Source organism: Halichoerus grypus, chromosome X, assembly GCF_964656455.1.
Source record: "Halichoerus grypus chromosome X, mHalGry1.hap1.1, whole genome shotgun sequence".
Taxonomy (NCBI): domain Eukaryota; kingdom Metazoa; phylum Chordata; class Mammalia; order Carnivora; family Phocidae; genus Halichoerus; species Halichoerus grypus.
The window spans coordinates 122,788,077-122,931,285 of record NC_135727.1 but is presented as its reverse complement, the minus strand read 5'-3'; the positions used below and the strand labels follow the sequence as shown (position 1 = coordinate 122,931,285).

The 143,209-nt window shown below is 45.9% G+C and overlaps 3 protein-coding genes and 1 pseudogene across 18 annotated transcripts in view; 3 read left to right on the top strand and 1 right to left on the bottom strand.

Annotated features, from left to right (window-relative positions):
* FRMPD4 (FERM and PDZ domain containing 4) overlaps positions 1 to 11,394 on the top strand; it is an 829,477-nt gene extending 818,083 nt beyond the window's left edge. For 13 of the 14 annotated variants that reach the window (XM_078064492.1, XM_078064493.1, XM_078064491.1 and 10 more), the window contains 3 exons: positions 2,731 to 3,795; positions 4,184 to 5,455; positions 7,350 to 11,394. In XM_078064492.1, coding sequence (XP_077920618.1) covers positions 2,731 to 3,795; positions 4,184 to 5,455; positions 7,350 to 8,674 — 3,662 coding nt within the window. In that variant the 3' untranslated portion in view covers positions 8,675 to 11,394. Of the gene's footprint in view, positions 1 to 2,730; positions 3,796 to 4,183; positions 5,456 to 7,344 lie in introns of all 14 variants that reach the window. The other variant, XM_078064505.1, reaches the window with a different exon arrangement.
* A 37,699-nt stretch (positions 11,395 to 49,093) lies between these two features.
* Positions 49,094 to 97,620, top strand: PRPS2 (phosphoribosyl pyrophosphate synthetase 2). 3 transcript variants are annotated; one of them, XM_078064517.1, is made up of 7 exons: positions 49,094 to 49,113; positions 68,212 to 68,395; positions 85,589 to 85,687; positions 86,325 to 86,449; positions 92,114 to 92,287; positions 93,225 to 93,384; positions 95,050 to 97,620. In XM_078064517.1, exons 2-7 carry the CDS (start codon positions 68,291 to 68,293, stop codon positions 95,140 to 95,142), a joined length of 756 nt encoding a protein of 251 aa, XP_077920643.1. In that variant the 5' UTR covers positions 49,094 to 49,113; positions 68,212 to 68,290; the 3' UTR covers positions 95,143 to 97,620. The 3 variants fall into 3 exon arrangements, with proteins under 3 accessions (XP_077920643.1, XP_077920642.1, XP_077920644.1); XM_078064516.1 differs by lacking the exon at positions 49,094 to 49,113 and adding an exon at positions 60,474 to 60,684; XM_078064518.1 differs by lacking the exons at positions 49,094 to 49,113; positions 68,212 to 68,395; positions 85,589 to 85,687; positions 86,325 to 86,449 and adding an exon at positions 88,282 to 88,482.
* Positions 97,621 to 99,400: 1,780 nt separating this feature from the next.
* On the bottom strand, positions 99,401 to 100,620 carry LOC118522244 (protein arginine N-methyltransferase 1 pseudogene; annotated as a pseudogene).
* Positions 100,621 to 115,359: 14,739 nt separating this feature from the next.
* Positions 115,360 to 138,611, top strand: TLR7 (toll like receptor 7). The gene is made up of 3 exons (XM_078065481.1): positions 115,360 to 115,476; positions 115,874 to 115,974; positions 133,345 to 138,611. The coding sequence occupies exons 2-3, from the start codon at positions 115,972 to 115,974 to the stop codon at positions 136,492 to 136,494; spliced, it is 3,153 nt and encodes a 1,050-aa protein (XP_077921607.1). The 5' UTR covers positions 115,360 to 115,476; positions 115,874 to 115,971; the 3' UTR covers positions 136,495 to 138,611.
* The last annotated feature ends 4,598 nt before the right edge of the window (positions 138,612 to 143,209 follow it).

Sequence of the window (143,209 nt, the reverse complement as noted above, 5' to 3'; positions counted from 1 at the left end):
CCCAAGAAGTGTAGAGAGTGAAGTCTGTTTGGACCCGTTCATCCCTGGTCCACACTGTCCTCCCACAAGATTGGGCCATGGTATAGACCCCAGTTCCTAACCCACATCCTTCTGTGTCTCTAAAATCATTCCAAAAGCCAAGTCAGTACACCCTTCTGGAAGGAAGCCAAGATTGAGTGTCTGTTTTCTTCCTATCTCAAATTGATCAGAGACCTTAGTCAGGATCTCTAATAAGGAACAGCAAGCCCCCATTTCTTCCCTATCTTGAAAATGAACCTTCAGTTACTTTCAGAATCCCTGAACCCACATATTTATGCATCTCTGAGCATTAGGAGGCTCTGAGGAAGTATCAGTCAGCCTGTTTTAGCCTGCTGATCTGTTCAGCTTTCATGTTGTCCTAAACCAGAAGTTGGCAAACTATGGCTCAGGGATCAAATCTTGTTCTTGTAAACGAAGTCTTATTGGTACTCAGCCGTGCACATTGTATTTGTTTCCTAGGGCTGCCATGACAGGTTATCGCAAACCCTGGGGTTTAACGTAACAGCAACTTACTCTCTCACAGTTCTGGTGGCTACAGGTCCAAAATCTAGGCGGCAGCAGGGCCATACTTCCTCCAAAGGCTCAAGGGGAGAATCTTTTCTTGCCTCTTCCAACTTCCAGGGGCCACCAGCATTCCTTGTGGCTGCATACCTCCAATCTCTGCTTCCGTCTTTACACAGCCTTCCCTGCTTTCCTGGGGGGCTTAAATTTCCCTCTGCTTTCCTCCTATGAGGACACGTGTTGTTGGATTTAAGGCCCACACAGATAATCCGGATGAACTCATCTCAAGATCCATAACTGAATTATACTTGCAAAGGCTCTTTTTTCAAATAAGGTCACATTCACAGAGTGGACATATCTTTTGAAGAGGCCACCATTCAACCCACTCTGTGCATATTTTTATGTGTCAGCGCTGGCTACTTCCGTGTTAGAACAGCAGAGTTGAGTGGTTGCTCGACTGAGCAGTTGGCCCACGAAACCTAAAAATGTCTACCATCTAGCCCTCCCTTTACAGGAACAATTTGCCAGCCACTAGTTTAAACCCAGAGCTCTGTCATAGCTTTGCTAAACTACTCTCTGTCTTCCAGCAATTCAATCTCCTGACATATGCGAGCGTGTGTTACACACACAGCCCCGCACACAGCCAGTCGTAATCGAAATTGTTCATAAAACAATGCTGAACCCCCACAGGTCTGTTTATCATAAGGTAACGTGTACATATGGTTCTTATGTAGCTCAGTGTCTTCAAAATTGTATCTTTACTTGCCATTCATGTGAAAATATATGCATTTAGCTAAAGGACTTGGAACAACGTTCAGCATTGAGTTTAATGTGTATAACTTGCGGGAAGCAAAAACATCTTGGGTAGAACTGATTTTTTTCCCGTATGTCTTGTACATCTGATGTCAGTATTATCCATGCCTAGGCCAGGGGGCAATTTGAGGGCACTAATGGGAGAATATGTGGCCCCAACATTTCCTCTGGAATCTACAAAGCAGTATTGACAGAATGACACACTGCCTTGTCTTGTTAAATGTCAGAGCAAAATTTCCACATCAAAATTCCCTACTGGAAGACCCTGGAGGAACAACCAAACCAATGATTTTTAAATTAGGGTTTTGCAATTTTAATTCATGAGGAACATCAAACAAATCTTCAGGAGTTCTCCTGATACCAATAAAAACTGAAGTTAGCCAAACTGTTAACTATGCTTAGAAATAGCAGAGAGGGAAAAAAGAAAAGAGAAGAAATAGGGACACCTGGGTGGCTCAGTTGTTAAGCATCTGCCTTCGGCTCAGGTCATGATCCCAGGATCCTGGGATCGAGCCCCACATTGGGCTCCCTGCTCTGCGGGAAGCCTGCTTCTCCCTCTCCCACTCGCCCTGCTTGTGTTCCCTCTCTCGCTGTGTCTCTCTCTGTCAAACAAATAAATAAAATCTTAAAAAAAAAATCTTTAAAAAAAGAGAAGAAATAGTAGAGAGAAGCACATTACCTGTGATGTGCTCCACGTTATGCAATCATACACGTGTGCGTATGCATAACCTTTATGCGTGAATATCTTAACACCCACCAGGATATACAAAGGCTGAAATAGAGGTTTTTGTGCTATCGTTACAATATTATCGTATTTTTATGTATGCATATATTAGATTATTTTTATTGTGACATTATTACGTTATCATTACAATATTTCCTAAAATATGTGGTGGAAGTATGAGGTTCCTTAACTTTCTCTTAACTCAATGAGGAAAAAGTCCAACATCTTCGTCCACAAAGTGGGGGATGTCAGATCTCGCTTTACCGAGAAAAGGGGAATCTATTTTCTGGAATGACAACTGATTGGACTGTGGCCTTTAAGGAATTTGAAAGGCATTTTGTATATTCCCATTGGTAGACAGAAATGAGGTCTTCTAATAATAGAACCAAGGGTCAGATGGAGTTAAGCTGTAGTTCCCTTTTCTCGGATGGTATTCTTTTTTTATCAAATAGCAATTATATTTCGTGCAGGATTGATTTTGTTAAGGTCAGTTCTCCTAACCAGGAAATCCTGACACCGGAAGCCTCAATCAACTGGTACCATATCCGGAATGCTGCATGACCATATTTACAAAAGTGATGATGCTACAAGCCATGAAATTAAGAAACCAGGCCTCACAGTAATGTTGTCTTTGCATGATTCTTTCTCCTTAGGAACTGAAAATAAAGGAAAGCATAACCTCCTTGGCCCCGATTGGAACTGTATACCCCAGATGACGACCTTTATCGGCGAAGGGGAGCAAGAAGCCCAAATAACATATATAGATTCAAAACAGAAGACGGTCGATATTTCGGATGGCACCTTGTGTCCCAAAGACCACCGGCACCTGTATATAGACAACACCTATAATCCAGACGAACTCAACCAGCCGCTGACCCAGCCGGGAGATGCTCCATGTGAGGCCGACTACAGGACTCTAGCTCAGCGGTCCCTGTTGACCCTCTCAGGACCAGAAACACTAAAGAAAGCCCAGGAGTCTCCGAGAGGAGCTAAAGTGTCCTTTATTTTCGGAGATCTCGCCTTGGATGATGGCATGAATCCCCCGACTCTCGGCTACGATAGACTATTGGAGGAGAGCCCAGAACTGCTGGAGAAGCAGAGGAATCTCTACATCGGCAGTGCCAATGACATGAAGGGCCTGGATCTCGCTCCTGATGCTGAGAGCATCCAGTTTGTGGCAAATTCCGTTTATGCAAACATAGGTGATGTCAAAAACTTCGAGGCTGCCGAGGGGATAGAGGAGCCCCTCCTGCACGACATCTGTTATGCAGAAAACACCGACGATGCAGAGGACGAGGATGAGGTGAGCTGTGAGGAGGACCTCGTGGTGGGAGAGATGAACCAGCCAGCCATCCTCAACCTGTCTGGGTCAAGCGATGACATCATTGACCTCACGTCCCTGCCCCCTCCAGAAGGGGATGACAATGAGGATGACTTCCTGTTGCGTTCCTTGAACATGGCCATCGCCGCACCCCCACCTGGCTTTCGAGATAGTTCAGATGAGGAGGACTCCCAGAGCCAGGCAGCCTCCTTCCTCGAGGACAAGGAGCCAGGCAGAAGTCTGCAAAGTGACGAGATCCCCGTGTCCCTCATTGACGCTGTGCCCACCAGCGCTGAGGGCAAGTGTGAGAAGGGCCTGGATAACACCGTGGTTTCCACCCTGGAAGCTCTAGAAGCTCTGTCCGTGTCAGAAGAACAGCAGACCAGTGACAATTCAGGTTCTTTCACGATTGTTACATTTATTCACTGATAACCATGCATTGCATCCTCTCAAGCCATTTACCCCTGAAGTCCTGTTATGTGCTGTTCTCCATTTCACGCATGTCCCGTTTCATAAGTGTGTTGAAACTACCATCGTGGGTTTTTTGTGTACGTGGTTTCCTTCGTTTTTTTGTTTTTTGTTTTTTTAAATATGTGGCACGTATTTTTCCCCATTTCTGGAACAATTGTGCAATAAACTCAGAGTCCTTACTGCAAAGGGAAAACCTTGGTTTTTTGTTTGTCTTTTGTTGTTGTTGTTTTATAATAACGAGTCCCATTTTCTTACGTGTCTCCTAATGCCTCTGATGCATCCATTAATCGGCTCTTGTCTTTTACGGCATGCAGGTGTAGCCATCTTGCGGGCTTATAGTCCCGAGTCTTCGTCAGACTCGGGCAATGAGACTAACTCTTCTGAAATGACTGAGAGCTCTGAACTGGCCACAGCACAGAAGCAGTCAGAAAGCCTCTCCCGCATGTTCTTGGCCACTCACGAAGGCTACCACCCCCTTGCAGAGGAGCAGACCGAGTTCCCCACCTCCAAAACCCCTGCCGGGGGCTTGCCTCCCAAGTCCTCCCACGCCCTGGCCACCCGCCCAGTGACTGACCTCCCGCCCAAAGTTGTGCCTTCCAAGCAGATCCTTCACCCAGACCCCATGGAGATGGAGCCTGAAACCATGGAGACCAAGTCGGTCACCGACTATTTTAGCAAACTGCACATGGGGTCGGTGGTGTATTCCTGCACCAGCAAAAGGAAAAGCAAGCTGGCCGATGGGGAGGGGAAGGCAGCCCCTAGTGCAAACATGCCAGGGAAAAAGCAGCAGGGGACCAAAACGGCCGAGGCAGAGGAGGAAGCCAAAGGTAAATTTGGTACTGTGTCTTCAAGGGACGGTCAACACCTAAGCACTTTTAACCTGGAAAGAACTGCCTTTCGCAAGGACAGCCAAAGATGGTACATGGCCGCTGAGGGGGCGGTGGCCGAGCAAAGTGGATTGGAAGCGGCAACGGGGATAACGTTTCCGAGAGCTTCTGGTCTGGGGACAAGGGAGGCGGAAGAGAAGGATGAAGGGGCTCCCGATGGAGAAGCCAGTGAGGTTTCAGCACTTGGCCAACGGGACCACTTCTTAACTGACGTGACCTGTGTATCTTCAGCCAAAGACTTAGATAACCCCGAGGATACTGACCCGTCCACCTGTGACCATCCTTCCAAGCTTCCCGAGGCGGAAGAGAGCGTGGCCCGCCTTTGTGACTACCACTTGGCCAAGCGGATGTCATCGTTACAAGGCGAGTGCCATTTTTCTCTACAGAGCTCTCAAGGCTCGTCAGCGGAGGCGGGCTGTAGTACCTGTGCCGCACCTGTGGAGGCCCCACTCTGCCCCACTATGGGGAAGCACCTGATGCCCGAGACTTCAGGGAAAGGCATGAGTTACGTTCCTTCTGAGGAGAGAGCCGCTGGGCTGCCCGCCCACGGAGCCACCTTTAAGGAATTACACCCCCAGACGGAAGGGATGTGTCCGCGGATGACAGTGCCCGCCCTGCACACAGCTATTAATGCGGAACCCCTGTTTGGCACTTTGAGAGATGGATGTCATCGACTCCCCAAGATTAAGGAAACCACAGGTACAGCAATGATGGATTTAGCGCTTTGCATTACACCCCAGAAGCATGTAAGCCAGATTTACAACAAACCTAAAAATATAAAGTCTGGAAGAAAACTAAAAGTTAGAATTTTGTTTAAAGGCTGCAGAACTGTGGCCAGGTTAACTATCAATCATTGATTCCACCCCCGCCCCCCCCACCTTCCCTGTGTTTAGTGAACACTGAAGTTCCTAGATCAGGAACAATGTGGAAATGGCGTCCACTCTTGAGAATCTTGCTGTGTACTAGCTTCCAAAATGTGGTGGAGCAATACATTTTTTTCCTAAAGTCTAAATGTAGATTTTTAGCAGCGTTCAGCAGGACTTTTGGTTACAAGACAGTATGACGTAGAGTCCCAAGAGCTTGATGTCCCTCTCAAGATCTCGAATTTCTATTTTTGCCATTTCGTTATTGAGGGGCAAGGAAGAATAGAGCAGGGTAGCGGGGAGATCAAAGGGGTTGGGGAAGACCACTTGCCCTTCAGCAATACTTAACATCCCTCCCTACTCTGTAAGACTCTCTTAGAGGCGTGTTCTGCAGTATCTGGTGTCAGGAAGGCTCTGGGGGTACGCACGACGAGCTGCTTTATTTTCCCCAAAAGAATAAAATATAAGCACAGGTAGAAACAAGAACACAGCCACCTTCTGTGCCCATCTTCACCATTCTGCCACCCAGTGGGCACACATTCCTCTCACCGATCCACTCGGCCAGCCGTCACGTGGCAAAAACCAGATGTTCTTTCATACTCTCAAATATCAAAGTATATCAACAGTGTTGCTTCCGTACTAGGTCAGTAGATGGTAGGGAGAGCTTACCTTGGTTCGTTTGCAGCCCTTTTAAGATGATCTCCTTTCACAAAACCCACCACTGGCATCCCCTGCCTTGGGAAACTGGTCTATGAATGTTCCTTAACTTGTCACTCCGCTAGCATCTTGACATCTAATTAAAGCATCCTGTTTACTCTTTCATGGTTTACAAAGAGCTTTCCCCTAACTTCCCTCTTCTCACAAAAATTCTGTGAGGCAGAAATATTTTCTTCACATAACAGCTTTTTTTAAATTTTTTTTAATTTAAATTCACATGACAACTTTTTTTTTTAAGATTTTTATTTATTTATTTATTTATTTGACAGAGAGAGAGAGACACAGCGAGAGAGGGAACACAAGCAGGGAGAGTGTGAGAGGGAGAAGCAGGCTTCCTGCCTAGCAGTGAGCCTGATGTGGGGCTCAGTCCCAGGACCTGGGGATCATGACCTGACCCGAAGGCAGATGCTTAATGACTGAGCCACCCAGGGGCCCCTCACATGACAACTTTTTTGAGAAAAGCTGGGCAACTCGCCCAGGGTCTCTGCTTCAAACCCAGTACCAGGCAGACCTCGTGGGGTCCTCTTAAAAAGTTGACCTTGTTTACTTTGCATTCATTAAATTAGACCATTAAAAAAAAAAAAGATAACTGATGCCAGAATTAACCTAACTCCCTTGAAATGAAACTTCAATGTCATAAATATGTTTGCATAGTCGAGATCTAGGAGGTATGTTTTCTAATTACGTGTCTAAACGCTGATAGATAAATACTGGGGGCAAGGCAAGTCATGAAACGCCATGGTCTCTGAAAACGACTGTGATTGCTAGCCAATTCCAAAGAAATCCATAGTTTCAGAAATAACAGATTCCCTGAATTTCTTGAAATGTGTTGAAATGGAAATCTGATGAGATCTCAGGAGGCAGTCTTTGAAAAGGCGGGTGACCCTGACAAATGGCCGCCCTTCTAGAGTGCATCCTCGGGCAATGACAAACAGCACGTAGAGATTCAGTGAAAATGACCACCCATGAGATGCTTAATGATTCTCTCTGTTTCTCTGCTACCCCTAGTGTAGCTTTGACAGAGCCTGGGAAGGAGAGACGAGGAGGCATGCCTTCAGCTTGGTCTCAACATCCTGAAGCTGATCCCATCCTGCTACCATCAAACATTCACTCGGAATCAAAGGTGCCAATTCCAAATCAAGACCCTAATGATTTCTCCCAAGCAAATCTGGCATACGGAGAGGCTGTGAACTGGCGGCCACTGGATCTGAGAGGGGGGAGCCTCGGAACACCCCCCAGCCAGAGGGCTCTGAGGCGTAGCAGCAGTATCCTCTTGGGATCTGTAGGTTCGGAGACCTTCCAAGAGAGAACCAAGGGTGCGGTCAGCTTAAAGTGTCCAGGTGTCACGGAAGCACAGGAGGCCAGCTCGGAAAGGCGAGCAGAACTCCCCCTGGGGAAGAAGCTCACCAAAAGTTTTTCCCAAAGCTCGATGTTCTTTAGCTCCGAGGGGAAAGTTCACAAAAGGTCCCCGGTGGCTCACAAAGACTCAAAGCTGTATAGGACATTACCCTTGCGCAAGCTGGAAGGCAGCAATTGGAGATGCCGGGGACCTTTCAGCTACTGCTTCCTGAACCGAGGGCAGGATGAAGACGGCGATGAGGATGAAGAGGAGGGAGAGGCCACACGCCAGGTCTCTTGCCTCTTTCGACCACAGATGACTCAAGCCATGCCAGAACCAATCAGCCCACCTCTGGCTGTTGGGATTCAGAAGCAAGGAGGGGAGCTGACCAGAGGGTCAGTGCTGAAGGTCTGGGCAGACGACCTGACTGGCCCAGAGGATGCGGACTTTAGCAACCTGGCCTTCGATGCCCGGATTGCAAGAATCAATGCCCTAAAAGAGAGCACGTATGCAATGCCTGATGGGTTCCTTGCAGCCCAAAACGATGCCAATGAGTTGCTCTGCCTTGTCAGGGCAACAAAGGGGAAGAGAGAGGAGTCACGCCCTGAAGCATATGACCTTACGCTTTCTCAGTACAAGCAGCTGTTGTCCATCGAGTCCAGACAGTTGGGAAGTGCCTGTAGGAAACTGGCGATGGCCGAGAAAAGCCCAGAGGAGATGCTCCTAGCTATGACTTCCAGCTTTCAAGTGCTCTGTTGCCTAACGGAAGCTTGCATGCGATTAGTGAAGGTCGTGAACTCAGAAACACAGCGGCAGGAAATCGTAGCAAAGATCAATGAAGTGGTCATAAACTATATTTGTCTCCTGAAAGCTGCAGAGGCAGCCACTGGAAAGACCAGTGGGGATCCTAATGTTGGACTCTCGGCGCGACATTCAACCACCATGGCCGCCCTCGTAAGCACACTAATGCGTTCTCTCAAGATGCTTTTAAATAAATAAAGTATGAAAGTCACATCATAACCTACCTTTGCAAAGCCATACATGAACGTTTATTTACTTTATGTGTACGATGAACAGATGTCTCCTTTCTTCTCTCTGTATATTTTGTTATTTTATATAAAATAGGAGATAAAAGTCACACTGATGAAATGTTGAAATGTACTAATCAGACGTATTCTGTTTATATTATACATATATATACATGAAAAAGAAATATCCAAGAAAGTGATGACATTTGGCTATTTTTCATATAATTGAAACTCCAGGTATATGATGTGAAGTTTTCAATTCTACCGTGTTAGAGCAAAACAATGAATCCTATCCCCTTTCCCTCCCAAGCGGATACTTGGAGACCATATCATTCATGCTTAGAAGTTAAAAGAGAAAGAGAGAGAGAGAGAAAGAAATCACAATGTATATAAAACAGTACTTATGTTTTAAAATTACAATTTTTAAGCATTGGAAATAGCAAAGAAGACATTTAAGATCCAAGAAGCTATTATGAATTAATAGAGAATATATATAATAAATCAATTTTTTGCTCATAGTGTTTGGTTATCTGATGCTTTCTTCCAGGAATCCTACATAAAATTTAATTTTGGCTTATGCCATTTGAACTAGAAATTGGGGTGCGGCGGATTCTATTGTGTCACTAGAAATGCTCTTCATGATGTTTCTATAATTAAAATACTTCCCAAATAGAGGAAGAGAGGTAACGATGGGCAGGTTCCTAGGCAATACCTAGAGTTAGAGATTATCTAATTACATAAAATGAAAGGAATGAATAACATCAAAATTAAAATGTTTGATGGAAAGAGAGCTCTCCTTTGATTTAATGTCAAAATATATAAACCAAAGACGTCATCTTCCTCCCCACCCCAACTCAACCGTGAAACTTAGAATTCCATTAAGAGTGACAGAACATTTAGTGAAGTATTTGCAAAATTACAAAAAGCCACAATCAAGGATCATCGGAGTCAGTGCAGATCCAGTCCTATAAAGCGGACGGGACACCAGCCTGTGAGGCACGGCTCTCCACATAGAGCTTTGTGCATCACCTCTACAGGGCCAATGCTTCCAACCAAATTCGGAATCCCAGCCTAACATTGGGACAGTTTCAAATCCGGAATGTTCCAGAAAATCAGGGAGAGATGGCTCCTCTAATATAGAAGCCATGATAAAGTATTCAGTAGAAGTTCTCATTTGGCTTGGTAGATAGAAATAGGAAAGCTGGGCGGAAAACAAACAAGTGGTAAATTTGACCACTTCCGGTGAAACTGATGGAACATAAAGAAGTTTTCAGAACTGTCCTCTGTCTACAAATGTATCTTTGGGTCAAAGCAAAAGGATGCAAGCCGCAATTGTCAAATAAAATAGATATGTACATATGTACTTCATGGGTCATTTAGTGCTTAAGCTCCGCCTACTCCTGTTTATGTAGATGGCTCCTTAAAAGATGACAGGAGTATGCCAGGTGCAAATACTTCATTCTTGTAGCCTACTGGGCAGGAGGTGTAACAGTCTGTAGTTGCTATCTCTTCTCATCAGTCGTTCCATAGAGATTCCATCACAAAAGTCACACATATTTCTAGATGGTAGCAAACAAAAGGAGTTTAGCTGTGTGTTATTATAAATAATGTTTAAATAATACAACATTATTTTCTTATAATTATAAATATTGGTGTTTGATATTGATAAATATTAATGGTGTTTACTGTGGAAATTTTTGGTAAATATTCTGTGCACTAAAATGCTAACATTAATAGGATGTGTGTTCTATGTCAGACAATGTGCTAAGCATATCACATATATTTAACCATCAGAACAATCTTATGGTTTGGACACTGTTGTTAATTCCCTACGGAGGCGATATGGTTGAATCGTTAAGGACATGGGGCCTGGGGTCAGAAACTTCTTGATTTACATCTGGACTCTGCCATTTTCTACCCCTTTCATCTTGGGAAAGTTAATGTTTTCTAAACCTCGATTTCCTTATAGTAAAACGAAAATCTCTTTCCATAGGATTGTCACGACTTTTAAGTACAATCACGTGTGTGAAGGTTTTACTGCATTACCCAGCAGAGTAAACACTTTAATGTTAAGATAATTTAATCATAGTCATTACGTCAAATATATTGCCCAAGATAACGTGTGGGAGATGTTTGCTTTATATGCATATTGTCTCCTGCCTGTATGTGCAGGATGCATTATGTGCGTTGCATGTGTCTAAAAGGAGCGTACAAGGAAGTGGTGATCCTTGTTCAAATCCTATCCAGTTAGAACAGCTTTTAGTCCATTCCAGTTCTTTGAGAGGCCTCAGTGAAGCAGCTCTGGGTCTTTCCAGATCATCTCCCATTACCTATGGGTGCTCCAGTACATTTCTCTTACAAACAAACTCTTTAGTACTTCGAAAACCTCAAGCCCCCCCCCCACCAATTCACTACACATGGGGCTCCTGAGTGGGGTCCAGGTCCACTAGAGTGTAGGAAGAACATGTTAGAATGATCCTTGTGTTTATTTTTATCTAGCCTTTTTTATGTTTGTGTATGTTTTATAATGGCATAATAGTATGGTGGTATATGTACATCATTTTAAATAAATAAATCAATTAATAAGCATATGCCTGGTGCATGTATGCAAAAATCTTGTCGCAGGTAGGGTTGCATTCACACAAGTTGGGAGACCACTGAACTAGAGAATAAAACTTCCTTGTAACCCGAGGTCCTTTTTTTTTAAAGATTTGTTTATTTTAGAGAGAGGGGGAGAGCACGCGTGGGCGGGGGGAGGGGCAGAGAGAGAGAAAAGCAGACTCCCCACTGAGCACAGAGCCCGTCGGTGGGGCTCCATCCCAGAACCCCGAGATCACAACCTGAGCCAAAACCAAGAGTCGGCCGCGGGACTGACTACGCCACCCAGGCGCCCCTGTACTCGCGGTCCTTTCTATTTAGTCCCCAGCCTGGTTTTCCGCGTGTATCACTATTAATCTTTTATTCTAAAACTTTGAAACATATACAAAAGTAGACACAATCATATAATGAATCGGTATGTACTTCTCACACACCAATTCATTTAGTAAGAACTTCTTACAGATAACTTTTAAACATAACCACAATGCCATTTTCACACTTTCAAAAATCAATAATTTCCTAATGTTATCAAGTAAATATTAGAGAAGTAAGTAACGAGGAAAGTGAAAATTCCTATAGACCCAACCCCCAAAGAGAGTCCTTGTCAATAACATAGGGCATCTTCTTTCAACTTCATACTTATATATATTGATGTTAGTATTATTGTCTGGGTTTGAGTTTAACATTTGACTCTGAGTTGGTCTGACTGCAATTGCCCCTCTAGCTGAGTCCTCATTCCAGCATATTTTATGTACGTGGACTGGCCAGAAGGGGTATGATGGACGTGGAAAGACAGTACTCAGGTGAACAACCACCACAGCATTAGGCTTCTAGTAAAATCCAACAAGTAGTGCAGTTGCTTCAGACATTGAAATTAACACAGACCCCCTAGGCCCAACTGGAATCAGTCTAATCGCAAAATAAATTACTTTCCAGAAAAGAAAGACTAACAAATACTGGAATGACCAGTACAGCAACACTGCAATGGATCAATTCCCTTTGCTATGAATTTCATCTTCCATGATGATTGGTCTTAGAAAGACAGTCTTTATTTATGTTCCTTTTTCATGTATTTCCAAATGCCAGTTATTCTCTGAATGATACTTCTGAGCTACTCAGGATGTCACTCGGATTTATTTCTCCTGGATTACTCTTGGTTTGGCAATGGGAGAAGTCCACTCTCTTTGACTGGTTTACCAGTCATAATTGTGTTAACTGATTTTGAAATTGGGAAATGAGCAAATCGGCTCTGTTCGGGTGATTCCTTATCTTTTCCAAACATTTAGAAATCTTCATAAGGATCAAAATACATATATTACATTGTTTCTCTCTAACCTGATTTTGTCTCCGCATTTAGGGGGGTGGAGGGGTGCTCAGAGGTGGGAGGTGTCTGAGGAGCTCTGTGTTGGGGGGAGGATAAGACTAGTTTTCAGTTTGATTTTATGGATTCCAGTGCTAGTTTCCCCTGTGGCAGTCCAAAAACTATGATAAAACGTTCTCTATATAACATCCCAAATCTTCCTTCAGAGTTAACATTGCAGAGATAGCTTCTCTGCTTTGAAAGATCAGTCAGAATCTAACCTTTTGAACTGAATTTTTATTCATAAGAACTTGAACATCACTAAGCTGGGTACTTTTTAATTATCTCCCTGTTCTCTGGCCTATCCCACTCACTTTTTAATTTCAAAGCTTATACATAGGAAATCCATGTCTTTATCAAATGTTTCTGCTGCACAAAATAATGGAATGAATTAAATCCTGGGTCACTGAAATAAGTAGATAGCCAGTTATCCCACATAGCTTATTTCACCATTCAACTTGAAATTAACCTCCTGCCTTCAGCTGAACTTTCTCCAATCTTGCCTCTGTATTTATAATCGCATCTCAATTTTCTGTTACACATTAACCTCAAAGCATTGAGTTGTTTGTGAGTTTGTTTGGGTTTTTTGTTGTTGTTGTTGTTGTTCTACCTGTTAATTCTCATTTTCTACTCTCCAGTCTGGACCAAAATTCTGGTTGCGGCATTGTCATTCACAACTTTAGGCAGAATTAGCTTTGGCAATGGAGGTATGTGGGATTTGGGAAGCTGAGCCTTCTTAATAACTTCCAACTAAGTAATATTTCTGTTTTCACTTTGATTAGTACCTTTTGCACGTTCTGCCCTTTCACTAAATGATCCCTGACTCCTTTCTGTCACCCACTTAAAAGAGGCAAGATGAGTCCGTTCATTCATTCCTAATCTGGGCAAACACTGCTAGGGGCTGGAGGTGAGATACAATGGTGAATGACTGACATGGTCCTTGCCAAAAATGGAGCACCCATTCTAGAACGGGTCATTCCTCAAGAAAGGAGGGGCTCAGAGCGAGTCAGCATTGCAGGCAGTCTCCACTTTGCATGGCATCACAGGACCGCAAAGATGACCAAGCAAGCCAGAAACGTGCAAAATGATCTTAATTGTCAATGAGAAAAAATTACAATTGTTCCATGACCTATAGAGATGTTTGTGAAAACATTACTATCTTACTGTCAATTTTAAATATATGGGGACATAAAAAAGTATAGTAAAATGGATATTTATTTGGTACACAGTAATTTAAAACATTAGAAACTGGGAGAATTAAAGTGGACTTTTTTGGTAAAGCCTTACAGAGGGTAATGTGAACAGAGCTTGTCGTCTTTTATTCATCATTTAACTTATGATCCAGAGTGAGCATCTTTTCTGTGCTTTGGCAAATTGTCATACTGCTTTCTAAATTTGGATCAGCTTCCCATATTTTATCGTTTGTGCTTCCAATGTTGTGAAATGTCTCCAAGAGTTCCTTTAATGTAAGTGGGTTTCTTTTCCAGTGTTACTTCCTCTGGGACAGCTTCATCCTTTTCATCACAGCCACCCTCCTTGCTTCTGTCAATGAATTCGCCTTCACTACCTTCCTCTGGCTGCGTATGTCCAGTCTCAGATGAAGGCAGTGCTCGCATTCCCATAAGCAGCTACTTTTACTATCATCCCATTTACATTCTATCTTCATTTCACTTCCAGCATTATCATTTCTTGTTTCTTTACTGCACTTTCATCTTTGTTGACCAGTTCCCTCCTTCAATCATCCATTTTTATAAAATGTTATGTGGCTTTATCATGCAGGGGGGAAGAAAGGAGGCAGCACGACTACATGCTTGGCTGTCTGTGCCTGAGCTGAATAGCAGATGCTCGGTGGCCCATCACTAACAGACATTGCAAGAGGTGATATGATTGGTCACTGATCATCATGCACCTCTTTTATTTATATAGTGATTTCTGGATTGAAGAGGTAGTCGCAAAGTTTGTACTTTGTGCAATGATTCACAGTTAACATACCATGGTAACTGAAGTTTAAACCATGTTGTTGGGGGACAGGTGTTTAGCTAAAACCATGGTAACTGAAATTCATGCATATCAGACCCATGCAGAATGAGGACCGCCTGTGCACAAATGTTTAAGGGGTCTGAAGCCAGTGGTGAAAATAGCTGAACAGGTAGCGTTCGGCACTGTCCAATAGGATTTCCTGCAATCGTGGACATTTTCTAAATCTGTGATGCACAATATGGTAGCAAATAGCCATATGTGGCTGTTGTGTATTTTCAGTGTGGCCAGAATGACGAAGCAACGGAATCTTTAAGTCAATGTAATTTAATTAATTTAAATTTAAAGCCCACCTGTGGCTAGTGGCACATGGAGGTCTAGTGGGCAAGTGCAGGTGTAGGGGGGCAAGCAAAGAAGAGTAAAATAAACAGAATAATGACAGACTGCAGTAAGTTCTAAGAGGGAAATTGATAGTCTGCTGAGGAAGGGACTACAGATAAGTCAGGACTTTGTCTAGGTTTGGAATGAAGGAGCCAACTCTGATCATTTAGTACACGACACCCATTTCACAAAGGCCCTGCTAACGATATTTAAATGATATATGCAATGGAGATAGTAGCAGATAAAGACTCTCCCTCATTAGACTTGGGTTCTGACTTGCCCAAATCCTTTCCTAAGTCCCAGGTCAAAAGACAACTGAGTATCCCCTGAATAATGCAAACAAACACCTACATACTCACTTGTTCTTAGCCTTTGGGTGCCTTAGATGATGATGATGTGTGATCTGCGTGAATAACTATTTCTTCCCCAAGATCTGAAAATCTGCTGTAGACTGTTGAGTGCACATTAGTTTGTGAATGACTGACAACTGCAATGGGGTGTGGGAAGTGTTGTGGCAAATATTGACCTAACAGCCAGCATAAGTAGTCTGTTCCCTAAAACCTGTCCTTCCCAACACAGTCTGATTCCATACCAGCCCTTAGCCCAGAGCGGAAACTTTCCTCTGCTTTTCCTCATCTTTCCACCAGTTCTTGGGCCTAACTTCCTTCTTGGTTGGGTTCCAAGCCTGCACCCAAGTCCACTCAGATGTGACCCAATGCATTCTGCAGTCTAAAATATACACAGGGTGAGGAATAAAGGAAAATGTGAGCTCAGAGCTTGATAAAAACCAATTTAAATTTAATCACCACTATCTATTATTTCTTCCCTTTTCTTTCCCTTCCTTATCTCCCCTCGCCCTCCCCACCCGACCCCTCTGTATTAGTTTTATATTGCTGTGTAACGAATGCACACAAACTTAATGGCGCGTTTATTAGCTCACAGTTTCTGGAGCTCAGGAGTCTGGGCAAAATTTATCTGGGTCATCTGCTCAGGGTCTCATCAAGATTTTGGCTGGGCTGCAGTCTCATCTGAAGGCTCAGCTGGGGATGAATCTGCTTCCAAGCTCATTCAGATTGTTAAAATAATTCAATTTCTTGCAGCTATATGACTGGCAAGTAGCCCTGGTGTTTTGCTGCTGGAGGCTGGAGGCTGCCCTAGGGTCCCAGAGGCTGCCCTCGGGTCACAGAGGCTGCCCACGGTTCCTTGCTACAGGGGCATCTCCAACATGGCTCCTTATTTTATCAAGCCCACAAGGAGAAGCTCTGACCGCAGGGAGGGTCCAGTCCCTCCTTTATGGGTTTTCACCTGATTAAGTCAGGCCCACTCAGGATAATCTCCCTTTGGATTAATTCAAAATTAACTGATTTGGGGGGCACCTGGCTAGCTCAGTTGGTGGGGCGTGCGACTCGGTCTCAAGGTTGTGGGTTTGAGCCCCATGTTGGGTATAGAGATTACTTAAGAGAAAATCTTTAAAAAATAAAAATTAACTGAGTTGGGACCATAAGTACATCTCCAAAATTACTTCACTGTTGCCACATTCTGTTGCTTAGAAGCATGTCACAGGGTCTGCCCACACTCAAGAGGAGAGGGCTGCATGGGGCATAAATACTAGGAAGCAGGAATCATGGGGGACCACCTTAGGGTCTGTCCACCATGCCCTCTAAGGCTCTTCCCTCGGCTACAAACTCAACAGATGACATATTCCTCCGGACAGAAGAAATAGTGTAGACACTTGAAATACAGATTTGAAAGTCTTTCGGAACCTGCAGCCTTCAGTCTTCTCTGCCCTGGCCCAGGCCCATTCTCTAGACATATTTCCCTGATAATATGCCAAGTTGCTCTGGGGCTGCAAGTGCCAATAATTATGATGTACTGACCTGTGCAGGTCAGAATTTTATTAGTACTAAGTCCGTAGGTAAGCTTCCTGTGACAATATGACTTTTTTCACTGTACTCACTTTAGAGTCAAGTTATGACTTCAAGATCAGGTTAGATCAAATAATTCAACTGACAGATGAATTATTAAAGATGCTGAACTTTAACCAGTATAACCATGCCTTTCTCAAGTATTTATGAGAAGGGGGATGAGTCGACTCAGGTTGCTTACTCCTAAGTTATTCAGCTGGAGGTGGAGTCCACTCATTCAACTCCCCACCATGTGCCACTTGGAACTTTTGGCCAGAGTACCCTGAAAGGATGCTGCTTCCTCCATGTGGGTTCCAAAAGAGAAGAATATAGAATAGGGCTCATTTGTTTCTAGATTCTGTGACCCTTTTTCTCTCCCTTGATTTTCCAAAGCTATATAAAGCTATATTGTTGAATCAGACTTTAGTGGAGTATTCCTTTAGTACTCCCTGGATTTCTGAGAAAGGAACAACAAAGCAAACACACACACCCACACACACATACACATACTGGATCACAAGGGAAACTTAATATGACCAAGATGGTGGCACCTGTCTACACACCCGTAGGGCTCTGATTGATGTATCCCACCCACAGTGTGCACTATCCAGCTTTCTGACTTTGCCTATTTGATGGATTTATATTTCTTTATTGTTTTAATTTGCATTCTCTGATTGATAAAGGGTTTGAGCTTCTCTTCATATGGTCGTTGACCATTTGGGTTCCTTTTCTTTTAATTTCCTTTTATGTCTTTTGCCCAATTTTCAATTAAGTTTTCTATTTTTCTATGTTGATTTACAGATGTTTTTCACATATTTATATATAAGGCCCTCATTGGTTTGGGACACTGCAAATATCTTTTCCCAATCCATCACTTGTAATCTTTGTCCATAGTTTCCTTTCGAAAACAGAAAGCCTTAGTATGGAAATAATCAAGCCCACCAATCTTTAATCATATGATGTATGGCTTGAGGGTTTTCTTTAAAAGTCCTTCCTCAGTCCCTTATGAGAAATGATTTACCCACCTCCTCTTCTCTTTACTTTATAGTTCCACCATTCATATGTAGGTCTTTAATCCATCTAAAATCCACTTTTTTATATGAAGTCAGGTAGGAATCTACTTTTATTTTTCTCCATAGATGTAGACCATTTCCTCAACATCAGATCGCTGATCAGATCCTGTGGGACAAGCAGCATATGTCGAGGCTTAGATGGCAAAGTGTGGACAGGTTGGGGATGGTGATTTGTATTGCTTCTAAGTGATACACATTCTGCCCCTGGTCCGCTTGGGAATCTTTGGAGGGAAGACCCTTGGCCATGACACAGATTCCATTGTGGTGAAGTGGGGAAAAACTGAGGTGCTCCCCACCAGCTTATAGGGAGCAGATCACAACAAAGATGAACTAAAGCAGAAGAACATGGCGGATGGCCCAAGTTCTGGGCAGAACTACTGGTCAACTCCTGTGAGGTACCATCAAGAACTCCCAGGAGAAACTGGGTGAGACGTTAACAGGAAAGAAAAGTCCTGCATTGCTAGGTAGGTGCAAGAACAGCCAAGCCATGGTTTATTGCTATTAAGTCGACCCCTTCTATAACCACACAGTTGATGGGGTCGGGGAAATAGAACGATATATGTAAATTGCATTCTCTACTGTGTGGTGGGGTGAAACTACCATTTATTTTCAGGTTCATTAAATAAGAATTACATTCCTGGGAGTAAATTGCAGTTTGAAAAGAAAAAAATTTTTATTTTTGAAACCAAGGCTGTATATGTCTCCCATTCATGTTGTTATGAGTGAAGGATGACTCTATATTTTAGAGTTATTTTTCTATTACACTGTTTTTCTATTATACTGTTAAAGGCAAATGGATATGAAATAAGACATTATAATTATAACATTTAATCATGTAAAAATGTCACTAAATCACCCTTGAATGTATCTTAACTAAAATAGCATAATGGAAAAAATAACTAAATTCAGGAAGACATTTTTATCTGTCTTTGGGAATACAGAACAGAAGGCAGAGTAGAGGTCACAGGTGCCTGGGGAAACGCAGGAAATAAGTACAGTTTCGAGTATAATAATGATCGATTTTTGAAAAATACCTCTTGAATTCGTAATTATAATTTGAAGTGACCTTTTTTCAAGGAAAATAACTCTCCAACTTGAAGTCCTTTCTCTGCTTTATCCAACTAATGAAGTCCTATTTGTTTTTCAAAGCACACCTCCGAGGTCACCTCCCTGGACAGCCCTCTGTGATTGGCCCTCTAACCCTACCCAAGAGCAAAACTCCCTGCATTACTCACGCAGTATTATTATTTTTTTTAGGTTTCATTTTTTAATCTGTTCTGCTTAGGGAAATACCTGCTCATCTCACTCATATGTGTATTCCCGGTGCTCCGAACAATACCTGGTGTGCGGCAGGCACCATGAAAATGGGTTTTTTAAGGGCGTCTGGCCGCCTCTGTCAGCAGAGCACGCGACTCTTGATCTTGGGGTCGTGAGTTCCAACCCCACATTGGGTGTAGAGATTTCTTAAAAGAAAAGATAAATAAATGTCTTTTTTTTTTTTTTTTTTTTTGAAGCGTGAACTGAAATGCTAAGGACCTTCTTTATGTATTGACATAAAGTTTAACGTGCGCGTAAATCACCTGGGCATTTGCTAAGATACAGAAAATGGCTTAGGAGGTCTGGCGCAAGCCTGAGAGTCTGCATTTCTAACAAGCTCCCAGGTGATGCAGTGTTTTTGACCCACCAGCCAATATAGGAAGTAGCAAGAATCTAGTCCCCACTGCTAACGAAATGCACGAAATGTACTTACAGCATTTGGACACCTGATCAACAAGCAAAAGCATGTGAAAGTAAGCTTTTCTAAACTTCAACGACAGTGCCTCATAAACTAGCGCCATCACGATCACCGGGAGACCTTGTTAAAGCCCAGACGTCTGGGCCCAGGACCCAGTGCTCCGGATTCAGGGAGTCCGGGTGGGGCTAGGGAATCTGCATTCCTAACAAGCTCTCAGGTGAGGCTGATGTTGCCGTCCAGGGACCACCCTTTGGGAACCATTGCTCTAAAAGTCACCTTGAAACCATTGTAATCAAGCAATGACCAATTCATCCACAATGGTCAGAATCCAATCATTCACGCAGGTGATGGTAGGGGAACGGATGGGAGCACGTCAGCACCGTCTGTCACATGACAGTGAGTTGGTGGCCCGCGATATTAGAGATTCGTCCTCACTTTGGCTCCAATCCTGACTTCCAGTTCGGGGTCTTGAACCTGTGACTTACATCCCCTCGGGAAATTCTGAACCTCCCCAAGCCTCAATTTCTCTATCTGTACTTCCACACTTAGCTGCTGTAAGCCTCACTCTGCTGACCCACCGGAACTCCCCCAGGCAATTCCAACCTTCCAGCTCATTGGACCTTTGGCCTTTATTCTCGAGCAGTACCCTGGTGGGTCTGTATCTCTAGCTCAACAAAAAGACTCTGAGTTCCTTGAGGACAGAGATGAGTTTTATTTCTATTTATTCTCAAGCATAGAATACCCCTGGCAAAGAGCAGGTACTCATTAAATGTTTGCTATTGAATGAATAAAAGTAATAAACCCTGGGCTCCAAATAGCCCTTTAGGTCCTGGCTTTATGCTAATTCTCTAATTTTAGTTGCTTTGAAGTATTGCTAGAAGGGAATGCCCCACCAAGTAGCACTGGGAATGAGGGACTCATAATTCAATGCCAAAAACGACTCTCTTGGGACGAATCCATGGTTGCTGAGTTATAAATGACTTTTTTTTTTTAAATTTTCAGATTTAATGATACATAGAATTATTTTCGCAGGCAAGTATTTTTACTGCTGCTCTTTATCACGAGCTTTATTAAGAGAAGTTTTCCTACAGGGCCTTGCTTTTATAAATAAACTGGGGCTTTTATTACTGTAAAAGTTTTCATTAATAAAAGAAATCTTTTTGCACTTAGGTGTTTGTTTTTTAGATTTTAGAAGTTATTTTTTAGTTAGAAACACTTTCCTGGTTAATAGAATGATAAATCCATATTCCTCTTTTTTCCCAGCCCTGCCGTGTCCCAGCTGTGACCTTTGGGTGAGGCACCTCATGTTTATGTGCCTGGAATTTCTTATCTGTAAGACAGGGATAAAACAGCTCTTGTGCGGGGGCCTGGCTAGCTCAGTGAGTAGAGCATCCGGGGTTGTGAGTTCGAGCCCCACCTTGGATGTAGAGAGTACTTAAAAAATAAGACCTTAAAAAAAAAAAAAAAAAAAAGCTGTTGTATATTGGTTTGATCTGATTTCAAATCCACTTGCGTATGACAGAAATGGAGTTGTTTTTATGAGTAGAGTTGTTTTGCTAGAAGAGTGAAGTCAGCTGAGACGCGACGGCGTCGCCTCATCCCTGGTCACTGAGAAGCACGGACGCGGCCCGCCGGAGCTGGGGCTGCACAACGCCGCTCTTTGCTGATCTGCAAAGCCCTCCCAAGACCTTGGGGCATTTAAAGCGACTCTTACAGGCAGTGACAACAGCCGGGCAGCGCGGGACGGGCGAACCTCTTGCTGTCGCTGTCGCTGTCGCCCCCAGCGCCGGCGTTCCCTAGCAACGGGGCGGCCCCCGGCTCGGGGTTGGCTGCGCGGGCTCCGCGACCACCTGGGAGGAGGGAACACCTCACCTAAGTTTGGACCTTACTCCTTTCAGCTCCCCTTGCCTGGAACAATGGTGTGATTAATCTATGGTTGGTTTGGACTATGTTCTTTCTTTATTGGCTTATTAAGAGACATTATCCCGTGCGCCCGTGGCTTCTCAGATTCCCGCAGTAAATAAACCTGTGTTAAATAAATTACTGGCAAAGACAAAGTCAGCCTCTGAGCCTGAATTTGCTTCCCGGAACAACACAACAGCCCCTGCCACATGGCTTTCGTAAGAAATGCGCCAGTTAATAGACGTCTTTAGGAGAGGGTCTGACGTATAATAAGCCCTAATAAATGTTCACTATTATTATTCTAAGAGTGAGCAAAAACAAACACATTTGGAGGAAGGTGTGGGCTTTCTAACCATAGCCAGAGGCGGTGTTTGCCCCCACCCAGATCCTGAGCTCCAAAGGGTCTTGTCTGGGTCGTTCTCCTGACTGCAGATCAAGGTGAGCCTCCCCTGTATCATTCAGCAGTTGGAGTCCCGGGTTTTGTTCCTGGCTTCAGACACGGGGCTTCTCCAAGCCTGGTTCTTCCTAACTCTCCATGTCTCAGTGGTTCGTGAGATCTGCACCCCCATGTTCACAGCAGCCCTGTTCGCAACAACCAATATGCAAGCAACCTAAGTGTCCATCGACAGATGACTACATGAAGAAAATGCGTTTTCTATATATAATTACATGTGATACACACACACTGGAATACTGTTCGGCCATCAAAAAGAAGGAAGTTCAGGGGCGCCTGGGTGGCTCAGTCGGTTAAGCGTCTGCCTTCGGCTCAGGTCATGATCCCAGGGTCCTGGGATCGAGCCCCGCATCGGGCTCCCTGCTCAGGGGGAAGCCTGCTTCTCCCTCTCCCTCTGCCGCTCCCCCTGCTTGTGCTCTATGTGTCAGCTAAATAAATAAAATCTTTAAAAAAAGAAGAAGAAGAAGGAAGTCCTAGCATATGCAACAACACGGATGAATCTGGCAGACATTTTGCAAAGTAAAATAAGCCAATCACAGAAGGATAAATGTGGCATGATTCCACTTATATGAGGATTCTACAATAGTGGAACTCAGAGAAGTGGAGAGCAGGATGGTGATTGCCAGGAGCTGGGGGAAGAGCAAATGGCAGGTTTTTAAGAAGCATAAAGCTTCAGTTATGAGCGCTAAGTCCTAGAGATCTGCCGTACAACACTGTAACAATACTGTACACTTGAAAAGTTGTTCAGAGGGTAGTTCTCTCAGCACAACTTTTAGAAATGATTCATTAGGCTTACACAGTGTTTTGATTTACAGAGGGCATTCTCAGCTGTCCTCTTTCAATCTCCCACACAATTCTGTTGTTATCCCCCTTTCACACCAAAGAAATGATCTGTAAAGAGTCAGAGAGGTTGGAGGATCTGCTCAGGGGCCTGTGAAGAGAGAAGGATGGGAGGCCGAAGTGTGGCTCTGGTCCTTGACTCGGAATGCCCAGCTCACATCCTGAAACCACCCCATGTTATACTGCAAACCATAGCGTGTGAACATATGAAGGATGTACACTCCTGTTTTCCAACATAAAGGTGCAGATATTGACTAGTAGCCCTCACTTCAATTCCTCTGCTCTTTGCTTCGCTGTGTAGTAGAGGCTGCCACCCACTGGAAGGGTCTCCCGAGCGCAGCAAGCACAGGTGGGGGGAGGGGAGAGAAACATCAGGAAGCCAGGCTGGGCAGAAGGGAATTAAGGATGAAAGGGGGTGGTTTCAGTTACCCTCCTAGTTAGTCTGAGTCCCACGACTTAAGTGGAAATAGGTGGTCTTAACAGCCCACAGGTTGGGGCTTTGGCTACACCGGAATGGATGCTTAGGTGGGATTGGCTTCCGTCGTTAGGAACACTCGGCCTGTGGTTGCGTGGCTGAGGCCAGGAGCAGTTGCCAGAAAGTGCACAGGCAGACAAAGGAAGGAAAACTAGCTAGAAGCCCAGATTGCCTGAAAATGCTATATCCAGCAAGCCAGAACTGTTTTCCAGAGTCAAGGTGTTGCCATGGTGGCTAATTGAGATAAGGAAGAGAAGACGGAGCTAATGGAAAAACGGATGGAGGCCCAGGAGAGAGTTGGGATCATCGAGAAGGCTGGCCTACAGACTAAATAGCACGTGGGAAATCTCGGACAAGCCTGCTAGGTGAGGAGGGACGCGTGGCTCGGTTGCCCCCAACACCCCAGCTGATAGCCAGGCAACCTCCAGAAACGGAACGGCCCAGCTGACCCGTTGCCTCCCATAGCTGAGTGAGAGAACCCTACTGAAGCCAGAAGTGCCCAGCCAAGCCCAGTCTACAGAGCAAGCCGACAGAACCGCGAGCTGAGTGAGGGGCTTTTGTGTGAAGGCACCAAGCAAGGGTTCGGGTGTTCGTTACATGGCAATTGAGAACTGATTCAGGGAATGATGATGGTAATTCAAATATGGACTAGCCATTATATGCTCTCAGGACATTATTAACTTTAAGTGTGATAGGTTATTATGATCATAAAAAATACATCCTTGTCTTTAGGAGATACCGGAGTGATACGTTATAGCACCTGCAGCTTTCAAGAGATTCAGCAAAAATGAAGATAGGTCGCTGCATAAGCAAAGCAAATATGGTAAAATGGTGTCGATGGTTGAATTTAAGCGATGGGTGTATGGTGATTGTTGCACTGTTGTTTTCAACTTCCCTATATATTTGACAATTTTCACAGTAAGAAGTTAGAAAATAAAATGTTAACAAATCACCCCGTAACCCACACTAAACATATATTTAGAATGACACAGTTTTCATAATTCGCTTTTGAAATCAGTTATGAGCCCTTGCTTCTAATTTCTTGGCTCTTTTCATGAGCACTCAGGAACGTCATGAAGAATAAAATCTAATTTATAAATTGTTTTCAAATGTGCAGAACTTTCTATGAAATTTTTGCATTGTTATGAATCTGTGAGCACCAAATTTATGTTTACCAAATTTAACAAGGTGGCATATCAAATCTTGCAGTCACTTACTAGAATGCTTTATTAATTGACTTTGACTTGGCAGTTTTATCTGTCCATTCAGGTGCCACTTTCCCTCAGTCCTAGAAGGCTTGCACCGGTTGTGTATGAATCATGGTGAAAGGACAAAACAACCAGCTCTGCTCCTTAATCAACTGTGAGAAGCCAAATGCTTCGGTTGACAGAGGCAAGAGAGAGAGTCATTTTTTGTCAGGGACCAGTGAACCTTGGAATTGTGGTCAGGGGAGCCAAACAGACCTGAGTTCAAATCCCAGTTACGCTATTTTCCGGGAAGCCACGTAACCACTCTGAGCCCCACCCGCTCTGACGTTTAAAATGGAGATAACAGTGACTATGGGATTCGATTGTCCTGATGACAAAAATGAGAGAATCACGTGTAAGGGCCTTGTGCCTCTGTTATTGGGCCCCGTGGTTTTATTTCCTTGAAATCAAGGGACTGCAGAGAAGGCAGGCATCTGATGGGGTTTTCAGCTCAGCCTGCATGGCTTTCGGTCAGCTGGCTAGCCCCTGCGCCAGGGCGCCCAGCCGTGCCTTCCAGAACAGGCAGGCCAACCCAGTAGGGTTGCCAAATAAATTAATGGGACTTGGCACTATACTCTACACTCTTAGAGGAATAGTGTCTTTGGGGGATGGGCCAGAGGCCAGAGGTGGGAAGCTGACAGCAGAGGTAGCGGGAACAGTTAATTAACCCCCCAGCCAAAAAGGTATCCATAGGATACCTTCGTGCAAATTAGAAGAAGATACACCTGGGGCGCCTGGGTGGCTCAGTCGTTAAGCGTCTGCCTTCGGCTCAGGTCATGATCCCAGGGTCCTGGGATCGAGCCCCGCATCGGGCTCCCTGCTCGGCGGGAGGCCTGCTTCTCCCTCTCCCACTCCCCCTGCTTGTGTTCCCTCTCTCTCTCGCTGTCTCTCTCTCTCAAATAAATAAATAAAATCTTAAAAAAAGAAGAAGAAGAAGAAGATACACCTTCCTGGAGATACTTTACCTCACATGTTGGAAAATTGCTGAAATGTACTGCATTTTTCTCGAGGCCAACACAATTTATTATTGTTTGCTAGGAAATTGTCATAATAAATATACCAATTAATTATATCTACCTTGTGAGTGATAGATAGAAATGTTGTCTACTTTTTTGTGGCAATGCCTGGATATCCAAAGTTGGAATACACACGCACACGCACACACAAACACACACACACAGCCCATGCTCAAGAGTGAAAATGAAATTTAATTCATGTCATCTCTTCCGTGAGCAGCTGGGAAAGTATAAAGAGAGCTCAATCTCAGTAACATTTAAGAGATGGGTAATACTAAACTCAGAAGAAAGGAAAAGCAAAATCAATAAAAAATATACATGTCCTATGTCTCTCATCAAATTATTCCTTCTCAGACCTTTCGGGGCACAGACCAGCGTTTGTCCCTGATTTTATTTTTGACCTGCCTGAAAAAAAAAAAAATACGTTTTAGTTTTCATTCCTATGAAGCTGTGACCATTCACAAAAGACAAAAGAAAGCAGCCTAGTCTAGTTTGACCGTTTTCCAAAGTGACTAAACATCACAATCACCTGGAAAGCCATAGGAAAAAAAAGAAAGAAAGGAAGAAACAAAGAGGACCCAAGCTTCTCACTAGGTTGGAGATGCATTGGTGTAAGCAAATACTCTAACATGAACAGATGAGGTGGTGACGTCATCTGGAGACCCTGACGGCCTTCCTCTCGCGACTCCCATTCAGCGTCCTCCCCAGAGCCAGCGGGCGCGCAGACAGAGCCCGGGGGCACCCACAGCCTCAGCTTGGGCAGGGGTCTCTGAGTCAGGACTCTGCAGAATACGCTGCAAACACCCCAGGAACAAGACTATTCAGTGGGGGTGAAAGAAGAAAACTGTATTTATATTTTTTCATCTTTTTACAGTGTATTGCACATTTGCCATATTAATGAAGTGATCCATTTATTTAATTTGCAAGTAAATACATGTAGTAGTTTTGACTTATTAATGGGGTGGTACATGTATATAATTTGTAAGTAAGTGCATTTATGGACGTCAGTGTGTATGTGTTTCTGATGATGCTGAAATTGTTTTCCTCTACTGTCCTAGACGAAGCAACGAGCACAGGACTTTGTTCTCCGGTGAACCAAGAGATAAAAGGTGGAGCTACCTGGCCAAAGATTAGAACTCCAAATATCCCCGGGGAGGAAGTGTATTAAGGTTTTCCAGAGAAACAGAACCAATAGAATGTGTACATCCATAGAAAGAGACTTACTGTAAGGAACTAGCTCATGAGATTATGGACGCTGGCGAATTGGGCATCTGCAGGGCCCATGGCCCGGGTGGAGCCCAAACACCAGGAAGCTGCTAGAGAACCAGGAAGATCCGGTGTCCCAGTTGGGCCCACAGGCGGGAGAATTCTCTTCATCGAGGGGGGGTCAGCCTTTTGTTCTGTTCAGGCCCTCCACCGATTTGGACGAGGCCCTCCCACATTAGGGAGTACCGGCTGTTTACTCAGTGCGCCCATCTAAATGTTAATCTCATCCCCAAACACCCTCACAGAAACCATGCTTGACCGAAGCTCCGGCAGCGGCGGCCTGCTCCGGGTGGCACCTGGGACTGAGCATCGCAGGCCGCCGCAGGTGTACGCCCAAGCCTTCCCATGGAGTCGCTCCCAGTCCGTGACTTCCGTTCCCGGGCACCAAATTCCAACTTCCCCACAAGCCGTTTTTAGCTGCTTCTCCCCCTGTCTCTGCCCCACGAGTGGCCACACTTCCAGTCCTGCCCTCTCTCACCGAAAAGGGAGACCAGAGAGAGCTTATCCATAAACATTGGGTTAAATTTTCCAAATCACCGAAAGCTTCGGTTTATCGTAGAGCAAGCTTCGCAACCGTCTCACACAGATTTTCTTTCTCAGGAGCAGAACACGCACAACACGTTCTAATGAAAAATGTAGAAGTAATAAAAGGAACTAAATCTTCTGAAGTTGCTGATGCATGAATCCCTCCCAGGACGTGTGTTATCTGCCTCTGTGAGTATTAACCTAGGAGGGCTCACTGGTTCTTTCTTCTGCCAAAGGCTTTCTCTCCCAGGAGCTTCTGTGAAGGTCAACCTCACCCCATCGGAGGAGAGACTGAGCTTTGCCATCCCAGGGGCCGGGGGGGGGGTGGCACCAACAGCGTCACCCACCTGCAGAAGGTGACCTCTCAGCAAATAGAGCCCAGTAACCAAGGAGAAGGAGAGCAAACAGAAGCCCCAGAACAGGTAGCTTCTAGTGAATAATAATAGATGGAAGAGACATAGTGCCTCTCACTGAAACAGAAAATGGAAGAGAAGACTTAGGGAAATTCGATTCGGCATTAGAAAAACACTCTCTGGAGCTAAAAGCAAACAAAGTAAATAATTTCTAAGTTTTAAAAGAGAATGTGTGGATTTTGTTCACTGTCTCTGTTCCTGTTCATTACATATTATACAAATATTCAGTGAATAAATGAATAAAATTCAATACATAAAATAGAAGAGGCAGCGGGAACCGAAGAGAAGAGAATCGGTGACCTCCAAGTGGACGCAAGATGCTCCAACAATTAAGGACATGAAAGTCAAAATCACGAGCAGCTACCACTTCACTGCCAGTAGGATGATGGTTGTTATTAAAAAAGGCAAAACAGGGCGCCTGGGTGGCTCAGTTGGTTAAGCGACTGCCTTCGGCTCAAGTCATGATCCTGGAGTCCCGGGATCGAGTCCCACATCGGGCTCCCTGCTCAGCAGGGAGTCTGCTTCTCCCTCTGACCCTCCTCCCTCTCATGCTCTCTGTCTCTCATTCTCTCTCTCTCAAATAAATAAATAAAATCTTTAAAAAACAAAAAAACAAAAAAAAAAAGGCAAAACAGGGGCGCCTGGGTGGCTCAGTCGTTAAGCGTCTGCCTTTGTCTCAGGTCATGGTCCCAGGGTCCTGGGATCGAGCCCCGCATTGGGCTCCCTGCTCAGCGGGAGTCTGCTTCTCCGTCTCCCTCTGCCTGCCACTCTGCCTACTTGTGCTCTCTCTCTTTCTCTCTCTGTCAAATAAATAAATAAAATCTCTCTAAATAAATAAATAAATAAAGCAAAACAGTAACAAGTGTTGGCGAGAATGTGGAGCAAAGGGAATCCCGCATCAGCACTGGGAATGTGACGTGGAGCACCCACCGTGGAAGGCAGCGTGATAGTTCCTCGAAAAACGAAACATAGAGTTATCATGAGACCCAGCAACTGCCCTGCTGCGTATACACCCCACGTAAATGAGGGCAGCCCCTTGGGCAGACATGTGGACACCGGTGTTCCGAGCAGCAGTGTGCACCATAGTTCAAAGGTGGCGACAACCCAGATCTCCATCGACAGGTGGATGTATGACCAAAGTGTGGTCCATCTATATGATGGAATATTATTTAGCCTAAAAAAGAAAGGAAATCCCGACACCTGCTACAACATGGCTGAACCTCGAGGACATTATGCTAATTGAAATAAGTCAGACACAAAGGGGCAAATACTGTATGATTCTACTTAATGTGAGGTATCTAAATTTTTTTTTTTTTTTTTTTAGGGAAACTCTGCACCGACCATGGGGCTTGAAATCCCGACCCTGAGATCAAGAGTCACATGCTCTACTGACTGAGCCAGCCAGGTGCCACCCCCTTTAAAATTTTTTTTCGGCGGGGAGGTATCCAAAATAGTCAAATTCATAGAGACAGAAAGTAGAATGATGGTGGGGGCTGGAGAGGAGGAGAATTGTTTAATGGGCATAAAGTTTCAGTTTGGGAAGATGAAAAAGTTCTGGAGAAAAATTACCAAAGCAGAATTTAGGAAGAACAAGATAGGATACACGAAGGCAAGAGGTTGGGGACTGTAATATGTAAGTAACAGGAGTTCTGGAAGCAGAAAAAGAACAAAAGGAAGGTGAATAATTAAAGAGATAATAAAAGAATGATTTTCCTGTTCTGAAGAAAGACAAGGCTGCAGACCAAAAGGGCCCACCGAGATCCAGGTAGGATTAATGGAAATCAAAGGCCCTTGCCTAGCAATGTCTTGATGATATTCCTGAGTTCCAGAGGTACCGAGACAATCTTATGAGCATTGTTCAGACAAAAATCATGCATTACTTAGAAAGGCAGAAGAAACAGGCAGCCATCAGACTTCTCATAAACAACATTTAAACCCATTCAGTGGGTTAAGCATCCGCTTCTTGATTTCGGTTCAGGTCATGACGTCAGGGTCGTGAGATTGAGCCTTGCGTTGGGCTCCATGCTGGGCATGGAGCCTGCTTGGGATTTCTCTCTCTCCCTCTCTCTCCCTTTGCCCCCCCCAGCCCCCTCCCTCTCTAGAAAAAAAAAATTAAATTAGAAGGATGCGAAATAACATCCATACACAATGGAGAAAAAGAGAATTGCAGTCGAAGAACCCAATAGCCAGCCAAGATGGCCTTGACCTGCCAGGCGGAAATATACATAGCAACAGGTGTGTGATATATAACCAGCAAGTGTGCCGAGGACTTACTGTGCCCTAGGTACTCTGCGGGCAGGATAGATAATACCCCTTTCAGCCTCCCAACAACCCTAGGAGGTAAATCCTTGTATTATGATCCCAGGACTACAGATGAGGAAATGAGACACAAAGAAATGATGAAAGATGCCTGCGGTCACACAACCAGAAGCAGCTAACTCTGGGGTTTGCACATTTACATCGTTCTACCATTTCTAAAACCAGTTGCCTTCATGACAGGTAGAGAAAGGGCAGGGGAAGAAAGGTTTGCAGTGCGGGGCCTTGGGAACAGAAGACGAGCAGATGGAAAAGAATACATATCGTAACATACATGGGGCACATCAAACATAAAATGCTGTAAAACATTTCATCGCAAATATATAAAAATTGAATGTACAGACTGAGAAGACCTAGAAAGCGGTAGGGCACATGAAAACGTAAATGTGATCTTGACCAGGCTGTGAGCGCTTTTACTCCTGGATTTCTGTTATTTCAATAGAGTGCGATCAAGAGGTCAAAAGGAACAGAGTTCTGACTTGGGGAACGAGGCTGCCTGGGTTCTGATTCTCATCCTAGTTACTTAGTCACTGGGATCTTGGAGGGGTTCTGGGGTGTTTCACTTTGAGAGAAAGGAGTTGGGGCCGTGATCGTATAGTGGTTAGTACTCTGCGTTGTGAGAGAAAGGAGTTGGGGTCTCAAAGCTCTGCCCCCGTCGGTCTTCGGCTGCCCAAGAAGGCTGCATGCTGTGACTTCCCTCGCTGAAAGCGGCCGCGGCTCCAGTAGCCTGCCGGTAGAACTCAAGGTCAGCAGTGTGAACAGCTAGAAGCGACGCGCACCGAGACTGGAGAGCGCACCCAAGGAAATCCAGGCAGGACGCTGAGGGTTCCATATGTGATTTGTCTCCCTCCACAAAACAGAGGGAAGCCGCTGCAAGAGTGAGCTCGGGGAGACGGTAATGCCACCAAGGAACCAAATGCTTTCTATCTGGTGCCTCCTCCATCCCTCGCGTGTTGTCTTTTTGCTTTAGAGGTTGAGCTACATGCTTCAAGCAGGAAGAAGTGGGGAAGGATGACAGCCAGAAGGTCTCCCCTGCGAGCTTCTACGTTCTTGTAATTTCTTTATGTGGGAAGGGAAACTCCCAAGCAAACCTCCCCTTTCAGCTCGCTAGCCAGCCCTGGAAGAAATGCTCACCCCCACACCAATCAGGGGCCAAAGGGAATGAGAGCCCCATGTTGATTCAGACTAATCATGATGCATCCCCTGGTGCTGGGGATGAGATCAAGGGTCGCCGCCAGAGACCTGGACGTGACCCTGTTGGGTCAGCAGCGCCATGGCTGGTGGGCTGGCTGTCACCAGGACCTGCCACTACCCCCACCCCTACCTGAGGTCATGGGAGTAACGGGGGTGATGCGATCCAAGGAAAGGGCAAAGAATGGAAAGAGAAGAGGTTGGACCTCGAGGAAGCAAGCCACCTGAGAGACTGGCAGGAGAGGAAGAGCCCATGACGGGACTGGGAAGGGGAGCCACAGAGCAGGAGGAAAACCCAGGGAGGGGATACCACGAAGCCACGGGATGAAAAGTGCCCAGTGCAGGCTGCACAAATCTACTGTCGTGTAACAAACCGCCCCCAAACCCGGTGCCCTCAGTCCGCGCTCCTTGATCATTCCTATCCCTCGTGGTTGGGGGCACTGAGTGGGCTCAGCTGGGCGGGGGGCTCCAGCTCAGGGTTTCCCGTGGGACCAGGGTCAGCCGATGGCTGAGGCTGCAGCCGTCTCAAAGCTGCTTCAGTCCCAGGTCTGCACGTGGGCTGGGCAGATGCCAACAGCTGGAGAGGGGGGCGGCGGAGCCCCCCATCATTCTCTAGCGCGGTGTTCTTCCCGCAGTGTCTCCTCCCTGCGACTGCTCCCCAGCAGCCTCCCCTCCCCCGCCCCCCACAGCGCGTGACTCAAGGACACAGCGCGTAGAAGTCGTGTCAGTTTTGATGACCTCGCCTCGGGAGGAGTCGTGAAGCGGCTCATTCGGTGAAGCTGCATTCTCACTCGAGGCGAGGGACGAGGCCCGCCCGTAGGCAGCGGCTCTTGGTGAGAGCCAAGCCGAGGATTTCTGGGCACGTGAGGCCTCCACATCTCAGCCATTTTTATTTTATTTATTTTTTATGTTTTCTTTTTTTTTTTTTTTTTTAAGATTTATTTATTTGAGAGAGCGAGAATGAGAGAGAGAGAGAGCACATGAGAGGGGGGAGGATCAGAGGGAGAAGCAGGCTTCCCGCAGAGCAGGGAGCCCGATGCGGGACTCGATCCAGGGACTCCAGGATCATGACCTGAGCCGAAGGCAGACGCTTAACCAACTGAGCCACCCAGGCGCCCTATTTTTTATGTTTTCAAGTAATCTCTACACCCACCCTGAGGCTCCAACTCATGACCCTAGATCAAGGGTCACAGGCTCCGCTGACTGAGCCAGCCGGGGGCCCCTCGGTCATTTCTGTTTTAAACTACTGCTTGGTTGTCACAACAGGCCAAGGATCCAATTGCTGGAAAGATCCCAGGCCAAGGATACAAGGATTCGCGAGCAACCTAACCACGGAAGGAGCCCACGCGTGCCCCCAGCTGGAAGGACAAGCTTCACCAAACTTGACCTTCAACCAAGTCACCCAGCTGATCAAAGAGAGGAGGAGCTCAGGGCGTGTTTTCCAGAAATTCCTGTGTGCCATTCCCTCAGGGTTTTTTTCACATTCTCTAGCTTGCACCCCCATCCTACCAAATGTTCCAGAGTCTTACCCGTGTTCTCAGGAGCAAGCTGCTGCATTGTCCTCAGGGATCAAGGTCACCTTTGCGGCCTGCTTTCTGCTAGCTGGTCCTGGCCTCGGGGCTGCCTGAGGCCCTTTGGGAACCTTCTTATCTCAAACCTGTACCCTGACTTTTCCAAAGGCTTTGCGGCTACTCACATGCACATGCAAAAGGCACAATGGGGTACATAGAAAATAAAGAGACCCGGTGACAAAGAGAGCCGAGAATGCTCTTGGCGGCGCTAAGCTTCCTGACAACGAAGCCAAAAAGGCAGATCTTGGCTCATGTATTTTTTTTTTATTATTCTTCTTCAGAAACAAACTTTTTTCCTAAAGTAAGCTCATTTATCACAACGGGGTATTGAGTAAAGGACACTTGGTCACAAAGTCGACACAACACCTTTAACTAGAGTTACCTAAGAGTCATTGCCTGTCTGCATGATGGATTCCTCTATTGATCCTTTATAAAGATTAAAGATATACTATGCCCATTCGGCTGTCTCTTCCAATATTATGTGTCTTAAGTGAGTCTTTCTTAGGTTCCTTCCCTGAAAAATTTATTGAGTACCCTCAGTATGTCAGACAATGTACCAGCTGCCAAAATGGCAGTCAGTTTATCCTGGAGTCCTCCAAGGCAGGGCTTCTCAAACTTGAGTGTGCACTGCAATCCCCTGCGGGGCTTGTTAAAACTCTGGGCCCATCTCTAGGGTTTCCGATTCACTAGGTCTGAGATGGGGCCCAAGAATTTGCATTTCTACCATGGTCCCAGGTGATATTAATGCCGGGTGGGACCAGGGCCCACACTTTGAGAACCACTGCTTTTTTTTTTTTTAAGATTTTATTTTTAGGTAATCTCTACACCCAACCTGGGGCTCGAACTCACAACCCGGAGATCAAGAGTCCTACGTTCCACCGACTGAGCCAGCCGGGTGCCCCGAGAACCACTACTCTTAAGAGTCACCTGTAAAGGTCCATATTCTAAAATATGTTTTAAGTTTGTGACCCACTCTGGATGTGAGATTTGAGAGAGAAAGAGTGGCAGAATACACGTGTATCTGAGGAAAAGTAAGAGGCGGGCTTTATTCGCAGGTACATGGCAAATCAATTTACTTCATGCAAAGTGGGAAACAGTGGGGCCCATTCCAGAATGAGCGGGAATTTTTCTCAGCTGAGGACTTGGGATCTTTTTGAAATATGTATAAGGGGGCGCCTGGGTGGCTCAGTCATTAAGCATCTGCCTTCGGCTCAGGTCATGGTCCCAGGGTCCTGGGATAGAGCCCCGCATCGGGCTCCCTGCTCCGCAGGAAGCCTGCTTCTCCCTCTCCCCACTCCCCCTGCTTGTGTTCCCTCTCTCGCTGTGTCTCTCTCTGTCAAATAAATAAATAAAATCTTAAAAAAAAAGGGCGCCTGGGTGGCTCAGTTGGTTAAGCGACTGCCTTCGGCTCAGGTCATGATCCTGGAGTCCCTGGATCGAGTCCCGCATCGGGCTCCCTGCTCAGCAGGGAGTCTGCCTCTCCCTCTGACCCTCCTCTCTCTCATTCTCTCTCTCTCAAATAAATAAATAAAATCTTTAAAAAAAAGAAAAAAGAAAAATGTATAAGGCCCTAAAGGTGCTGCCAAACAGCATGGAAGAGAAGCTATTCAGGCTGAAAATCATTTGAAACATCTGTCTCCTTCTCATAGCTTAGTCCATACAAGAACCTCACTGCTGTCTCTAAGAATATTCTAGTTTTATGAGCAACATCACCTTGATGGACTTGTGAGAATGAATAAAGTACAAAATGCACTTCCGTGGTCATTTAATTGGCAGTTAAAACATTCCAACGCTTTCTTAGCACGTGTTTTTCAGATAATTAGCACTAATCCATCATTTACCACGTAGACCTCAAGGAAGTTCATTCAAATACAGAGATTTGGTGCTAATTCAAAAATCTGCTAGTATATGTATTCAAATGCTTAAAATGGAATACTATAGTGAATTTGACTTGTTTTCAAAGGACCCTGGGTGGGACGCCTGAGTGGCTCAGTCGGTTAAGCGTCTGCCTGCGGCTCATGTCATGATCCCAGGACCCTGGGATCGAGTCCTGCATCGGACGCCCTGCTCAGTAGGGAGCCTGTTTCTCCCTCTGCCTGCCGCTCCCCCTGCTCTCTCTCTCTCTGTCTCTCTGACAAATAAATAAATAAAGTCTTTAAAAAAAAAAAAAAGACCCTGGGTAAGTCTTGAAAAAATTGGATGTTCAAATTTTCTATTTCTTTTGATCTCTGCTGAAACACCCAAATATCAATTTAATGACCAGGATTTCCAGTTAAAGATGGTCCATTAAAATTCAGCACTTTTCTCTGTCTCATTCCAAAGCCCCCTAGGCTAAAAATAGGGGTTTTTTTTCAGTTGTACTGAGATAGAATTGACATACGACATTGTATCAATTTAAGATATACGACATGATGGATGTTGCCTGCATTCCTTGGCTCATGGCCCTTTATGACCCAACCTCTGCTTCTTTCCTCACATCTTCTCTGACTCCTGCCTTCCTCTTCATCTGCAAGGACCCTTGGGAACACACTGGGCCCACCTGGAATGTCCAGGATCATCTCTCCATCTCAATGTCCTTAACCACATGGACGAAGTCCCCTTTTGCCACATAAAGGAACATATTCTCAGGTTCTGGAGCTGAGGGCGAGGACACCTTTGGGGGCCATTATTGCGCTTATCACCGATGTCTCCGTCACTCTCCATGAAACCCCTGGTTGACAAGCCCCATTCACGGGTACACGGCTTCTGCCCCTCTCTTTGGTGCCATGTCTTAAATATTAGCAGACAGTTGAGACACCTGAGCCTCGCGTGTCCTCATCTCTGATAGTCCCTTCCACTTAGGAATGTTAAGATTAAGTGAGTTAATATGTGTAAAGTACTTGAAAGAGTTTCTGCCAGACAGTAGGTGCCATAAAAATGTTAGCTTTTATTAATTGATATTATCATCAAAGGAAACCTTCTAACGTTAAAATTAGAGAACAAAAAAGAGGGAAAAAGCCAGGGGGAAAAAGATTGCACAGGAATGGCTTCCCCAGGGAAAGTGGGGAAGAAAACCTCGTGCCAAAGATCAGAAGTTGAAATGCTCTGATCTTCTCAACAGAAACGAAGCTGGGAGAACGAGGGCAGTCCCCGCTTATCCGCTGTTGCTGTTTCGCTTTCCGCGGTTGGGGTTACCCAAAGTCAACTGCCGTCTGGAAGCAGATGCTCCTCCTCCTGACCTCTCCTCAGAAGGTCAACAGTAGCCTGCATCGGTTACCTCCCTTCATCTCATCACGCAGGCCTTTCATCATGTCACCTCATCACAAGAAAAAGGGTGAGTACAGCGCGATATGATATTTTGAGAGACCACATTCACCTTTTATTACAGTATATTATTATAATTGTTCTACTTTATTATTATTGCTGTTAATCTCTTACTGTACCTAATTTATAAATGAAACTGTCATAGGCATGGGAAGTGTGCACAAGACAAAACATCGCATGTAGCCTTCGGTACTAGCTAGGGTTTCAGGCATCCACCGGAGGTTCTGGAACGAATCCCCCACAGATAAGGGGGACTACTGTTTATAGAACGAAACCTTTAAAATGTTGGGAGAAAACAATTTCCAATTAACAATTCTGCAGACAGCCAAGATTGGAGTTCAGTGTGAATGATGTATGCTGAAGACATTTTCAGACTTGCAGAACTGCAAAAATTTATTTCCTATGCGTTATTGCTCAGGAAGCTACTGGAAGACAGGCCCCCCCCACCCACCCCCCAAAGGAGGGAGTGAGTCCCAAAGAAAGAGAAGGAGATGGTTCCAGAAAAACTCTAGAACCAGTGATAAAGGTGGGGCTAGTAACAGGAGGACTGGGTTTACGCGAAAAGCAAACATATTTTTAAACACTGTTTTACATACATTTTCAATAACAGAACAGAGAAAATCCTCTGGAGCAGGGGGGTCTCCAGCTTGAACGCAAATCAGCTGGAGGGTTAGTTGAAGCAGTGCAAGCTTCCTGGGCAGTAACTGTGTGTCCGTATAATGGGGAGCTACGGAGGTTCATGAGGGGAGCAAGGGGAAAGCTGCAAGCGCGGCACGTGCGGCAGAAACACCAGAGGGGGGCTGGGCCGGCGGGGGCGGAGCCGGCCGCCTCTCGCTGTAAATGAAGTTTTCCTGGCACACAGTCCCGCCCATGTGTTTGCTTGCTGGCGCTGGCCGCTTTCCCACGACAAGGGCAGACGGAAGGCTGTAAGTCGTTGGGAGGGTCCCTGGGGCCCACAGAGCCCAAAATATTTACCATCTGGCTCTTTACAGAAGAAGTTTGCCAACCCCCCCGTTTTAAACCATCCGCGTTTCTACACCTGAAACCAATACAATATTGATGGCGGGGATTATTCAATCAAAAATTTATCAAGTCGGTGTTTATAAGAATAAAAACTAAATGAAAGAAAAGCAAAAATTAAAAAAAAATGAATGACGACAGAATCCTAAAACGTTAGCTCTGGAAGAGATCACGTGCAGGCGCATTGTTCAGGAGGGAGGAGACAGGTGTGGGGGGGAGACAGGTGTGCGGGGTTGGGGGGAGACAGCTGGTCCCGGGTCCTGGGTGGTGGGGGGACCTTGCGGCGTTCTCCAGGCCCTGGTCCCCCCCCCCCGCCCCCGCAGCCCCACGTCCACCACCACGCTGCTATCTCCCCTCATCTATCGCTGGTTTTAAGTGGCTTTCTATCTAGGCGGGTCATAAAAAGTCACTAAAGTAAGGTTTCGTGAACGAAAACTGGCGCGTGACCAGGGTTGGCGGGGCAATCTAATTGAGCATTCTGCAACGAGGGCCGGGCGCCCTAAAGCTCGCGCGGAACTGAGATTCCCAAACTTTTCGAGAACACGGAGAATGCACAATCAGTGCCTCCCAGAGTGTGATTTGCAGTTGCGTTCCACTGTAAAGTCTTCCTCTAGCTCGTTGGCAGTGATTTTTATCAGCCCAAGGTATGCTTTTGCCAACCGGGGGCCTGTAATTTCCCCAAACAGGGTGTACGGTGCCTAAGATCTAGACTCCGAATAGGAATCATCCACATGCTTCGTTAGAAGCTGAACTGCGGTAGCAGGGAGATCCAGCACGTAATGGCTCTTGTAAAGCCGTTTCTGATTCACACAGCACTCGGAAGGGGCAGGAGTAGAGGGACGGGAGGCGGGCAGCGGGCAAGGTCGGTGGGGAGAGGGAAGGGAGGGGCTCAGCTCCGCACAGCCACTCGGCCCCCAGGCCGATGGCAGCTCCAGCATCTTCAGCTCGTGGCTGCCAGGCCCGCTGCGGTCACCAGTGAAGCCAGCCGGGAGGGGGGAAGGCCACGGAGGAGGCTGTGGCCCTCCAGGTCACTGCTGCTCCAGTTCCACTGGCTAGAAGTCAGCCACGTGCCCGCTCCTAACTGCAAAGGCAACCGGGAAATTTGCACATGTCTGAAACATCAGGAAACATAGGATGGACTGACTTGACAGCAATATTTTAGATATATTTTCAAATCACATCCTCCATACGTTTTCTCCAACTTTTCGTGTGTGTGGCCATGGGCCCAGAAAGGTGCAGGTGGATTTTGGTGGTCTTCCCCATTCCTATTGCTAAAGATGACATTATTAGCCAAAAGTGCTTATAAAGCAAGATTCCCTTGTTATCTCTTACAACTTTCCTCCATTGGAAAGTGGAAATGAGTCAGATGGGTATTCTTTTTCTTTAAGATTTGATTGATTGATTGATTGATTGAGCACAAGCAGGGAAAGGGGCCGAGGGAGAGGTAGAATCCCAAGCAGAGTCGGCACCGAGCACAGAGCCCACTGCGGGGCTCGATCCCAGGACCTTGAGGTCATGACCCAAGCCGAAATCAAGAGTTGGATGCTCAACTGACTCAGCCACCCAGGTGTCCCCAGATGGGTGTTCTACAGGCATCTTTTGTCCCACCTGACTATCAAAAGCACTGAGTCATTGCTATAGAAGAGCAGTTTCAATCTACAACTTTGGTGGCTGAAAATTAGCAGGTGGAGATTTTAGCTGAGGCATAGAAAGGACATCGTCTCTCCAAGGACTCAGGCTGAGGGAGAGGGCCTACCTAATCTGAGGCTAAAAAAACTAAAGCAGAAACAGCCATATTCACCTGCTAGCACTGATAGGTAATAGTGGGGGATGGATCAAACTACCCTTCCTTCGCTTCTCTGTCATCGTTTAAACATGGAGACTGTCCTGATCCCAACTACAGTGGTATGTCACCCAAATCAGCACACCTGCTTGCCTAGGGTCCCAAGGGCCTGTGGCTTCCTCCACAGATCAGGTCCGCATGCATCCTGGATCCTGCAGCACTGTGCCCACATTTCCTTCCCAGCTCTACGAGTTGCATTGTCCTCCGGAAGCAACTATAGTGAGTCAAAACTCACTGTCCCCCATCTTGCATACATCGGCCTGGGGTTGGCGGAATCCACGTGCCATGGTCCGCCGCTTGGTTGGCTCTCCCAGCCCTTCCTGATCAGCAGGAGACATGGCGCTCCCAGCAGGAGGAGCGGACCAGCAGGGTACACACCAGTGTGGGGGCAGGTCAGTACCAGATGGGAGCAGAGCCAAAGCAGGTGGGGGAAAGGGAACTCTAGAGGCATCAGAGATAAATTGCACTTCCCTTAAAATACTGCCTAAGCCTGTCCCATCCTCACCAAGGGGCCATTTATTTGTTTTTGTAGTAAAAAATGCTTTGATTTATCGTGGGCTTTGGGTGTATGTTCACTGTGATTTACAAATTCCTGCCATCTAGTGGCTAAATTAAGAACACATCTTCTCTTTCGAACAATGATCTGATCCCTGAAATGTGAGCTGGGTTGTTGTTGGTTTTTTTTGTTTTAAGTGCCTAATGCAGAGTAGATGTTCAAAATTATTTGACGTAAAATGAAATGTGGTTCAACCAAAAGTTTCAAGATATGGTATATGAAACACACAAGGATGTGAAAGAAAACAGAATTGATGGCTAAGCTCTTGTCTGTGTTCTAATCCAGTAAGAATCTCTCCTAGGAGAGGTTTGTCTAGAGAAGGGGGTAGAACTGGACTACCCCAGTGGTTTTGACATCTGTCTGGACATTAGCGTCACCTGGGATCTTTTAAAAATTCCACAGCCCAGGCCACATCCCAGACCAATGTCCTTCATTTCGACGTACTTTATTTAAAGCAAAACAAAGGCAGGAAAATCCAAATTTTTCTAATTATATGGGATGATTATTTACTTTGTGAAAGGCTTCCTCTCTCTATGAAAAAAAAATTCACCACAGGATTTCTTAAGACAACTGACTCCTTTTCTATAACTTAAATTAGTTAGTTAAAAAACCCAATTCTATATTCACCTACTTGGCAATCCTTTTTTTGGGTTAAAGCGAAGCACATCAAACTATTTGTCCAAGTCACTGGCTCTTTATTTTTGTGCTTGCTCATCCAGCAGACAAGAAAACAAAAAGAGGAACTTTCCCTCGGGTCTGCTGTGTATGGGTACATAGGTTGTGCACTGCACCACTCCAGGAGGCCTGTGCCACGTGGCTGGTGACGTGAATCACAGCCCCTTGTTTGTGCAACATGGTGGGGCTGCTCTGACACTAGGTATCGCAGAAGGAAGAAAGATGACCACCTTGACTTGTGTTTCTAACATGAGAGCTGGTGGCCCACCAGCTCAGTTTTGCAAGACCCCCCAGCCAAACCCAGTGGCTGTCACTTCAAGGCCAGTACGATCTCTCCTGGGATGGCTTCCTGCTGGTTCAGGTCATTTCTCCAGGTACATGTAGAACATCTCTGTCTCTCTCTCTTTTTTCTCCTTCTAAAAAATACTTTCTCTGAGAACGTTTTTGAAAAGACTTGCTCCAGCTCATCCATATTCAAGAGAACTTCATGCCTTGTACTCTAAACATGAAAAACTCAGCTAATAGAAAGATCTTGTTTACTCCCCTGAACACACACCATGACTCCTCGTCGACCTTCAGTGTCAATCTTGCCTCTATTCTTCTGAGCAAATACCGATTCCCCCCATATTCAAGTACAAGTTTAACCTCGTCTCAAAAATAGGATCAGTTTTGTGTTTCAAACGGCCTTTGAAATGTGTTTACCTGTGAGGGGAAGCCTCTCTCAGCTGGGAATCACAAAGCAGTTTCTGGGAAAGCGACTGCCTTCGGCTCAGGTCATGATCCCGGAGTCCTGGGATCGAGTCCCACATCGGGCTCCCGCCTCGGCGGGGAGCCTGCCTCTCCCTCTGACCCTATCCCCTCATGCTGTTTCTCTCTCTCTCTCTCTCTCAAATAAATAAATAAATAAAATCTAAAAAAAAAAAAAGAACAGAGGTGCTGAGCTGCTTCAGCTTCTGGCCAGGGGGTCCTTTCATTTCTCCCTGCAACCGGATCTTCAGTAAATGTCAGAAGCTGCCTTGCAAAATCCTGAGTCTGGGGGTGCCCCCCATCTCCAAGGTTGCTCCGGGAATCGTAGACGCTACTTGGCCTTCTTTGCCTCCCTTGGCTGCCTGGAAGCTCAGAGCCGTTTGGGGTTTCCCATGTTCTCTATTAGCTTGGCTTTCTAATGGAGTTCTTCCAAACCCGCTAGGTCTTCTGAAGCTGTGTTAGTATGTTCAGCTTTATGATTTCTGTGCTTTTTCTCTTCAAGCGGCTCCAAAACCCTTTAGGAAGGGGACGAGAATAAACAAACACATGAATTGGAAGTAAGCATCTCTAGCTCCGAGCCTTTGCGATCTGGTTATGAGGCAGGCACTAGGGAAACGAGAGACCAGGAGACCCCTGGACCCTGCTTCCTGCTCACGGAAGTGGAAGGGGTGGCTGGGGACAGAAACACGCTTTTGCTCTCCTTTTTCTTAACACAGAGGAATCACGGGACAGAAAGCCTAAGCAGTAAGTGGGGACAGTGTGTACAGTAGCTCAGGGGACAGGCTCGGGAGATCGGATCCACCTGGGTTCAAACCCCAGCTCTGCTGCGTGCTATCACGTGGCTTATTCTCTGTTCTTCAGTTTATTCATCTGTAAAATGGGGATAGTAATTCATACTCCTTTGGCTTTTGTGAAGATTAATTGAAATAATAAACGCAAACACTTGGCGCAGTGCTTGGAGAATGCGTAATAGGGGCTTAATACATAGTATACCCAAATACGTAAGTATAGTTTTATCATTTTGTTTCCAGCAGAAAGCTGGACAACACTACGTGACTGGCTATGTTATTATTCATCATTCTAATAATAGGAGCATTCAAAATTGTTCTCCTTTGTAAGAAGGCGTGGGGGCTATGGAAAGAAAAACTTCTAGGGAAACCTTATTTCTCTCTTTAGGAGTTTCCCCAGTGTTTTTTTCTGAATTTTTATACCTGTAATGTAACTGTAGTGAAATACTAGTTTAATAAGACAGTTAAAGGTTTGATTTGCATATGGTGATCTTTAATTCAAGATAATTAGATACTTTCTTTGGAGTTTTCTTTTTCCCAAATTTAAAAACGAACAATATATGATCTCAAGACACATATCAGTAAAATAACCAAGAGGTAAAACATTCTTATATTTCCTTCACTTTTAGAAAAACAAGTTTGCTGAAAGTTGCTCTATTTCAGAAAGCTCAAATAGAAAGTTCTGGTTCCTTCCCTTCTACAATGCCGAATTCACCATGAGACCCACACATGCCATATTTTAATTTTCCCAAGTCAGAGAAAATGCCCAATAAAAAATGAAAATTCTTACCAAAACAATGATGATTCAATAAAAGCCTTTTTCTGGAAGACAATTAAAATATAAACACATTCCTAAAATAACTGCTGTTTGGGAAGTGAAGCTAAACATGCAAATCTCAGTTAAGCTAAACCTGCAAATAATCCAAAAGGAAAGGAAAATTGCCAACCAACAGTATCTGAAACAAAAATCGAAATGTAGACAATTCTACTGTTACTTGTTTTCTTAAGGATGCATTATTTATTTCATAATTGGGGTTATATTTAATCCTCTAAAAGTACCAGGCAGCAGGGGAGGGAGGGGGCAGATCCTTTGCCATAAGGAGCACATATCCGTTAACAGTCTGGGTCTCTAGTCCCCGACCTCAACCCTGCTGTCAGGCTCTGTTGAGGCCAGTGCAGAAGCACCTGCTTAACCGCCTCCATATTAAGGCAACATTTATACAGACGTATTCGATATGCTCTTTGTTTGGGTTTTTTTTTTTTCTTCAACAGTAAAAGCACACTCCCTCTCTAGGAGGATAATTAAATTTCTCCAGATGCATGCATGTCCCAAGCTGCAGGCCCAGGATAATTGGAGCCAGGCAGCTATTTGTCCTTTAATTTAAATGGGTCCTAAGGCTTAGAGGTAGACAAGGAAAATCAGCCGCCTTCTAGAGCCAGGACGACGATGGAAATGTGCGGTGAGGGCATGGCGTAATGACAAACAGAAGCACAATGTTGATGAGAAAGGGCACTTGACATTTGACCTCCATGGGGATAAAATAGAGACTGCTGGGGCATGGCAGAGGGGAGACTGCTACCCCCCCCAAAAGGGGACAGCCTTGACCACGGGGTAAACAATTGTGGCTCGATGCCAAAGCAGGACTGGTGTCCAGATCTTTGGATTCTTCAAGAGAAGTCCTAGATCTGGCTTTTCTAGGAACTGGTCTCTGTTTTAAAAGTTAGCAACTCGGGGCGCCTGGGTGGCTCAGTCGTTAAGCGTCTGCCTGCCTTTGGCTCAGGTCATGATCCCAGAGTCCTGGGATCGAGCCCTGCATCGGGCTCCCTGCTCGGCAGGGAGTCTGCTTCTCCCTCTCCCTCTACTGCTCCCCCTGCTTGTGTGCTCGCTCTCTCTCTCCCTCTGTCAAATAAATAAATAAAATCTTGGGGCCCCTGGGTGGCTCAGTTGGTTAAGCGTCTGCCTTCGGCTCAGGTCATGGTCCCAGGGTCCCGGGGTCCTGGGATCGAGCCCCGCATTGGGCTCCCTGCTCAGCGGGGAGCCTGCTTCTCCCTCTCCCTCTGCCTGCCACTCTGCCTACTTGTGCTCTCTATCTCTCTGTCAAATAAATAAATAAAATCTTTAAAAAAAAATTAATTAAATAAATAAAATCTTAAAAAAAAAAGTCGGCAACTCGTTCAAGTGACAGGCTACAACACCTCAACGTCACTACGACAAGCGAAGAAAACAGAACCACAAGGCATGGGTTTCTCATTGTGGCCTACAGCGGGCAGTTCACCTCAGGGTTGCATTTCTCCTTGAAATATAAACTGAGATACATGCCATTCTTTCAGAAACTCTTCTTTCGAGGAAATATTAAAAGAAAAAACACTGTATACTAAATGCAAGGTGGTGTCCTGGACTGGATCCTGGAACAGAGGCAAAAACCCCCTAATGGTAAAATAGTAAAATCAAATGACATCTGGAGTGTAGTTAGTGGTATCGAACCAATGTGAAGTTCTTACTTTTGACAAATGGACCCCAGTTCTGTAAGATGGGAATGGGACGGGAGACTGAGTGAAGGGTTGTCTGGGAACTCTGTACTAGCTTGGCAACTTCTCTGTATATCTAAAATTTTCCTGGGACACCGGGGTGGCTCAGTTGGTTAAGTGTCTGCCTTCAGCTCAGCTCATGATCCCGGGGTCCTGGGATCGAGCCCCACATCGGGCTCCCAGCTCAGTGGGGAGTCAGCTTGTCCCTCTCCCTCTACCTACCACTCCGCTTGCTCACACACATGCTCTCTTTCTCAAATAAATAAAATCTTTTAAAAATTTTTAAAAAATTATCCCACAATACAGTTTTATTTATTTTAAAAGATTTTATTTATTTGAAAGAGAGAGCACACCCATGAGCAGTGGGTGGGGGGAGAGGGAGAGAGAGAATATCAAGCAGACATCGTGCTGAGCATGGAGCCCGATGCAGGGCTCCATCTCACGACCCTGAGATCATGACCTGAGCAGAAATCAAGAGTCAGATGCTCAACAGACTGCGCCACCCAGTTGCCCCAATACAGTTTACTTTAAAAGGAACTATATAGGGGCGCCTGGGTGGCTCAGTCGTTAAGCGTCTGCCTTCGGCTCAGGTCATGGTCCCAGGGTCCTGGGATCGAGCCCCGCATCGGGCTCCCTGCTCTGCGGGAAGCCTGCTTCTCCCTCTCCCACTCCCCCTGCTTGTGTTCCCTCTCTCGCTGTGTCTCTCTCTGTCAAATAAATAAATAAAATCTTAAAAAAAAAAAAGGAACTATATAAAATAACGTGTGAAATATGTTCACTCAGTTAATTCATAAAACACATATTGAGGGCGCCTGGGTGGCTCAGATGGTTAAGCGTCTGCCTTCGGCTCAGGTCATGATCCCAGGATCCTGGGATCGAGCCCCACGTCTGGCTCTTGGCTCGGCTGGGTGCCTGCTTCTCCCTCTTCCTCTGCCTCTCCCCTGCTCATGCTCTCTCTCTCTCCCTCTCTCTCTCTCTCTGTATCTCTCTGTCTCAAATGAATAAATTAAAAAAAACAAAAACGCATATTGAACAAGCAGGTTGTCCGTGAGCATCACCATGGTAAGTGCAGCAAGTAAGTAGAGAATAAGGGTGAAAACACAGCTGAGTTCCAGTATGGGTAAACGTAAAAATCCCAGAAAAAACAAGATATCTTAAGACAATTGGGTAAACCACTGTGGGTGAGGCAGAGGATCTGTTAGGGGAGGTTTTAGGTGAAAAGTCTGGAAAAAATGAGGACCCGCTGCTATAGACATGGACTCCCTGTAAGCAGTAGACAACGGCATTACTCATTTGTTTTCTCTTTCTTTCTTTGTTTTGTTTTGTGGTCTGTTTTTTTAAGTAGGCTCTACACCCAACCTGGGCCTTGAACTCACGACCTTGAGATCAAGAGTCACACGGTCTACCAACTGAGCCAGCCAGGCGTCCCAAAATGTTTTACAATCACAGTAGAGCTGCTTTTTTTTTTTTTATTTGTGGTCTACCAGTTTCCTAGCTTCTGGTTTCCAATTGTTTTGTCTTTACCAAGTTAATGAAATATAAGTGGTGTACTAGTCGAGATTCAGCACAAAGGAAGGGCCCGAAGAAACTGAGCGATGTGAAATGCAAGCGAGGGTAGCACACCCAAGCGTGGCCAGCTAGTCGACAGATGAGCCTAGAGCGGGCTTTCTCAGCCTCAGCACTACTGGGGGACTAAATTGCCTCTGCTTGAGAACCACTGGCCGAGAGAGAAGCACGTTTATCTCAGTCAGGGAGCCGATTCCACAGGTGTACCCAGTACCGCCATTCGAGTTGTTAGAACTGGCAGGTGCAACCACACATTTCGAAATTGCTGTTTGGGCCGGTCAGAAATGGTTGACTGTCAGCAGTTTCAGAAGTTTCAACCTGACATGGATATATGTCTATGCTAATTGGTAAATAGCAACATAGTGACTGCTAGCAGTAGTGAAACTACTGAAGAACTTGCCTTCGAATACAAACGTGTTAGTGGATGGTAACCGCCCTGTCATTGAACGTCATGATAACCAAGCGTTGTAGTGGCTGTGTGTCTCAGTAGGTTATAGAAAGATTTTTTTTAAAGATTTTATTTATTTATTTGACAGAGAGAGAGACACAGCGAGAGAGGGAACACAAGCAGGGGGAGTGGGGAGAGGGAGAAGCAGGCTTCCTGCCGAGCAGGGAGCCCGATGCGGGGCTCGATCCCAGGACCCTGGGATCATGACCTGAGCCAAAGGCAGACGCTTAATGACTGAGCCACCCAGGCACCCCGGTTATAGAGATATTAAATATATTAATATCCCAGCTAGGAAAAGCAGCTGAAAAATGTTTTCATCAATTTGCTGTGGGTTCATCAGAGGCTGAGAGTAAATTGAGGGCGAGAATAATGTTGCCGTTAGCATATACTCTCTGCTGATTAGATAAGAAGTCACCAGATAATAGAGCTTACTGGCAGCTTCAAAGGCAGGCAATGGGATGTGGGGGCAGTGGGGTGGAGGGTACTTAGTGATGGCAATGGGCAGGGGTGCCCAGCAGGCTGGGGCAAGGGGTGTTGGTGGCCTCATGATCTGCAGAGCCATAGTTCTCCTGGTCCGTGCTGTGCCGAAGAACGTCGTGGTATTCACAGGCTCAGATCTGGGGCACCCAGCCTGCTGGTCCCTGGGCCGCGACAAATCCAAGATCTGGCATTGGGGCCCACATCCATTTAAGGGGACCATCACTGGAAGAGTTAGATGTGGTTCCTTGTGTTACATCACGGCTCGGACAGAGGCATCATTTAGCTGATCGTAGCTGCGTCAAATAACAGAGCACATCAACCATTTCTAAAAAATCAGAAATTATTTGAAAATTATTACGAAATCCAGTGAGCGATATGCTACCGCTTAGACTACTTGGTAAGCAGTTTGGGGTTGGTATAGTTTCATTTATTTAGAGTATACAGGGAGCACACTTATAATTTTATGTGTGTATGGATTTTTATATTAATTTTATTCCCACTGCAGTTGTAAATATATTTATTTCACTGGTGGCTGTCATCAGGTGTCTAGAATCCCACTGGTTCCCAAATCCAATATTGAAGAGTGAGCAATTAGATTCTGTGTTTCAACATATAAAAAAATTGGAACATAGAAACAGAGAGGGGAGGGGCGCCTGGGTGGCTCAGTTGGTCAAGTGCCTGCCTTCGGCTCAGGTCATGATCTCGGGGTCCTGGGATCGAGTCCCGCATCGGGCTCCCTGCTCAGTGGGGAATCTGCTTCTCCCTCTCCCTCTACTCCTCCCCCCTACTTGTGCTCTCTCTCGCTGTCAAATAAATAATCTTAAAAAAAAAAGGAAGAAGAAACAGAGAGGGGAGTTCAAATGCTTGCCCACCACTCACCTGGAATGCCTTACTAACCTTCTCTGAGCCTCAGTTTTCCATAGCCCACGGGGTTGTGGGGAGAACTGAACGTCTGTATGTGAAGGAGTGTGGCGCATACTAGGGACTCATGTTCCCTCTGGGGTTTCCGTTAATGAAGGAATTCATGAGCAACCTTTTTCTATATTAAACTGAGATGATTTATACCCAATGCTTTGTATTTCACTCAGTAGAGGTGTTTATTAAATATATTCTATTGACTGAATTTAAAGCACCTGAAATTTAAGGGTCTAAATATTCCAGAGGAGTGTGTTTGAACTAAAATTCATGATCTTGGCTACAGTCCCTCTCTTACCTATGATAGCGTAACCTTGAAGGAGTGCCAGTGGGGTTAATAATTTACTAAGCGTGGCTTTTTCCCCAAAGACACATGAGCTGAGACTTTTTCAAGCCTGAATAAGGTCACATTATTCTTCTTTCAAAAGATCAAGAAAATCGGGCACCTGGGTGGCTCAGTTGGTTGAGTGACTGCCTTCGGCTCAGGTCATGATCCTGCAGTCCCAGGATGGAGTCTGGCGTCGGGCTCCCTGCTCAGCAGGGAGTCTGCTTCTCCCTCTGACCCTCCCCCTTCTCATGCTCTCTCTCTCTCTATCTCATTCTCTCTCTCAAATAAATAAATAAAATCTTTAAAAAAAAAAGATCAAGAAAATCACATCATGCTTTTGAGAACTGATATGTAGATCGTTGTCGTAAGTTGGCATTCAGAGAAAGGAACATTTTTTTGCTAAAAAGCTGTGCTTGTAAATCAGATTCTTATATATGATAAATCTTCAGAAAAGTACATTCTGAACTCTTTCACCCCCTTTAGAGTTCTATGTTGGAGAAAAAAAAAGTTTTCAAAAATTACTGATTTTCTTTGTTTCAAAAATTATTCATTTTCTTTATAGAAAGAAAGAAACAGTTTTTTTTTAAATAAAGGGTTTTTTTTTTTAATAAACACGAGGAATCATTGATCTCAACACTTCCCCACTACCTTTGCTAAATTAATTATATGGCATAAACAGTCTCTTTAACGGACACCTCTGAGCCTGAGGAACAAAAGCGCAGGAGAACAAAGAGAAATCGTTTTAGCATCACAGTTCTGATGACTTGAATGGCAGTGGGAACCGAGAATGGCTGGCGGTGTAAAGAACAGCGTCAAGAGTCAAGAGTCAACGGAGCATGCGCATCGCTGACTTGGGTGCTGTTCTCGTGGTCAAGACCCGCTCCTCCAAGGAAAGGGGTCTCCGTGTTCTGGTGAAAGAGAAGAAGAGGTTGGGGCAATTCAGAATCCAGAGGAACAAAAAGCCAATGGTAAAACTGGAAAGCTTTGGGGTGTGTGTGTGTGTGTGTGTGTGTGTGTGTCCCGTATTATATAATGATCAGATAGACATGTTTTGTTGAGTTATTCGTCATCTCTCTAAGAAGTTTCTAGGGGTCACTTGATATTAATTCCTATTTTATCACTGGTATTTACGAGAGTGGCCGTGTCTGCACAACACAGAGGGAAGTGGATCTTTCGGAAGCTGCCGAGCGATGAAGGGACTTTTGGTTGCCGTCTATATGGATCATGTCAATTGCAAAATAATCACATTTGTGTCTAACCATGCGTTGCGTCCTCTCTGAATGCACACTTAAGGAGTATTGTTTGGAGAACGTTTCTCATTTTTAAGTTCTTCCCTGCATGTCTTCTTTATTTCCAAAAAAAGAAAGGAAAGAAAAAAATTGGGAGAATCTGCCAAGCAATGTGCTAGATGAGGGGCTGGCAAACTACTTATGGCCAAATGCTTCTGTACAGCCTTTGAGCTAAGAATGGTTTTTACAGTTTTAAGTGGTTGGAGGCAAAAAAAAAAAAAAGAAAAAAAAACCCAAAAGAATAATATTTCATGACACATTAAATAAGACGACAGTTACACTGCAGTGCCCATAAATAGAGTTCTACTGAAACACAGCCGTGTGCATTGGCTTCCCCGTGTGGCTGCTTTCGTGCTGCAGCAGACTTGAGTATTTGTGGCAGGGACCCTACAGCTGGCAAAGCTGAAAATACTCTCTGGCCAAACCCTGTGCTGGACTCTGAGGATAAAGCTGTGACCGAGACTGACCCAATCTCTGACTTTGTGCTACTTACAGTCTAGTTACTAATGGAACAGAGAGGTGATGTGCACATAAAAGCAGTGAGATGATAATTACAGATTAGGATAAATGCTATGATGGCAGCCCACACAGGGAGCAATGAGAAAAAGAGAAACTGGAGTGGCGGTGGGAGAGGAAGGAGACCTGTGGTTTGAGGGGAGGTTAAAGAAATGACATTTATAAACTGAGACCAAGAGATCAAAGGAGTCAAGCCTGTGATGGAGGAGCCAGTGGAAAGAGCTTTGTGAGAGAGGAAGGCACATATGCAAGGGTCCTGTGGCCAGAAGACTTACACGTGTTTTAGGCAGGAGACTAGAGAAGCTGAAAGTCAGTGAGGGAAGGGCACATGAAGCTGGCAGATTAAGCACAGCCCAGTTCCAAGTAGCATCGGAAGCCATAGATGGGTTTTAAGCAGGTGGGTGACATGATACAAATAGGTTTGATTTTAAAAAATCATTCTGATTGCTGTGTGGAAAGGGGCTGGAGGAGGCTAAGATATGAAAATACTGTGGAGGAGGTCCATGCTGGGGCTGGCTGGTGGCCATGGACATGGAGAGAAGTGAACAGGCTTGGATCGAGACTTTGCAAATAGAACCGACAGTCTCAGCACATGAAAAGCAGTGGGAAGGTCAGGATCAAGGATGCTTCACGTATTTTTGACTCGAGCAACTGGATGGTTAGTGGAGCTATGTAAAGAGGGAAGAATGGGTTGTTGGGAGGAGAAGCATCAAATCAGCAGATGAATGAATAAAGATGTGTGGGGCACCCGAGTGGCTCAGATGGTTAAGCGTCTGCCTTTGGCTCGGGTCATGATCCCAGGGTCCTGGGATCGAGTCCCACATTGGGCTCCCTGCTCAGCGGGGAGTCTGCTTCTCCCTCTCCCTCTCCCTCTGCCCCTACCCCCGTGCTCATGCACGCGCTCTCTCTCGCTCTTTCTCAAATAAATAAACAAAATCTTTAAAAGAAAAAAAAAAAGAAAGAAAAAAGATGTGTGTGTGCTTGTGTGTGCACACACAGTGGAATATTACTCAGCCACGAGTAAGAAGGAAATCCTGCTGTTTTCAACAACATGGATGGACCTTGAGGGCATTATGCTAAGTGAAATAAGCCAGATTGAGAAAAACAAATACTGTATGGAATCTAAAAAAGCCAAAGGAGTGCTTGGCTGGCTCAGTCAGTGGAGCATGCAACTCTTGATCTCAGGGTTGTGAGTTCAAGCCCCACGTTGGGTGTAGGGATTACTAAACAAATTAAAAATAAATAAGCCAAACTCAGAACAACACAGAGCAGAGTGGTGGTTACCAGGGGCCATGGGGTGGGGGAAATGGGGAGGTGTTGGTCAAAGGGTACGAACTTCCAGTTATAAGATTAACCAGCTCTGGGGAGCTCATGTACAGCATGGTGATTACAGTTAATAATACTGTATTATCTACTTGAAAGTCGCTAAGAGAGTAGATCTTAATTGTTCTCACCACAAGACAGAAATGGTAATTATGTGACATGCTAGAGGAGTTCGCTAATGCCATGGTAGTCATCATTTTGCAATACGTAAGTGTATCAGATCAACACTTTGTACACCTTAAACGTACATAAGTTACATGTCAATTTTATCTCAGTAAAGCTGGAGGAAAAAAAAAAAAGACTTCTCATTGGAGAGGCCCGGCTTCTTCTGTAAAGGACCAAACAGTAAATACTGAGGCTTTAAAGCCACATGATTTCTTTTTTTTTTTTTTTTTTAAGATTTTATTTATTTGACAGAGACACAGTGAGAGAGGGAACACAAGCAGGGGGAGTAGGAGAAGGAGAAGCAGGCTTCCCGCCGAGCAGGAAGCCCGATGCAGGGGCTCGATCCCAGGACTCTGGGATCATTACTTGAGCCGAAGGCAGACGCTTAACGACTGAGCCACCCAGGCGCCCCTAAATCCACCTGATTTCTGCCCCACCTCCTTAACTCTGTTCTTGTGGCCATAGACAATGACAGCCAGAGGCAATGGATAAGTGTGTGATTGTGTAACACTTTATTTACAAAACAGGCTGTGAACAGGATTTGGCCTTAGCTTGCCGACCCCTGTTGTAGAGTTGGATGTTCAAGCCTAGCCCTCGAGAGAGATCGGAGCTGGAGATATAAATGTGTATATTAAGTCATTGGGATTCAGTCATGGGCCTAGATGACGGTAAGGAGAGCTTATAAAAAGAACAAAGAAGATAAGAAAGCCCAGGATCATGCTTGGAGTTATTCCAACAACATTCCAAAAAATGTTGGGTGGGTGGGATAATCTTTATCAAAATTGTGTTACTGGGATTATTTAGGAGCAGGAAACATAAGGAAGAAGTACTCTTTTTATAGACCACATTGATCCAAAATAGACAGCCTTCTTCAACTGCTCCCACTTACATAATGAAGTAAGAGGCAGTAGGTAAAGCTGCCTGGCTCCACTACGAAGCTGTGTGACCTCGGATAAGTTACTTAACCTCTCTGTTCCTTAGTTTCTCTACCTGTGAAATGGGGGTGAGAGTAATAAGACTGATTACATAGGGTTGCTGTGAAGGTCTGCCATGTAGTAAGTGTTATATACAGGTCTAATATCATTATTCCTTCTCTCAATGGCTACCTTATTCTAGAAAGGATCTGCAGTAACTTGCTCTTATTGGTCCCTACTTAATTTAGACCCTCTACTCTGTCAGTTTGGCTCACACTAAAATGAAGCTCAGTTTAACTGACCCTGTTGCTCCTCTCATCAGAACATTACCCCACCTTCTCACAACAATGCAAATGGTGTATCCCATTTAAGAAGCTTCCAGCTCCACCGCTGTAAAACCTCCTCATGCTCCTATCTACACACCCCGGTTGGGAATTCCATGCCTTTGACTCCTCTGCTTGAATTATGTGTGCTGTATCTAGCTCTCTTAAGCCCACTGAGGGCACCAGAGCCTTTATCTTTGATCTAATTTCCAGAAGTGACTGATCTGACCTACATGGAAAGCATCAGATGATATGTAACTACCCAAGAAATCAGTTAATTCCATCTGCACTTTGCCTCTCAAGAAAGCTTACTCTTTAATGGCCAATTTTCATGGAAAGGACTTAGTCTAATATTCCTCTTCATTGGGTTCAAGTGAGGTTTACTTCTCTTTGTTTTGTTCTGGTTTTCATTTAATTGAGTGTCATTGTAGACTCATTGATTTTAACATATTTGGTACATTTCAGGCAATTATCATTCCACGAATTTTTGCTGTTCACACTGTCCTACCTTTGATCAGTAGCAACTCCTTCAAGCTGGTTTCTTTATCCTCTGGACATACTCCTCCTTGTCTTTGATATAGCTGAGGCAAGATGTCCTGGCTCACATTGTCCCTTCCCTGCCCCAGACCTTGGATCTACCAAATCCACAAGGATCTCTGGTCCCTTTTAGTGGGAGGTAGCATTTAGACACCAAACCCCTTTCTCTGAAGATTGATTATTAAAGGGAAAGAAAATGAAACTTTTGTCTTGCATTTCCAGTACGAACTCTATTTTGGGGTAACCAAGGAGCCCCAGAAGATGAAGGGAAGCTCTTCTGTTTTTGTTTTTTTTTTTTTGTTTTTTAAGCTCTTCTTTACTGAGGAATTCCAGCTAGTGTTTGTAGACAGGAAGGAATGATAGAACTGGAAAACTAGCATTTTGTAGGGTAGAAAGCCTTATTGTGGAGAACTCAGGCTGTCACCACCTTAAACCAGTGATCAGCTTCAGTATGACTGATAGCAGGACAATGACATGTTAATATGTTAGATGTGATCGTGGTGCTGGAATCATGAAGAAAAGTGTCCTTTTTTTTTTTTAAGATTTTATTTATTTATTTGACAGAGAGAGAGCACAAGTAGGCAGAGCGGCAGGCAGAGGGAGAGGGAGAAGCAGGCTCCCCGCTGAGCAGGGAGCCTGACGTGGGGCTCGATCCCAGGACCCTGGGATCATGACCTGAGCCGAAGGCAGCCGCTTAACCCACTGAGCCACCCAGGCGCCCCAAGAAAAATGTCCTTATCTTTTTTTTTTGAACCGCTCTTACTGCGATATAATTTATGTACCATTCAATTCGCCCATTTGAAGTGCAAAATTCAATGGCTCTTAGTATATTCACATAGTTGTGCATCCATCTCCACAATCCATTTTAGAACTTTAGAATATTTTCATAACCCCCAAAAGAAACCCCACACCCCTTAACCGTCACCCGCTAGTGCCCCCAGCCCCCAGCCCCTGGCGACACCTCATTTACTTTCTGTCTATAGACTTGCCTATTCTGAACATGGAATCAAGCAATATGTGGTCCTCTGTGGTAACTGGCTTCTTTCACTTAGCATACTATTTTTAAGGTTCCCCACGTCATAGCATGTATCAGAATTTTATTCCTTTTTATGGCTGAATGATACTCCATTGTGTGGAGGCATCACATTTTGTTTGGCTACTCATCAGTTCATGGACATCTGGGTTGTTTTTATCTTTTGACTATTGTGAATAGTACCGCTATGAACATTCATGTCAACTATTTGAGCACCCGGTTTCAATTTTCGGCTATACACCTAAGAGTGAAATTGCAGGGTCATATGGTAATTCTGTGTTTAACTGTTTGAGGAACTGCCAGACTATTTTCCAAAGCAGTGGCACCATTTTCAATTCCCGCCAGCAGTGAATGAGGGTTGTAATTTCTCCACATTCTCACCAACATTTGTCTTACCTGTCTTTTTGATTATGGCCATCCTAGTGGATATGAAGTGGTATCTCACTGTGGTTTTCATATGCTTTTCCCCCGATGGCTAATGATGCTGATCAATCATCTTTTCATGTGTTTGTTAGCCCTTTGTATATCTTCTGTGGAGAAGTATCTATTCAGATCCTTTGCTTCTTTTCTTTTTTTTATTTCTAAATGTACTTTGTTGGTGTTTTGGTTTTTTTTTTTTAAAGAGCAGTTTTGGGGGGCGCCTGGGTGGCTCAGTCATTAAGCATTTGCCTTCGGCTCGGGTCATGGTCCGGGGTCCTGGGATCGAGCCCAGCATCGGGCTCCCTGCTCTGCGGGAAGCCTGCTTCTCCCTCTCCCACTCCCCCTGCTTGTGTTCCCTCTCTCACTGTCTCTCTCTCTGTCAAATAAATAAATAAAATCTTAAAAAAAAAAAAAAAAAGAGCAGTTTTGGGTTCACAGCAAAATCGAGTGGAAAGTACAGAGAGTTCCCATCCATATACCCCCTGCCTCCACGCACAGCACAGCTTCCCTGACCATCACCACCCTGTACCACATTTGTTACAAATGATGAACCAACAATGACACATTACTATCAACCCAGATCCATAGTTTACGTCAGGGTTCGCTCGCGGTGTACATTCTAAGGGTTCGGACAAATGTATAACAACATGTATCCACCATTGTAGCGTCATACAGGGTAATTTCACTGTGCTGAAAATCCTCTGTGCTCCGTCTCTTCATCCCTCCCTCTCCCCAACCCCTGGCAACCACTGATCTTTTTTTTTTTTTTTTTTTTTTTTTTACTGTTTCCTTAGTCTTGCCTTTTCCAGAACATCCGCATCCTTGGAATCATACACTATACACTATGTAGCCTTTTCAGATTGGCTTCTTTTACTTAGTAATATACATTTGAGGTTCCTGTGTGTCTTTTTATGGCTTGATAGCACATTTTGTCTCAGTACTGAATAATATTCCATTGTCTAGATGTATCATAGTTTATCCGTTTACCTACTGAAGGACATCCTGGTTGCTTTCAGTTTTTGGCAATTATGTATAAAGATGCTATAAACATCCATGTGCAGGTTCCTTTGCCCATTTTATAAATTATTTGTCTTTCATTGGGTTATGGCCATTTTTTATACATTCTAGATATAGTTCCCTCATCAGATCAGTTGCAAACATTTTCCCCCATGCTTTGGGTTGTCCTTACTTTCTTGATGGTATCCTTTGAAACACAAAAGTTTAAAAGTTTGATTTCTAGTTTATCTATTTATGTTGTTGCTGTTGCTTGTGCTTTTGGTGTCATATTAAAGAGATCGTTGCCTAACCCAAGGTCATGAAGGGTTACCTTTTCTTCTGAGAATTTCACAGCTATAGCTCTTACATTTAGGGCTTTGGTCCATTTTGAGTTACTTTTTATATATGGTGTGATATCTTTATCTTTTTATAGACACAGACTAAAGAATTTAGAGGTGAATATAAAATGACTGTAATTTAGTCAGACGAAACAGATGAGGCAAATATGGCAATTTTTTTTTTGATTCATTTTATTTATTTAAGAGAGAGAGAATGAAAGTGGGAGAGGGGCAGTGGGGGAGGGGGGAAGGGAAGCAGACTCCCCACTGAGCCCACTGAGTGGGGCTGGATACGGTGGGGGGTGGGGTCCATGTAGGGGTCGATGTGGGGGTTGATACAGGGCTCCACAAGAGGCTCGACCTCGCCACCCTGAGATCATGACCTGAGCTGAAATCAAGAGTCGGGAACTTAACCGACTGAGCTACCCAGGCACACCAAATCTGGCAAAATTTTGATAGCTGCTAAATCTAGGTGATAGGTTTATGGATGTTAATTCTACTCTTCTCTATTAAAATTTTTTTTCTTTAAATGATAGAAAATAAAAGGAAATGATATAGAAATAAAAATCAGAAAAAAACTTGATGAGTGAAAATGTCACTAATAAACTTGTATTTATTTTAACTTGCATTTTAAAGTAAATTATTTATAAACTCTAGCAGTTTATAATCGGTTAGCAATTATTTGCCACACTCCTAAGAAAAACACCCAATCGAACGGCTGCATCAGGGTGTCTTGGCACTGCTCTTAAGAACCAATGTTCTAGGGGCGCCTGGGTGGCTCAGTCGGTTAAGCGTCTGCCTTCGGCTCAGGTCATGATCCCAGGGTCCCGGGGTCCTGGGATCGAGCCCCACATCGGGCTCCCTGCTCAGCAGGGAGCCTGCTTGGCGGGAAGCCTGCTTCTCCCTCTCCCACTCCCCCTGCTTCTGTTCCTGCTCTCGCTAACTCTCTCTCTGTCAAATAAATAAATAAAATCTTTAAAAAAATAAAATAAAATAAAAAGAACCAATGTTCTAGAGCTCCTTGTTCTCATAGCAACCGCTAGCCACAGGTAGTTGTTGAGCCCTGGAAATACAGTGAGTCCAAACTGAGATGTGCTGTAGTTGTAAAGTATACACTGGATTTCAAAGACTTCATATGAGCAAAAAAAGAATGCAATACATCTCATTAATTTTTTTTATATTGATTACATGTAGGAGTGATAACATTTGGGACATATTAGGTTAAATAAAGTGTGTCATTAAAATAACATCACTGGTTTCTCTTTACTCTTTTTAAATATGGCTACAAAAAATGTAAATTACGTATGTGGCTTGCGTTTTACTTCTTTCGGACAGCACCGTTCTGGAGAGAAAAGGACTGAGTTCAAAGGCCTGCATTCTGATTCCTTTGCTGCCTTTTATTAGCCATGCAACTTTGGGCCATTTCTTCCATTTCTCAGCCCTAGGATAGTTGGGAATAAATTCATTCTGCAAATATTGAGGGCTCTAACTATATACAAAGATCTTGGCCAAATGATGTGCGGAATACATGATGAGAAACTGTTCACGAACTCAAATCAGTGTTTTCTCATATTAGCCCTATTGATGAGTCAGTGAAGGTAGAAGCCAACAAAGGAAATACCTTATTTTCTCCCCTAACATTTTATCTTCAAATAATGAATATTTTACAATATGTCCAAATTCTGAGATCACATATACGTATGGCATATGTTCAATTCATCCTGAGTCTTGAGTCTTTGTACGTGTGTTCCATTTTCCTGGAGGCTCCCTCAACTCCACATTCTGTCCAAGAAGTACACTGTGGTAGACCATTGGTGGACTGGCGGACCTAGTATTGACGCCCATATGTGGTCCCATACCATACCGATGCTGGTTTTGCCACATAACTTGCTTTGACCAGTGGGACATTGGCAAATTTGATAATACCAGAGGCTTGATAAGTATTTGCTCATTGAGACTTTCCTTCTTGGAACCCTGCAGCCATTCTGTGAGGAAGCCCAAAGAGCCCTGAGGAAAGGTCTATGTGGAGGAAAGGGACAGGGGTTCGTTCAGACAAGGGGTTCTCAAGCTGGCATGATTTTACTCCTTAGGGGACATTTGGCGATGTCTGCAGAGACTCGGTTGTCACAACCGGTGGGAAGTGCTATTGGCATCTAGTGGGTAGAGGCCAGGGATGTTGCTAAACATCCTCCGATGAACAGGACAGCACCATTGCAAGGAATTACCCAGCCCAAATGTCAGTAGTGCCAGGGTTGAGAAACCTGCTCTAGACCAAGATCTTGTCAGAACAACCTGGGTCCTTTGGGTCAAAGATAAAGGGCTTCAGAGAGAAAGTGTTTGCACTTAAATGAAATCACCTACAACTGTTCTTTAAAGCCTAAACATTTACCAGTGACAGCTTTCTGGGCAGTCTGCTACTCATGATGATTTTAGATGATCCCAGTGGTACATTTCTCCTTGTTTACCCTCAGCATTCAAGCCTAGTAATTCATCAAAGTGTTGAGCCAACAACCATTTTCTTAGTTGCCCCCACCTAGATCTTGCTTCTCCCTGGTAGTATTGAAGTCATGGTTTGTGAGGATTCAACCCTAGCTTCCAAATCCCCAACCATTAACATTCTCAGAGACCAGGGGCTTTAACTTCTACTGTATGATAGAGTCTATCAGTTTTGTTAGCGAAGACCATGGCCCTGCCATGCTAATGAGAAGCCACTTTCCCCCCGAAAAGAACATGTATGTAGCTTGTCTATGAGAAAAATTTTAAGGACATAAAAATTACAGTAATATTGTTAGTAGAAAATTTTATTAGGAGAGTTTAAAAATAATTACATTAGCAGACTCATTCAATAAAAATTTTAGACATATGTTTGAGTATCAGTATAAATCTCATTGCTATGGTAATTAACTGTAAAACACATAGATAATAAATCACTGCAAATAGGGTTGGGTTTTTTTTTTCTTTTTTAATAATAGAGCACAGACACATCTCCAGGAAGAATGAAAAAGGGGCAGAAATGCTGCCAGAATTGGTGCTTTTGGACAGCTTTTTGGTAAGCGAACCGATTCAGGAGTTTCAAGAAACACTTGATGTGCTAGGTAATCAAATTTGAAAAGTACATGGGCCCAGATGAAAAATCCCAATTACATGAATAATCCCAGGAATCCCCCAAATCCCAATAATAGGAGTCAGTTTACATTGGGCTACAACCCGCCTGCAAGTAGCCTTCTGTGTGGATGGAGGGCCAATTCTTGGCAATGTTAGGTAAAACCCAGCCATTTATCTGACCTGTTTAATCTGTTGCCATTGAGAAGCATTAAATTGGCCCGCATCACTAACACGCGGGTCCTCCGTTGCCACATAATACATTCCTTTCCCCTACATTTGATTTGTGCCCAGGGGTTGGCTCCAGGACTGCATTTGCTTGAGAAAATCTTTTTTGCTCTGGTCTGCAGGGAGAGAGGGGAAGGCAGTCGGCTCCAGGGCTATGGAGAGGCTCCAGGGCTATGGAGAGCCGTGGGGGGCGGGGGGGGGGGGGCACAGGACCACCTGGGGGGAGTGGGGGCGCTGGGGGTGAGGTTCCCGGGGTCAGGCCTTTGAGAACTCAACAGGGAAGAAGTTTGCGAAACTGGCCTGATGACTACCTAAAAATGAGGAAGCTGGAGGGGCCTTGGTTTGATCCAATTCACCATCACCATGGAGAGCAACCTTGCCCCTCGATCTGTGGTCAGGGCTCAGATGGCCACCGGCACTGCGGCTTTTTCAAGGACACAGGGCCATTCTGTAGTTCAGGCACCAGCGAATTTTAGCTAAGGACTAGATAGTAAATAATTTAGGCTTTGTGAGCCACAAAGCAAAATGGAGAGGTTATTATGTGGGTACTTACATAACGAGAGAAAACAAATTTTCACATTTTTATTGACAAAACATAATAATTTAGTACAACTTTTTGCAGTACACACCTACTAATGAGAGGAGAGGGTTATTTTGTTTTTTGAAGGGGATACTATTTTTCTTAATTGGGTTGCGAACGTAGTACAGCCATGATCACACAGATCGCAAATGTTCATGTGTAAAAACAATGCTTAGGTCTCTGGTACGAAAAGGCAGCGCTGTGGATCTGGCCCGCGGGCCACAGTTTGAGAGACCCTTGTAGTTGCACACCAGTCGTCTGCGGTGGGTTTGGGGGTATTCCGGGGTGGGGGGGGCAGCTCCTGGTTGCTAGACACGTCCGTCGCCTCTTCCTGCACCTCCCTCGGTGCCCAGTGAGGCTGGTCCATGGGCCCTCCCTCTCCAGGCAGGGCAGAAAGGTCAAAAATGGGGCCCAGAGCTCTCCCTCTTCAGCCCCTCCTCCCCCCAGCTCCGCCCCCTCCAGCTCCTCCTCCTCCCGGTCCCGCCGCGGCGCTTTCCCGCTCCTCCGCCCCCTCCAGCTCCACCCAGCCCCGCCCCCTCGGGCCCTGCCCCGACTCCGCCCCCTCCAGCTCCCTTCCACTCCGCTCCTCCTTTGGTCGACAGCCGCGCTTTCCCGCTCGCGTCGCAGCCTCCGGTGCCACCGCCGCCTCCGCCATGCCCAACATCGTGCTCTTCAGCGGCAGCTCGCACCAGGACCTGTCCCAGCGCGTGGCCGACCGGCTGGGCCTGGAGCTGGGCAAGGTGGTCACTAAGAAGTTCAGCAACCAGGAGACCAGGTGGGGGCCGCGCTGGCGGCCGGGCCGGGCCGGGGAGGGCGCTGGGCGCGCGGCTGCGGGGCCGGGCGGGGACCGTCGCCCGCCCGGGACCACTCCGCGGCCGCCCGCTCCCCCTTCCGGGGCGGGACGGCCACGACGCGGCCTCCGCGCCACCGCTGCGGCGCCCGGGAGACGCGGAGGAGGGCGGCCCCTGGCCCGGAAGGGCGACCTCGGGGCGGTCACAGCGTCGAGGAGAGGTGGGCGCAGGCCGGCGGGAACCGCCTCGGTGCCGGGCACGCGGCGAGGGACGCCCCTGGCTGTGCTCGTCCGGTTTCCTCGTCCCCTCCAGGCTGGTCCCAAACCCCGGGCGTGCGAGGGACGGCTCCGCCCACGTCCCCAGCCCCGGCAGCGCACTGCATTCACCTGGGGTCGTTCAAAAAGCTGCTTCCCCTCCCAGCCCCGGAGCTTCGGATCCCGCGGGCAGGGCGGGGTGGGGGGGTGGGTGGAAATCTGCGTTTTCAAAGCTGGCAGGTGACTCCCCAGCAGCCTGGGCGCGGATCTCTGGGTTGAGCAGAGGGGGTGTTTGTGCGGAGGGTTTAAAGAGCGCCAGAGCACCAGAGCGCACGTGCTGGTTCCCGTGGGCTTCCTCTCATTTCTCTGCCTCAAGGCCCTGGCCCGGCGTAACTGCCACCCGTGTCTCAGGTCCGGGAGCCGTGGTCGTCTCCGTTCCGTGAGGTCAAGCCGGCGCCCACCCCCCCCCCCCCCGAATCGAGACAGGGCTCCGTTTTCCACCTGCCTGAGTCCGCAAAGCTCTTTGACCAGTTTCAAGTGGGTCTCCTTTTTAGCTCTCTCCCTTAAGTGTCCAGCACTGTACGCAGTTACTGATCATTTCTATATCTGGCACAAGTCCAAAGCAACCAACACTTTCAACAAGTGGTGCTAGAACAATCGGTGTGAGCTGCCAAAAGGGCAACAAAAACCATCTAGACTTCCCACCGTTTCAAAACTTAACTTGAAATGGATCGTAGACTTAAATGTAAAGCCTAGAACTAAACCTTTGTAGAAGAAAACCTTGATGACTTTTGGATTAGTCAAAAATGTCTTAGATACTGAGGAGTTAGATTCATACATATGGGGACGATGGTGTTTTGTTGAGTCAGCTTTATAGGATCTGTGAAGCCCTTCTTCCAGGTGGGAAATCAGTATACATACGTAGCCCTGTTGCTAATGTAAGTGAAGAAACGTTTGTGAGGGAGTAACAGGTACTATACCTGCCAGGAGTCCTTGAGCCAGACATTTCCGCTTTGCAGAGTTTAATACAGAAGTCTGGAAGCATGGTGGGGGGCTCTGGAAAAGGATAGTGTAGCTAGGTTTGAATGTTGTAATACCTTGCCAGTCCTATTCAAGTTTGAGTAGCTGTTAAGAGTGGGATAATAGTTTTTGTTCAGGAGGTGGCGTCGTGTAAGTAGAGGAGAAATTTCTGGGTGAGGTGGATTTTGAAAGCAAATATGTTGCCCTTCCATGTTCTCCCGGTGCAGCGCCATCCTTCACTGCTGGAGCGTAGTTAATCTAGCTCAGAAGTCCTTTGCGAAGTCATTGTTGGATTTCTGCTCAAATGAAGTCTGGGAATTGCTTGTATAGTTACATTGTGTTTTTTTATTTTGTTTTTGTTTTTTAATTTTTTTTTTAACAATTCACTCTTCAAAGATTTTATTTATTTAGAGGGAGCGAGAGCGTGCTCGAGAGCTCACGTGAGCAGGGGGAGGGGCAGAGGGAGAAAGAATCTCAAGCCGTCTCTGAGCTGAGCTGAGCCCAGAGCCCAATGCGGGGCTCAATCCCAGGACCCTGAGATCCTGGGATGAAATTAAGGGTCGGACGCTTAACTGACTGAGCCACCTGGGCACCCCTGTTTTGTTTTTTAAGTAATCTCTACACCCAAGGAAGGGCTTGAACTCACGATCAAGACTCACATGCTCTCTGAGCCAGCCAGGCGCCCAACGTTATGTTTTTATTATTTAGAATATAACAGGTTAGCTTCCTGACTTTTCTTTCCCATGAACTGTCTAGGTCCAGAGGTTGATTTTTACAAACAGTCCTCTCTGTACTAGGTATTGTACTTATGATCTGATTTTTACTGTGTGGTCCTAGAGATGAGAAACGGGGTAAAAGGAAGAGAAAATTTATTTAGTTCATGTAAGAGGCCCATTCCTGAACCTCTCCCCCGAGCCAGAACCAGAAATCTGCTTTGATGTCTCCTGGTCATCACTCCTTCCATTCCCTTTTTTTTTTTTTTTTTAAGGTTTTGATTTTTAAGTAATCTCTATACCCAACGTGGGGTTCAAACTAAGAACTCCAAGATCAAGAGTAGCATGCTTCTCCAACTGAGCCAGCCAGGCGCCCCTCCCCCCTCACTCCCCCCCCTTTTTTTTTTTTTAAGATTTTATTTATTTGAGAGAACGCAAGCACAAGCAGGGGAAGTGGGAGAGGAGAAGCAGACTCTCCACTGAGCAGGGAGCCCGATGCAGGGCTCGATCCCAGGACCCCAAAATCATGACCTGAGCCGAAAGTAGATGCTTAACCGACTGAGCCACCAAGGTGTCCCTCATTCCCCACTTTTAAAACACCACTTAATCAGACACAGGGCCTCCTGATTTTCCCTTCCATCTCTGAATCATTTTACTGATTTATTTGTTTGTTTGTTTTTAAGGATTTTATTTATTCATTTGAGAGACTGAGGGAGCATGAGTGAGCACGAGCAGGGGGAGGGGGAGAGGGACAAGCAGACTCACCTCTGAGTGTAGAGCCTGATACAGGACTCCATCCCAGGACCCTGAGATCATGAGCTGAGCCACTCAGGCGCCCCTGCGAATCATTTTAGATATGCACAGAGATGTCTGCACCAGCTTCACTGTAGACCACTGAAATCCCACAATGAAGGTGTCTGAAAGTCTGTTGTAACATTTTATTCTGGTCAGTTAAACTGCCCACAGAGTGGTTAGCTGTACTGAAAGACCCAAAGTTTTGGTTTTCTGTTGTGTAACAAATCACCCCAGAATTTAACAGCTTAAAACAGCAATTGTTTGACTCATAAACCTACAGTTTGGGCAGCGCCCTGTGTGATGGCATCTGGGACAGTTAACTGGGGCTGGAGGGTCTGCTTCGAAGATGGCTTGCTCACATGGCTGGTAAGTCGGTGCTGGCTTTTGCCTGGCAGCATGGTCAGGAACCTGAGTAGCTCTCCACGGGGCTGCTTGAGCTTCCTTATAGCATGGAAGACAGGAAGTGCAAGTTGCCAGTCTGGTGAGGTCTGGGCCCTGAAGTTGGTGCATTGTCACTTCCATTGTCAAGCAGAATCCTCCCAAATCCAAGGGAAGGGGAGCAGAGACTCCACTTTTTTTTTTTTTTTTAAGATTTTATTTATTTATTTATTTGACAGAGAGACAGTGAAAGAGGGAACACAAGCAGGGGCAGAGGCAGAGGGAGAAGCAGGCTTCCTGCTGAGCAGGGAGCCCGACGCGGGGTTTGATCCCAGAGTCCCGGGATCACAACCCGAGCCGAAGGCAGATGCCCAACGACTGAGCCACCCAGGCACCCCCTTTTTTTATTATTATTAATTTATTTATTTTAGAGAGCTTGCTTCCCAGCAAGCAAGGGAAGGGCAGAGGCAGAAGGAGAGAGAGAAAATCTCAAGCAGACTCCTTACTGGGTGTGGAGCCCGACGCGGGGCTCAATCTCACGATCCTGAGATCATGATCTGAGCCGACACCAAGAGTCGGATGCTTAACCTGCTTAACCAGCTGAGTCACCTGGGTGCCCCTAGACTCCACTACTACTTTTTTTTTTTTTTTTTGAGATTTTATGTATTTACTTGAGAGAGAGTGCGAGAAGGGGGCAGGAGCAGAGGGAGAGGCAGGCTCCACGCTGAGCAGGGAGCCCAATGTGGGACTCAATCCCAGGACCCTGGGATCGTGACCTGAGCTGAAGGCAGACGCTTAACCAGCTGAGCCACCCAGGTGCCCCTAGACTCCAGTTTTTGATGGGAAAAGTTTTAAGGTGTCTGCAGCCATCTTTTAATTACCACACCCGTTCATTGTTGAGTCACATAAACTCATCTGCCTTATTTTGGGATCTGTGAAGATTCTCCATCTGAACAGCAAAAGGATGCTGCCTTCTGGCCACAATTTTTAAAAGACCCTACAAGAAAGATCAGTCGTGATCATTTTTATGAGTAGAAGCAGGAATAGCTTTGGGGAGAAAAGTTGCCATGGTGATAGGACTTTTCCATCCTCTGCTGGACTGCTAATCATAAGGGGACTGAAGTTCCTGAAGAAAAATAGGCCAAAGAAGCAGGTCTTGGGGGATAAACAGTCATAACCTCAGAGGCTGGCAAATTTTTTCTGTAAGAGGCCAGATAGTGAATAGTGCCGGCTTGGCAGGCCCATGTCCCCCGTGGTACTGCCGCATCTCAGCTGGGTGGGTCAGAAGTCTGCTGCGGGTTGGTGCATTCCTTTCTGGAGGCCCTAGGGGAGAGGCCATTCCCCGGCTTTTCTCGGCTTGGAGAAGCTGCCCGCAGTCCTTGGTCTCTTCTTCCAGCTTCAAAGCCAACAATATAGCACCTCCCCGACCCTGCTTCAGACCTCATATCTCTTTCTCTGCCCTTTTCTGTCTTCCTCGCCCATTTTAAGGACCCTTGTGATTGCATCGGGCCAACTTGAATAATCCAGGGAAGTCTCCCCATTTTAAGGTCCGCTGATCAATAACCTTAATTCTGTCTGCCCACTTGTTTTCCCCTTTGTCATGTAACTAACATACTCAGAGGTTCTGGGGCTTAGGACATAGACCTCTTTGTGGGGACCATTCTCACCTTGTTGGTTGCAGATTGCTGTATAATAACTGCGATTTCCAAATCGACTTTATTCCACAGTTGTTCACAAGGGAATTACGTTTAGCTCCTTAGAACTCAAAATAGGAGGGAGCATATAGAATTCTGTCAGTCTCATCCTGAGGGTGGCATTGTACTCCTTCCATTCATAGCAGAGAACATAGAAAAATAAGACCCACTGTTACCAAAACTCATTTTCAGATCAGTTCGCCTTGAAAAACTTCATTTTTGTGTTCTAATTATTCTAGTTGAAGTTGGATAGAAGCTTCTGGTAATTCGGCATACTACTGCATGGTATCCAAAATGTCGACTCATTTTAAAGTTGTTTTAGAAATAATTCGCTCTGTTGATAAAACAGTATCATTGGGTATAATTGGCTTCTCATAGTAGAAGAGATAAGGGTAATTATTTATGTACCTATCTTGTAATTTTAAAATAAGATTCGTTATACTTCTTTTTAGGGTGAGCCCATTTATAGTCCGTCTTACTGTAATGTGACATACGCTTTCCTAACAATCCTCATGCTATGCAAAATCATACAATAAAAAGCACAGGGTTTATGGGAAAACTGGGGTTGGGGGCACAGTACTCAAACTTCTTCAGTAACTTATTTTAAAAAGATGGGAATATAATAGAAATGGTAAAACACTACACATACTATTACAGGTTTAAAAGATAGTGGGGCGCCTGGGTGCCTCAGTCCGTTAAGCATCTGCCTTTGGCTTAGGTCATGATCCCAGGGTCCTGGGACGAGCCTCACATCGGGCTCCGTGCTCAGCAGAGAGTCTGCTTCTCCCTCTCCCTCTGCCCTTCCCCCCTGCTCGTTCTCTCTCTCTCTCTCTCTCTCTCTCAAATAAATAAACCTTTAAAAAAGATAACAAACACTGTAGTAAGTATGGCACTTTCCACTGAAAAAGACCTACAGCTTCCTTGTGGGAAGTGGGTCTTGGAAGGGCTGTAGCTTTTGGTTCTTGTGAGGCGATGGAGGGAGGGTGATCTGAAGTTGTGTGGAAAATGGTGATACCACATGTGGATGGGTGTGGCTGTGGTGCTGGTGGGGAGTGTGCGCGCATGTGCAGAGTAGTTCTGAGTGGCTCCATTCAGCTGGGTGCAGTGGTTTTCTGCATTCTTATCTCAGGATGAAAGGTGGTATGGAAGCAAATGCAGAATTCATATTATGCTCCAGTTGTTCCTAATGTATCAATTGGAACAACGTTGTAGCAGAGCTGAAGGTCTCCTTGGTTCTTGGCCCTACTCTGGCAAGGACCTGCCCCAGCACACAGCATTATTTCACTTTTCTTCCGCCGGAAGGCACATGCCAGGGATAGGCTGGCTTGCTCTCATGTTGAACACTCAGCATTCTCTGCCCAAAACAAATTTTCTGACGTGCAATTTTCAAAGACTTTTGAAGCTCCTCTTTCTTTACTCTTTCTCCAGAAGCTACTGGAGGATGCCAACCAGCAAAACAAAGAAGTACAGCAAGAAAGAGGATACAGAAAGTGGGAAATTGAGTGCGGGGGAGGGGTGGTGGGCTTCCCCGGGGGGCATCTGTGCAGAGGCAGAAGGAGATCCCGCGTTAACCAGCGGCGGGAGACGACACGGGCAAGCCAGCGAGCTGGCGATCACACTTGGTGTGAATTTGTATTCACTACTTAGAAAACTTAGCAGGTGAAAAGGTAGGATAGTATACTCCAGGGACAACAAATCACCAAAAGTTATGTGTAAGAGGGAAATCTAATCTTGGATTTAAGTTTGCTTTATGGCTCAGCTCTGAATAGCACTTACAGGGTTAAAAGTGGCCGTCCTGTTTGGTTAGAAGATTGATCTGTGTTGGGATGGTGGGAGACCAGAAGGCTGCAGGGGATGCGGGCGATGGGGGGCGTGGTGTGGGGATAGTTACGTCCTCATCTTCATAGCAAGAAGTCAACACTTGATGCCTAAAATGAAAACTCAAGATGAAGCAATAGAAACGTACGAATTGGAGACTTGAAGATAAATGCCTGAGAACCATAGCAAGAGTTGAAAGTTGCCTCTGAAATGTTTGTTACAAGGTTTACAGAATGACTAGAATTTTTTAAGCAGTGTGTATATGTAACTTCAATAAAAATAAAACTCAGTATACTATTTAGCAGAAAGAAGTTAATATAGCAAGACTGAGACATTTCTGACGAGCATGTAAGATCCCCTCCTATGTGAAAAAGTTCAGTTTGCGAGGTGGTCCTCAGCTGGCCTTTGGGAACCTTGTGTTTGAAAGGCTCGCTCTACCTAACTGCACAGTGTGGTTAAGGTGGAACCCCTGGAGGTCTGGGATTTTGGTCCGTGCCAGGCAGATGAGCCCGTGTGACCAGCCCGCCAGTAAGAGCCTGGGCACCGATGAGCTTCCCTTGTGGACAGCATTTAGGACATATTGTCACGGCACGTGGCTGGGGGATGAAGCCCGACCCGTGCCATTCCACCGCAGGGTGACTCTTGGAAGCTTGCACCTGGTTGCCCACGGAGGTTGCTCCTCGCACCTTTTCCCTTTGCCCGTTTTGCTTGTGGTAAATCATAGCCACGAGCACCGCTGTATGGCGAATCCTCACCCCCCCGCCCCCGGTGGGGCTCCAGGGGACCTCCAAGACGCAGACGTATCTTACTGTTAGCGGATGGCCTTTTTCTTTTCGTAGTGTTGAGATCGGTGAAAGCGTGAGGGGCGAAGATGTCTACATCATCCAGAGTGGCTGTGGGGAAATCAACGACAACCTGATGGAGCTCCTCATCATGATCAATGCCTGCAAGATCGCGTCGTCATCCAGGGTGACCGCCGTGATCCCTTGTTTTCCGTACGCGCGACAGGATAAAAAGGACAAGGTATGAGACTTGTGTCCTGTTGGCAGAACTGCTCTGGGGTAACATCTATGGTTTTTCCCCCTCACATATTAGCTCAGGATATCTGGAAAATGTTTGCTTTCTATTTTAATGATCGAGGAAAGAAGCCTTCTCATCTTGGCTTTTCAAAGGTTTGTCTTTGAACCTGCCATCATGTTCATATTTATAGAAACAGACAAGGCATATGTTTGTAGGTATTAGGATAGCATATAGCCCTGGTGATGAAATTGTTGTGTATCTTTATGGTGATGGATAGAACGAAAGGCACCCACACCCGCCCCTCCCCCCCGCACTCCCCAGTGAGTACGTCAGACTGGGGAAGTGGAATCCGATCACTGGACTGGATCAATGCCCGTATTTTGGTTGTGAGTCTGTACTCTAGTTTTGCAAATGTTACCACGAGGATGAACTGGGTAAAGGGCACAGCCGGATCTCTGAATTGTTTCTTACAACTGCATATGAATCTGCAGGTCTCTCAAGGTAAACAATTTCATTTTAAAAATACACCATTACCTCTTTTTAACCTTTCCAGAAGAACGAAGTTAATATTGTTGACTTTTTCTTTGAGCCACACTAGCACTATGTGAGGCTGTGTGCCTTTCTAGAAGAAATTAAAATAGTCCTTTCCTTCGAGAAAGCTCAGAGAAGTTGGAATTTGAGGGGAACTTGGGAGGGATTGTATTTGTTCGCCAGGGCTGCTGTAACAAATGACCACAAACAGGGTGGCTGAAAACAACTGAAACGTGTTCTGTCACAATTTGGGGGCCAGGCATCAGAAAACAAGGGTTGCACTCCTTATGAAGACTCTGGAGGGGAAGCCTTCTTTGCCTCTTCTGGTTTCTGGTGGCTCCTGGCATTCCTTGGCTTCCGGTAGCATCACTCCCATCCCTGCCTCTTTCTTCACATGGCTGCCTTCCCTTTGTCTCTGTGTGTGCTTCCCTCTTTTTAAAAAAGGACAGTCATTGGATTAGGACCCATCCTAATCCAGAGTGATCTCATTTTGATCTTTACCCTAGTTCGATCTGTAAACACCTTCTTTTTAAATGAGGTCACATTCCAAGGTTCTGGGTGGATGAGTTTTGGGGGGATATCACTCAAACCACGATAGGCATCAGCTCTTAAGCTGTTACCTGCTTTAGGTCTTATGGATAGATAGATGTTCATCAGGTTCTCCATGAATCCTTCAGTTGACAAGACACATGGCTGTTCTGTGACATGACTAAACATGACAGAAGTTCCCCCCGATAACACCTCTGTTTATCTCCCTAATTCATTTTCTGAGACAACACACATTTCCAAACAGCACACAAAATTCCCTCCTATATGAAAAAAATCCCTTTATAAATTTGAATTCCTATACCAAGGCCCCCCTAAATTTTAATGCCTCTTCAGGTGTGGTTCCAGACCCCATGCTGAACACAGCTGTCAGTTAATTTCTCACTAGAAATTTGATCTCCAGAACTCCCATTCTGCAATTGAGTTATGGTTTACCCTGCATAGATTAGAAGGGGTCGGCAAACTTCTGTAAAGGGGTGTAGGGTCTCTGTGGCAGCAGCTGAGCTCTGGTGTATCTCAAAGACTCGGACGATATGTAAATGATGGGTGTGGCTGTATGCCGATGAGACTTTTATGTATGGACAGTGAAATGTGAGTTTCATATCATTGTCACATGCTGTGAAATGTTCTTCTTTTGATTGATTTCTTCCTGCAGCTATTTAGTGATGTAAAAACCATTAATAGCTCACGAGCAGTACAGAAGCAAGCGGCTGCCTGGATTTGGTCCGTAGGCCAGCTGGCCAGCCCTTGCGTTAGAGCCCTGATTGGGTGATCGGGTGTGCGTGCGTGTGAGGGGGTGTGACTCTGCGACTGTGTGTATGTATCACTTGGTGATTTAGATACAGCTAAGGGCAGCCCAAACCTTAGGTCACATAGACTGCTGTGAAGCATATGACCTCCGCCTTGTTATTTATGGAGCATTTTTTATTCTAACTTGATTGGAAAGTTCTCTGTGCGTTTTTAGCTGCAAAATTTCCATTTATTTTTGTCCCATCAGCACAGTCTCTTGTCCCGTTCGTGTGTGTCATAGGACTGTGGAACATCTTCATTTTTGTCTGTGTCCTAAAGAAGCCAATGATGATTGTGCTCTTTTCTCTTCCGTGTAGCAAGAGGCTCAGCGAATTCTGTATTCTGTCATTTGCCATCAGGTTCTCCTTTCACTTGTAGTAACTTTTGCATTTGGTGCTCAGATAGGCAGTGGATTGTATCTTCTTGAGTAACTGAATATCCTTTTGCTGTTACATGGTCCCTGTCCCAGGCCCAGCGGCCTAGGGAGGGGAGCCCTAACTTCTCCTTAACTGATAACCAGTGGTGACTCCTACGGCTTTCGTTTGCAAGTATCCAGTCTGCAGTCACCTTTGTTTCCAAGGTGGTATTTTCAAACTTCGTTGCTCATGTTTATTCCTAATGAAGTCTTCGGGGTGCAGGGAAACTAGCCCTGCTTGGCCCTGGCCCTGCGTGCGGACCTGCCTCCCACCAGCAGTGCCCCCTGCCGCTGTACAGAGGTCCTCTCCCACGGGGGTACCTGCTCTGTGGGGTGGTGGCTTCCCACCAGCTCTCTGTCCTGCTTCCTAGTGTCGCACACTTGGGCGGGTATTCCGTTCGGGCCGTTTTGAGCACCTGTCTCTCTCTTTCCTTTCGCTCTTTCTGAATCACTTTGCTCTAAGTGTGTTTCTTGGAAACAAGCTGGTAGCTGTTTTTAGTGTTTAACCCCCATCAGACAGTTCCAGACTTAACTGCTGATGGACGAGATAAGACGTTCATTGTCAACAGCACAGAAGCAGGGAGGTGGACACGGGGTTGAGAGGCCGCACAGATAGCAGCAGAGGGAGGCCTGAGGGCAGAAATTGTGTGGCTTATTGTCAGAGAAAACTGATGAGCGGAGAAGGAATGCTGGAGGGCTGTGTTCCGTTTCTGGAGCTGCTTTTATAAATGACTAAACCGGGGGGCTTAGAACGACAGAAATGTCTCTCACCGTTCTGGAGGCCAGAGGTCAAAAATCGAGGTGTGGCAGAGCCAGGCGGGTCTGGAGGTTCTAGGGGGGGATCCTTCCTGCCTCCGCAGCTTCTGGAGGCTGCCTCGTTCCTTCGCTTGAGGCCACATCCCTCCAGCCTCTGGTTGTGTCTTCACTTGGCTTCTTACCTCTGTGAAATCTCCCTCTTGAAGTGAGTGTAACAAGGGATTAAGTAAGTGCTTAAGAGAAATGGCCTGAGCCTGTGAGCAAACTACGTTTATCAGTAACTGGGCTGAGGTGAGACCCAGAATGATGGGAAAACCTTTCTTCCCCCTCTGTGCCCTGCTTAGGTAGGCCAAGGGCCAGGTAGTGTTTGAATGTGACAGGAAGTCATGGGCCACACTTGCTCTCTGGGCTCAGAAAGCAAAGCCTCCTCAGCCACAGGAGGAACCCTGGGCGGCATCCCCCCCCCCCACCGCGCGCACCCCCCCCCCCGCATCCCGGGTTTCTCTTTTCCTTTTCTTTCCCACAGGACCGTGCTGCCCATGATGTCTGAGACAAAATGAAATTCACTGTAATCGACCTATTCAGAGTTAGCTGCAAAGAAGCCCAGAAAAACCTAGAGCCTTTTAACTGTATTCAAAACCTGCTTCATTATTTATTTATTTGACAGAGAGAGAGACAGTGAGAGAGGGAACACAAGAGGAGGAGTGGGAGAGGGAGAAGCAGGCTTCCCACAGAGCAGGGAGCCCGATGCGGGGCTCGATCCCAGGACCCTGGGATCATGACCTGAGCCGAAGGCAGACGCTTAACCGACGAAGCCACCCAGGCGCCCCATTATTTTTAATCTTACTGCTGCTTCTTAAGCAAGCCCCGCACATCTGTAAAATTTTATTTTTGGCTTCGTTGGTATGTACAAGAAACCAGGGACTGGTTCTGAAGGTGAAGGAATGGTTTCATAAATCATGACACATCAGCACATGTGGTCTGACCCGGAGAAAGGAAGATGATGTAGTATGAATCGTAAAACGCATGGCGTAGCGTCGTCTGAGCTTTGGGGTTACAACTTTGGGAACAAGTGGACTCAGGTTTGAATTTCAGCATCATGATTCACTCAGCTTGTGCTTTGTAACAGTAGCTTAAACTCTGTGTTTAGTTTTCTCATCTATAAATTTAATGATAGCATTTGCTACTATTTCTAACGTGCTTCGCATGTAATAAATACATGGGTAGGCAGACTTTTTCCAAAAAGAGCCAGGTGTCAAATTTTTAGACTTGGTGGGCCCCCAGATCTTTTGGACTAGGTCAGCTCCACCATTTTGGCACAAAAGCAGCCATATATGATATGTAAGTGAAGGGATGTCTGTTTGTGTTCCAATAAAATTTTATTTATGGGTGCGGGAATAGGAATTTCTTTTTTTTTTTTTTCTTTTTTAAGATTTTATTATTAGAAAGAGCACAAGCAGTGGGGGGTGGTGGCAGAGGGAGAGGGAGAAGCAGACTCCCCGCAGAGCAGGGGGCCCGATGTGGGGCTCGATCCCAGGACCCTGGGACCATGACCTGAGCCGAAGGCAGCTGCTTAACGACTGAGCCACCCAGGCGCCCCTGGAATAGCAATTTCCTATGCTTTTCAAATGTCACAAAACGTTCTTTGTTTGCTTTTCAGCCTGTGAAAAATGTAAAAACCATTCTTAGCTCACAGGTTGTACAAAAACAGAGCACAGGCTGGCTTTGTCCCCTGCGATGGCAGAGACCCCTTCCCTGGTTCACACAGTCTGACGTGGGCAAAGCTGGAAAGCATTACTTCCGAGGGGGTAGAGGACTTGTAGCTTTTTTCACAATCGTTTTCAAGGTTATGTTCTCTTTTCAGTTATCAAATTGTTTCTTTTTATTTTTTAACCGGAAACATTGAGAACATTTGTCCTGACATTGGTTTCTCCAATATTATAAATTTGTAAAGCCCATCAAATTTACACTTTTAGCAGGGTGGCATCTGGTACATTGAATAAGGTCTGGACTATCCCAAGAGTCTTTATCATGATTGGCCTGGCTCGCCAAATGTTTGATCTTTCTCCGTGTTTCATCGGGGGAGTTGAACGTTTCACTTTTGGTTACTGTACCTTGCTGCTACCTTTGTGGAAATGTCATAATTATTCTCTTAGTGGCTGTAAAGTCAGTTAACTTGCAAATCATCTTTCCTGCAAGATTCAGTTGGGTCTTGAGCCAAATTCCTAGTACAGAATGCAAACTTGTAAGCAAGGTCTGGAGAAGGAAATCAGGAAGTATGAGTTTAGACATTACCTGTGGTTTGGATCTCAGAAGCAGGAAATGCTGGATGCCACGGAGGAATGTTTTTGCCAGTTACAAAATTATAGGAAGAGCCCCACTTTGACAAGCGTTGAGAATCAGATTGTATCACAAAGAAGTCCCAGTGATCAGTTTGTTCTTTTCATCATCCCTGAAATCATGTTAGACTAAATAATTCTCACAGTCACTGAGGCAAATAACTAAGTCTTGAAAACTCGATGTGATTGAGATTCTCTTGTTAAGTATTTACCGAAGAGCTGCGGTATGTAGGGTACAGAGCTGTGAGCTGCAGAGGATGTGAAAATCTCCAAAACCAATTCTTTGCCCTTGAGGGATGCCTAATCCAGCTGTGAGCTATGATATCCGTACATATCACATCTTCCAATGTCAGTCTTTCAGCGGATGGCATAAGGTGGTCCCCATTGGTAGTGGCCCAGTGCTCAGCCAATGCAGTGTCCCTTTAGAATGGACAGACCATTTCTCTCTGGAGTTGTCAGAGCATCACAGCGTTTGGAGATTTGAACCAGACCTGGAGGGTCAAATGCAGTGGCCCAGCAGAGGCATGGTAGCGAGGCGGACGTGTGGGTGTAGATGGCAAGGCTTAAATTGTTCTCTAGAAGAGGGAGAGAGTGGGCCCAGTGCAGATTGCAGGGAGGACCCTTGGAGCCAGGCTGGTCAGGGTCTTTTTTGTTTGTTTTGTTTTGTTTTGTCTTTTTGTTTTTTTAAGATTTAGTTATTTATTTGAGAGAGAGCAGGTGAGCGAGCACGAGTGGGGTGAAGGATAGAGGGAGAAGCAGACTCCCCGCTGAGCAGGGATCCTAATGCAGGGCTCCATCCCAGGACCCCCGGGATCATGACCTGAGCCGAAGGCAGATGCTTAACCAACTGAGTCCCCCAGGTGCCCCGAGGTCGGGGTCTTTTTATCCCAAAGGCAGTGTGGAACAGAACAGGGAGTTAAACAATGAAAACATGAATTATGGTATGTAGTTAGTTGAGAAAGTTGAAAAATGTAAAAGAATAGAATATTTTCCCATAATTTCACTTTCTGGAAACATCTACCATTAACATTTTAGGGTGTTTCTTCTCATTCCTTGTGTGTTGGAAAAAATGTGTGTGTGTGTGTTACATATGTATTGCTAACCTTAAAAGTGAAACTGCCAAGTTATTTTACCAGCAAAAGGTAGGTTTATTCGAGAATTTAAAAAAACCATCGGCAAGTCTGGAGGACAAAGGAGAGGGACACTTCTGAAGGAGCAACGGGGGAAAGTTGGGAGGGCTGTTATGAGATAAAAGGCTATGGGAGGAAAGTGGGAGTTTGCAGTATAGTGGCTTTCCATCAGCGGAGCTGTTGCCAGGAATGAGGAGACTGTTTCTTCCTCCTGCTGGAGTAGCGAAGTAGTATAGTATCCACATGCAAGGTCAAGCCCGCCCCCCCCGCCTTCCTGTTGGGTCTGCAATTGACTAGGAGTGGGAGGGCATGAGAGCTCCCCCTCCCAAAACCTTCTGACTCCATTTTAATGAGGGTTCCATTACTAATGTTCTTATTTCCCGCTTTTGATCAAGATCTTCCCTTGGAAGCGTCACTGATCGGCAATCAGGTTCTGTATATTTAGTGGGTTTTCTCTCTTGAGTGCCAGCAAGGACCTTTCCTGGCTGTCGGGTCTCCCGTCGGAGGGAAAGCGTGCGGCAGTTGGAAAGCACTTAAGCCCCACTGAGTCCAGGGAGCGTTAGAAGAGACCAAGTCTCAGGCATTTCCTATCTGAAGTCTGTCTCTTCTCCAGATTGTGAGCCCGGAGCCGGCACCACCTTACTGGGCATGTCCTTTCTGCCGAAGATGGAGAGACGATACCCAGTCCAAACTAACATGACAGAACCAACTGTATGTTGGTTCTAAACCAGAACCCTAGGTCTGAAAATATTTACTGGCTCTTACTTGGATTTGGGGAAGAAAGGTTTCTCCCTATGAAGGCCATCCCAAGTCCCGTTTGCCTCCTGAAATGGCTATGACATAAAAGGGAAATAGTGCGAGAGCGTAGTGCGTGGGATATCCGAGTCCATTTGGGAAGCTCCAGTAGGCATACAAACATGAAGCAATAGTTAATGGACCCTTTTTGCAAGAACAGCAGAACTTTAAGGACATCTCAGAACAGTGTGGTTACCTCAAAAGAGCTGTTTAGAACTGTGTGCGTTATCAATAATAGCGTCTAAAGTTGTGATTTCAGAAACTATGAATTTGGATGAGAATCCAGGGTCAGTTCATAGTTTGGATAAAAGAAAGACTTGTGAACTCTGAGCCTTGTCACCCTTGGGAAAGGCTCACAGGATCCTAATGAGGCTGTTCCCTTTTTTGCAAGAGATTGGGAAATGCCGATCAAGGGCATTTTCTTGACACAAAAGAGATGGAAGCAGCGACGGTGAGGATGGGGTCTACAGGCCTGGTCCGGACAGCCTGGGGACGCGGTCTCTGCCGGTGTTGTCTGTTTCAGTTCCGGGCAGTCCTGGCTTTCACGTCATCAGATGGCGTGCAGGTCCGGTCAGGGGCTGGTGCTTGCTTTAGATGGGGCGCGCGGGTCCAGGAGTCTGTTCCCTGCAGAGCAGGGTTGGTGAGCAGTCCCTGATAAGGGCCTTTCCGACGAGGCTCAAGAATTGTTTTGGAGGTGTCCTTTCCAAGCGACGAATTCTCCAGGTTGTGAAGGGTGATGACGTAAGGTCGTTGTCTGCGGGGAGTGCACAGTGAAGACGTAACTAGACTTTTACGATATTGAAGGTCTCTCCTTTCATCAGCTGTGGGGCCAAAGGTGCAGGGGCCAAACGCACGGTCATCCTAGGACTATCTCCAAGGGCGGGAGTGCATGAGTTCCAAAGGGGGAGAGGATCTGCAGTCTGGAAGGATCTATGGCAATGCCTTCGGCCAAGGTATTTGGAGAGTCTATAACATTTTGCCACTGGAGTCTTAATAGTGTCCTTAGTGCATTCGAGCAGCCCTGAGGATTGAGGACGGTATGGAAAACGTTTGTGTAAAGCCAGCCACAGCACCCAGACTTACAGAAGCACCTGACTGGTAAAATGGGTGCCCTGGTTACTGTGTAGTTCAGGAGGGGTTCCCCGGGCAGGGCTCCTTTTTTTTTCTGCTAGAATTTTTTTTTTTTTTTTTTTTTAAGATTTTTTATTTGACAGAGAGCACAAGTAGGCAGAGGGGCAAGCAGAGGGAGAGGGAGAAGCAGACTCCCCGCTGAGCAGGGAGCCCGACGTGGGGCTCGATCCCAGGACCCTGAGATCATGACCTGAGCTGAAGGCAGACGCTTAACCGACTGAGCCACCCAGGCGCCCCTTTTCTGCTAGAATTTTAGCCACCGAAGAGGCACTGGCCTGTCTACAAGGGAAGCTTCAGTCCAGTGAGAAAAGAGACGAACCATGATGAAAACATGCTTGTATCCGTGAGACGGCGGGGAGCTGCATGAAATCCTCAAATGGTCCATTGGGCAATTTAAGATGTTTTCCAGGATTGTATTTTGGACAAGTGGAACATGCAAAGTAGACCTTTTCGCAGCCTTTTTAATACTTTCCCATCAACATCGGTTCACGAATGCTCTCGTTTTGTCAGTAGACCCATGGTTTAATGCGCATGTGGTTGGAAGTAGTGGGAATTGTGGAATTTGTGGTAGGACCGGATGGTTATTTGGTCGAAGCCAGAGCTTGCTTTCTTTATCGAAGCAACAAGTTACTAGATGTCCAGTGTTGTTTCTCCTTTTCTGGGGCCAATTGTTGGGCATCTCTGGTCAGTTTTTCTAATTTGTCCTTTGAGAGAACATCCCTTTGGAACACAACAGGGGTCTGGCTGTCAGTCTCCTTGAGAGCAGCATTTTTTTGGTGGAAATATCAGCAAGGTGATGTCCGTTGGCCTGCGGGGAGCTGGGTCTGGAATATCTAGGAACCTTCATAGCCAGAGCTGCCGGCAAAAGTGCGGCACCCAATAAATTTTGGACATAGGAACCGTTTTTAATCTTAGCCCCATTGGATGTTGCTGCCATAACATTCCAAAATCATGAGCTGCCCCAGAGGCACACTGACTATCAGTATAAATGTATGTGGTTTTGCCCTTGGCGAAAATACAGGCTTGAGTAAGAGTGTAGAACCCAGCCTCGTTGTGCTGAAGTAGCTGAAGGTAAAGGTGACAAACCTCCGTGACTTCAGAGGGAGTTGGAAGAGCATGCCCAGCACGGTGTTTACCATTTTTATTCATTAAGAACCATCAGTAAACCGTGAAAAGTCTGCATCGGTTAGAGGAGTTTCCCGTGAATTGTCACGGGCGGTCAAAAGGAGATCTTCAGCCTTAGGCAGTCGTGGGGGGTTTCCTCAGTGGAAGCGGGGGAGGAGGGCGGCAGGGGTAGGGCATTCCCTTACCTCTCGCATACAAAGAGGAAAAAGGCAGGTTGGTAATTAGGATGTCAAGGGGGCAGGGGCTTTACTTTGTTAGACTTAGCTTTCAAGTCCCAAAGGCTCTGTCATGCCCCTCTTTGCAAATACTAGGGTTCGGTTTGTCAGTTCTTAGTAAAGGGCGTAGCGGCTGAGCTAAGCCGTGTGAGAGAAGTTTGGAATCCCAGTTTCGACAAGAGCCAGCCAGTCCCAAGAAAGCCTCATAACTGACTCTGAGTTTTAGGTTCTGGGAAATTCAGGATGCCTCGGAGTCCACCCAGATCCAAATCTGGTCTGTGTTTCTGAGATCACGTACCCTAAATACCAAACCCGAGTTTGAACAAAGTGCAGTTTTTCTTTGCAGACTTCGATGTCCCTTTAAGGCCACAAGTTTTAACAGGTGGATGCCGTCTTCCTGTGAAGCGGCTTGAGAAGGGGGACAGAAGCAGATTGGCTGTGTATTGTGACAAAGTAGAGCTTGCAGAAAACTCTGTATCCTCTCAATCAGCTTTTAAGGTTTGTAAAAAGTTAGGAAGGACTCTGTGTAACCCTGGGGCATTACTGTCCAGGTATATTGCCATTCTTCCCAAGTGATAAAGATACTGGCTGTCCTTATCAGCTGGGATACCAAAAAAATGCACCGCATGGGTCAGTTACGGTAAAGAATTTGCTTTCGGTGGGAATGGATGTCAGTGAGGCATGCGGGTTGGGAACGACAGGGTGCCAAGGGATACCAGTGGTATTTACTGCTCGGGGGTGCTGGATACACCTCCATTCTCAGCTGCTGGGTTCTCTCACAGGTAAAATTGGGGTGTTACAGGGATAACGAAGCCCTGAGCCTTGTAATCTCTGTATGAACTGTTTTAATACTCCGAGGCGGGGGCCTGCTTTAGAGCCGTGGTGTCCGTAGGCACAAACACAGATTTATTCCCAATCTGGATAGTGGTTTCTGCAAGCCGATTAGAGGGAGGATTGGGAAGAGCCCCTGTAGTTCCTGGTAGCCCCGTTGTAGAGAGCAAGATGGAGGCACTCGTGTCAAGCAGGGGCCCGTGTCAAGTGGTGATACAGGCAGTTAAGCATACCGCAGCTCCCAGATATCGCCGAGACCAGCACCAACTGACGACACCCCAGAACTCGTAACAAGCAGAAGCAGAGAAGTCTGCAGGGGCCCAGGACTGATTTGATCCCTTTAAAAAGGGGAGTATTTTTGCAGCAGTCAGACTCCTCAGACATGACCCCTCTGTGTCTAACCACTTAAAAACACCTGTTGCCGAAAGCTGTGCCCGATGAATCTCTGAACAGAACTGAGATCCTCCACTGCTTGAATATCAGAAAAAGTGAGTGCCGAGAGCCGACCTGGCCTGGACTGACACCTTATCTCAACTACGCGCCCATAGACTGACTACGTGTTTGGTTCCTTCACTTCCTGCCCCCTGTGTTATCTTCTTTGTTGTGTGGTTTGTCTTCTGTCCTGCTCTGTGTGCCATGTAAGAAGCCAGGTTAACCACGTGGTGAAATGTCACTGAGTTGGGAATCCTGAAGCTGCTCTGTAATTACGTTCACCTTGCTTTGGGACTGAATAGGGCTGACACTGCAGAAAGACAACACCTCGTGTGTGCGCCTTCACAGTGTGCTCAGGACACTTGGCGTGGCGGGGGCGGGATGCCACGTCATTGACTCGTGTGGTAGAAAATTTAGAAGAATCAGGGGCGCCTGGGTGGCTCAGTCGGTTGAGCGGCTGCCTTCGGCTCAGGTCGTGATCCTGACGTCCTGGGATCGAGCCCCGCGTCCGGCTCCCTGCTCAGCGGGGAGCCTGCTTCTCCCTTTCCCTCTGCCTGCCACTCTGCCTACTTGTGCTCTCTATCTCTCTGTCAAATAAAAAAAAAAAAAGAAAATTTAGAAGAATCAGAAAAGACCCCCAGACGCTTGCTTTACTTGACCATAGCAGAACTAAAAATAATAAATTGGGGAATACATTTATGTGAATATAGACTTTTCCAGGCGTCTTACTGACGGTGAGACCCTAAGGTAGCAGCAAGGCCAGTGAAGCCGAGACCGGTGCTATGCAAGGAGCAGTTGACAGTGGAAGCCCGTCCGGGGCGCACCCCTCTGCAGGCCGGGCACGAGGTGGAACTAGCCAGAGCCGAGACCAAGGGAGATGGCCTCAGAAAGGCACTTGGAGGGGCGCCTGGGTGGCTCAGTCGTTGGGCGTCTGCCTTTGGCTCGGGTCGTGATCCCAGGGTCCTGGGATCGAGCCCCGCGTCAGTCTCCCTGCTCCGCGGGAAGCCTGCTTCTCCCTCTCCCACTCCCCCTACTTGTGTTCCCTCTCTCGCTGTGTCTCTCTCTGTCAAATAAATAAAATCTTAAAAAAAAAAGCGTTTGGAGGACTAAGAAGAGTTAAAGCATTTGGAGACATTGCAAAGATAATGCCACTCCTGGCCAAAGTAATCTATAACTTAGCAGAAAGATGTGAACAAAAATTGTGGAAAAATCTGTACAAATTTCCCAAGTGGGAAATAGACCTCTGCATAGTTAAGAAATTGTATATGGCAGCTGCTAGGTTACAAAAAAGGAAGAAAGATGCGGGCCCTAGGTAAATGCCTAAAAAGGGTGGTGAAAAGGGCCAAGAGGCCTAACACCATACTTTGGGTACAAGACCCCTGCTGCCCCACGGAGTTGGAAGTCAGAAAGCTCACAGCCAGGACCCTGGGAGGTATAGTCATGGATCTGAAGGATCCTAAAAATGTAAAACCCTTAGGGTCCCGGCTCCCGGCTGTGGAGGTTCCCATCTTATTGATGAAAACCACCTCACAGACCAGGACCGGCAAAGAGCTAGCTAATAGAGTAATAAGGAAGGACAAATCAATGGATAATTTAAGTTTAAAGGACAAAGCACCCTTGGGGACCCCAGGACACCCATCTTGAGGACCTAGGAGACTATGATAACTCCCAGGGGGTGACTGTCAAAGCAGACCTCCTCTGCTTCTGCGTGTTATGGGTTCTGGGGTGTCAGCTGATGCTGGTCTTGGTGATATCTTGTAGCTGCAGTGCCCTGAACTGCGTGCGTCACTGCTTGACCCAGGCTCCTGCTTGACATGAGGGACTCCATCTTGCTCTCTACACCATCGTTGGGAATTAGGACCATTGGAAAGGTTGGCGAGAGGGCCAAAGGTGCCTGAAGCGCTTCCATTTGTAACAGTCTTTTCCGAATGTCCTGGTTCCTTGAAATAATAGCAGAAACTACTCTTCCAGTTTTGTTTCGGGGCCTTCATTTGCTGGAGCCGAACATCGAAAATTTTAGCGATCTTTCCTCTAGGTGACTCACCTAGGGTGTGAACAAGCTGGTTTGCCAGGTTGGGCAGATCTGAAGTGGACTTAATTTCTCATTCCATCCTGGTCCTTTCACCTAAAAGGGAAAGATCTGGAGCAGTCATTAATAAGCACAAAATTAAATGTTAACCCCGATGGATTCAGCATCTAAAGGAAGACCAGAATTTTCGTTAAAGACAGTTTGGAGTCGATTGTAATAATCACGAACAGATGCATCAAGCTTTTGTGTATAAGCCAGAATTTGGTTCCAGTCAACAGACTTAGGAAAAGCCATTATAATTGTTCAGTGGAGATTTCCAGCAAGTTTTCTAGCATCTTGCCAAAAGATAGGGGTCTGTTTCTCTAAATCCTCCTCAGGATTTTCCCATTGGGCTAGTTTCATCCAGTGTTTGGCCTGGCCCTCACCAACAAGCATGTGTACTAATTGATAAAAATCTGAGAAACCAGGGGCGCCTGGGTGGCTCAGTCGTTAAGCGTCTGCCTTTGGCTCAGGTCATGATCCCAGGGTCCTGGGATCGAGCCCCTCATCGGGCTCCCTGCTCCACGGGAAGTCCGCTTCTCCCTCTCCCTCTGATGCTCCCCTGCTTGTGCTTGGTCACGCTCTCTCTGTCAAATAAATGAATAAAATCTTCAAAAAAAAAAAAAATCTGAGAAACCAGGGTGGTAAGTTGGAATAATTATGTTAAATTTTTCAGCAAACCTATGGGAGTCCCAGTCATCTTAGGAAACTCTTTAACCATGGCTGGAAGTTCAGCCTTAGTTCAGGTAACGTAAGAAACTTGGGGGTCTGTTTAGATCCTCAGAAGACTTAACATTAAAGGGGCAGTTTTTAACTGGTTCAGGAGAGGAGAGAGCGGAGGGAGCTTCTGAGGAAAGGAAGGTTCGGCAAAAAGATTAGGAGGAGAGCACAGGAGATGAGAGGGTGCAGAGAGAACAGAAGAAGATGGTGCCCCAGGGGCGGGGCCTGAGCATGAGGTGGCTGCCTCGGATCTGGGGGGCAGGGTGGAGAAGAGGCCTCAGAAGCCCTTTTTTCTTTTTAGTTGTTGGCCTCAGTTTATAAAGTGTATCTTGGAAAGAGGCAATTTTGGATTCCTGATCATGTCTGGAAGCTTCAAAATACCAGTTAAAATAGAAATCCCACTCGGTTTTAGAACCGTGGTTGTTGTCCAATTCAGCTTTGAGAAAATGAAGTTCGGAGAGATTGAAAGTTCCCCATAATGGCCATTGAAGTTCTAAATTACTTCTGGTTAAGTCAGTCCCTTTATTTATAAATGTGCATGTGGAGGGAACCATAGATTTTAAACACAAAGCCGGCTGGAGTCCCATTGCTGCGGGGGGTGGGGGGGCAGCATTGTGCCCTCAGAGCATTTTGATGACCGGGATCCCATTTCTTAGAGTTTTTTCAGGAACGGCCTGGTTCCAGAAGGGATCAGATGAAAGGCCAGCACAGTTCCTGGAGGAACAGTCCAGCCCCAAAGGGGAATAGGACCAAAGGCCTTCACAGTTCAGATTGGCACAGTTCCAGTTTGAACAGGCTGATTTTGGAAAAGGCGTCAGACTGAAGGCCAGCCTAGTTCTGCAAGAGGACTTCCATTGCCTCCATTCTGGCCTGGGTCTGTACTTTCTAATGAAGTTTCCCTTTCCAGCTTCTCTCTTAACTCCGGCCAAAGGCCCTGAGGGCACAGCATCCCCTGAGAGGAACCGAAATCACCCCCTCAAGCAATGGCTGACCCAAGCAGGCGAGTGCCCCGCAGTTTGACCCCAGGGCAAATGACTGCTCGACCTGATCTTCACTGCCCACCTGCATGTCCCCACATCCCCTTGTCCCACGTTTTCCTTATATAAACCTAGAGGTCTTTCTGGCACTTTGGAGACCGTCTTGGAGACACTGGTTCCTGTCTTCCGGGTGTTGGTCTCACTGAAATAAGTCCCTTTCCTGTTGCACGACCACTCCTTTCTCTGCCTTTGGATTTTGTCAGCGGCCGGTGGCCAAACCTGGTGTGTGTGGGACCCCCGGAGCCAGGTGCTCTGCACCCTTGCGCCCCAGCTGCGGTTCCATTAGGAACGGTCCTGACAGGAATCAAACCGGAAGCTTAGCACAGGTCCGTCTGGAACAGTCTGAATGAGCCAGAAGGCCAAATGAGTACTCACGGATGGAAACAAAAACAACCCCAAAACCGAGGGCTTACATAGATCCCGAGTAAAGCCCGGAGAGCTTAGACACGAGGCATGAAGCTCAAAATCCAGGAAAAAACTTAACCTTAAAACCCCAGGGTCGTCGATAAAGTAGTGAGCCCCAGCAGCTCCGGGGGTACGGCACCTGTTTGCTCACCAGCCCCGGAGGCATCGGGGGTCCTCTCTGGATCGCCCCTCTGATCACCAAGTAATGTAAACCTGGAGAATAGACTCTGCCAGTTACTTTACCAGCAACAGGTGCGTTTATTTGGGAACGAAAGAATTGCAAACAAACAAGGCGTGGCAAGTCTGGAGGACAAAGGAGAGGTAGGCTTTTGAAGGAGAGAAGGGGGAAGTTGGGAGGGCTGTTGTGAACTGCAAGTCCCTCAGAGGAACCTGGGAGTTCAAAGTGTGGGGGCTTCTCACTGGCTGAGCTGTTCCCTGGAGCCGATGAAAGCATCTCTTCCTCCCGCCGGACTAGTAGAATAGTATCCCTGTGCAAGGTCGAGTCCGCCTCTTCCTGTTGGGTCTGCAATTGACTAGGAGTTGGGAGGGCTTGAAAGCTCCCCATCCCGAAGCTCCAGATGCCATTGTAGTGAGGGTTCCCGTAGCTAGTGTTCACAGTATATTACTATAAAGTAATAGGTTTCTTTTTTTTTTTTTTAATAAAGAACTTATTTATTTGACAGAGACATCAGCAAGAGCAGAACACAAGCAGGGGGAGTGGGAGAGGGAGAAGCAGGCTTCCCGCTGAGCAGGGAGCCCGATGCAGGGCTCGATCCCAGGACCCCGGGACCATGACCTGAGCCGAAGGCAGACGCTTAACGACTGAGCCACCCAGGCGCCCCTCTTTTCGTTTTGTTTTGTTTTGTTTTGTTTTTTAAAGTATGGTGTGTTAAGAGAAAATAGAAATGATCTGTTAACATTATGATGTAATTCCTTCCCGTGTATGTTTTTACATGAATATACTCTTGTGTATTTAATAGGGATCATTTGTTATTATTGTGAATGAAATTTTTTTTGTTTCACTTTTGAGACGTAATTGACAACATTGTGTGATTCTGAATGAAATCTTTTAAGCTTACATGTATATTTTTGGGTTGGTGTATGAGAATATTACTGTTGACAGTAAAATGCTGACCTCCTTTCCTAGGTTTAATCTGTGTCTGTGTAGTCTCTTAAAAAAAAAATTTTTTTTTTTTGATGTAGACACTTACTGTCCAGGATTTATGATATAAAAGCTAAAGCTGTGGAGAAGTTAGGTAATTTTAAAGAGGATACAGTGTCAATAAATCACCTTGCATCCCTTCTTGAAACACAAATTCTTGATCGCCAGACGGTGTTCTTTCTTCAGTGTGGCTTTCGTTTCATTTGTGACGGCACGGGCTTTCAGCTGTGGTACATTGGCTCTTCTTGAGGAGCTGGCCTTGCCTCTGCGTCCCTTACGTGTGCTCTCTTGGCCCCGCTGGACTTCTTTCTGTCCCTGGGTGTGACCTCTTGGCCTCGGTGATGTCCCACGTGCTGCCCTTTCCGGAACAGTGGCTCCTCCCCTCTGCTGGCCACGCCGTAAAAGCAGTTTCCTCAGAGGGGCCACTGATTCGCAGTCTCTTTAAACTTCATGCTGTCCTCTTGGCTGGTACCTCTTGTTCTTCCCACTCGTCACTATTTGAAGGATACAAATTGTGGTGTTACATGTGTATGTGTTTGCTGCTTTGAGATTTGTTCTCTCTATCCAGTGTCAAGCACATTGTCTTGCAACAGTATATGTAAATAGTCAATATTGGGCGAATAAAATGGAATGAATCTCTTTTGTTAGGAGGTAATTTTCTTGTTAATAATTCAATAATTTAAAGTATTAAATGACTTAATGTTGATTTTATTACCGTATCTCTTCCCTTCTCTTTTCCTGTAGTAAAATCTGTGTCTTTATTTTTTAGAGTCGTGCTCCGATTTCCGCGAAACTTGTGGCCAATATGCTCTCGGTCGCCGGGGCCGATCACATCATCACCATGGACCTGCATGCCTCTCAGATCCAGGTTCCAGCATTTTCTTTCTTGCCCTTGGTTGTGATCGGGGGCTTAATGCAAGTGGTTAAATCCTAACTCTGTTAAGTTAAATTGTTTTTGAAGTGGGTAACGTGACTCGTGTTTGAGTTTGTATGTGATTGCTCTCTTGGGTTTTCGTCTTTACTGGACTTGGAAATACGGTTTAATAGTTGTTACCACTGTCTGCCACCAGCTTACGTCCAGTTTTGGAGGAGGGGGAATGGCTTCTTGGTAGTAAACTTCATAATTCCACCTCAATTTCTCAAAAATAATTAGAATGGCAGGGTTGTAATATATGTTTTTTTAACCTCCTTCATAACTTATAGTTCCTTCATCTATAAGACAGGCCCATACTGTGCCCACTCTGTGATACAGTGCGAAGAAGCATTTGGCTTACAATAAGGTGCTTAAGACACAACAGACCTCTTTTCCCCCACTTCCCCGCAAAGCCATTCTCCTATTCCTTAGAATATAGGCAATCCTAAGAGAATAGAATATGTCTCCAAAGATAATGGATTGCACTGACATAGGCCCCTGGAACATACCTGTCTTTTGATTTAATTCTGTTAAAATTAAGAAAAGGGAGTCTGTTGAAAAGGCTTCTTTTGAACAGGACTTCTCCCCTTAGGGATTCTTTGACATCCCGGTGGATAATTTGTACGCGGAGCCCGCGGTCCTGCAGTGGATTCGGGAGAACATTGCCGAGTGGAGGAACTGTATCATTGTTTCACCTGACGCCGGGGGAGCCAAAAGGTAGCCAAAATGCACCTTGGTTTTCTTTTTGTTCTTTTTTTTATGTGTTAGATAAGGAAGCATGTTTTAAATTACTTAACGCTCTATTTTATAAATGGACAAATAAGGGCACTGCGTCTTCACTTGCAGAGCAGAGAGCTGTCCTCTTTGTTACCATTTCGTCGTTCACGCGAGAAACACAGGCACGTATTTGTTTTCAGCGAATATGTTTTACTCGAGGTGGTGGTTTTTTGGTGTTTTTTTTTTTTTTAAGATTTTTATTTATTTATCAGAGAGAGCGCACAGGCAGGGGGAGCGGCAGGTGGAGGGAGAGGGAGAAGCAGACTCCCCACCGAGCAAGGAGCCCGATGCGGGGCTTGATCCCAGGACCCCGGGATCACGACCTGAGCTGAAGGCAGACACTTAACCAACTGAGCCACCCAGGCGTCCCTCGAGGTGTTTTTTAAGTTATCTTTTTTCTGATTATAAAAGCAATGAGCCTAATTGGAAAATAAGGCTTTTAATTAACAACACAATTGACTAAGCTAGTCCTTCCTACTACAAACACCTGACAGTGGAAGCCAAAATAGAACAGAGTTTTCAAAAAGACATCTCTGTTCGTAGAGCACCAAGAAAAAGGGAAATATCCAGGGCCGAGAACTAAAGAAGAGCTGAAAACCCTGCTTCAGTGGCCTGGGGGTTGGGTATCAGATCCAGGAAGAGGCTGGTGGCTTGGGTATTAACTGCCCACATAGAGGTCTCCAGAGAGAAGGGAGATGAAAGTTAGACCTCTCTCCAGCAGCACAGGGGGGAAGCCAGTCTTTACCCAGCCGTTTGGATGGGGGGACAAAGTAGCCACTCGTGAGAAATCAAACCAAGAGCCTGTGCCATGTGCAGATGTGCGGTGAACTCTGCGTCCCCCTATGGTGCAGGCATCCCTACAAAAATTGGTCCCAAGCTAAAGAGCTACTGCAGTGGGAGAATTCCACAAGCCCAACTGCTGAGTAAGCACTCCCCACTGAAGACAGCCTCACGCCTGATGATCCCAGTTAGAACACCGAGAGGGCACAGCCCACCCAGAGCCAGCGTCTGCAGAGAACACGGCGGCAGGCGGCCAGCACCGTGGGGTGACGGAACAATGACTGGACTGTAAAATTCCTGAGTTAGACAAATTGACACATGGTACTGAAAACATCAGGTTGCGGGCACACCGACTAGCGTAAGAAAATGGTACTAAGCCGCGAATCTAAAGGGCTTCGCAGACTTGGGGAATTAAGGAGCAATCACTACAGAGAGTTCAGAATGCAGGGCGAGGATGATAGAAGACTGATTCGATATGGGCCTGAGGCTTGCGGACTCCGCGTGACCTTATAGACCGGGCAGCGGCCATCTGGGAAAGGAAGACAGGGTGGCATGGGACTTTAGTGCCCAAGTGTAGGGGTCTCCATCAGGAAGGGAGAGGGACAAGAGACCTCTTGTCTGTCAGTCCAGTGCAAAAGCAGAGAAGCTGATAAATGTGCCATGAGGGTGTCCAGTGACCGTTGGGCTCCAGGACTTCTTTAAAATGCAGCTGCCCCGTTTGGCTCCCTCATCTGCCTATAGCCTGGCTAAGGGGCTTAGAATCAAACTGAAAAGCTCAGGAGTAGCCCAGAAAGCTGTCATTAAACCCACGCAGGGAAGCAGAGGTCCTGATTCTTAGAAGGGCCCCAACGAGCGCTAAGCTGCTGTCTTGGCGGGTTGGTTCCCCGCACAGGGGAGGGCGATGAACAGGTGGGGCCGGGCCTCTGACAGCGGCAGGAAGTGGCCGTTGACAGGAAAGAGACACAAATACATCGAAGACAGAAGCAGAAAGTTAGGTTGCGAAGACACCAGCCGGGCAGCGGCAAAGCCCTCACCCAGGGCCTCCAGGTCAAAGCACACGGAGTGTTGTCTGTCCGTTGGAAATGCTTGTCGTTTACTTGGAAGCTTCAGTAAGTCACACGGTGGAATCTGCATTCAGATACGGTGAATCCGCTGGCCCGATAGAAGCTTAGAGACGAACGAGCAGGCCGGAGGTAGGTGAGCATAAGATGTAACTTGTTTTTAGTAACCGTTTTAGTGAGAGACGATTCACATACAGCCCACCTGTTCACACTGCACAGCTCAGTGGGTTTCAGCGTATTCACAGAGCTGTGCCTGCAGCACCACTCTCTAGTTCCCGAACATTCTCATCACCCCAAAACAAACCTGTACCCGCTAGCCAGGCACTCCCCACTCCCCCCCCAGCCCCCTAGCCCCTGGCCCCTACTGATCTCTTTCCTGCCTCTCTGGACATTTCGAGTGGATGGGTCATGCAGTACACGGTCCTTTGTTTTTAACCAGGAAAAATTACTTTGGCAGCTAATAAGCCAAAAGAATAATAGATTCCACAAGCTCGTGTGGCCTTTTCTTTTTCTATCCCAACCCTGTTTTTTCAGTATAGTCTAAAAATACACATCCTGTTCTGCGAACTTCAAATTGGGTCATGTCCCCCATTTCCCTCTTTAGAGACCTCCATTCTTCCCGGCGTCAGAATTACGTTATTCAGACATGTCTCCCTTTTTCGTTCACACACACGGTAATCTGCACACACCTCTTCGCTGTGATTTTCAAAACGTGTCCTCGTTCCATCTTAGCAGTGATTCCGCAGCTGTGCAGATCTGCTTTATTGCTCTTTACAGCTGAGTGCTGATTCCATTGTGTGCACACATCCTGACTCCTCTCACGAGTTGCCCCGTTCCTCACTTGGAGATACTGTGCTGCGTACTCTTAAGCACGGTCTCGCAGCACTGGACTGTGACTGCATTTCGTGTGCATTTGCAAACAGGATCTATTCCTAGAAGGGCAGTTGCCAAGTCCTAGGGCGAGAGCCATTTTGGTTTGCATGGAGAGGGACAAAATTGGGTGTTTTGGAAAAGATAGACCAGTTGACCATCCCAAGTATGAATGCCGGTGACTTTCTACCCAGGCCTGGGACCACAGCAGTTGAGCAGACATTTTTTTACTTTATAAACCAGATAGTGATGATACGGTATCTTTTCCTGGTAATTCTGATTGCTGTGGACAAGGTCCGGCACCCTCTCCGGCCTGTGTCTTTTCCATGAGGGCCTGGTCATGCCTTTGCCTGTTGTCAGATTGGCTGGAGGCCTTTTCCTTTGGATCATTAGGAGGTTTGTTTTGTTTTGTTTTTTTAAAGATTTATTTATTTGACCGAGTATAAGCAGGGGGAGCGGCAGGGAGAGGGAGACGCAGATGCCCGCCCAGCAGGGAGCCTGACGCGGGGCTCGATCCCAGGACCCCCGGGATCATGACCCGAGCTGAAGGCAGCTGCTTAATCAACTGAGCCCCCCAGGTGCCCCCGATTGTAAGGAGTTCTTTGCAGGCAGGAGGTTGCACCTTTGTCTCGTGTTTCCCCAAGTTTTTCCATTTCTCCTCATTGTGTATTTTTATGCTCTGCAGGACTTTTAGAACATTTCTTCTGTCACCATTTATCTCTTCATGTTCCGGCTTCTGGGTTTAGGAAGGATTCACCCATCTCTCACTTTTTCTTCTTCCATGATTTCATATATTTCAAGACAAATTGCCTTTTTCCTTTTTAATGTTCCAGTTTTTCTTCCATGTGATAGTTGGTTTGGAATAAAGAGTGAAGAAGAATCCAGCCCTTTCTCCCCCCAGCTATCTAGTTGTTCCAAAACTATTTATTCAATAATCCATCTTTTCCCTTTTGATTTGAAACACCATCTTATATACCAAATTCCCCCATCTACTTGCCAACCCTTGCTTTGTTTTGTTCTGTTTTTTTAAGATTTTTATTTTTATTTATTTAACAGAGAGAGAGAGCACAAGTAGGCAGAGCGGCAGACAGAGGGAGAGGGAGAAGCAGGCTCTCCGCCGAGCAGGGAGCCCGATGCGGGGCTTGATCCCAGGGCCCTGGGATCATGACCTGAGCCAAAGGCAGCCGCTTAACCGGCTGAGCCACTCAGGTGCCCCTGTTTTTTTGTTTTTTTTTTTTAAGATTTATTTATTTTTGGGGGTGGGGGAGAGGGAGGGGAGGGGCAGAGGAAGACAGAAGAGAATCCCAAGCAGACTCCCCACTGAGCAGGACCCTGAGATCATGACCTGAGCTGAAACCAAGAGTCAGATGCTTAACCAACTGAGCCACCCAGGTGCCCCAACCCTTGATTTTAAAAAAGCAGAATCAACTAACCAGCGCTGAGATGCTATTTTTTTCAGATCCCCTTCAAGGCTGTCCCACTCAACCACCCCTGCCCCCTCTGCCAGCAAAGTCAAGCTTTTTAGTACCGTCTATTTTCGATTTTATGGCCAACTCCTTTCCTTTTCCCCAACGTTTCTGCTGCACATCATTATCTTCTTCCTATTATGGAGTAAGCTGTTCCCCAACCGACAGAACCACCACACAGGTACCACGTGATACATGCAGTTGACATTATCAATGGCATCTTTGTTCCGTGCAAAAAAAAAAAAAAAGTCATCTCATCAAAGAAAATAGGTATCTGACCAGTTGGAACCCACTGCCTTGGTAAAAGCTTTGAAGCTTGATTGTTGCAGGTAAAAATATTGCCACCAGAGGTCACTCTTGGGTAGTCTTTGAAGCTCAATTGGGTTGCCCGCTCAAGGAAAAGTAACCCTTAGAAGGACGCTCACCTAACACTCTTAACACTGTCAGTATGAACACGAAACTGGTGTGGGAAGTTGGCGAAACTAATTCAGATTTAACTTTTATTGTTTTTTCTCCTGGAAAGAATGTAAACACATGTTTAGAAGAAATGGGAATGAAACTATATGTTTTATTCTAGCTTTTTCTGCTCAAGATGTCTGTGTGATACATTGTCTCAACATCATTTGTTAGGAATATACCTATTAAGTCTCATGTGCGTGGAAAAGAAGAGTTGTAGCCGGATGCCCAGGGCTCACTGATAATGTCCGGCCTGCCACCTTCTCTTTCTGTTGCCAGCCCAGCCCTTTCTGAGTGGGTGACTTTTGAGCATTTGCCATGGATGAGTAGAGACACTCACAGTTTACAAGTCCCAAGGCCTCCGGTGCAGTGAAGCCCATTTTCCTACGCCCTGTGTTACATGGATTTTTGAGCCGGGACTTTTGTCCCCACTGGCTGCACCACAAACTGAGCGAGTCATAGCTTCTATGTTAACTTGATTTAAATTGTGTCGGCGATTTTTTTTTCTTACTGATTTTCACATACACTGTATTTTCATGCTGTTAAGCATACAGCTATTTCCTTATGCTTCTTTTTTAAGTTTTTATTTAAATTCCAGTTAGTTAACATGCAGTGTAATACTAGTTTCAAATGGACAGTACGGTGATCCGGCACGTGCCCGTGATTTTTAAAAAAAAGTCCGCGCAAACATTAACAGATGGTGTATCCATTTCTCATTCAGTGGTTTTATCCAGTGGTCCAGGCACCTGGCATTCATCACCAGCTGCCACGAACGCAAGGCCACGTCAGCACGTCTCTCCCCGTGACGTGCTTACTGTGCCGCCCGGGCCAGGCCTGCCTTTACAAGTGAGACCTGATGACCTCCTTATCTTGATTGTGGTTGGTTAACTGCCTTCCTAAAATATAACTGTATAGCGACAGGAGCTTTTCTTCATGTTGACGGGGTTTCACATGTCTGTGTCTTCGAGCAGGGTCACATCAATTGCAGACAGGCTGAATGTGGAATTTGCCTTGATTCACAAAGAGAGGAAGAAAGCAAACGAAGTGGACCGGATGGTTCTGGTGGGCGACGTGAAGGACCGCGTGGCTATCCTTGTGGACGACATGGCTGACACGTGTGGTACCATCTGCCATGCCGCAGACAAGTATGAGGGACGGTTTGGGCAAGTGTGAGGGCATTGCATTAAGAAAGGAGAAATGTCAGCTTTTAAAAATTGGGCCTGTTTTTCCTAATTATCGCTGATTGCTTGGTGGTAGGCCTTTCAGACCAAAGGATGGCCTAGGTCCATTTCTTTTTTTCTTGGTTAGAAAAAACCCTGTGGGCCTTTATGGCCTCGTTTTCATTTTCAAGGATGAGCTTTCAGTGTATTTAAAATAAAGGGTCAGAGAAGGTGCGCCCCCTAAAACTGAGCCCAGAAGGAAAGAGACCATCTTGCGGGCTCCTTTGGGCCTTTTCTTCCTTCTGTTCAGCCTTCCCTCGAGCCACCTCAGCCCCTGGCTCCTCCCGAAGGATTGAGAGCCAGGCTGTCGGGAGTGGGAGCCACCACCCAGCCCGGCGTGGCCGCGGAGCGCCTGGGCTGTGGCCGGTTGAGACGTGCTGAGGACGGACGGTGCACACCGTCTTTCAAAGACAGTATGAAACAAAAAAAACGCAAACTGTGTCAGTAATTGTTCTACACTGAATATAGCTCAAAATGATGGTCGCCTGGCTTTATTAGTTTAGCCCTGAGGTTCTCAGCCGAGGGCTGTTTTGCTCCCCGGGAGACATTCGACGGTATCTGGAGACGTCTTCAGTTGTCACAAGTGAGGGAGGGAAGGGTGTTGCTAGCGGAGAGACCAGGGATGCTGCTCAGCACAGAATTAGTGGGCCCAGTTCCATGGTTGATAATCCCCGATTTCATGGAACACAAAGAGTTTTGCCAATACGTACCTTAAAAGATTCTTTTTTAGGCTAATAAATGTGGGTGAAATTGGTTTTCTGTTTTTCTTTATGGAACACGCTTTTTGCTTTCTACTCCACACTAAGGGGAGAGTGTTTGAAGGATATGCGCGTACACCTCAAGTCTTTGTTTTCTCGTATAGGCTGCTCTCGGCCGGAGCCACCAAAGTTTATGCTATCCTGACGCACGGGATCTTCTCGGGGCCGGCTATTTCCAGGATCAATAATGCTGCTTTTGAGGCCGTTGTCGTCACAAACACCATTCCGCAAGAGGACAAGATGAGACACTGTCCCAAGATTCAGGTACTTGTACACGGCAGGCAGAACCGAGTAGCGAGGAACCTCCGTCCAGTCCCGACAAATAGCCCGGAGCCCTGTGTGTGTGACCGTTGCCACGGGCGAGGCGGGGAGCGCGGGGCTTCTCGTAACGAAGGCTGGGACTCACGCCCGGTCTGAGAGCGGCTGGGGCCGGCGCCGGTCAGAGGTAGAAACAGTAAGCCAGTCAAACCACCCTAGAGAAGTAGTTAAAAACAGGCTGGGCTAAAGCTAAACACAACTACCGTGTGACCCAGGAAGTCCACCTCGGGCTGGGTACCCCCAGGCTTGAAGACGGGTGTGTAAAAAAACCGTGCACACGCGTGTCCATAGCAGTGCTATTCGCAGTAGCCAAAAGGTGGGAACAGCCAAATGTCCATCCACGGGTGAGTAGACAACCAAGGTGGGGTCCAGCCAGTGGCATTATTATCCGCCCTTGGAAAGGAGGGATACTCTGACATAGGCAACAACATGGAGGACCTTGAAAACACGACGCTAAACGAAAGCAGCCAGACACAGAAGGACAGACGTCGTATGATCCCACTTCTCTGAGGGGCGCACAGTAGTCCAGCCGAGAGACAGAAACTAGAGTGGTGGTCGCCAGGGCCTAGGGGGGCAGGGATGGGGAGCTGGTGCTTAACGCGGACAGAGTTGCTGGCTGGGATGATGAAAACGTTTTGGAGATGGGCAACAGCGATGGCCACACAGCATTGAGAATGCAGTTAATGCCACTGAATTGTGTGGTTAAGAAGGCGATTTTTACATTGTACGTATTTTACCACAATTTTAAGTGGAAGGGAAAAAACCCCACAGGCCGTGGTAAGGATCTTTAGAGCTTTGTGCCTTCCTGCCCTGCCTGCCTTGGGAGGCCCCTAGAGGATTGCTGATAATCACGTTATACCCACTGCCCTGAACTGTGTCAAAGGGATTTGAGTCCCCGTTTTGGCTGTATGTCGCGGTGAGCCTTGGCAAGTCATTTCCTCGCTAAAAGCCTCCATTCTCACCAGTAAAGCGTGAAGGTGGAGCCGGGTGACCCGCTTCGTGATTTCTAATCCATCCAACAGCGACGAGGTTCATGTGGCACAAGGGGGTGAGCATTTGAAAATGGTCACAACAGCTTTGCACAGTAGCTGGGAGTCCGCAGACTACGGCCCACGGGCCCAGTGTGGCCCACCAGCCGGTTTTGTTGGCACACAGCCACGCTCACTCGTTGACCTATTGTCTGTGGCTGTTCTCGGGCTACAATGACGGAGTTGAGTCTGGCCTGCAAAGCCAGGAACAGTTACTATTGGGCCCTTCACAGGAAAGCTAGTTTGCTGACCCCTGAGTGACGTGATCGCAGCGTTTTTGGAAAGCAAGAGAGACCTTTCATGTCATGATTGAGTAAAATTAAACCAGAGACACCCCAAGAAAAGGAGATCTCTGGCTAACAGGGACCCTGAAAAGCCTTTGAGTATCCGCACTGAAAGTCTCACTTCCCCGATCCCATGCGTGTTTGTGATTCGAAGACAGAAAAGGGGTGTGGGAGGTTCTGGTGCTCGCACGTCTCTGTGTGCTGGAGAAACCGTTTCTAGCTCTCTGGCTTCTACGTTTTTCATTACATACGACTGAGCTGTGTCCCACTGTCCTCTCCCCTTTTCTGTTGGCCTTCAGGTTATTGATATCTCAATGATCTTGGCAGAGGCGATCCGAAGAACTCACAACGGTGAATCTGTGTCCTACCTGTTCAGCCACGTGCCGCTCTAGACCCCGGACGGGGAGTGTGGGGCCAGCCTGCTCTGACTGCTCGCTTGTGTGCGCTCACCTGACTTCTTAGTTTTAGGACTCAGCGATTCTAGGATAATGCAAAAGCATCTGATCTTTGTATCCTCCAAGATGCATTGTTTCCCCCTTCTCAAGCTCAAGACCATTTATTTCCAGTTTTGGGGGGGAGGGTGGTGGTTATTTGATCTTTGTAAGTGAACTGTTGTTAATGAGATATGTTTCGTCATCCTGACTTGTTCTGACAGGTGACCCTTTTCTTTGTTTTGCCAGTACTTTGAGGCCACAACTTGCAGGTATGGAATTGCACTGTGGAAGTTCGTAGATTCTATGTTTCAAGGTTGCCAAAGGTGACTTCAGATTAAAGCCTTCTGTGTAAATAATGATAATGCCTATGGACATTTGGGTAAAACCCTGTATACAGAATTAGCCTTTTACTTCCGAGTGATGAACCTTAGAAAATTTATAATACCCTGAATCTGGTTTTATTTTACTTTTTTCTTTTTAGTAACCAGGATTCAAATAAACCATTGTGGTTTTTGTGCTTAATTTGACCAAATTTTATGCAGCCTAAGATGGCCACTGACACATTTACTTTCTGATAAACATGAGACCTATCAGAGGCAATCAGGATTTTTTTTTTTATTGTCACTTCTGAAAAACACATAACTGTATCACTTACCTGAAATGTCATGTTCTAAAATTCCAAAATTATGTTCAGCAATAGATCTGATTGAGGAAGTGTCAAGATAGACCCTGCAGGGTCACTGGGGCCACTCACGCTGTGCTCTGGCCACCCTGGGCGCCTCCTGTCCCGCCATCTTGTTTTATGGCCTCTCGTTAGCTCTCGCTTTTACTTGGTCTTTTTTCCAATAATTTCATGTTGTGGGTTTCCACCAAAACAAAGACTCCCCTAAGTCCCCTCAGATTTACTAGTCTGTTCATTGTTTCTGACATAATAAAAAGGTGAATTTTTGTGAGTACCACCAAATGCATATTTAAACATTACGTCCTTTGTTTTAATATTCTTTTGCCTTTTGTAATCAGAAGTAGCAAGTCTATTAGACTACTGATGATTTTAACTAAAACCGTTACATGAAGAATGTGGGTAAGCAAGGCCTACAGAGAAAGTACAAATAAGTAAGCCTTCATTGTTTTGTGAAGATAACGTTCAAATGGTGGCCCAAGAGCGATCGTGGAGGCAGAGCTTGCTTTATCCACACACAGCCCTCGACAGCGTCCTCCTCGGTAAGGTGCCTCCGGGCCTGTGGCAGAAGGCAAGCATCGAGTCCCTGTGAGTTTTGCTGTATGCACACGGGTGCATAACCGAGTGAATTCTTCAGCCCCAAAAGAAGAGAATTTGCCTGCGTAGACAGAGCCTGGGAATAGTAACAGTCCCTCCCTTCTGCTGAATCTTAAAACTTGGGAAATTGTCTGATCTAAATTTTGCAGGTGGCAAAACCAAATCTTTTAAGTCGTTAACAAGCTTGAACCGCAATCTTTAAGGTTTCCAACTTCACTACAGCAGAGGCTGAAGTTAAAAAGTACCGTTTGGGTCATTGCAGAGACTAGCATTTTCCTGTTCCTTAAAATGGTTTTTGAGAAAGACAATGGTATTGTAGCCTGGTAGAGTCAGCTGTGCGATATGGATTGACTCTTATCTAGGAAGAGTTGACTTGAGATAACGTAAAGAGCCTACTTAGATGTATGTAATTTTTAGTTTTGATAAATGAGGGATATCTATTTCTTGGGATTTCAGTGCATAGACCAGTGAAAATGTAGTTACAAACACGCACAGGTAGACAGCCTCGGCTTACAAGCATAGACACCGGGACGTGACTGAAAAAAGTTGATTTAAACGTAATCATTTGATTTAAACGTAATCATTTCCTATTAAGATTGAGTCTGAGAGAGGTAGTTTCAAAATAATCTTCAGATAAAAATTTGCATTATCATTATTGACTTAACAACTGATTCTCTCCTTTAGCCTCACTTTTTGTTTTCAAGTGTTCTGATATGTTAACTAATTTGACTAGACTTGGTCATACACAGTGGCAGTGTGGACCTCCACTTTGTGATGGTTTCAGTTCAAGGAAGATGAAGGTGGCCTCAGGAGCGGCCCGATCCCAGAACTTGCAGAGTCCGTGCTGCTTGGGTGCAAACATTAAGCGAAACCACCAAATGTCTCATTTCTGTCCAGCTCTGCTGAATGGGGGCCGGACTCACGTGTATCTAGCTGAAAAGGAAAGGCACAGAAATACATATACACCAAAGCTGCTCATCCTCCAACTGAAAGCGTATTAAGCAACTTGCAGATACTCCTGTTAGAACCTGCCTTTGTTTAGATGCCCACTAGATTCGGGAATGTATCATTTGCAGTGCTTGTATTGGTTTAGAATATAGGATTTTAAGATCGTCCAACACTGTACTAAAACATTTCAATAAAATCATGCTACTTCTTTCTATTATAGTTTGTGTCCTCATTGCGGAGTGCTGCGTTTTGAAGGAGTGATGTGTTTTGATGGGGTTCCTGAACGTGTTTGCTACTTCATGATTCTAGCCTGGCATAAAATTACAGAGAAGGCAGAAGTTAATTGAAGGCATTTCTTCTCCGTTGTGAAGGTATTTCTTTCGGGACTGACCAGCAGTCTCCTTGTCCCAAAGTGTAAGAGCTGTGCCACATGAGATATCCAAGTTGGTAATTCTAGATGTTGCCTATAAAATTGGAAATGGCACAGTGCACTTAACACGTTAAAGTAGTAATGTTCAATATCCATAGATCGGAGCAGACCAAGCTTCAGTGTAGGTCCCATTGAGGCTTTTCATCTGCTTTGATTTCAGAAGCACCAAGAAGAGTTTCCTGCTCTCATAAAGCAACTACCTCTTCAGTGATGCTTTAAGTTACTCTTGTGGGACAAAGTAAATTTATAATTATGTTCTCCCGCTAAAGCTTGGCTTTAAAGTGTGGATGGTGCTGAGAGGGGCAGCATTTTGTCTCAAAAGTTTGAGTAAAATACAAAGAACTAAAACAGCCTGCCAGAGAAGATCACAGCTTAAGACATAACATGATGGAATGAATGTCCTCTATAGAAGGGAGGAAGAAAATGAAGGAGAGCTGGAATCCAAAAACTTCTACTTCACAATTACACCTAATAATGCTGTCACCCCTCTTCGGAAGTGCTTCATTTCATCTCGGCAGATCCTAGCAAATCTACCAGCTGACCTACAGGGTGGACAGGCTAAGTGTCAAAGGGAAAGAGGAAATACTAAGGGGTTCAGAGGATCGAATCGGGCTGGGGAGATCAGAAGGCTTTGTGAAGGGACTGCCATTATAGATGATAATTCATGGCAGAATTTTCCAGAACCAGATGGCTGTATTCCAGCAGCGACTGAAGCAGGACAGCATAGGGCATTCAGTACGTGATATGTTTGAGTGAGGATGGCCAATGAAGATGGCAGTTAAGGGCTGAAGCATGTCACCATATTGTTCACGGATATTGCGTGGAGAAGTAAACAATCCCTCCTTTCTACACCAGCTCTTCACCTTGCTGATCTATTTCCCTGTAGCCCAGGAACACGCCCCTCCACCTCCCTGCCCTCGCTTTCCAGAGCTGGGTTCTGAATTGGTTTGCTTTACTGTAGTCTCGGAACTCTTGTTTTCCCTTCTGAGAGCAAAGCACATGATGCTCAGGAGCAGATTTCATCACTTAGTACAGTTAAAACAACAAAAACTCTGGGAGAGTTGCTTCACCTTTCGTGCCTCAGTTTCCAGAGATGAGAAATGGGATAATAGTACCTCTGTCCGGAGGTGATGAGGATTGAATGAGATCTCCGTACAGGGCTTAGAACTGAGTGTTTTGTACACTACTTTCACCTTTTATAGCAGGCATCTTAAATCTTCCCTTTGAACGAAAGTGAGTAGATGTGAAGCAGCAAGATTTTCATGCATTTTCTAGATACTAAGCCGTGTGCCCGTGTGGTCTACTCACAAGCACCACCCCTCACCCAAGGGCACGTTGTCCTGGCGTGTGACCGTCTCTGTCCACGGCAGTGTTTGGTGGCAACAAATGGTTGTGTGTTGAAAATATTTCCAGTGGCTGTAGAAGTGACGGGGGACGGGGAAGAATTGCCTACAGTAACAGAGACCGTGATCAAGGCCATTCACAACAACCCGATTCGATTCTCCTTCCCAGCATAAAGCCAACCAAAAGTGGTGCCCAATATAAACAGGGCAGTTTATACTTTTTTTTTTTATCCCCAGCTGAGGATTCATTGGTGTAAATGCAACCCAAAGAGAATGTCAGTTAGAGAAAACACATTCACGTTGTGCTCTCCCCAGCCCAGGCCCCTAGGACCCCTTCTGAAGGAGGGAAGGAGAGGAAGGGGGAGCCCCCGGGCCCACGCAGGGCCAGCCCGGCCGGGGTGGGAGAAGCCGGTGCCCCCTCGGCGCGTCCCGTAGTCGGTGGAGTGGAACAGCTCACACAGCTGGCCCGTGAAGACCGGGTCGTGATTATTCTCGGCACTGGGCCCCATGCCAATGGTGTCAAAGATCTCCTCGCCTGTCTTCGCTGTCAGGTGGTCCTCCGCGCAGAACACAGTCCGCTTCAGGAGCGTGTCGGGGGCGGGGGGGCTCGGGGCGGGGGGAGAAGCCGGTGCTCTTGCTGCAGCCCCTGCAAGATGCGGAATGACGGCGTGCATCTTGCAGGCAGAAGGGGGAGGTGGAGGTCGGGTCTTCCACCTTGACCGTGTAGATGTCCACCTCCTTTATGAGGCAGGTGTTGGTGAGCAGCTACATGGGGTCCACCACATCCACCAGGGGCTCCTTGATGGCCACGTCTTTGATGCAAGACGCGTGGAAGCCATATACATTCTCCCACCAGTGGCTCTTGTCATCTTTGTACCGCCAGTCTTCAATGGCGGTCGCGTACCACGTGGCTCGGTCTAGGAAGATGGGGCCATCAGGTGCCAACCACTTGTCACGGGCACAGAGCACGGTGTTGAGCATTGACCCATCGGAGAGGCAATAGCCCATCCACTTGCTGATGCTGATGTCTACGTTCTCCACGGACGCTCTACCTCCTTCCCCTTCCCCTTGATGATGGTCACCACGTGGTCTAATTTGCTGGCTTCAGCAATCTTCACCGCAGAATCAGAGATACTGGGACACTTGATCCCAGTGACCTTGCGGGCTCCAGCCTTGGCAGCCAACATGCAGAGGATCCCTGTGCCTGAGCCCACATCGGCACCACCTTGTCCTTGAAGAGGTGCGGGCTGTGAAACACGGAGTTCCGGTATCTGAGGGCGCACACCTTATCTTTCGGCATCTCCTCGTGAATGCCGAAGTGAGCATAGGAATAAAGTAGTCATCTTGGACGTTGTGTCCTCGGCCTCAGGCTTCTCGCTGCTTTCTGCCCGGCCACGGGAGACCTCCATGATGCAGTTCGTGGCCTCCGCTACCACCATCCTCACCCGCACCTACTCCTCGCCGTCCGCCCCCCCTGCCGCCCCTGCCCCGGTTTACACTGTTCTAATGGCAGAGTCCCACGATCAAAAGAAAAACCAGCAGAAACCATTTTACATTTTCTTTTATTTTTCCATTTACATTTTAAAAGAGCGATAAAAAGAGACTGGGAGAGCGAAAGATGGCATGCCGTGGACAGTGTCCTAAATCAGGAGTGTGGCAATCTAGAGTCTGGTTCCTGATATACCACTAGCAAGCTGTGTGACCTTGGGAAAATGTCTACACCACTCTGAGTCTGAGTATCTCTGCAAAAATGAGAGGGTAGATGATTGCTGAAGTCCCCTTTAATAGGGGGTTTTATAGTCTTCAGAGGCTATGCTCTCTATTCTAGATTTCGTGGGAATAGCTAGTAACTAAAGGTTGTGGTTCCAAAGAGGCCAAGACGGTTACGTACCCATCAGGTGAACCACTTGTGTTGTCTGGCCGGGAACTTTCTCAATTTTAGCACCGGAAGCCCCGCGTTCCAGGAAGCCCCTCAGTCCTGAGCAAACCAGTATGCTTGGTCACCCTCATTCTGTCTTCTAAGGTAGATGGTTCTGGATCCCCGGCGCCTGCCTCAGCCAAAAAAAAACCTTGTCAAGTAACTGTAGAAGCCGAAGGGCTGTCGTCACGAATAAAGGAGGAAAAAGGGAGGCACTTTGAGAAAATGCATTTGAGACCCGGCTGCCAGTCCTTAGCACAGCCACCCTCAGCGCCGTCAGTGGTCTTTAGAAACCCCAGGGCAGACTGTCCCGAGTGTTCACTAATGGGCATGGCCCTTCTGAGCATTGAGGAGGGGTCATGGATCTGTGAGCACTTGGCCCTCTGTGTCTGAGGATGTATAATTCTCTGATTTGCCCTAGACAGGGAGCATGAAATCCAGTACCTTCTTACATTGACGCCAAGACTATGAACCATAGAAAAAAAATGACTCAAGCTGAATTTGTGTCACTCTTTAAAACCATCAGGGTGATTCCCCGGGGGCACATTTTGATGTATATTTGCTGTAGAATGAACTCAGGAAGTGCCACTGACAGGAACTCACCTGAGGGACCAAGGAACGAACCCTAAATTTCTTCAAACCCCACAATATCCTCTGTTTAGGACCTGGGCTACTGAGCAGCCTCCCAGTATTGAAAAGGGGACAGACCCCTGTCCTCAGCAATGGTGCGTTCATTTCCCCCACTGACTGCATTCAGAGCCCTCAAAGGGCAACACTGGGTGAAGACAAGATTCACAGACAACGTCCTATGAATTAAAGAGCGTGCGGAGAAAAACCAGATGGCACAAGAAGACTAGTTTTTGATGAGTCACTAATTCCTTCCCAATTTGCATCGGTGCAGTCATGAACGACCCCGGTCATTTGAAGCTGTTTTGTTATATGCACACAAGTTAGGCACTGTAATCGATCTGAGAAATGCCACTTGCTTCCACGGATTTTGATTGGATGTGATCATTTATTTGGGGCCAGGGCCGCCACAGCAGTGGGTGGTCAGAAAGAGCTGATCACAACGCTTTCTCCCCCTCCCTGTTTTCTGCTATATCCTGCTTTGGTTTTGTGTACGTTTGATGGTGTAAAAAAAAAAAAAAATCTGAAAGCAGAATCATTTCTATCTTGAGCCTACCGAGGCAGTCACACTCAGCATTAAATGTAAATAGAACAAAAGTGCACCTGTTCAAAAAGTGCGAGCACATCTCTTCCAGGTTAAAAACCTGCTTTAAGTTGCTTTATTGTTTTAATAGCCATTTCTGCTGCGCTCCTGATGTTAAGCACTTTTTCCTACATTTACTAGCTTCTTCTGTTTATCACATATTTTCCCCAGAGCCAGTTTTGTCCCCAAGAAATGTCTCAGGGTCCCTGATGGAGGCATTTCAGAATGGGGGCAGGGAAGGCCTGAGGTGAGGAAGGAAAACAGGGGGACGAGGGGAGCTGCTGAGGGAAAGGGAGGGAAGCTGGATGAGCTAATCAGGACCAGCCTTTCCCTGGGCTCAGATGCCTCTCCCCGGGGACAGATCCCCTCTGCTCCCTCCTCTTTGTCCCTCTGGCCATTTTCTTTTGTTCCCCAGCAGGAGAATTGTGTCAGGGTTTCTCAACCTGGGCACTAATGGTATTTTGGGCTGGATCATCCTTTGCTGTGGGGGCTGCCCTGTGAGCTCTAGGAGGTTTAGCAGCCTCCCTGGCCTCTACGTAAGAGACGTAGGTAGTAATGCCTTCCCCCAACCCCCCGCCACACACACACATATAACAATGAAAAGCATGTCTCCAGACATTGCCACATTTTCCCCGGGAGGCGGGGTGGGGTGGCAAACTTGCTCCTGGTCGAGAACCACTGATGGATTCTAACCAGGACCTTCTTCCTTGATCCTCTTTCCTGACATTCATTCAGGTCAGAATTCCAGAGTAGATCCATCCTGGCTTCTGGACCAATTTCAAGTAAAAAAAGCATTCTGGAACAAAGTGAATAAGGCAATGGCAATCATCAATCACTTAAAAAAATTAAGCGGCATTGTTTGGGTAGGACTTGAAATTAATACTGAAATAATGACATTATCCTTTCGATCCAGGGCTACACACACTGACCCCGACATCCGGCAGGGGTTGGATGAGATTTGAGTAAGTCACTAAGTTATTTGTTTTCTCAGTTTCCTCTAGGAATGGTTCCAGCCTCAGAATGGGTCATGAGGTGTGGGTTTTTTTGGTTTTGTTTTAATCACGAAACTGATTAAAACAGAGCAAACGTCAAAGAGGTGATTGAATTTTAGTCTGACTTCAAGTGACCTCCGGAGAGCAGAGTTTTCAGTGCACTGGGCAGGTGGTGGGTTTCCTGGCCCTTTGGTGATTTTTCACCCTGCTGTGAGAGGCCAGCACGAAGACTAATGGTGGTGCCCAAGGCCATCGAACTCCTGGGCGCTGAAATGGCCAAAGTCTTCCGTGCTCAAACCATAGACTCCATCACCTCTCTTGTCAAATGTCACAGAATTGATTGGATTTTGGAGTGAGATGGAACATGCGAGACCAAATGAGTCCCCTCCCATTTTACAGGTGAGGAAACTAAGTTAAGGCTCAAAGGGATGAAGTGACTGGCTCAGTAAGACCACACAGTTCCTTAGAAGAAACAGGACCTCTTGCTGCTTCAACCAGAGATGTTTGCTGGAACCCAGGCAACCTCTGATGACTAATCACTGTATGATGAAGGTGCAGTTTATCATTAAGCCTCAGGGCAGTGAGGAAAAGCACAAAGTATGCTGTGCTAACTTCCATCAACCTGAATGCTTGCTTCTGTAGATTTGGTTGTTCACCTTCTTTCTTCCAGAAAGTCCCAATTGCACTCCCATCATTGCCTGGTCCTTTTTCAGAGTCATACCAACATGGGGAGATTCAAGATAACGGCACTGGGTCATGGATGGTTTTCAGATAATGGTAATTTTGTAGGACAGTGGTTCTCAAAGTTTGGTCCTGGATGAGCAGCATCTGCGTCACTGGGGAACTTAGGAAAAAGGCAAATTCTCAGACCCATCCAGCCGTATTGTATCAGAAACTCTGGGTACGGGGGTGTGGCATGCAGGGGGAGGAGGGGCAGCCACGGGGTTCAATACACCAAAGTTTGAGAACTACTCTGCAAGGCTAAGTTTTCTAGTATAGTAGTCGCAAAACTTGGTTGCATATTGGAACCACCTAAGGGGCTTCAAAAAAATACTGGTTAAAATGAAATTGATTTAAAAAAATTTGTAGCTGTGTGTGGTGGGGGAGGTTAAGTAGACTTATTGTGGTGAGCATTTCTCAATATATACAAATATCAAATCATCACGTTGTAACACCTAAAACTAATATAATGTTATATGTCAATTATATCTCAATTTAAAAAACAATGAAATTGGGGTGCCTGGGTGGCTCTGTTGGTTAAACGTCTGCCTTCAGCTCAGGTCATGATCCCGGGGTCCTGGGGTCGAGCCCCGCGTCGGGCTCCCTGCTCAGGCAGGTGTCCGCTTCTCCCTCTCCCTCTGCTGCTCCCCCTGCTTGTGCTCTCTCTCTCTCTGACCAATAAATAAATAAAATATTTTTAAAAAACAACAACAACAACAATGAAATTGTTGCCTGGCCCTTGCTGAGGTAGTGATCCTTGTGTGTCATGTAGGAGAAGATCCTTTCCTGCTTTAATAAAAATGCTTCTGACTCCGATAGGTTATAGTCACATTTCATTGTGCATAATTGTAACTATTGTATTCAACCCAAAAGTTAGGCCTGCTTTGTGGACATTTGGAGAGAATAACGGTTTTCAACTTAGTTGACCATTCAAATGTACCTAGAATAGAAGTTTCTGATATTTGTGTTCATTTACCTATCATTGCCAGGTACTTAGTTGCTTGGGGTATTTGAGTTATTTCTAATGCTTTTATTTTATTTATTTTTAAATTTTTTTAAAGATTTTATTTATTTATTTGAAAGAGCATGAGAGAGAGCATGGGTGAGGGGGAAGGGACAGAGGGAGAAGAGGGAGAAGCAGGCTCCCCACTGAGCAGGGAGCCTAAAGCAGAGCCCCATCCCAGGACCCTGGGATCATGACCTGAGCCGAAGGCAGACGCTTATCCGACTGAGCCACCCAGGCGCCCCTCTAATGCTTTGATTTTATGAAGAGAAAAAGACAATGCTGGTTTTTTAGGAACGCAAAGTATAAGATAATGCGCTTATATTAATATTCCATTGGTGAAAATATAGTTATTACCAAAAAATATTAAAACAAAAGAGTGCTTAATCATTTGTAATAAGGGGTTCAACACACACTGCTTAATATCTAAGTAATTTCCAATGGTTTTATTAATATGAGACTCTCCTTTAATAAGTAGGAAGGAAGCTAGAACCAAGAGAAAAATAATTGAAGTAGTTTTATTTGACACCATTTTTTTCTTTTTTCTTTTTTTTTTTTTAAATCTTTTTTTTTTTTTTTTTTTTTTAAGATTTTATTTATTTATTTGACAGAGAGAGAGTTAGCGAGAGCAGGAACACAAGCAGGGGGAGTGGGAGAGGGAGAAGCAGGCTTCCCGCCGAGCAGGGAGCCCGATGTGGGACTCGATCCCAGGACTCTGGGATCATGACCTGAGCCGAAGGCAGACGCTTAACGACTGAGCCACCCAGGCGCCCTGACACCATTTTTTTTCAATATCATTGGTTAGGTAAAGAACAATAAAAAGTCAATGAAATCATGGTTACTTTTTCAAATCTGAATTCTGTAGGGCAGACCACAGGCTGGAAAGTCAAGTAGGATTTCTGTGTTACAGTCTTAGGGCGGAATTCCTTGTCCTGTGGGAAATCAGTTTTTGCTTTTAAGGCCTTCAACTAATTTGATGAGGCCCACCCACGTTATCAAGGGCAATCTCCTTTGCTTAAAGTTAACTGATTATGTAAAGGTTAATCGCATCCACCAAATACCTTCGCAGCAACATCTCAAGTGTTGTGAGTGATGGTGCTTCTAACTCAACGGAATCGTCAACAGGGTGAAGGAATGTACGGATGCGAGTTAACGTTTTTTATGAGATAGCCCTGTCCCTCAAATCCCAAGCGAGTGTCTTTCCACCGTGCCTCACTACTAACAAATCCTCTCTTGGGGCTATGGAAACCAGATGACGAGACAGACCACTGCTTGGAGACCATTACATCCATAAATAGCCTTTTCTCTTTTTAACCACATCATCTACACCATTATTTGCATCTGGGGCCTTTTTGCAAAGCATCTGACCCTTTGGAGTTATCTGGTGAACACTAATACTTACTGGGGACCAGCCCTTGATGCGAAGGAAGGGTTTTGTTATATGAATTTGCATATCCTGTCGAGGGCATCTTCAGAACACTTTCATTTCGAGGTGAAATGAAACTTACAGGACTAAGCAGAGAGGCACTTGGTATTTCAGTTTATGGGGTGGGGGGAGAGAAGCAAAAGACAAGGTTAACGATGATACTGGGGCTTTACAATGAATTCTGTAGGCTGTGTTCTGCTTCTGCCTCTCACAGAGAGCCGGCTCACAGTATCTGCACATTTCTAACAAAGAATATTATTTGAGGGCGCCTGGGTGGCTCAGTTGGTTAAGCAACTGCCTTCGGCTCAAGTCATGATCCTGGAGTCCCGGGATCGAGCCCCGCATCGGGCTCCCTGCTCAGCGGGGAGTCTGCTTCTCCCTCTGACCCTCCCCCCTCTCATGCTTTATCTCATTCTCTCTCTCTCAAATAAATAAATAAAATCTTTAAAAAAAAAAGAATATTATTTGAAAATGGTCATGGTTATATCTAACTGAAGGGATTAAAAGTTCAGACTCGTTATAAAAATACCATGATGCTTGCCATTAAAGTCGTCTCTTCCTTTTATCCAGCAGACCCTGAAGGCCAGCATCTGCGGGTGGGAACAGCAGAAATCGGGGAATGGGAGGGGGGGTTAATACCTACACCTGGCTCGCGTGCTCACCCAAAGCAAGCAACTCACACAGAGAAACGTTAAGATGTCATACTTCCCCGTGCTGGGAACTCAGCATTCGGTGGACTGGAGCAATTTGTGTAAAGGGACTTAATTTAGGTTCCCATCAGCTTTAGGAGAGGATGTATGATGCGAAGTTTCTGCAGAACTACTCTGGTGTCCGTGTTGGAGTCAAACGGCAGGATAGGGACTGCAACGTGGGGCTTCTGTCCCCAGCTGAGTGCTTGCTCAGCTGCCGTGCTGGATGCCAGCTTTCAATGGCAGAGACTTAATCCCAGGAGTTTTGCAATGTTTAAGTCGCTAGATTAAAAATATGACACTAAACCAGGGCTGCCAGATAAAAATCCAGGATACCCAATTAAATTTGAATTTCAGATAAACAAGAAATAATTGTTTAGTATAAGCCTGTGCCAGTTTGCTACATTTAGCAACCCTGCACGAAACCGTAACGACCCGCCAAGGGCCATGCCTGATCCTCTTTATTTCCACCAAAAAGGAAAAAATACAGTCAGGCTTAGAAAACCAAGTACGAGGCATCCAGCCAATGAGAGGCCTGTTCTCACGGGAGAACTTGAAGCAGTCTATCTTCAACATCCAGTAATTTCTCTTGAGCTAACGAAGCCGCAGGGGACTGGGCCGACAATGTGGCCATCTCTGTGTCGTCACTCAGCCTGTGGGGCAGTTGACAATGAACTCTTCACCAGAAGGTCCTTCATAGTTCAAGGTTAGTCGTCGCATGACTGCTTGTAATAGCGAAGATCTGGAACAAGCCACATGTCCATCGATAGAGAGATGGTTAGACAACTTGGGGAATATCCAGAAGCGGGATGCTTTCTAGCTGTGGGAAAAGCAGGAGGATGCTCCCTCTACATCCTCAGGGGCAGAAGGCATAGAAGAGCTCTGAATGGAAAAAGCAAGAGAGGAACAAAGTCTTTGCTAACAAAGTGTACTGTGACCCAGCCCAAGTTCGGCTGGCCTTCGTCCCGACAGGCCATCACTCAAGAGACCAGTTTTGGCCCGCAAGGAATAGGAGCTTTATTCAGGAGGCCGGCCACCTGGGGAGAAGGCAGGCTCTTGTTCAAAGGCCAACTCGGAGGTTTCTGCCTGGCCCAGGGGTTTTGAAAGGGGTTCAGGGTGGTTCATCAGCAGAGGGAGTGCAGCGGCCTGCAACGTTTCCTGATGGCGAGCCGACGCGACAAACATTCTGTCGCTGCTCGGGCTGGAGCCGGGGCGGCCGGTTTCTGTTTCGTGACATGCGGGAGGACTCGGTTCTTTCTGCAAAGGAGGGCAAGGTCTACGGATACACAAAGGGAGGTCAGGAAAATCCTTTGTGTGACCTAGAAAAAGAAAAACATTTTGCTAAAAAAGTAGCTAGGCTAATCAGAAAGCCGAGGCCGCTTCCGACAGACGGGCTGGCTTCTGGGGCCTGGGAAAGTTCTGGTCCTTCACTCCCCGAGGCCAATGGTCTGCAGATATAAAGAAACCTGGGAAAGACAAGTAAGGATAAACCACAGACAATAGGGGCGCCTGGGTGGCTCAGCCGTTAAGCGTCTGCCTTCGGCTCAGGTCATGATCGCAGGGTCCTGGGATCGAGCCCCACATCGGGCTCCCTGCTCCGCGGGAAGCCTGCTTCTCCCTCTCCCGCTCCCCCTGCTTGTGTTCCCTCTCTCGCTGTGTCTCTCTCTGTCAAATAAATAAATAAAATCTTAAAAAAAAAAACAACCACAGACAATGGCTCTTTGTAGAGATGGGGGTGGGGGTGGGATGGAACTGGGTGGACGGGGAGCGAGGAGCGTGGACCATCTTTCCCTCCGTAGCCATCTGGGCATGGGTGTCTGTCGGTATCGTACAGAAGAGACGACAGGGCAGGCTGCAGACGGCTCTCCTCAGAAAGCTTTGAAGGTCGGCCTTTGGAATCTGGGGACTGGGATTTCTAGTGGTTTCTCACCATTCCCAGAACTGATAAGAGTGACTCACTGCAACTCAACTGTTTTTGTAAACACTGTGATGTATATCACACACCAGCTGTCTGTCCGGGAGCCTGGAATTTTGGCACATGCTAGAGAGAGGGTGCCTACGTGACCAGTCCCCCACAAAAAACCCTGGGTGCTTCGTCTCTAAAGTGAATTTCCCTGGTAGACAACATTTTACATGTGTCTTGTCAACTGGTTGCTGGGGGAATTAAGTGCTTCCTGTGGGCCTTCCCTGGGAGAAGATTCTGGAAGTTTATGCCTGGCTTCCTCTGGTCATTGGCCCATGCACTTTTTCTCTTTACTGATTTTAGTTTGTGTCCTTTCACTATAAAGAATCATAGCTGTGGGTAAACTATATGCTGAGTCCCGTGAATCTTCCTCATGAATCGTTAAACCTGGGGTGGTCTTGGGGACCCCAAGCACAATTTCTCCCTATTTATAAAAATTCTATACCACATAAATGTATACTATCTATTAAAATACAAAACAGAAGTCCTTTATATATATATATATATATATTTTAAAGATTTCATTTATTTATTTTACAGAGAGACACAGTGAGAGCAGGAACACAAGCAGGGGCAGAGGGAGAGGGAGAAGCAGACTCCCCGTCGAGCAGGGAGCCCGACACAGGGCTTGATTCCAGGACCCTGAGATCACGACCTGAGCCGAAGGCAGACGCTTAACCGCCTGAGCCACCCAGGCGCCCCCAGAAGTCCTTTATATTTGCCTAAGAGTCCCAACAATCTATCTCCCTTCTTTCCTTCCTTCCTTTTGTTCTTTCTTTTTCTGTTTTCTATACATAAGTTCTCGCCTCATGACTGTGTATTTTCTGTTAAAAGTCAAGAAAAAGTTAAAGGCCTTGCCTTATGGAGCGCCTGGGTGGCTCAGTCATTAAGCGTCTGCCTTCGGCTCAGGTCATGGTCCCAGGGTCCTGGGATCGAGCCCCGCATCGGGCTCCCTGCTCCGCGGGAAGCCTGCTTCTCCTTCTCCCACTCCCCCTGCTTGTGTTCTCTCTCTCGCTATGTCTCTCTCTGTCAAATAAATAAAAAATCTTTAAAAAAAAAAAAGGCCTTGCCTTATATTTGCCCAACTAAAAGGCCCATTCAGAATGTTCTCAGGGGCACCTGGGTGGTTCTAGTCGGCTAGGCGTCCAACTCTTGATTTCGGCTGGGGTTGTGGTCTCAGGGTCATGGTCTTGGGGTCCTGGGATCCATCTCCACATCAGGCTCCGTGCTCAGTGGGGGTCTGTTTCTCCCTCTGCCCCTCCCCGTGCTTGTGCTCTCCCTCTCTCAAATAAATAAATAAAACCTTTAAAAAAAACCCCAAAAAACCAAAAACAAAAAAAAACCAAAATGTTTTCAGAGAGAGGAACAGGTGAGGGTGGGAGTGGGGGGAGAAAGAGAGAAGAAACCCGAAAGAAAAGAATATAACAAATTTTGCTGCCTCTGTCTCTGAGGAGATAGAAAATTCTTGTAGCTTTTAAATGGCAGTGTTCTTTTTTTTTTAGTTTTTGTAAAAAAAAAAACTTTTTTCCAGCTTTTACACCTTAATGTTTCAAAATCTTAGGGCTTTGTTCTGGAAGAATTTGTCCCTCTTTGTATATATGAAACTGTCCAGCACATAACTGGAAATACAGGTCTGCCATTCAGGAGAACATTTTTGTCACAGAGCTTAAAGTCACCTTTGGGGGTGACATCCATTAAAAAAAAAAAAGGTTTTGTATAAGGAAAGAGTGTAAAAAGTTTACAGAGACATAACCAAACTCACTGTGTGAACACCTGAGTGTCTCCTGAATCAGGAAAAAAAAGAAAAAGCTAATAAGGGATGGTTTGGGGACACATTGGAGACATGTGAATATAGAATCAACATGAGATAGGATTATGGGATTATTGTTAACTCTTAGTTGTCAACCTTATTTTAGGAGATACCGGCTTACGTGCTTAGGGTAAAATGTCATGTTGTTTGCAACTTTCAAATGATTAAGAAAACAAATACATACACATATATCCACAAACAAAGAGAGAAAACCAACGGAGCACACTCTTAACAACTTTTGCACTCAGGCAGCAGGCCTCCAGGCTGGGTCGTGTAGTTCCTTCTGCTCTTCTATAGAGCGGAAAGTTTTCAAGATCAAGTTGGGCAGAAAAAGGAAAAGGAAGATTTTATTTAAACAACCAGGCCACTGATATAATTGAAGTTAAAGTAGAATGACATTATCCATTATTAGAAAGTCAATAACCATTCTGCTACTGAATTCACTACATTGATTTAAGAAGGACTTAGGATCTTTTGGAAAAAAAAAAATAGGCTTTCTTTATGCTTGTGGCACTTGACCAAACTGGTTAATTTAAACAGCTAATGAAACTCATCAGATGACTTGTCACTTCAATTGATTAATCTGTGTAACCATCTTCCTCTCAAGATTAACCGAACTGATCGAATTGTTCTTGTTTTCAAGATCACTTTCATCTTTATCATCATGAAGCTTGATTTCTTCAGTACCCGCTGAGGACAGGATGCTGGGGACATCGCATTCCTAACTCTCGGGGTCTGCAGTATCACTGGGGAGCTAGGAGATACGAATCGAAGATCAATAACAAGACAAGAAAGCATAATCAATACGCCACGTACAGAGTATCATCATTTCTCAGGATCTTACCATATGAAACCTGGACGTGTCTTTACTGATCACAAAGCCTCCCTGGCAGATGAGAGTAGATTTATTTTTATGTAGTCAGATATTTCAGTGTTTCCTTTCAGACTCTGAGGTTGTTGCTGTTGGGTTTTTGTTTGTTGTTGTTGTCTTCATATGTGGAACAGCTTTCTCACTTTAAGATTGTAAAAATATCTCTCTATGATTTCTTCTGGTACTTTTAATGTTCAAGGTCTTACATTTAAATTTTTGAAGCATCTGAAATTAATTTTGGTGTAAGAAACGAGGTAAGACTATAACTGAATTTTTTCTAAACTTTAAGCCAGCTGCCCAACATTATTTTAATAATTTCTTTTGTCATTGATGGGACTTTAAACTAATGTCCCATATGTGCCTTTGCTTAATTCTGGTATCTCCTCTCTTTCATTGACGTGCTGGAACCGTGCCATAGGCAATGCATCGTTATAATGCGTTTATAGATCTGGAAGCAAAATCCTCCCTTTGGTACTTTTCCATTTAGAAGTTACCTGGCTATTCTCACATGTGGTCTTTTTTTTTTTTAAGGATTTTATTTATTTATTTGAGACAGAGAGAGAGAGAGAGCACAAGCGGAGGAGGATCAGAGAGAGAGGGAGAGGCCTACTCCCCGCTGAGCAGAGAGCCCCACATGGGGCTTGATCCCAGGACCCCGAGATCACGACCCGAGCCAAAGGCAGACGCTCAACCGACTGAGCCACCCAGGTGCCCCCTCACATGTGGTCTTAACCCAGTCAGATCCAGTGCCTTGTTTCTATAACAAATATTTTCTCTATGAAAGGAGATGACACTGGGGACAAACTGGGCAAATTTGAATATAAAATCAACATTGAGGGGCGCCTGGGTGGCTCAGTTGTTAAGCGTCTGCCTTCAGCTCAGGTCATGATCCCAGGGTCCTGGGATCGAGCCCCGCATCGGGCTCCCTGCTTGGCGGGAAGCCTGAGTCTCCCTCTCCCACCCCTGCTGCTTGTGTTCCTTCTCTCGCTTTGTCTCTCTCTGTCAAATAAATAAATAAAATTAAAAAAAAATAAAATAAAATAAAATAAAATAAAATCAACATTGAGATATTATGGGGTTATTGTTCATCCTCATAGGTGTCATTATTTTAGGAGATAACCCTAATCTTTGGGATAAAGAAAAATGCCCAACTGATTTCCAAAATGCCTCCCTGTTTAGAGTTAATCTGGCAAGTTACTCGTGGAATCCTATTGGTATTTGGTCGGGGTTGCACAGCATTTATAAATCAATTTAAGCAAGATTTCCATTTTTTACAGTGTTGTGGACTCTAGCCCTAACGGCGACTTACTTCTCTTCATTTATTTACATCTCCTTCACCGACCCCTGGGTCCTGGCCGGCAACAGGTGGCACACTCAAAGAAAGAAATTGATGAATTTAGCAAAGTGCCTTTTTTTTTTTTTCCTACTAAAAAGTGAATTTATTTTCTAGTTACAGAAACGGGTGCACTGAGGAAAAAATAAAACAAACAAACAAAAACACATATAAATTTGTAGATACCGTAGTAAGGAACTGACCTCCCAATCTTTTTTTTTTACATTTTTTTTATTATGTTATGTTAATCACCATACATCACATCATTAGTTTTTGATGTAGTGTTCCATGATTCATTGTTTGTGCATAACACCCAGTGCTCCATGCAGAACGTGCCCTCTTTAATACCCATCACCAGGCTAACCCATCCTCCCACCCCCCTCCCCTCTAGAACCCTCAGTTTGTTTTTCAGAGTCCATAGTCTCTCATGGTTCGTCTCCCCCTCCGATTTCTTTTAAAGACAGTTTGGACAGGATTCAGGGAAATCAGGAGAGTAGGGCACTTCAGGGCAGGTCTTCACAACCCCAGGCCTCCAAAGGCAAGGGGAAGGAACAATCAGTAGAATTGGGGAAGAGTGGTCTCAAGGAGAGCATCACCTGACGAGCATCATTAGAGGGTTGCAGCCCTACCCTCAGCCTTGCAAAGGGAGGGAGCCACGGGGATAAATACCCTGACCCCTTTCCACGTTGGCTACACCCACCAAGCAGCCTTTAGCACCAACCAGTTGATGAAGTTCATGTAGCTCAGCCTCCCGGGACACGGAGCGGGATGGAAAGGCGTGCAGAGTGGACCTGGGGGCAGGTGGAAAGCCTGAAGCCCGGAGGTAGAGCATTCTAGTCTCCTGCCTTCCTCCCCACCTCCCTCGTTCCTGAACGTTCTGTGCCAGTTTTCTTCCCAAGTAGTTCATATTTTTGTGACTGTTTTCAATGGGATCTCTTCTCCTATTGCCACTCTGGATCGGTCATTGTTTATGTGTGAGACAATGACCGATTTTTACATAATGTTTGCATAGCAATTTGGTCTGATAAGAAGGTATTTGATGTTTCCTGCCTGTGTAACTATCACTTACCTGGTATGTGCGTCAATTCCAGTACTTTTTTTTTTTTTAAAGATTTTATTTATTTATTAGAGAGAGAGAAACAGCACAAGCAAGGGCGAGGGGCAGAGGGAGAAGCAGACTCCCCGCTGAGCAGGGAGCTCGATGCGGGACTCGATCCCAGGACCCTGGGATCATGACCTGAGCCGAAGGCAGATGCTTAACGACTGAGCCACCCAGGTGCCCCAATTCCAGTACTTGTAAAAAAAAAAAAATATATATATATATATATATATATGTTTACCTCTTTTTTCTTTCTTTCTTTCTTTCTTTCTTTTTTTTTTTAGTATTTGACGAGTTAATACATACAAAGCAGTTAAAACAGTGTCTGGCTCGTAACAACGCCCCCGGAAAGATCTCTATTTTTATTGCATCTAGTCGTTTTTCAGCTGATCCGGGGCACCGGTGACTTTTCAGTATATTAACCCTGATCGTTATCAGCTCATCTCCCCACGTCAACCTGCATTTTTCAAATTCTCTTCAGGTCGTCGAGGTGGACTCAAGACCTTTAAACCTAACTACCGATATTTTGCCTCTCCCTGCGAAAGGACCCAATCGTCAGTGAAGAAAGGGAACAGTTCTCGCGAAGACCCCACTTCGAGAAGCAAGGCTTTATGTGACACCAGACTACAAGTGCAGCTGACCTTTTTTACTGAAGTGAGTCAACCAGCTGGAAGCTCTGCTACTGCTTACAAACCAAAGGGGCCCTTTCAGAAAGGGGGGGGTGGCAAAGACAGAGCAAGGTCAATTTAGGCCTGTCTCTCCGATATCTATAGAACCGTGGCTCTCAACCTGGGGCGCTTCGGCCCCCCAGGGGATATTTTGCAATGTCTGGAGACATCTGTGGTTGTCACAAGTGGAAGGGCAGTGTTTCTGGCATTTCGTGGGGAGAGGTCAGGGATACTGCTCAACATCGTACAAGGCAACACAGAATTATCTCCCCAAAAAGGTCCATAGAGCTGAGGTTGAGAAAGTCGCCCATTAAAAAAAGATGGAAGGTCAGCCTACCGGGTTGTTCGGACTTAGACAAGACATCGCCCCAGTTAGGGTGGTAGAAATAAGAGGAACCTGGTGCTTCTGCAAACCTCCTGTCTGGGGTGGTTTTAACAGTCATGCTCCTCCCCTACACCCCCCCAACCTTGTCTTTGCACTGGGAAACCCTCAGGCTGGTAGCCTGGAGTCTCTGAGACTCCATACTTCCTGAGCACCATCTCTTCATCTCCGAAGACTCCAGACATAGAATCACTCCATGCAACCCAGAAAGGTATTTTTCCACCCGGGGACAAATTTGGGTAGTTTAACTAATTATGTGTGTGAGCCATTCTCAGGGAGTGGGGAGGAGAGGAGAGGGAATCCAAATCATATGCCAAATAGTAATAATAATAATAATAAATAATAATAATAATAAAATAATTTTTTTTAACCTAAAGGAAAATTTTGGTAGTCTAAAATGTCAATTCTCTGAAGATAAAGTCAGATGTTTAACAGTACTAGAGATGGTTTTCTGGAGTATATCTCTAGTTTACATAACTTTGAGGAAGTAAATACTATTAATGGCTGTTTTCAAGAGCACATTTTTGAGCAAGTTCCCAGTGTGTTTGGGAGCTACAGTCCTTTAACCTCTTTGAAATGTAAAATGCGGTGTTTTCTCTTGATCTTAGTTGAAGCTATTGGATCCATCTCAGGCTGATCTTGACATCTTTCCTGCTCTGCTCTCTTCAACCAGACTTCTATATTTCTCTGTGGAAGAAGACTAAAAATGGTAAGAACAGCCAAGAGATTCCCTAAAAAATTGTTCTCTGTCCTCTTGGTGGGAAGAACTGAAACCAGTGGCAAGAGAGATGTTTAAGAATTTGTAGTTTGGTTATTTGCGGGGGGGGGGGGGGAGGGGAACTTCTTTGTGATTGATATTTCATAATCCAGATTAATCATGGCAGTATTACTCAAGTTCAGAGTAATTAACGCTTGCGCTGTCCAGCTTCCTGCCAGAGTTAATGCGATCTGTAGTGAGGAGGAACAGATGTTCGAATTGGGGAAATTGCTTCTATGGATCTAATTTGTCCATCCTATGTTTTTGGGGAAAAGAAGCCTCGGTAGAGTACTGGGTTCTGTTGCCTGCACGGAAGGGACTCGTGGGGATTTATAGCCAAGGAGCAGGGTGGGGGTCAGTGGATGGAAAATGACTAAGGTGAAACATCAGGGGTGGGGGTGGCTTCTGGATAAACCAACTTGACAGGATTCTCGCTGCAAGCAGGCCAAGGAGATCAGCTATCACCTGGAGGATGGGAGGGGCTGAGGGGTTTGAGCAGATATCAAGGATGATCAGAGATCAATGGTGAGGGAGTCTGGAGAAACTGACCTAACCAGACCTATGCTAAAACTGGGAAGACCGATACGGAAAGCCAACGGTCAAGGCCTAGTGACTGCGAGGAGCCTGAGTACCCGGCCTCACCTTCTCTGTCGAGGCAGAACATTCTAATACCTCTCCAGGTGCGTTCCAGGGCCACCATGAGGCTCAAGTCACAGAATATGTGTTCAGGTTCTTTGCGAGCAGTGTGAGCTATTAGGGATGCCGAAAATTAGTCAGAAAAAGATATCAGTGGCCTTTTTCTGAAATTATTTTGTCACCCAAATGAGCCATGATGGAGTACATTCAGTGGGAACCCATCCTGATTTCTAGATCTGAATGTGGGCACCATGGCTCATCTTGTGCCTGAGGTCTAATGAGGAGTTAACCCCGGGGGGACTGTGTTACAAAGGAAACAACTGCTTATAGTTTCATTTCCTAGAAACTCAGATGTCTATTTTTATGCAAACCCATGCCCACATCTGCCTTTGCCCCTTAAGGGATGGAATGAGGGCACTGGTAATAATAAAGACCGCTCAAGTTTATTGACCACTTGCTATATTGGTCAGGCGTCATGCTAAGGGCTTGATGTCTAGGGTTCTGTTTCAGTTTCCAAAGCAGCCTCGTGAAGCCCAGATGAGGGAGCTGGGGCTTCAGGAGGTTAAGGAGCCTGAGTGGTCTTGGGTGGGCGGCCTGAGTCCGGGAGCTGTGCTCCAGCCCCTCTGCTCTCTGCACCTAGACCAAGCCCGACACACACTGTCGCCCCGGAGACACTCAGAACCTGTGATACCTTACTCCTGACGAGAAAAGGAGCACTTGGTAGATCTTTTATAAGAAAAGACTTGGAAACAATTTTCAAAAGAAGAGATACAAGAGGCCAGGAAGCACAGGGAAATTATTCGACCGTATTAATAGTTATATGTCCTCTCCTTTGATATGGAAACTCCACTTCTAGAAGCTCTCTTAAGACATGATCAAGGATGTGGCAAATTATTTATGAAGGCTGTCTATTCGGCATGGCAAAGAGAGTATCTCATGTTGAATGTTGGGGAGGGATTACTTAATTGTGGTCTCCCATTAAACGATATGTTATACAACCATCAAATCATGTTTTAATTAATTAATTAATTTTTAAATATTTATTTTAGAGAGTGTGTGCAAGCGGGGGGGGGGGGCAGTGGGAGGAGCAGAGGGGAGGGAGAGGGAAAGAGTCTCAAGCAGACTGAGTGCAGAGCCCAACGTGGTGCTCAATCTTACGACCCTGAGATCATGACCTGAGCGAAAACCAAGAGTCGGACGCTCAACCAACCGAGCCACCCAGGCACTCCTCAAATCATGTTTTTTAAAAGAACACTGAGACACATAAGTACTTATAATATAGTGGTAAGTGAAAACAGCAAGCTAGAAATTGATAAGTATCATATATTCCTGGTGTTTTTAATGTGCACATGCTAGATGCTTACTCGGTGTTGGTTAATCTGGGAGGATGGTTTACATGAACACATGTGTTACCTATTTTTCTTAATAGTTTCGCAAAATGCATTCTAACCATTTTACAGTTGAGAAATGAAAATTCTCATGAGGTAAAGTGATTCACCAAAGTCAGAGAGCTCTAATGTGGCAGAATAAGAATTGTTCTGGGACACCTGGGTGGCTCAGTCGGCTGAGTGTCTGACTCTTGATTTCGGCTCAGGTCATGATCTCAGGGTCATGAGATCAAGCCCTGTGTCAGGCTCCCCGCTCAGCCCGAAGTCTGCTTGAGATTCTCTCTCTCTCTCCCTCTGCTCCTCCCTGCTCCTCTGGCTCGTGCTTGCTCTCTTTCTCTTTCTAAAATAAATAAATCTTTAAAAAATAAAATAAAATGAAATCTTTCCATCGACAAAGCCCTAGCTAAGACTGGAATGCTTCTCACTATGCGAAATAGACACAGAAATGCGGAGATCAGTATTTGAAAGAAACATGCCAATGTGTAACCGTGGCTAAGCGGTTTTAAAAGTAAAACCATTATTCTGCTCTTAACTATAGCAGATTTCTCTGTGGCCAAGCAAAGAGGTAATGAGAAATTTATTTACTAAATGAATCAAACCTGATCATTTAAACATTTGAAAGATTGTGCTAAAATTAAAAACCATCATTACAGATGAACCAACCAGTGTCTTTGCACGCCAAGAGCAGATCCCTTCTATCTCAGAAGCTTGCCAAAGCTGAGGGCTGCGCGGCATGTTGTGGCCACGGCCCACACCCCGCTTGCCGCCTATGTTCGCACAGCCTACAAGCTAAAAAGTTTTTATGTTTTTAAGTGATTGAAAAAGTCAGAGGAAGGGGGCGCCCAGGTGGCTCAGTCTGTTAAGCGTCTGCCTTCGGCTCAGGTGATGATCCCGGGGTCCTGGGATCGAGCCCCGCATCGGGCTCCCTGCTCAGTGGGGAGTCTGCTTCTCCCTCTCCCTCTGCCCCTCCCTCCCCTGCGTGTTCTCTCTCTCAAATAAATAATCTTAAAACAAAAAAAAAAAGAAAAAGTCAGAGGAAGAATACTATTTCATGACCCATCCCAGTTACGTTAAATCCAAATTTCAGTGCCCACAAATAGTTTTGTTTGTTTAGATATTGTCTCTAACCGCCTTTGCACTGCATGGCAACCTCCTCGCTGGTTGAGTAGTTGTGACAGAGCCTAGATGGCCTGCAAAACAGAAAATACTTACTAACTGGCCCCTTACAGGAACGTGTGCCGATGGTTTGGTGGTGGTTTATGGGAAGCAAGCAGACAGGGTGTAAGGTCAAATGAGATTTTTTTTTTAAAAGATTTTATTTATTTATTTGAGAGAGAGAGAGAATGAGAGACAGAGAGCACGAGAGGGAAGAAGATCAGAGGGAGAAGCAGACCCCCAGCCGAGCAGGGAGCCCGATGCAGGACTCGATCCGGGGACTCCAGGATCATGACCTGAGCTGAACGCAGTCGCTTAACCAACTGAGCCACCCAGGCGCCCAAGGTCAAATGAGATTTAATATCTTCTGGTCTTTGTGCCTGTTGTGATGCGTAATAGCTGTCGAGTTGCTAATTTATGGAACGACTACTTTATATCATTTCATTCTTTTATTTTGAAAACTAGGTCTGTTGGGCTAAAATGGTAGGAAATAAATGATGAAAAGTCTCTATTTTTAAAGTCGGTTGTATCCTCATACTTTTTTTTTTTTTTGGTTCTATAATGAGACTTTGACATTTGTGGTAATTACACTTTACAGAGATAAGCCTATAATTAGAAATCTTCCGAATTTGCAAAAAAAAAAAAGGGGGGGGGGTGCTATTTTGTCATAAATTTATTAGGGAAATTCCAAGTGGAGTCTCAGTCTATAAAGCAAATAGAAAAAGAAGGAAATCAGAGGCTCTTGAGGTAAAGTGATTCACCAAGGTTAAGTGACTTCCTTATTCCCGGGGCTTGGTTAGCCCCTAGGGTGATGTCCACATCCCTACCTCATTATCAAACAATTTGGTGTCCTGCTGAGTTGATGGGAGTTCCCTCAGAGAGTTCCAGATAGAGAGCACATCAAGGGGGGTGGTCCCGCACAGGGAAGTTTATTTGAAGCAAATAAGGAGACCTTGGGGAGTCACTTCCAAAGCCCCTGAGCAGATGTGACTGGGTTCCTTTTATTTATGGTTAAGATGAATATTCAGAAACGGGAGCTTTGTCATCCACCGTCAAGGTGGGCATCAGGCTGCGCGGTACTGAGCCAACGGCCTAAGTACTACATGCCTACAGGCATTGTGTGTTAATGAAGCCTGTGCAGCAGGACTGGACTTTGCTAGTTTACAGGCTGGAACCGCATCAGTTGACCTTGAGGGGAAAAGGGTTGGCTGAAAAACAAGCTATCAGCTTTCTGGTAGTTTCAACCTCATTAACCCCATGGGGCACAGTTTCAATATCAACGTGGCAAAAGGTGAGCAAATCCAAATTCACGGGTTTCCAGCAATTGCTCCCCGACTCCTAGCCTCTTCCGTGGCCCTTTGTGATTCCTTTCCAGCCGGGCCTCACCTCTGGTGCAACCCAGCCCAGCCATTCGCGGGATCCCCACCGTGAGGTGAGACCCCTTGCTTCCCAAGCTTGCCTGAAGCGGTGCCCGCCACCAGAAATACATACTCCAATACCCTTTTCAACTCAGGACTTGGCTTTTTGTGTGCTGTGTGATCTTGCCTGGAGCTGTCACCCCCTGAAGCCTGGCACACGGTAGTCCCAGGGGGCGCCCCGTCTGTTGGCCTCCTGACCCGTTGGCTGGGTAAAGGAATGGCGGTGAGCATGGCGGTCATTGTTCCTAGGCCACCAGTATCCCCATCTCAAGATGCATTTCCCTCCGTGAGGGATGTGGCTGAGAGGACCGAAATCGAAGCAGAGTGTAGCTCTGTGAGAAAGAGCCCAAGGGGAAGGCAAATTACCTACAGAAAGGTGAGGGGCTTGGGGGGGGCGTTCCTTGTTGTCACCGGGTAATCACAGATTTCCTCGTGTGGCCCCCTCCAGGAGGGCCCTCTGCCCCTTCTCCCCTCTCTTCCACCCCTGCCCTCTCCTCACTTCTTGCTCCCCTGAGCATGCTGCAGCGACGGGCCGAGGACCCCCACGGGCCCCCTTCTCCTCGTGCGCCTCCCCGGCCTTCTGTGCCCACACGCCATGCCTGCACGCTTCACAGGTGGCCCCGGAGGGCCTGGGCTTACAACAGCAGCCATCCTATGCTCTTACGTGTCCTGGGTTCGAGGCTCAGCTGGGCCCCGGGAGGCGGCTCTGGTGCTCGGTGTCTCAGGCCCTGGCAGTCAGTTCCCGGGGCTGGACTCCGCTGAAAACTGCCTCCCTCACGGGTGTGGTGGGGCCGGGAGCTCGGCCGAGCCGGGGCTGCTCGGGTGTCTCCGACGCCCTGCGGCTCTAGCGTGGCCAGGCCTCTTCCGAGGCTGGTGGCTCAGGGCTCTAAAGAAAGCGGGGAGGGCGCCTGGGTGGCTCAGTTGGTTGGGCGACTGCCTTCGGCTTAGGTCATGATCTTGGAGTCCTGGGATCGAGTCCCGCATCGGGCTCCCTGCTCAGCGGGGAGTCTGCTTCTCCCTCTGACCCTCCCCCCTCTCATGTGCTCTCTCTCTCTCATTCTCTCTCAAAATAAATAAATAAAATCTTTAAAAAAAAAAAAAGAAAGCGGGGAGACAGAGCTCAAGAGAGAACGAGCGCGGGGCGCCTGGGTGGCTCAGTCGTTGGGCGTCTGCCTTCGGCTCAGGTCATGATCCCAGGGTCCTGGGGTCGAGTCCCGCATCGGGCTCCCTGCTCGGCAGGAGGCCTGCTTACTTGTGGTGCTGCTCTCCGTGGAAACACTCACAAAGGCCTGCCTGGCATCCAAGGAGGATGGGAGATGTGTCATCAAATGTGCGGACTCTTAACACTAAGCATGGGATTTTTCTGCTCCTAGCTAGAGCCGGTCTCCCTGCTGGTGCGCTAGGTCTCCTCCCTGCTCTCCTGCTCGGGCTCCACATTCCATTTTCTGTCCTTTACATTGTCATCGTCATCCTCATCCTCATCATCATCATGAATGCTTTTTGGTAGGTTGTTTTTTTTTTTTTCCGTTCTCACCAGCATTATAACATGCTGTTCTTTCTCTCCTCCTAAAATAAATTCTTTTGACCCTACTGGCCCTGTGAACTCCTGCCAGTGTCTTTGTTCCCCTTTGTAGGAAATTTCCCAGAAATGTTTGCTGTTTCTTTCTTTCCTTTTTTTTTTTTAAAGATTTTGTTTATTTATTTGACACAGAGAGACACAGCGAGAGAGGGAACACAAGCAGGGGGAGTGGGAGAGGGAGAAGCAGGCCTCCGGCCAAGCAGGGAGCCCGATGCGGGGCTCGATCCCAGGACCCTGGGACCATGACCTGAGCCGAAGGCAGACGCTTAACGACTGAGCCACCCAGGCGCCCCTGTCTGCTGTTTCCAATCCCTCGTTCTTCCAAGAACTTTCAAGTCCTATTTTATTTGGCTTCACCTTCAAAATATATCCAGTATCTGGCAAGTTCTCATCACCTGCACCCTCGCCAGCTGGGTCTGTTGCTTGAAATCCTGCAATGGCCTCTTGACTGGCCTCTGTCCTTCCACCTTTGCCCCTCATTGTCTCTTCTCAACACAGCAACCAGCATGAGTCTTCTAAAATGTAGGTCAGGCCGTGTCACTCTTTAGCGTTCCACTCAGTAAAAACCACCATCCTTCCTTGGAATGGTTGGCAGGGCCCAGCATATGTGATGCAGGGCTGGGCCCCCCCCCTCTTTGACTTCATCTCCTGTCCTTCTCCTCCCCTTGTTCCAGGCACACCAGTCTTGTTACCATCTTTGCGAATATTCCAGCATGTTTTCCTCCTTTGCATGGGTCTTGTCCCTCTGCCTGGAATGCTCTTCCCCTGGATAGAGCTGCATGGTCAACTTCCTCCTTCCCTTGACATCTTTGCTCAAATGTCTACTTCTCAGTGATGTCCACCCAAACCACCCCATTTATGGTCACAAGCCCGCCTCACATGCCTGACCCCCTTCACTCTGCCCTGCGTTTTCTTTCTAACCCTTATCACCTGACATCGATATGATTATTACAGTTCTATATTTTTCAGTTCATTATTTAGAGAACATAAGCTTTAGGAACAGGAGGAATCTCTTCTGTTTGGTTCACTTAGAAGTGGTACCTGGCATGTAGCAGGTTATCAATCAGTACTTGTTGAAATGTTCATTTTTCACAATTTCCTTCCACATTGTTATGCTAAGGTTTTATTACTTGCTCTGTAATGTTTAAAATGTTTTTAAGATAAAAGCAACACATGGCTTTATGAAAAAAAACAACTCAAGGAATAGAGGATATCCCATGTTCTTGCACTCTCTCAAATCAATCAATCAATCAATCTTTTTTTAAAAAAAAGTCTAGGGGCGCCTGGGTGGCTCAGTTGGTTAAGCGGCTGCCTTTGGCTCAGATCATGATCTCAGGATCCTGGGATCAAGCTCCCTGTGGGGCTCCCTGCTCAGCAGGGAGTCTACTTCTCTCTCTCTCTCTCTCTCTTTCTCCCTCCCTCTGCCCCTCTACCCTGCTCATTCTCTCTCTAATAAATAAAATCTTTAAGAAAAGCTCTAAATAGCACAATATGGAAACATTACAATGCTCAGATTCCTTGAACTGAAATGGAAATAAACCAAGACATAGGCAAACATGCCAAGTGCATTTGCTATAACTATATGAGGTAACTTGAAGAGGATTGGTCAGCATGGAGTTGGACTCTTAGTTCAGTTGCCTCTCTGATCGCTACCTCTTCATCAGTGAAATGGGAATATTTATATGTCCTTTTAGTTTCACTGTCAGGGCTCAGTAATATCAATACTGTGTCTTCTTTAGCATCTGACATGTCATAAGCACGTGATAAAAGGCAGCCGTTATGAAAAAACAAAAATGACTGATGACTGCTCAATGTGAATTCTACATTTTCCATTTTAACAGAAAGGTGATTTACTGAGAGAGGAGAACACCTGTGCGTACAGAGTCAAACATTCCCATTTTAACCATATTTAGCTCGCTAATTGAGCCTCCAAGTTTACCCAGTGTATTTGCCTGTGTAATCAGCTGTGATTCACAGCCAAAGCTGAGCTTATGTCATGGTGTCTTCTGTTACTTTACAAATCAAATTACTGAAGGGCACGTGTTTTTAGGCCGTTGTTGCCAAAACAAGCAAAACAAAATAATGTGGATTCTTTGTATCAGATGAAAAAATAGGTCTGGCTCAACACCGAGTGAACTCTTTCTAAAGACTTTTATTTATTCATATATTTTAAGTAATCTCTACACCCAACATGGGTCTCAACCTCAACCCCAAGATCAAGAATTAGATGCTCTACCGACTGAGCCAGCCAGGCACCCCTTTGGCATCAAGTGAACTCTTACATTACCATTAGTTGAAGCTAAGGTCCCCACTTTAGTCCGAAGCAGGTAGTTCCCAGTGGTCTGAAAGGGGACATTTCCACACTTAAGGAATAAAAGAAAACTTCACATCTTTCTAAGACTTTATTTATTTATTTATTTTAGAGAGAGCAAGAGAGAGAACGAGCAGGGGGAGGAGCAGAGGGGGAAGGAGAGGGAGAGAATCTCCAGCAGACTCTGCGTTGAATGTGGAGCCCGATGCGGGGCTCGATCTCACGACCCTGAGATCATGACCTGAGCCGAAACCAAGTGTCAGACACTCGACCGACTGAGCCACGCAGGTGCCCCAAAACTTCATATTTTTCAGTCATCTTCTCAAGAATATCTTTTAAATTTGGAAGCCTCAAAAGGTATTATTTCTCTTTAAAAAATTTAGAAAGGTTTTGTTCATTGAGTCCATTTTTCTTTCCTCCTTTGCTTGATCAGAACCCAACCTCTCGGGGCACTTGGGTGGCTCAGTCGTTAAGCGTCTGCCTTCGGCTCAGGTCATGATCCCAGGGTCCTGGGATCGAGCCCCACATCGGGCTCCCTGCTTGGCAGGAGGCCTGCTTCTCCCTCTCCCACTGCCCCTGCTTGTGTTCCCTCTCTCACTGTGTCTCTCTCTGTCAAATAAATAAAACCTTAAAAAAAAAAAAAAGAAGAACCCAACTTTTCATTGCAGTTATTTTTCCCTTTGGCACCAATCGTAGAATGCGAACTCGCTGGTACCTCTGAGTTCCAGGCTCCTGGTGCAGCGGCAGGAGACCTGCCGCCTGCCATAGAGCATCACAAGGGCCAGCTGGGCTGGAGCATAGGGTGTGCCTGTTCCCAGGGGAGACAAAGGATCAAGTAGGGGACCTTCTGCAGTTTCACTTCCCATGGCCTTCCTCTGACACTGTCCCCTTTCCTTCTGTGGCACTTTTCCCACTTTACCCCTTCCTTTTAGAGGTCCCAAGCCCTCCTGGTGTCTCCTCACTTCCTTGCCAACAATCTGACCTTTGGAATACTTTGCTATTTATGATCATTCAATATGTGTCTTCCATGGGATTTTAAGAAAGTTCAAAGCCTTGATTTATTCAGCAGATATTGATCTCATGCTCACTCTGTGGCAGGCATCGTAATGATAGAGTGCGTGTAAAGGCAAGCAAGGTTCTGGACCTAAGGTCGTTCACCACCCAGAGGGAGGAATGGTGTGTTGACGTGGAGCCTTCTAGAAAGGTGGTGTAACAGAGCAGCCAAGAGTGCAAGCTCTGTGTCTGGATTGCTTGAGTCTTACCTTGGTCCGGTTCTGTAGGCTCTGCATTTCACTCACCTCATTGCAAACAAACGTATTTCTTAGAATCACAGTGATGATGAAATCATTTGCTAAAGGCTATTGGTTGAAATTGACGACATGTGAACAGACTTACAGGCTTTGTAGGCAATATAATTTCTTCTCATCTTGGCAGTCTTAGGTTGAATTTGCTTAGAGTTAATTCTATGCGCAAGTTTAATACAGCCTAAGATTTTGTCTAGACCAGGGGTTTGCAAACTACTGCCTGTGGGCCAAATCTGTCTAGCCACCTGTGTTTATATGGTTCATGAGCTAAGGATGGTTTTTACAACTTTAATGAGTTGCATTCTAAATGGTAATTTACATACCCACATAATAGTCTCAATTTTGCCTAAAATATTTACTCTCTAGCTCTTCACAGAAAAAGTTTGCCATCCCTTGGTCTAGACCAGTGTTCTCTAATAGAACTTTCTGCAATGTATCTGCAGGCTCGGACACTAGCCTAGTGCCTACTGTGGCTCTTGAGCACCTGAGGTATGGTTAGTGTAACTGAGAAACCAAATTTTAAAATTGCATTTAATTTTAATTAATTTAAATTTAAATAGCCACATGTGACAGGTGGCTATCATATTAGAGCAGCTCCAGACCATTTTAAGTGTAAAGATTCTGTATTCTGTCAATGTTCCTCAGTCTCAATGTAATCAACTCCCCAGAGGCTGTATGAGTCAAGGGCAAGGCAGCATTCCTAATCAGATTCTTTGCGCTAGACTGGCTTCCATTGTCTGCTGGAAAATACTTAATGGAAAATGCTTGAAAAATGCATGTGAGCACACACATGTTCTCTTAAGGCTGCTATTGATTCTGTCCATTCATCTGCTTTCCTGTGGGGTAAAGCAGGAGGCTTTTTCAGCCCTGCAAGGCCCCAGATTAAGGAAGTCTTAATCAACTTTAGAGTTCCGGCTGCAGGCAGACAAAACCTCACTTGGTAGAGCTGCACTTCCTTCCATCCCTGCTTGCAGATGGCCGACTTAAGCCACGGCTCATGCCTCTCCTAATACTGCTAAAAACAGTCAGAAGCCCTCAACAGGCATCATCGTTCCCAGTCTTGCCAAACCATTTACCCTAAGAGTAAAGTCACAAGTCACAGTCGGCATTCTGAGGCTGTCCTGTGCAGCATGGTGACTAGTTAACAATATTGTGTATTTGAAGGTTGCTAAGGGAGTAGATCTTAAAAGTTCTCACCGCAACAAAAACAGTTGTAACAATGTGAGGTGATGGCTGTTAACTAGACTTGTGATCATTTTACCATGTATGCGTTTATCAAATCATTAGGTTGAACACCTTAAACCAATACGATGTTATATGTTAATTGTATCTCCATAAAACTGGGAAAACAAAACAAAAGTCACAGTTGATGCGTGTTCTGCCTTCCAAGATGGCGTAGGTGATAGTTGTATCAGGTGTTTTGCTAGGGTGTCACATGGGTTGCTAGCTTTCCAGCCTCCGACGTCTGAATCTGTCGTGCCCATGGCCTAATAACATCGACATCACATATTTTTGGTTCTCTCACGAGCAGCAATTTACTTCCAAGTTCTAAATTCTACACTGGCTAAAAGTAGGTTTGCATTTGTACAATAGAAAGTCCAATTAACCCTGGCTTAGTATAACAACTTTATGATTTCTCATAAACTCCTAGAGGTCAGCAGTTCTGAGCCATTATTTATACTCTGCTCTATGAGATCGTGCAAGGATCTGGGTGCTCTGGCTCATCTACCTTGTTGCTTCATCATCCCTAGCACATTTTCCTCATTTGCAAAATTCAAGATAGGTGGCTACCACACCCATATTACAAGAAGCTGGATGGAAGTAGACAGGAAGAAGGGGAACAGCCCCACCATTTAAGGACATATTCCAGAAATTGCACATCTCGCTTCCTCTCACATCACATTGGCGTTAACTTAGTCACGAGGCCATGCTTAGCTGCAAGGGAGTCTGGGATATAGACTCTTTTTCAGAGTGGTGCATGTCCAACTATTAATGGAGACTCTATCGCTATGAGATGAAAGAAAGGGGACAAAGATATTTAACAATCTCTAGCTTCGATGAGGATGATAAAAATAACTAAAGTGTCAGGAAATACCATGTGGAATAAGAACAACATACAATTAAGCTCCACATACACAAGTGTCAGCATCTTGTCTGGAAAGAACTAATGGTCTTTCCACGTTTTTAGTTTAAATCCATATTTTTTTCTCTCCTCCGCTGTGTTTTGAACTCTTTAAGGGCAGAGGCTGTGTGTTTACTGCCCCTAGTAGGTATTCAATAAATATTTGTCAAATGAAAGAATGAATATGTCAGTGGAATTCTGTTATATTTTTTTATAAATTTTTTCTCACCAGTTTTCGGTGCAATTCCTCGCTAAGGAATTGTTGGGGAATTTTTCTGGTCCAGGTCCACTGTCTTGGTCCTGGGCAGTTGTCTGGGTCCTTGGTGTGTCTTGTATTGTTGTTTCCATGTCTGCCATTCTCTTGGAGGGGGCTCTTCTGCTGAGCACAGTGGCTGCTTCACAAGGGGACATGGGTAGTGGGGTACCAAGCCAGGACTGGGAGCCAGTTCTTCCAACCCTCAGTCCGGAGTGGTGTTTCACAACCTCATGTATAATCAGGGCAGTAGAAGATGAGAAGAGGGAGTGACTACTTCTGTCTGGGTTGATCCCAGAGAGTGTCTTGAAGAAGACGGGTTCGAACTGGGCAGTAGAAAACAAGAGCTCCTGAAACCTTTCTCCCCAAGGAATCCTCGGGCAAATAGACGAGACAGAATGTTATCTCTCGGCAAGTCCGGGGCTGTAGCCTAAAGCAATCTACTCCAAGGAGAAATTTGTTGGAAGTATTTTGCTTTATTTCATTCATGCACGCATTCATTCTTCTATTCATGTATTTAGCAAACATAATGCAACACGAATTAACTGCCAGGCATTGTTTTACACAAGGACACACAAAGCCCTGCTCTCTCAGAGCTTATCTTCTCATGCAGGATAGACATTAAACAAATAAGCACACAAGTCATAAGCACATAAACTACTGGCAAGATAATTTCTGATGGTGCTAAGGGCCATGAAGGAAATAAAGCAGGGTGATCTAGTACAGAGTACATATACCTCTCTGTACCTCAGTGGACTCATCTGTAAAATGGAAATTAATAATAGAGGTCCACAGTTCCAAAATCCCCAGCCTGAAAGCTTTGTCCTACCTCGGTCAATGGCAAACACATGACCTGAATTCATTCGGAGGTGAATCTTGATCTGAACTGAACAAGCTAGTTCTTTTCTTGCTTGGGTGCTTGCGTGCTTGCTCGCTTGCTTTTCTTGATTTCCCTCTCTCCCTTCTTTCCTCACTTAGTGTGGAGAGTTCTTTGTTTCACTGCACAAATTTTTGTGTGTTTGATTATGGGATGCTGCCCTGGGCCTCAGTAAGGATATTATATAATATGTGGATACATGTATCATATTACCTTCTAAGATCTGAAAAATTCTTAGTTCCAAAACACATCTAGCCCCAAAGGTTTTGGGTAAGGATTGAGGATCTGTAGTACCATTCACATGTGGTTATTAAGAGGATTAAATGAGTTAATATATTTAAACACTGAAAATGATGCTCAGAATATAGTAAGTGATACCTAAGTTAACAAATGCTACTGTCACTATCACTAGTATTACATGGGAGGGTATCGGATGAGTTGGCCAGAGAAGGTCTGTCCGAATATGTGTTATTTGTGCAGACACCTAAGGGCTGAGAATGACCTGGCTATGGGAAGAGGAGGAGAAAGATAATTTCAGGAAGAGGGAACAGCAAGTGCTAAGACTGGCTCAAATGCAGAACAGAAAACAGGCCAGATGTCTGGCATGTGGTCAGAGTAGGAGAAGGATGGTTCAAGGTCATGGAACTAAGCTTGAGTCAGAACATGCATGATATAAGCAATAATAAAGATTCAAAGTGTAATAGGAAGTCATTGCAGTTGGTGTGATTCATGTTTATAAAGACTATTCTCATGCCATTTGATGAATGAATTGTAGAGGAGAAGGAGAATTGGGTGGACCAGTTAGGAGTCTCTTACGGTAGTCCAGGTAAGACCTAATGGCTAATGGCAGGAAGGAGGTGCTAGTAGACAAGGGGAAAGGTGGACAGGTGCCAGACAAAGTTTAGAAATAAGGGAGAAAAAAAGACTTTCTGATTAATTTTTCCTTCTAGTTCATACTATGTCCATATGTAGAGGCTAAAAATTTCACAGTCATTGTCGCAGGTGTGTTAACGGGCAGGGTTGCCAGAGCAGTTCTGCACGTCTCTCCCCACCTCCGCATTCGGTGACATCACAGTGGCAGCTCACACTATGGGAACTGGCAGATGCTATAAATCAGGACTTCACGAATCAGAGATGTGGGTTGGGGGAGGACAGCCGGTTGTTAAACATTTACTAACACACCGCTGTTATTTTTTCTATAATTGAACTGCCTTCATCTTAGAGCATCTACTTCCCCCCATCATAGAAATACTTGAACTAGGTATATTCTGGAAACTCGGTGTGGTGATTGCTGTCACTTCGTGTTTTTACCTCCGCTAATTCAGGGATCCTCCCAGTTCTTCCCAGGAGCTCATCTAGGTTCGTGGGAGTGGGATCAGAAGAGGGCACCTGGTTCACAATTTGTCCTTTATTTATTTTGGCCCCCTTTGGAATACAGCACACCTCCCAGGTCCACAGTAACGCCCTTAGCAGCATTACTTATTACCTTCTGATACTGGGGTTCATGAACCCATCATGTCTTCTGACAAAAGCATAGCTGGAGATGGGGCCCAGGGTCTGGGATCCTATAATCAGGGACCATAAAAATAGCTCACTCTACTTCTTTCCTTTTTCCATCTTGGCTCAACCCCTCTTCCCTGAGTGATGAACATTTCTCCTAAATCTTTTTTTTTTTTTTTTAATTTATTTATTTGACAGAGAGAGACACAGTGAGAGAGGGAACACAAGCAGGGGGAGTGGGAGAGGGAGAAGCAGGCTTCCCGCTGAGCAGGGAGCCCGATGCGGGGCCCGATCCCAGGACCCTGGGACCATGACCTGAGCCGAAGGCAGACGCCTAACCAACTGAGCCACCCCGGCGCCCCTTTTTCTCCTAAAACCTTGAGTAAAGTTCATGCTCAAGGGAGATAGACCATATTTATCTAAGGGCCTCCTGTACACCCTGGCCTAGTGCCATATCTTCCCAGGGATCTGAATGCTCTAGATTGGGAGGTAAAGCCTTAAAGGATAACTAGAATTCTGGTGGGTGGAAATGGCAGAAAAGAGTAGTCCAGGTGAAAGGATTTGCAAGTAAAGGAGCTACAAACTGGGCTTGGGTTAGTGACTAGAGAAGCTGGTAGGGGCAGTGTATCAGGGAAGCCTGGACAAGTAGATAGGGAACAAAGTATGGAAGACTTTGGATGCCATGATAAAAAGTTAGGGCTCATTCTGTAAAAAAAAAAAGAAAAAAAATCATTTTAAAGACTTTAAAGTAATGTCATCTGATTAATGTTTGGGAAGTTTAATGGTTAGGGTGGATTCGAAGAGTGAGAGCCTGAGGACAAGGATGAGGTTTTAGAGTGGACCAAGGGTGGGATCATCTCAGCTGAAATTGTGTCAGCTAAAATGGCGAAGCAAGGAGGATGTCAAGAGGGTCAATGAAGAATGTCAACTGGACTCAGTGAATGGTTTTGATGATGAGGAGAAGACAAGGTGGTGAAAGAGAAAAAAAAAAAAAGACAGTGTTGCACTTCTAACCTCAACAAACTTCAGGCACATAAAGATGTATGAAGAAGCTCTCGAGATCCTTCTGAAACATCTTGCATTAGAGAAAAAAAAAGCTGAGGGAAAATTTGCTTATTTACCTTTCTATTAGAGGAATTAAGGAAAGTAGGCATTTGGTTTATTAGATATCAACACAATTGGCTGATTCAGTCTATTGGGATGACAAAAACATTAATTGATTTAGAAGCCTGTTGTAGAGACACAGGCTAGATCATTCCATGGATTAGCACCAGTTAAACTAAAACCAGTGTTCTGGAGTAAAATATTGATAGAAATCCTGAAACTTGAGGGCAAGTCCCTGGTTAAACCACCCTCTAAGGCAGGGCCAGTTCAAGTTAATATGGTGACTAGCAAAGCTCTTCAGTACTCCCCATACCACCTTTTAAGGTCTTTCTCCCCAGGGTCCCATTGTCTCTCATGCTAAACCTGGTTGCCCAAGAACCACCATTATGGGTAGGTTTCCATATGTACCAGTTTGCCTGAGAGAGTCTTGGTTTTCTGCCTATAGTCTTAGCATAATTATTACTAGGTCCCCCTTCCTTTCACTCCCATAAGTATCGTCGTTGATCAATCAGGACTCACTGAGGCAATGCCCTGACTCTCTGCTCTCTCCTTTCCAGATTTACGTAATGTAAAGCCAATGTGTAGGGGAAATGTTCATCCCCAAATCATCTTGGATTTCCAAAAACAATCCAAGAGGAAAACAAGCTCATAGAATGGCAGCGCCAAAATGGGAGTTGAGTGTCCTGGGGCAAATCAGCTACTATTGCTGAGCTAGGTCTTCAACTATAAAATGGGGATAATGGATCTCTTAATTTTTCTACTTAGAATATTAAGAGGATTGGGGCGCCTGGGTGGCTCAGTTGTTCAAGCGACTGCCTTTTCGGCTCAGGTCATGATCGTGGAGTCCCGGGATCGAGTCCCACATCGAGTCCCACATCGGGCTCCCTGCTCAGCAGGGAGTCTGCTTCTCCCCCTGACTCTCCCCCCTCTCATGCTCTCTCTCTATCATTCTCCCTCTCAATAAATAAAAAAAAAATCTTTAAAAAAAATATATTAAGAGTCTTGAATATTGTGAAAGCCTCTTGTAATATGTACCAGAGCAGGCTTATTAGCAAGCAAACAGTAACTGCACTAAAGTCTTTTTTTTTTTTTAAGATTTTATTTATTTGAGAGAGAGAGTGTGCACAAGCAGGGGGAGGGGCAGAGGGAGAGGGAGAAGCAGGCTCTCCGCGGAAGACGGAGCCTGATGTGGAGCTCCATCCCAGGACCCTGGGATCACGACCTGAGCTGAAGGCTGACGCTCAACCGACTGAGCCACCCAGGTGCCCTGCACTAAAGTCTTAATGTGTCATTCTTCCCAATATATTTTTGTTTTAGTATTCCTTCACCCACAAATTTCAGACTTTGGCAGCTAGTTGATAGCTCCTTCATTGTACTATTTTAAATAACAGTGAATAGGAAAATGCTGCTTCTACCACCTTCAAAGCTATGGAATCGAAAAGCTAACATGCTAAAAGCTAAATGTGTAACTCGATTATTATGAACCTCCGTAGTAGGGCAAGTACAGTCATGGGGGGTGGGGAGATGCCGTTTAGGCGATTGAGAATAAGACCTGGGTTGTCTACTTTAAACTGTAGCAAAAGAGAGGCAGCAGATGGGAAATTTCAAATCTGATTCTTGGTATGTTTTAGAATGACTTTGAATGATGATGATTTGGTCTTTCTTATGCTTTCAGGTGTTTCCAATGTGGACATTGAAGAGACAGTTCCTTATCTTTTTAAACATAATCCTAATTTCCAAACTCCTTGGAGCTAGATGGTTTCCTAAAACTCTGCCCTGTGATGTCAGTCTGGATGCTCCAAAGGCCCATGTGATTGTGGACTGCACCGACAAGCATTTGACAGAAATCCCTGGAGGTATTCCCACCAATGCCACCAACCTCACCCTCACCATTAACCACATACCCAGCATCTCTCCAGCCTCCTTCCACCAGCTGGACTATTTGGTCGAGATCGATTTCAGATGCAACTGTATACCTGTTCGACTAGGGCCCAAAGACCATCTGTGCACCAGGAGGCCACAGATTAAACCCAGAAGCTTTAGTAGACTCACTTATTTGAAATCCCTTTATCTGGATGGAAACCAGCTTCTAGAAATACCTGAGGGTCTTCCTCCCAACCTGCAGCTGCTGAGCCTTGAGGCCAACAGTATCTTTTCTATCATGAAAAATAACCTAACAGAACTGACCAATATAGAAAAGCTCTACTTGGGCCAAAACTGCTATTTTCGCAACCCTTGTAACGTTTCGTTTTTCATCGAAAAAGATGCTTTCCTAAGTCTGAAGAATCTAAAATTGCTCTCCCTAAAAGATAACAATATCACATATGTCCCTACTACTTTGCCATCTACTTTAACAGAACTCTATCTTTATAACAACGCCATTGCAAAAATCCAAGAAGAGGACTTTAATAACCTCCATCAACTGCAACTTCTTGACCTAAGTGGAAATTGCCCTCGTTGTTACAATGTTCCATTTCCTTGTACGCCCTGTGAAAATAATTCTCCCCTACAGATCCACCCATCGGCTTTCGATGCACTGACAGAATTACAAGTGTTACGTCTGCACAGTAACTCTCTTCAGCATGTGCCCCAAAGATGGTTTAAAAACGTTAAAAAACTGAAGGAGCTAGATCTTTCCCAAAACTTCTTGGCCAGAGAAATTGGGGATGCCAAATTTTTGTATCTTCTTCACGACCTTGTCCAGTTGGATCTGTCTTTCAATTATGAACTTCAAGTCTATCGTGCAGCTCTGAATCTGTCAAATGCATTTTCTTCACTGAAAAATCTGAAAGTGTTGCGGATCAAAGGATACGTTTTTAAGGAGCTGAGCAGCCATAATCTATCCCCGTTACAGAGCCTTTCCAATCTTGAAGTTCTTGATCTTGGCACTAACTTCATAAAAATTGCAGACCTCAGCCTATTTGAACAATTCAAAACATTGAAAGTCATAGATCTTTCAATGAATAAAATATCACCTTCAGGAGATTCAAGCGAAGTCGGCTTCTGCTCTAGCACCAGAACTTCTGTAGAAGGTCATGCACCTCAGGTCCTCGAAACATTACATTATTTCAGATATGATGAGTACGCAAGGAGTTGCAGGTTCAAAAACAAAGAGACTCCTTCTTTCTTGCCTTTTAATAAAGATTGTTACAGGTATGGGCAGACCTTGGACCTAAGTAGAAACAATATATTTTTTATCAAGTCCTCTGATTTTCGGCATCTTTCTTTCCTCAAATGCCTAAATTTGTCAGGAAATACCATTGGCCAAACTCTCAATGGCAGTGAATTCCAGCCTTTAGTGGACTTGAAATACTTGGACTTCTCGAACAACCGGCTTGATTTACTCTACTCAACAGCATTTGAGGAGCTACGCAACCTGGAAGTTCTAGATATTAGCAGTAACAGCCATTACTTTCAATCAGAAGGAATTACTCACATGTTAAACTTTACCAAGAACCTAAAAGTTCTGAAGAAACTGATGATGAACAACAATGACATCGCTACCTCCACCAGCAGGACCATGGAGAGCGAGTCTCTTAGAATTCTGGAATTCAGAGGAAATCATTTGGATGTTTTATGGAGAGATGGTGATAACAGATACTTAAAATTCTTCAAGAATCTGCTGAACCTAGAGGAATTAGACATCTCTGAAAATTCCCTGACTTTCTTGCCTTCTGAAGTTTTTGATGGCATGCCTCCGAATCTAAAGACTCTCTCCTTGGTCAAAAATGGGCTCACATCCTTCACCTGGGAAAGACTCCAGTATCTGAAGAGTCTAGAAACTTTAGACCTCAGCTACAACAAGCTGAAGACTGTCCCTGACAGATTATACAACTGTTCCAGAAGCCTCAAGAAACTGATTCTTAAGTATAATCAAATCAGTCATCTGACAAAGTATTTTCTACAAGATGCTTTCCAGTTGCGGTATCTGGACCTCAGCTCAAATAAAATCCAGATTATCCAAAAGACTAGCTTTCCAGAAAATGTCCTCAACAATCTGGAGATGTTACTTTTGCATCACAATCACTTTCTGTGCACCTGTGATGCTGTGTGGTTTGTCTGGTGGGTTAACCATACGGAGGTGATCATTCCTTACTTGGCCACGGATGTGACTTGTGTGGGGCCAGGAGCACACAAGGGCCAGAGTGTAGTCTCTCTGGATCTGTATACCTGTGAGTTAGATCTGACTAATCTGATTCTGTTCTCACTTTCCCTGTCGGCGGCTCTTTCTCTAATGGTGATTACAACAGCAAACCACCTCTACTTCTGGGATGTGTGGTATAGCTACCATTTCTGTAAGGCCAAAATAAAGGGGTATCGGCGTCTGACATCCCTGGATTCTTGCTATGATGCTTTTGTTGTGTATGACAGTAAAGATCCCGCGGTGACAGAGTGGGTTTTGGATGAGCTGGTGGCCAAGTTGGAAGACCCGAGAGAGAAACATTTTAATTTATGTCTTGAGGAAAGGGATTGGTTACCAGGGCAGCCAGTTTTGGAAAACCTTTCCCAGAGCATACAGCTTAGCAAAAAGACGGTGTTTGTGATGACAAACAAGTACGCAAAGACTGAGAACTTTAAGATAGCATTTTACTTGTCCCATCAGAGGCTCATGGATGAAAAATTGGACGTCATTATCTTGATATTCCTTGAGAAGCCCCTTCAGAAATCCAAGTTCCTCCAGCTCCGGAAAAGGCTCTGTAAGAGCTCTGTCCTTGAGTGGCCAACAAACCCACAGGCTCACCCGTACTTCTGGCAGTGTCTGAAAAATGCCCTGGCCACAGACAATCATGTGACCTATAGTCAGGTGTTCAAAGAGACGGTCTAGCCCTTCTTTGCAAAATGGGACTGCCTAACTTACCCAGGAGAAGGTTGGCTGCCTAGATTTTCCAATAAATGGCTCACTAGAAGGGTGTTTTCCAATTCTCTTAAGACCGGATGGTCCGTATCAGAGAGGAGAGTCACAGTGACAAAGAAATTGGGACAATGGACTTTGTATAATGCACCGAGTCATCTTTCTTATCTCTCTGTGACTCCATTTGCACTTGAGCCTCTCCTTTCTGTTCCTGGATAGATACTATTGGGAGAAGACCGGCAAGGAGAGGACACGAGTCTCTGATTCTCCCATAACTCTCTTGTGATTATGAAATATACACACAATCTCGAAATACTGAGAAGAATTGCACTTCTACCCATAACAAGTACTGGTATGTCTAGAAATAGGGTAAGAGATGCTCAGGGTCTGCGTCTATGACATTACAATGTACCAGAGTTAGTGAAATGAAAACAGTCAACTCCTCAACCGATGGCTTCTGTATCACCCAGCGCCCCCTTCTGTGTAGACTGAGAGTTGGCTCCCGATGGGTCGTTGCCTAGGTGCCACTCTCTCTTCGCCGTTGGGCCTGTTGCAGGGTTCCGTGTGGAAATAGTGAAAAACATCTATACCACTGGTGGACATAGTGCACTTACACACGGAAAAAATTAAAGTGATCTGCCTTTATACAAAGTGAGGCTCTTTCCCTTTGATGATAATTTACCTGCTTAAATATTGCTATGGACTGACTGTTCCCTCCCAAATTCAGATGCTGAAATCCTAACCCCCCAGTGTGATGGTTTCAGGAGGTGGGCCTTTGGGAAGTGATCAGGTCATGAGGGTGGGGCCCTCAGGAATGGGATCAGTGCCTTACAAGAAGACAGCAGAGACCTAGCTTGCTGTGTTCCCACCGTGCCCGTGTGAGGATACAAAGAGAGGTCAACAGCCCGCAGCTCGGAAGAGGGCCCTCCCCAGAACCAGACAGTGCTGGTACTCTGAGCCAGGATTTCTGTCCTTCAGAACTGTGAGAAATAAGTGTGTGTTGTTCAAGTCACCCGGTTTATGATGTTTCCTTATGCAGCAGCCTGAGCGGACTCAAACAAATATTTTTATCTGCGTTGCAAAGTTCTGTGTCCAAAGTAACATTGTCTCATGCAATGGTTCTTTCAGACTGCTTTGCTAACTAATATGGTGTATCTGTAATTATCTGCCAACTTGATCTGTCAACATTAGATGGTTTTGATAGTAAACTCTGCAGGAGGACCCCAAGAACATTTATTTATTTACAGTTATTGGGCAGGGATGACAATTATATGGATTCCTTTACATTGCAGGGAGGAGGAAGGGAGAGGAGAAACCGAGGTTTACAGACCTCAACGCTCAGAAGGTTTCAGCCTTTTTTTTTTTTTTTAAGATTTTATTTATTTTCTGACAGAGGACACAGTGAGAGAGGGAACACAAGCAGGGGGAGAGGGAGAGGGAGAAGCAGGCTTCCTGCTGAGCAGGGAGCCCGATGCGGGGCTCGATCCCAGGGTCCTGGGATCATGACCTGAGCCGAAGGCAGACGCTTAACGACTGAGCCACCCAGGCGCCCCCAGAAGGCTTCAGTCTTGAACGCCAACTTTCCTACTCAAAGGCAGCAACAGAAAGGACCAAGACATACTGAAGACGCACATACTTCCAACTGGGTCTAAAGTCACGGGAGTTCAACATTTGAAACCCAGTCGCTTGGCTTTATTTCATGAGAGTGATTATCTACAGAGGTGTCCGTGCCCTTTGGAAAATAGTGTGCGTGGGTTCAAATCTTAGAGCATTCGTTGGGAGATAACTATGTATGTATGAAATGCCAAAGGTTTGACTTTAAGTATAGTTGTAAATACACAGTATATGCATTCTTTCCAAAGGACTTGTGATCAGTAAGGATTACAAATTCCCAAATCAGTCTCTCGAATGAATAAAGACATAAGCTGCTAGAACCAACTATTTGACAACGTCTTTAAAGCTTTATTGTACTTAATAGATGCCTTTCTTCTTCTTCAGTGAAAACAAAGATGTCATAAAACTTGGCTCTTGGCCATCATAAAGCTTCTTCGATTAAAACACATCAACACATAAGGTTGAGTCGCTTTTGGTGATTTATAAACCATAAAGCACTTGAAGACAGCTTAAACATCTTGTGAAATGGATTAAGAGGAAGGGAAACTGAAAATAATGCATCTCAGAAACCACAGCGTATTTTGACAATGAGGTTATGTATAGGCTTTGTTGTAGGAAACAACCAAAAGCACATCGACAGATGGTTTTCATCTTAAATTCTTTGTAATCTTGGGTAGTCACTCTTTGAACCTTCAGAGGGCCTCCTGTGGACTTCTCTAGGACTGGAGCTACTAACCATGACTGCCAGGTCCTCTCCAAAGCCCTGAGTGTCTTGCTGCTCAGCTGACCCGCCTCTGGTGGGCTCTACTCCGGAAGGGACTCTCGACTGTCCACATGAATCCCACTCCACTGTCAAGGCTTGGCCCCAGCTCCTTTCCCCCCTGGACTTGCGAGGTTGTGTCCTTCTTCCTCAGACGCATCCTGTGCCTCAGCAAGACTTGGGATCCAAGTCTTTGTGGGATCCAAGCCAGGTGGGGGGGGGGGGCATTCGGCAGGGCAAGTGTTATAGCTGAGAAAAGGCAAAGCAGGCGTCTGCCGTCTCTAGAGGAGAGAGGGGATGAGGGTGATCATAGCTCTGTCCTGCGTCAGGGTCTCCTGGCCCCATCCTCACATCTGTGTCCAGCTCTGGACACTCCCAGGGCTAGATGGTCTCTAAAATGTAAACAGAAAGTATAGAGCACGTTGGGGGGGGGCGGGGGATGGTGACCCGAGAACCTGGGCATGTCGTTCCCCAGGCTCCTAGGAAACTAAAAGCGTAACAAGGACACACGCCCTTCCTTGTGGGGAGGCTGCCCCCTCCCCCCAAACATGCTTTTTATGTACTTCCATCTTCTCCTCCTAACCAGGATGAATGGCAGAAACAGGTCGTACATCTGGCTGAATTTTAAAATGGGGGTGGGGATAAGGTTCGATTTGTCCGCCGCCTCTTCCGCACCTGCTAAAGTGAGCAGATTGACGAGACAGGCCGTGGGGGCGCATCCCTCCTTGGAGCTTTGGGTGCCCGTACTCAGGAGCAGTTGGCATGGGACACACCGCCAGTCACCTCTGCTGAAGATTGAGCCCTTGACCCTAGGAACGCTGGGGACCACTTGTACCTTCTGAGGCGCAAACAGCAGTGTGGGAGGGGAAGTCAAAAAGGGCTGCGCTTTGGAGAGCCCCAGGACCGAAAATTAACTCCTTCCACTGAGTTAATGTGATGCAGGAGAAAAGCAGACCAAGCCACCACCCACCCACCCAACAGAGTGAAAGGGAAGGGTAGAAGAGAGAGAGTCCCCAGGTCACGACGCGCTCGTGCAGACAGCAGGGCGGGCTCACGCTGTTTGAGCTTTTGCCTTCTTTTGCCTCCCCCTGCCTCTCCGTTTCCTCTTTGGCTTTATGCGCCCACAGCGAGCCTCGGATAATGCACACGAGTGAAGAGAAAGAGCAGTGGCTGCAGGTGGGATCCTTCTGTCTGGAAGCGGTGGTTTGGTGTGTAGTGTTGGGTGAAACCGGATCTCCTTGCCACACACCCAGAGTAAATCCCCACCTGCCTCGGTGAGCGCGACCTTGTACAATCGGCTCGGTGAGACCTTCCCCAGGGGACACTGGCCGGACTCTCTGCCCCATTCAAATTCATTTTCTCCTTGTCTCAAATCTTAACCATTGAGGTAAGAAACCGGAGAAGATCTGGTCCTCTGCCTTTAAGATTACCTTCGTCTTGGATGCTAGTCACTTTCTAACGGGGCTGCCATAGGCTTCAGTGGTTGTGTTTCTCCACATTTATATGGATCCCTTCTCCCTCTTGGAGATTTACGTTAACTGTTTTGGAAGAGCCCCGACTCACACTGGCTGAGGAGGCCTGAGTTCCGGTGTCTCACGAGGAGCATGGTCCAGCAACAGTCTGGTAGGATCTGGAAGGAGAGAGGAAGTCCTGGTGGCCGCGTGGCAGTTTCCTGACCGCCCTAGAGCCCCCCAGTGGGGCAGGGTGAGGCGGGCAGCTGCTTCCACACACACCAAATGGCTCTGAAGGGGGCAAGCCCTGAGGGCCGAGGCCAGACCGCCCAGCCAGCTAGGAAGCCCCATCTGTCTTGTACGATACACGTGACTGCTTCCCTTCTCACGGGCTGACGCAACGCCCTGGGCCGTAGATTCTAGACGCTTCCATCATGGCGAATTGCATGAGTCGACATCTTGAGCAGAAGTGTAGTAACACCTCCATGAACCTGTAACTGAGGCTCATCGTCTAGAGGCCACATTGCTAAGCAGAGTACTCTATTTTGGAAGTTAGAACTAGTCCCCTGACCTGGAGCACCCCCGGGACAGGGGGTAATCCCCCCCCCAGGGCCAGGTCCATATGGGAGCCCGCCAAGCGGGCCTCCGTCACCTTAAATACAAGGGTTTCCAGCGCCCACCTCTCTGTCCTAAGCCTGCATTTCCCACGATTCAGTTGCCTTTCGAGTGAACCACGGGAACTGAAATACCCGGTTAATTTATAACCTGACAGTTATTGTTTTAACACACGACTCTTCTCCATTAACACATCATGATGGATTAATCTGTGAGATAATCAACTCCCCAGAGCTGGCCACCTCAGTTGACAGAACACAGGAAATGTGTTCTGAGTGGAGAGAATGAATCTGAAACAATCTCGAGTTTGGCTCCCATTCCCAAGGGCAAGGCCCCCAAAAGGAATGACAGGGCAAGGGGAGAGTGAGGAGGATCTTAGGAAGAACAGTATAAGATGAAGTTACTGGTACCTGGACAGTGTTATGAAATGGGGTGTGGAGGAGGGAAGGAATTCACATTTCTTAAGCAGTGAATGCAAATTAATGCTTCATTTACTCCATTAAATCTTCACGTCGCCTCTCTGAGGCTAGTATTAGGAGCTCCATCTTAAAGATGATGGGTTAACGCAGAGATGTAGGTGAGATCAGAGGGGTTAAGCCAGCTACCCAAGGTCACCGAGGACGGACATTGTCCCACCCCAAACGGACCCAGCTCTGTCCCACCAGTTCAATTGGTTTTCCAGTTTTACTGGGAACCAGAATCACCTACGGCGCTTGGAAACCATGTGGATTCCAGGCCTCCACACCAGAGAGCCTGATCCCTGGGGCCCAGGAATCTACGTTTCTAAAACGAGCCCAGGTGCCTCTGGCACAGCTGGTCCGCAGAGCCCAGTTTGGGAAGGACCGCAGCTTCCTCTGGGACACCCGGGATGGTTAATAGAGGGGTCACTTCAGCAAGGAAAGCCCGCGCTCCCCCAGGCATGCTCAGTTTCTCTTTCTCCTTCTGTGTCTAACCCTCAGAGCTCTTACCCGGCTGCTAGGGTCCCCCTAGGCACTTGTTTTGGAGGGATATAATTTACATAGGATTGTTCGAGGCTAAAATGTGTTCAAGGCTAAAATGTGAAGACAATTTGGACAAGAACACGGGACAGATTTAGGTAGAGACGGGTAAGTGGCCAACTGGATTCACAGTCCGTTAAGTCCTGACAGATAGAGCTGCTTATAGTCACAATTTAAAGGGCGCCTTTGCTACTATCTGACGGAATTCGTGGTTTTATGTATACGGTGCAGAGCGCCACCTAGCGGAACCTCATGGCTGTTGCTGTTCATTTCCTGCCACCCCCAGCTGGGTCTCCAAAGTGAGGTGTGGGAAGAAAATATAAAAATAGGTATCATCTTTTCAAAAGTGTGTTTGTGGCTATTTCATCATATACCCATTGCGTTAATACAGAAATATGTAGGGATGTATGTTAAATGTTGTTTATTGATGAGAGGACAATATAAAACAATGTTGAAGACCATAGATTATCGAATCTTGGTTTTGAGCATTTATTTCCCTTGCTTTGGCTTGGTGTCTCAAGTTGGGGGGGGTCATGCATTTCCCTTTGCAAGTGCAGGTGTAGATGAAAAACCTGAGCAGCCCTCTTTCCCTATGACACATTTCTGTTTTTCATAGACAGTGGCCCCCAATGTTATACTGTGGTTTAAGCAAAAATGGAATCCCTCTTATTTTTGTCTCTGGCTCTCCGACTCTCAACCTCTCTTGCTGAGCACCCCCCACTCATATTTCTGAATAATCTAACCACTAACCATTCTCTCCTGCCACCACTCTCACCCCACCGGTCCATAAATAGCATCTTTGAAGCCTGCTGAGACTTGATAGTTTGAGAGTTAGTGGTCTTTTTCATCCTACCTACCTGTGAGTTCAGGAGCACTGTCCCTGGGTGGGCATGATGCTTGGGTGCTCCATGCCCGCTTCCCACAAAGTTAACCAAGTCAAAGATGATGGAATGCTCACATGCATATATATATACACACATATATATGGCATATATATATCCATTCATATATATGTGTGGTTTTGTGTGTATATACATACATATATATGCATGGGTGTATATATTTGTGTTTATGTGTATGTATGTGTGTTATTAGAATTGCTAAGTCTAACTTCTACATGGGTTAGTTGTAAAACTAAGTGATATAATCCAAGAAAAGTACTCAGCATGGGGTGTGATATCTACCAAGTGTTCCATAAATATTAGCTTATATTATTATTTTTAGTTTATTACTTTAGATATATGATCGAT

Bases quoted from the DNA above. Each gene is read 5' to 3' on its own strand.
- PRPS2 (XM_078064516.1), top strand. From the start codon at position 60,563: ATGCCCAACATCGTGCTCTTCAGCGGCAGCTCGCACCAGGACCTGTCC. The intron at 68,396-85,588 runs GTATGAGACTTG...TTTATTTTTTAG, and splicing joins GACAGGATAAAAAGGACAAG to AGTCGTGCTCCGATTTCCGC. The intron at 86,450-92,113 runs GTAGCCAAAATG...GTCTTCGAGCAG, and splicing joins GACGCCGGGGGAGCCAAAAG to GGTCACATCAATTGCAGACA.